At 41.3% G+C, this 142,492-nt stretch overlaps 8 protein-coding genes across 18 annotated transcripts; 2 read left to right on the top strand and 6 right to left on the bottom strand.

The window, feature by feature from the left end:
• The first annotated feature begins 26,982 nt into the window (after positions 1–26,982).
• Positions 26,983–48,519, top strand: ttll10 (tubulin tyrosine ligase-like family, member 10). Of its 8 annotated transcripts, XM_085260746.1 has the most exons (13): positions 35,882–35,994; positions 39,917–40,013; positions 40,654–40,984; positions 41,206–41,329; positions 41,524–41,642; positions 41,783–41,903; positions 44,115–44,275; positions 45,384–45,570; positions 45,961–46,132; positions 46,747–46,974; positions 47,379–47,495; positions 47,571–47,664; positions 47,897–48,519. In XM_085260746.1, exons 3-13 carry the CDS (start codon positions 40,741–40,743, stop codon positions 48,310–48,312), a joined length of 1,983 nt encoding a protein of 660 aa, XP_085116872.1. In that variant the 5' UTR covers positions 35,882–35,994; positions 39,917–40,013; positions 40,654–40,740; the 3' UTR covers positions 48,313–48,519. The 8 variants fall into 8 exon arrangements, with proteins under 8 accessions (XP_085116875.1, XP_085116870.1, XP_085116871.1 ...); XM_085260749.1 differs by lacking the exons at positions 35,882–35,994; positions 39,917–40,013 and adding an exon at positions 26,983–27,264 and having other exon boundaries at positions 44,190–44,275; positions 46,834–46,974; XM_085260744.1 differs by lacking the exons at positions 35,882–35,994; positions 39,917–40,013 and adding an exon at positions 26,983–27,264 and having other exon boundaries at positions 44,190–44,275.
• A 246-nt stretch (positions 48,520–48,765) lies between these two features.
• LOC146550400 (putative pleckstrin homology domain-containing family N member 1) lies at positions 48,766–58,974 on the top strand. Of its 2 annotated transcripts, none has more exons than XM_085260795.1 (12): positions 48,766–49,001; positions 49,424–49,582; positions 51,691–51,796; positions 52,368–52,514; positions 52,771–52,857; positions 53,901–53,988; positions 54,080–54,216; positions 54,306–54,452; positions 56,492–56,578; positions 57,018–57,093; positions 57,205–57,281; positions 58,518–58,974. In XM_085260795.1, the coding sequence occupies exons 2-12, from the start codon at positions 49,488–49,490 to the stop codon at positions 58,647–58,649; spliced, it is 1,179 nt and encodes a 392-aa protein (XP_085116921.1). In that variant the 5' UTR covers positions 48,766–49,001; positions 49,424–49,487; the 3' UTR covers positions 58,650–58,974. The 2 variants fall into 2 exon arrangements, with proteins under 2 accessions (XP_085116921.1, XP_085116919.1); XM_085260793.1 differs by having other exon boundaries at positions 49,420–49,582.
• A 70-nt stretch (positions 58,975–59,044) lies between these two features.
• arhgef19 (Rho guanine nucleotide exchange factor (GEF) 19) lies at positions 59,045–77,582 on the bottom strand. The gene is made up of 16 exons (XM_085260487.1): positions 77,243–77,582; positions 65,825–66,533; positions 65,234–65,728; positions 64,510–64,642; positions 64,342–64,427; positions 63,984–64,240; positions 63,730–63,890; positions 63,468–63,620; positions 63,087–63,216; positions 62,861–62,935; positions 62,683–62,772; positions 62,429–62,592; positions 61,348–61,506; positions 61,180–61,259; positions 60,986–61,090; positions 59,045–60,862 (listed from the first exon to the last, which is right to left on the bottom strand). Exons 2-16 carry the CDS (start codon positions 66,510–66,512, stop codon positions 60,708–60,710), a joined length of 2,931 nt encoding a protein of 976 aa, XP_085116613.1. The 5' UTR covers positions 66,513–66,533; positions 77,243–77,582; the 3' UTR covers positions 59,045–60,707.
• Positions 77,583–79,235: 1,653 nt separating this feature from the next.
• ano11 (anoctamin 11) lies at positions 79,236–96,603 on the bottom strand. The gene is made up of 23 exons (XM_085260254.1): positions 96,215–96,603; positions 95,631–95,757; positions 95,339–95,532; positions 95,119–95,226; positions 94,674–94,810; positions 94,544–94,601; positions 94,349–94,459; positions 94,104–94,269; positions 93,159–93,249; positions 91,567–91,663; positions 91,340–91,483; positions 90,901–91,038; positions 89,712–89,810; positions 88,816–88,918; positions 86,843–86,954; positions 86,685–86,739; positions 86,502–86,599; positions 84,746–84,882; positions 84,388–84,593; positions 84,165–84,301; positions 83,788–83,878; positions 83,196–83,379; positions 79,236–81,637 (listed from the first exon to the last, which is right to left on the bottom strand). Exons 1-23 carry the CDS (start codon positions 96,344–96,346, stop codon positions 81,606–81,608), a joined length of 2,757 nt encoding a protein of 918 aa, XP_085116380.1. The 5' UTR covers positions 96,347–96,603; the 3' UTR covers positions 79,236–81,605.
• A 2,666-nt stretch (positions 96,604–99,269) lies between these two features.
• Positions 99,270–117,644, bottom strand: plekhm2 (pleckstrin homology domain containing, family M (with RUN domain) member 2). 2 transcript variants are annotated; one of them, XM_085259602.1, is made up of 20 exons: positions 117,088–117,644; positions 115,287–115,393; positions 114,340–114,449; positions 114,152–114,251; positions 113,926–114,013; positions 113,657–113,831; positions 112,849–112,908; positions 107,459–107,732; positions 106,592–107,377; positions 106,439–106,508; positions 106,000–106,090; positions 105,412–105,476; positions 104,987–105,075; positions 104,497–104,629; positions 103,892–104,082; positions 103,545–103,610; positions 103,262–103,421; positions 102,900–103,079; positions 102,195–102,311; positions 99,270–102,075 (listed from the first exon to the last, which is right to left on the bottom strand). In XM_085259602.1, the coding sequence occupies exons 1-20, from the start codon at positions 117,145–117,147 to the stop codon at positions 101,938–101,940; spliced, it is 3,060 nt and encodes a 1,019-aa protein (XP_085115728.1). In that variant the 5' UTR covers positions 117,148–117,644; the 3' UTR covers positions 99,270–101,937. The 2 variants fall into 2 exon arrangements, with proteins under 2 accessions (XP_085115728.1, XP_085115729.1); XM_085259603.1 differs by lacking the exon at positions 112,849–112,908.
• A 541-nt stretch (positions 117,645–118,185) lies between these two features.
• ddost (dolichyl-diphosphooligosaccharide--protein glycosyltransferase subunit (non-catalytic)) lies at positions 118,186–122,626 on the bottom strand. Of its 2 annotated transcripts, none has more exons than XM_085260406.1 (11): positions 122,355–122,626; positions 121,606–121,716; positions 121,432–121,518; positions 121,231–121,334; positions 121,057–121,151; positions 120,787–120,880; positions 119,951–120,099; positions 119,533–119,680; positions 119,321–119,441; positions 119,059–119,165; positions 118,186–118,833 (listed from the first exon to the last, which is right to left on the bottom strand). In XM_085260406.1, exons 1-11 carry the CDS (start codon positions 122,587–122,589, stop codon positions 118,684–118,686), a joined length of 1,401 nt encoding a protein of 466 aa, XP_085116532.1. In that variant the 5' UTR covers positions 122,590–122,626; the 3' UTR covers positions 118,186–118,683. The 2 variants fall into 2 exon arrangements, with proteins under 2 accessions (XP_085116532.1, XP_085116533.1); XM_085260407.1 differs by having other exon boundaries at positions 118,625–118,838; positions 119,064–119,165.
• Positions 122,627–122,925: 299 nt separating this feature from the next.
• zbtb17 (zinc finger and BTB domain containing 17) lies at positions 122,926–133,034 on the bottom strand. Its single transcript, XM_085259130.1, has 15 exons — positions 132,839–133,034; positions 131,169–131,391; positions 130,898–131,077; positions 130,122–130,454; positions 129,748–129,837; positions 128,903–129,186; positions 128,560–128,702; positions 128,162–128,462; positions 127,484–127,571; positions 126,839–126,955; positions 126,613–126,733; positions 126,112–126,242; positions 125,692–125,955; positions 125,503–125,592; positions 122,926–124,095 (listed from the first exon to the last, which is right to left on the bottom strand). Exons 2-15 carry the CDS (start codon positions 131,371–131,373, stop codon positions 123,677–123,679), a joined length of 2,766 nt encoding a protein of 921 aa, XP_085115256.1. The 5' UTR covers positions 131,374–131,391; positions 132,839–133,034; the 3' UTR covers positions 122,926–123,676.
• Positions 133,035–133,873: 839 nt separating this feature from the next.
• On the bottom strand, positions 133,874–137,336 carry hspb7 (heat shock protein family B (small) member 7). Its single transcript, XM_085259132.1, has 3 exons — positions 136,955–137,336; positions 134,545–134,669; positions 133,874–134,432 (listed from the first exon to the last, which is right to left on the bottom strand). Exons 1-3 carry the CDS (start codon positions 137,118–137,120, stop codon positions 134,253–134,255), a joined length of 471 nt encoding a protein of 156 aa, XP_085115258.1. The 5' UTR covers positions 137,121–137,336; the 3' UTR covers positions 133,874–134,252.
• Positions 137,337–142,492: the final 5,156 nt, after the last annotated feature.

Raw genomic sequence — 142,492 nt, 5'->3', positions numbered from 1 at the left:
TCAGGGGCAGTACCTGTGGACTGGCAGACCGGGGTGGTGGTCCCCATCTCTAAGAAAGGGGACCGGAGGGTGTGTTCCAACTACAGGGGGATCACACTCCTCAGCCTCCCTGGGAAAGTCTATGCCAGGGTGCTGGAAAGGAGAGTTCGTCCGTTAGTCGAACCTCGGATACAGGAGGAACAATGCGGTTTTCGTCCTGGTCGCGGAACACTGGACCAGCTCTTTATCCTCTCCAGGATACTTGAGGGTTCATGGGAGTTTGCCCAACCAGTCTACATGTGTTTTGTGGACTTGGAGAAGGCATTCGACCGTGTCCCTCGGGGTGTCCTGTGGGAGGTGTTGCGGGAGTATGGGGTGTCTGGCCCATTGCTACGGGCCATTCGATCCCTATACAACTGTTGCAAGAGCTTGGTTCGCATTGCCGGCAATAAGTCGGACTCGTTCCTGGTGGGTGATGGGCTCCACCAGGGCTGCCCTTTGTCTCCGGTTCTGTTCATAATTTTTATGGACAGGATTTCTAGGCGCAGCCAAGTGGCGGAGGGCTTTCGCTTTGGTGGCCTCAGAATCTCATCTCTGATCTTTGCAGATGATGTGGTTCTGTTGGCTTCATCGGGTGAGGGCCTCCAGCTCGCACTGGAACGGTTCGCAGCCGAGTGTGAAGCAGCGGGAATGAGGATCAGCACCTCCAAATCTGAGGCCATGGTTCTCAGCCGGAAAAGGGTGGAGTGCCCACTCCGGGTCGGGGATGAGTTCCTGCCCCAAGTGGAGGAGTTCAAGTATCTCGGGGTCTTGTTCGCGAGTGATGGGAGAAGGGAGCCGGAGATCGACAGACGGATTGGGGCTGCAGCTGCAGTAATGCGGATGCTGCACCGGTCCGTCGTGGTGAAGAGGGAGCTGAGTGTAAAAGCGAAGCTCTCAATTTACCGGTCGATCTACGTCCCTACCCTCACCTATGGCCACGAGCTGTGGGTAGTGACCGAAAGAACGAGATCGCGGCTACAAGCGGCAGAAATGAGCTTCCTCCGAAGGGTGGCTGGCCTCTCCCTTAGAGATAGGGTGAGAAGTTCGGCCATCTGGGAGGGGCTCAGAGTAGAGCAGCTGCTGCTCCACATCGAAAGGAGCCAGCTGAGGTGGTTCGGGCATCTGACAAGGATGCCTCCTGGGCGCCTCCTGGGTGAGGTGTTCCAGGCATGTCCCACCGGGAGGAGGCCCCGGGGCAGACCCAGGACACGCTGGAGAGATTATATCTCTCGGCTAGCCTGGGAACGCCTTGGTGTTCCCCCGGATAAGCTGGAGGAGGTGGCTGGGGAGAGGGAGGTCTGGGCCTCTTTGCTTAGGCTGCTGCCCCCACGACCCGGCCCCGGACAAAGCGGATGAAGATGGATGGATGGATGGACAACTGTTCAACCTTGGAGCTAGCTCGGTGCATTTATGCACGTAGACATGGTGAAGACAACCTGGTGAAGTTCAAACCGAGCATCAGAATGAGGAAGAAAGGGGACTTTAGTGACCTTGAATGTGTCATGGTTGTTGGTATTTCAGAAACGGCTGACCTATTGGGATTTTCCTGTGCAGCCAAGTTGAGTGTTTACAGAGAATGGGCCACAAACAACACATATCGAGCGGCAGTTTTCTGGGTGAAAATGCCTTGTTTATGCCAGAGGTTGGAGGGGAATGGCCAGACTGCCTTTCTCCTCCAAACTCTGCCAACAGTAACTCAAATAGCTATTTGTTACAACAAACAGAAGAGCACAAAGGTACCACTCCTCTCAGCTAAGAACAGGAAACTGAGGCTACAGTTTGCACATGCTCAGTAAGATTAGTGAATAACCTAACCCCATGACTTGGTCTGGTCTGGCTACCATTAAGATGGTAGGGTCAACTTGAAAGCATGGATGCATCCTACCTTGTATCATTGGTTCAGCCTCCTGGTGTGTGGGATATTTTTCTTGTTCACTTTTTACCTCTTAGTACCAACTGAGCATCATTTAAATATCACAGCCTACCGGAGTATATGACCAAAAGAGGTTGGCTGCACAACGCAGCATGTTCAGTGTACCTATGGTGATGGCTGCTTTCAGCAGGGTGACAGACCAAAACTGAAATCCTTTTAAACTGGTTTATTCAACATTAACCAGTGAGTTCACTGCACTCAGATGGCCTCCACAGTCACCAAATTTCAATCCAATAGAGAACAGGAGATTCACATCCTGGGTGTCCAGATGACAAAGATATTGCATGATGCTATCATGTAAATGGACAAATTCTTATATAGTGCTTTTCTACTCTCCTGGAGCACTCAAGCGCTTTATACAAATGCCTCCTTCACTCATATTCATACTCTAATGAGCGACTTAGGGTTAGTGTCTTGTCTAAAGATATTTGGCCTGCAGACTGGAGCAGCCAGGGATCGAACCACCAACCTTCTGACCTACTCTACCTGAGCTACAACCCATATCATGGCAATATGGAACAAAAGGTACCTTGGTGAATGTATGAAATTAAGGCACTTCTGCAGGCATAAGGGCCCCAGCTAACATTTGCCGATGTAGCCATGAAAATAAAGGCAAAAGGGGATGTCCTTTCTGTTATGTGAACTCAAACTTCTCACTTACATTTTGATCATGGGAAGGTTTGGTGAAAGACAAATACAAAAACATGTTTAGCACAGGATAAACAGAAAACACATGTTAGGAGACATATATACTTCGAATATTTGTGAATAAGGAACTGGCATCCATCCATCTTTTCCACACTTTTAATTATGATGATCAATATACTGGCATTTTCAGGTGTATTGTGCATTCTTCTGTCTCGTATCCTTCTGATTTTAGCTTCTGTTCCAGCTCCTCCTCGTTATTTTCCTGTATTAGAATAAATACCACTCTGACGATCTGACTCTGTCTTACTGATTTTCGTTCGTTTCACCGACCACGAACAACATCCATGCAAACATTTGCAGCCAGTGTGTCACTATTAGTGTGTTTCATCTCCTGCAGCAAAGCCAGAGAGATGAGGTGAGATCGCCATCTAGTGGCAGCTGGAAAATCAGAGTAATGACGTTTAAACACACACACACACACACACACACACACACACACACACACACACACACACACACACACACACACACGATGTTATGATTTATATCCATGTCATTATGTCAGGCAGACTATATGTGGAACGGGAAGGCAACAAGCACAGGGCGATGTCTCAGGGCGCCTACAGAGGGCGCACTTCCTCACCAAACTGCTTTCCGTGCCCTGTGTGAACTGAAGCTCTCTCTCTCCTTTCCATCCATCCAGTGAGGTGAAGAGTTCTTGCTAGAGTATTTAGGTTATACTTAAAGGTCTATCCAACCATCTATCCAACATTAGTGCTCACAATGTTACAGAAGGAGACTGATAGTTGGATTTAAAGCTTTTGTGAGTGTTAAATAGCTGCTTGTGTTCTGTCTGAGAAAAACTCCTACATAAAGACACTAATTATTAAAGACACTGGTTAATTTAGGGGTTTGAAATTTGTCCGCTGTGTCCTGAACCTTTCAGGAGCTTTTCATACAGTTTCCCAGTGCAGGTGTAGCACTCTGCCGGTGTCATGGGGCACATTAACTCAACTGCAGAAACTCGTGTTTCTCCTCTGCTCCAGTCAGCCAAAGAGTACCTCAAGGATTTGTGCTGGAACCCCTCCTTTTGATAATTTATATGCTTCCACTAGGTCAGATCATCCACCACCATAAACTGAGCTATACTGATAATGTATCTCAGCACCAGCTTCTCCAGTTACCTCTCTTTTCCACTTCCTCTAAGACATCAAAAACTGGATGTCATCAGCTTTCTCAAACTGAACTCTTGGCTGTGGCTCCCGAGTGGTTGCTATATTGGTCTTGATGTGGAAGGATCTTTCCAGCTCCAGTAAGATGGAGGAACTATCCACAACCTGGATGTCATCTTGTACGCTACCCTCCTGTTGTTATCATATACCAAATCCATTCAGACTCTGGCCATTACGCTGAAACCACCATTCACACCTGTTCGATCTCCCTAACAGAGGCCTGGACAGGCTACAGTATGTTCAGGACTCACCTGCCAGAGTGCACACCTGGCAACACATCATCCCCACCTGAATCTCCAATAAAATCCTCCTCACCTACAAATCTCTATATGCCATTACTCCTGGTACTTTTCAGACCTTCTCAGCTAAACGTCTACTCTCCTTTTGAGTCCTCGGCGCTGTTGCCCGCACACTCTGGAAACACACTCCCCTTTCCGCTCTAAAATGCCTCGACTACATTTTTAAAAAGCAGTTGATAAAAAACTGTCATGTACTCACTGAGGCCTTTGACTTGGGTTCTTTGAAATGTGCTATTTAATCTAATGTGCTCTCAATATTACTGAAGAACGTAAAGCTAATGATCAATATAACCGGGGGTTTTCAAACTCATGAACCTGTGTATGAACTGTATCAGCATGACTAAGTAGGGATCCAATGGCTGACATGACGCACGCTGCTTCATATTCCAGTTTTTAAGTTGTCTTACAGGTTTGCTCAGACGCTCACTGTGTTTACTGTATTGCCTGGTAACTGTGGGGGGGAAAGAAAAGAACAGGTGAAAGCACAATAGGTTTGTGCGTACACTTTCACGTGTCTGATATAACGAGCCCGGGGAAGGAAGTGTCATATGATTCAAAGCTCTCAGCCTCACATCATTTGGTTCTAGACTAACTTTTATTTGATGCTCCATCAGATTTTGGACAGATCAGGAATAAATGCAGATTATGCCTCTTTTAGCATTTAGCATGATTCAGTCTTCTGTCACTTTTTCTGCTTTAAAACACAGTTTATCTGTGGCGTTATCACAGTGTGACTCTTCCTACAGAGGTGTGTTTTCAGCACTGTTTACCTGTTTGCCACATCCACAATCCCCTGAGAGTCAGCTGTTTGTTACAAGGTGTGGCACCCTGAGTCAGGAAGTCCACATATTCCTCTGTGTCCTGTTTCATTGATGAAGTGTAAAACAAACACCAAAAAACCAGAATGTGTTTGTAGTCACAGAGAAATCCGGCTCAACACTTCCTCTCAACTCTTCAGTCTTTGTGGCAGCTTTGCCCTCCGAACTCTGCGCGGTCCAGTTTTGATGCTTTGATGGAAGTTAACCAAAAAGATGCTGCGAGTTTTTCATGCTAAGGTTTAGTGACGCAACTCGCCCACTGGGGAAAGAAACCAGTATTCAACCTGGCTTTGTTTACACTGTCACTAAACAACTGTTGTCCCATCATCGGTTGCTTTGTTTTGGGACATAACTTTAAAACGTCCACACCTGCAAGTTTTGCTCACTCGCTGAAATAAAGCGGGAGATAAAGGGAAAGAAAATGCGGCAGGAGGGCTCCCTTTACCTTCTCTAAATGTCTCACAAACACAGTGGACAACTTTAAGTTCATCTTTGGAGCCTGTGAAAGACCTACGAACCATCCCAAATTTGGAATGATGTTTGGCACAAATAATTCTGGCTATTCGACTCCTGAGATGCAGCTTTGTTTGCATCATTTCAAATACATTGTAAAAACATTTAGCATGTTTTCACCAGTAATACTTCTTCTTTAAATCCCCCCAAAACAAAACAGTTAACAAACCTTACAGGCCCAAAATGCTACAGAAAGACCTCAAAAACGATTCAATAAAAATGAATAACACTGTCATTTATTAACAAGAGTATTTAAGTAAACATGGGGATTTTCCTCATAATGTCCTGCAGCTCTGACCTACAAAACCTCGTGTGAGCCTGAATGTAGCCTGAGATCCTCTGCTAGAAGTTCAGGCTACAAAACAGAGCAGATGAGGTTTTTATTGTCAGACGTCCCCCAGTCGGTCATTCCTGTTTCTTCACTGAAGAAACTTTAGGATTGTATTAGCACAAATATACAGTGCTGTGCAAAATTCTTATTTATATATAGCATATAAGGTAAAAACAGTGCTTGTGCAGCTCTAACGAGCTTGAAAGTCAGTATTTTTGTTATGAGCATGTTTACTCTGTAACACAGCCTTAGTCAGCTTTCTAGTCATTCCTTTAAGTAGTTTTCAGGAATATTTCTCCAATACATTCAAAGCTCTTCTTTAGATGTTTCTGCGTTTTGTTCTGTTCTCTGTTGAGATGATTCCACACTTCTTCAATAATGTCGAGGTCTGGGCTCTGGGGAGGCAAATCCATGACTGATAGTGTTCTGTTTTGTGAGCTTTTCTATCCAGGTAGATGATATTTCAACAAGGAGAGATGATATAAGAAGGATTGAGCATGCTTTGTTGTGATAGAGAAATTAATTACTGAGGAACATTCCTCCGAAAATGGTCAGGTACAAGGAAGGGAATGAGAAAAGGGAAAAGTTTAGAGGATGGAGGATAATTAAAAAATAATTATTACACATAGACTTGTTTTCCTTTTAATTTGAGGCATTTTGCCCAATATTTGCAAAGAAAGCTTCAGAGCATTCCTGAAACAATTTATTAAGTTCATGTATAAGTTCATAGCTTCGCAGTGCTGAAGGGGGATTCAAGCTTTTCACGGCTGCACTCCCACTTAGTTTCAAGAGCTCAAAGATAGTAGTAGTAGCAGCAAAGGCCAAAATATCCAGGCTTCTAGGATTGTTTTAGTCTTAGTCTTATCTAGTCTAGTCTTATCAAACCTGATGAAGCTGCTCCAGAGCTGCACAGGTTTACTGACTGTCACGGTATAGTTAGTCCTCCTGGGGAAAAAGGAAAGATCCTGCGTTTAGTTTTAATGGCACAGATCGTGATAACTGTGACCCATGGGATTAAAGCTTCTCTTTAACAACAATGACTTAAAGTTTCCTGGAAGTCTCAGTGTCTCCTCTCGGTCACAAATAATTAATAAATAATAAACACATGATAAATAAGTAGCACAGGCTAATAAACATATAGTGTCACCCTCAGATTTTGCTTTTAATGGGAACATTTAAATCCCCAAACAAGACAATACCTTTGTTACTAAGACAGCATCCCTTGCTTTAAACAAAGAAGCAGAAATCCTGTTATTTTACTGCTAATGTCTCACAAGACGATTATCTGAGGATACAGAAATGATCTTTACAATCTCAGTAACAGCAAGGGGTCGGTTGTGCATTGGTGGTAAATGATAACTGATGCTCCAATTTGTGATGATTTGGGTGTATTCTTATCAAAGTGCTGATAAAATCCAAGAAAACTATATGTTGAATATGTTTTATAGGCTTTTTGATACACGATGGAAATGATGCACCTGCTCCTTTCAGGAGGCGAGCACCTTGTTTTCCCCTTTGTGCTCCTGTTCTCGCCTTCCTCCCAGGCTGACTGTGGGCATCTGTTGCTATGATGAGATTCCCACTGATGCAACACCAGCCGAGCTTGGCTCAACTCTCTGGGCACACGAGAGCCTTGTGTAATTTCGGTGTTTGTGCTCGCAATACCCCACACAGGAGCTCGTTTCTTTGTGCGTGTGTGTGTGTTTCCCAGGTACAGCTGATCATTGATGCGACTCCACAGTTGCCTCAAAGCCATTTGAACAGCATTTTAGTGCATAGCCATCTCCCCACACTACCTGCCACACCTTAACTGCTTAACACTTCAATAGCGTGCCCATGCCGCAACTTGTGCACCCACCACCCCCTTTTGCATCCCCACCCTAACTCCTCCCATCCCATCTTGCCCTCATTGTAGTCAGCCAGCTGTTTCCTTGCTGCCCAGAGTGTCCCCCTTTGCTGCAGATTTGTAAAAAAGGTGGTCATTACACTTCTTATAGGATAATACAGTCCATATGTAGTGGGACCCCCACCACAGCAGATGGGTAAACAAAGAATGATGCAGGTTAATTAGGCCTGATGACACCCACAGGATACGTCTTGTGTGAGTTGTAGTGCGTTCACATTGTTCGGAAACCATAAATAAAACCAGATCATAGGGATTTTACTTCTAAGCCAGGTTAAAATAAAAAATCTAATCCATCACATTTCTTTCATTCATTTCACACATCACTAAAAGAGCGGTTGTGGCTGTTTTCAGTTCCCCCGCAGCTCGTCTCTGTGCGAAACTGTCGCAGACAAAGGGCGCTGCCTGTTAGTTATGTTTGCGGCAGAAGCCAGTTTTGCATCTTGGTTTGATTTGAACAAAAGAGGTCAGGAAGAGAGGCCTGAACATGACAGAGCAGCCTTGTCTCCTGCAGGCAGTCCATGGATGCAAAGTTATTTGCATAGGAAAATAGAAGTGAAGCCTTTGGAGGAGCAGGGGTTATAGCGTGACCATCGCTGGTCCATTCAGTTGGAAGAAATGTCGATAGATATAATGTAGATAATATGGACTATATTATTACTTTATCTGTGCTTGTGGCTGTTTTCCCCACATTTTCTATTAGTTAAAAAAATACAGGCAGTGAAACAGAACCAAATGAAAAGTGGTGGCTCAGAAGCTGCTACAGCTCTGCCCGTGTACCCAGGCTCTCCCACATACTGCCTGATTTGCCTCTGATGCAAATATCAACCGAAGATGCGCTACGGTGATGACGCAGCTCAGACAGCAGAAAAAGCTGCTTCAGGCAAAGGAGAGAGTGATTTGACTTTCAGTGTCAGACTGGGATTTTCTGTGCACCTGGTGAAACTTTGTGCTTCACTTTCAACGTCTCACTATTCCACGTTTTATCTCCTCAACAACTGAAACCCCCCCACAATTCATCCAAAAAATCCACGCATCAGTCAGGGGAGTTTTGATCCTAGATCAGTGCTAAAAACAGCTGTAGTGTAGACATACAGGATCATCGTTTGCTTCAGTGGTGTCGTGCAAGCTGCGTATATTTCTTAAAGCAACTATCAATGTGCTTTCCTTTTGTTCCTGTGAGTTGTGATGCTGGTGGGTGCCTAAAAACTCAAGGAACAAACTTGTCTGACTACATTAAAGACATATTTAATCAGGCCCTTAGTGTGCAGCACACTGATATGGATCTGTGGCTTTGTAAATAAAGATACAGAAGTATTTGTATAAGGACATGGTATAAATATACACCAGATCTGTGGTAGGGTTTTAAAAGGTAGGTATATGGCAGTTAGGTAATGCAGGGTGGTGTTTCACTGCACTGCTTCAGAAAAGCAAAGAGTGATTAAACGCATCCCCAGGTGACCTGATTAGGAGGCAGATCCATGAATTTATTCAAATGCCAGTGATATTCACCTGCAGGCCTCAGCAGCTGCACTGCGGGCCTCAGTATGTTCCACACTTGTCATATGAACAAAGCAACAACCGCCGAAGTTGAAAAAGGAAATCTCAAAAGTACATTTTCATAAACGTTGCCAGTACTTCTTTACAGGCTCCAGCGTAAAAATGCCCAACTTTGTTGCTGAAATAAATATGGATATAGGTTATTTTAAAAATAAGAAAATTTAAAAAAAAAAAAGTCTAAAAATGGCATCGAGACTAAAAGTGGGGCAGCTTGGGGAATTTATGGGTTCTCCTTGTGCCTATATAGAGCACATGTGGAAGTCCTCTTGGTGCTCGGATTTCCTCCTACGCTGGTTAGCTGCTACAGTGCGGTGAAAATGTATTTGACCCTTTTTTGGGGACTTGTATTTGTGGATAAACACTCTCACTGTGGTTCACTGCAGTCACAAAGCCTTAGAAATAGCTTTTCATCTGTTCTTCAGTTTCTTTAGATCGTAGCATGATGTGTTGCTTTGAGAGATCTTTTAGCCTATTTCACTTTGTCACACAGGTTCTATTTTAGTGATTTCTCAAATCAATGGTCTGGCAATAATCAGGCTTGGGTGTGGCTAGTGAAACTGAAGGCTTTCCAAAACAATGTGGTTAATCACAATTAACTCATGATTTAAGAAAACTATTTACTTCTGCAGCAGGTTAAAGGCAAAATGACCTTGTCACGTTTTGTCTAATATTCGAATGTGTTTGATGATGTGAAACATTCAAGTGTGACAATCCTATTAATAATAATCAGTAAGGGGCAAATATATTTTTGCAGCACTGCGTGTGTGTATGTGAGACAGTGTGGCTGTCTGTGTGTCTCTCTGTAGCGCTCTGATGGAGAAAGTGGCTAAAAGTGTTAGCAGCCACAGGGCTGGGCTTTTCTGCCATGTGTGGTGTTGTTGATTTTTGTAGCATTTAATTGTAACTGTCCAACAAATAGTCTGGCCTGTAGTAATTTTTGGGTTCAGCACTTTCCACAAGCCTATGTTTCAGTTTTTTTGGTTGATGAAAATTTTTGTGTTACACAATGTGTTACACAGGTCAGGGAGACAGACAGCCACTGTGTTGGATAGAGCTTTAAAGTTCAGGGCCTTTTTAGTCCCAACATAGCAGCGCTCCTGAGGTAACACCGTCAGGTCCTGTGGGTCTCTGACATGAAAGAAACATGGAAAATTATGTGGACAGATATGACAGATATTTTTTCTGCTGAGTCCGATTTCAGATGCTAAAAAAAGAGCCAATCTTTCACCTTAACTTCATGTTTTTTCACCTTCCTGTCCTCTGTTTAATAAACACAGAAGCCTGTTATTCAGTTGGCTGTTGGCCTGTTTGCTTGTCTTTTATGTGCTGTGTATTGGGACAGTACAGCCCAATCTCATGCAGGGGCCTATTCCCCAAAGCTGGTAGTGTGGCGCACTAAGGCAAATTGTGCCCACAGGTAGTTTTGGCCTCTAGTGTCACTGTCGCTGTTAGCGGTGCTCCAGGTGCCACGCCCTTCTTTCTCTCAGCAAACCCAGTGAAAAAGACAACTCAACCTTTTTTTTCTCTAGCTTTTCACCTTTAGTATGAGGTTATTGTTTCTGGAACCCTGGCAGCTTGATTTGGTTTGATTTGATTTTAAAAGTGTCATCAAATGGTTGTTTACTTGTTCAAAAATCCTTCATTTACCTTAGTTTCACTTATCTGTGCCCCACCTGCAGCGGCTCTGTGCACTGCAGTCTAAGAGGCAATAAGATGCAGACGCAGTTATGTTTGAATGAAGTCATGTTAAATGATAATAACATGTGAATCTGTCCTGAAAACACTGAGTTGACGTACATTTGCACACAACTTCTTTTGAAGTGTGTGTGTGTGTATGTTGGCGTGGTCTGTCTGCGGTCACCCCCCCCCCCCCCCCCCCCCCACATGAATAGAGCTGAGCCTTGTGCAGTCGACAGCTGTCTCCTTTGAACAGTCCAAAGACAAAAAGCCTTAAATCCAGTAACCTCCCTCTTTCATGTGTTCATTTGATACCACTCTTCCTCACCTTACTGTCGCTCCATTCAGCTCTGCAGCCTGGGGCTGCAGCTTGCTACCACGCTGCATTCATCGCCGGGAGTTCCTCACTTGGTCCCTCTGAATGAGATGAAGGAGGGAAAAAAAGCTTTTGGAAAGACAGTGTGCAGCTGAGTTTGACTTTTGTATGGCGCCAGAATGTGGGATCCTTTAAAACTTGTTTTCACAGTTGAGGGTTGATAACATTTGCAAAGAACCCCCCCCCGACACACACACAATTGTTCCGTGTTTTGAAGCGCACACCTTTAATGTCATGAGTTACAGCTGGTATTTTCACAGTATTCCCTGTTCATTTAGCATGCGAGTTCAAGCAAGACTGGAGTGAGACATTATGAAAGATATGACACCCAAAGAATTTATGGGAGAAATTAGTAACAGCAAAGATGGTGGTGCAAGTATGATTCTCAGGAGAACCTGGCTTTTTAAAATCTTTTTAAGCAGCGTTTCTCAGATTTGACTGGCGAGTAGCAGTTTTAAAGTCCTGGTGACCAACGAGATTAAAGTTTATTTAAGATAATGGTTTTAAATACCTGCCAGAAGGTGTGTTTAAGATGGCTGCTTGTTGTAGAGCAGGGGTGTAAATTTTGGACTTTAAACTGTATTTTCATACATTTTAAAGCTTGTTCTACCGATAAAGGCCATGGGGAGGCCATTCATACCTCGCCAAAGTAATTAAGTAATCTATAAACAATAAAATGAGAGAAAAGTTCTTGTCTTTTCTTCTTCTTTACTAAAGCAGACTTTCTTTGACATGTGTACACTCTGAGACATACTGTCGAAATTTCACTTCTTTGTCTTACATTACGACATCTCAGGATTAAACGTGTGTAGTTAAACTTTACATGGACAGAAAGCGAGGTATCACTGGTCTGGCCCACTAAAGTCCAAAGTGGACTGACTGTACATAGCCTGTGATTTAAATGGAGAGTGACATCGCCACTCTAAAGAAACTTTAAACTGGATTAGCAGCTTGATAAAACAGCCAGTGTCTGTAGTACCTGAGCTCTGTGTGTGAAGGAGTTTTGGGGAAAAATAGCAAATCAGGATCTTTTTCTGCACTGAAATATGTTGACAGATAAATCAACGTATATTCTATTCTTCTGCCTCTGATCAACAAACAGGCTGAAAGGCAGCCTTAAACAAGAATATTTTAAACTTTGCATTGAAAATGTTCTGTAACGAGTTCCCTCTGTGAGGGAACTGAAAGCACACTGATATAAAGGTTTTCGTTATAGCTTGGCCTACAGCATTGCCCAGAACAAGTCTTCTCCTCAGGATACCTCCCATATACTTTATGGCTTCTTAGGGGAAAAAAGCCATAGATGAAAGCTAAAAATACTACTGTATATTTGGAAGAAAAAAGGGGAGTCTTGGGTGAGTGTGTGTGATAACCCAGGCGGTTGGCCCTCTGTGTGTCCGACTGCCTCCCATTCACTGAGGGTAATTAGAAAATCCTCAGGGCAGGAACTGCTCGGCTGTGTGTGTATGTGCCAGAGCGCCACTGAGTGTGTTTAGCTTATGCACAAGCAGGCTGAGGCCCAATACTGTACCAGGCAAAGGTTTCCACCGGATCGCTCTTGCATAACTCAGTGAGTGATAACACCGGTGCATTCCTCTCAACACACATCACCAGCTGCCAGCATCTTTTCCTCAGTTTTTCCCAGTTCACGTTTTAAATGCACTTGGTCTCAGAGCACCGGGTGAACAGGAGAGTGTGAGGTTCTAGAGGAGATGTGAGTTACGGGGACACGTTTGCAGATTCACCTCTCGGCCTGCTTTGAAGGAAAGGAGAGACTGGGTGGTCATCCAGGCCAGAGATTATGCTCATCCACAGGTAGGTCAGGTGGGGTCAAAGCTGCAGGACTTCCCACATCTATTGAGTGTCTTTACTTTCCAACCTTATGAGAAACACATTGTGGAAAAGGAGAAGGGAGGGTTTTTCTTATTGGATATGCACCGACAGGAGCTTTGATGGCAGTGTTTAGTCGTATTTAATCCTAAAATGTCAAGGTGGAGTTAGCTCGTGGGGTGCGTTTGCTAAATTTCAGCTGTTTTATGGTGCCTACTCTTGGCTAAATTTCAGTATGTTGATTCAGAGGCTCCTTAATGCCAGTGTCTTCCTGAATGATCGCAGATTAGATAGCATAAACACACTGCCATGAACAGAGCGCCGGCCATAAAACAGCAGCATCATACGGGATGAGTGTATACACTCTGACCGCCAAAATACAGCCCTTACCTTCACTTCCTCAGCCGATGAACAGCTGGTCTCCATGGCACCTGCTCCTCCACAGGTTCTCATGCATTGTATTGCACCTAGCTGCCTCTTTTCTGATTGGCCGTAAGGATTATATGAACCCAGTTGCCTGCCGTCTGGAAACGGTAGTGTTTACAGAGCGGCACCCGAATCCACAGGGTGTGTTTGGCGTTGTAAAAGCTGTGGCTGAGGAAGCCTTTGTGCTGAATATGTTAATGTGTAGCCTCTTACTATGACAGGCTGGTGCAGCAGAGAGGCCGAGGTAATGTTTAGGCCTGTGGACTTTGACACGCATGTTTTCATGTGCTGATGATTTACTCGCATAGCCAGCTCTATGAATTAAATCTGAGGACAGACTTGGGAGTCAACTGAGATCGAAGCTGGAGTGGTTTTCCAGAATCCTACCTCCTTTTTATCAAATCCTGTGCTTCACATATATACTCTATATGATTAGCTATATAATTATCTAATTCAAGTGCAGCTTTTAGCAGCAGAAAACATTCATCATTCAGTGTAACACTTTTTTGCTTTATGTAGAAAGGAAGGTGTAGCTTACTATTTGATGTTCAATTTTGTTTTATAATCACAACAGTCGCCTTTTTATTGTAAAGACACAACAATAATAGAGAAATAAAAACTCAACCATCATGACCCTGCGAGCGAACACTTGGCAACAGTGGAAAGCAAAAACTCCCTTTTAACAGCAGAAACCTTCAACAGGGGAGGGGCAGCTGGTTGGCTGTGAGGGAGGGAGACGGGACAAAAGATGTGCACTGGTAGAGAGCAAGAGATTAATATCCATCCGTCTGGACAGGTCACCACACAGGGCAGTTTAATAATAACTAATGATTAAATACAGAGTGGTGTTTAAACACATAGTAAGTGAAAAAGGTGAGTGAAGTCAGTGCATCATGGGAAATCCCCAGCATCGTAGGCCTACTATGTAACTATGGGAGGGTTCAGGGTCACCTGATCCAGTCCTAACTGCAAGGTTGATTAAAACAGTAAAGTTTTAAGATTAATCTTAAAAGTAGAGATAGTGTCTGTCTCCTGAATCCAAACTGGAAGCTCGGTCTACAGAAGAGGGGCCTGAAAGCTCAAGACTCTGCTCCCCATTCTACTTTTAAATATCCGAGACCCACAAGTAAGCCAGGAGTCCGAGACTGAAGTTCTCTGCTGTCCACTATGTAGGATATATGCTCTATATGTCCAGTCCCTGTCAGTTCTCTCGCTGCAGCATTTGCTCAGCAATGAGTGTTGGCGTGTTTTTAATAAGCGATACTGTAAATGCACAAAGGGATCTATTCAGTTCAGGGGGAAATCTGTTTCCTTTCACATAAACATTCAACAGCTCTTACACCACTTACAGTTGCGGAACCTGAACTCTGTTTGCATGAGGAACAAAAGCTTTTTCCTGCATTGATCCGATATGCAGTGTGCTCACAGCGAGCCACAGCACGAGTTCCTTAATGAAGTGTGAGTTTGTGTTTAGAATAGCTGCAGATTAGCTGAAGATGGCTCACTCTTGAGCTTATTTTAAAAATCTCTTAGCCCTCGGCCCCTTGTTTTAAAGTTTGAGTGGAAAGGTTGAATTTCTCGGTATCTCCCTATTCCCCTCCCTTACCGCTTAGGTCAGATGTATATTTTGGCAGCGACGTTCAGGATTTCAAAGAGCAGCAAAGAGATTTAAGCTATAAATTTCACTTAATTGCATCCATTTTATATGGCTCGGCAGTAATTTACTGGCAACAGACAGTGATGAGAGACAAAGCCTTTATGATGAGTTCCTAGTCAAGTCAAACAGATTCGTAGTATGTGTAATAGCAAAACACTGTAAAAGTAGTTCAGAGGTAAGTTACAGTACAGTGTGTACAGTTAGTTTTCTCTTTTATTACCAGAGTTTAATGTTTAGACGACTCTTCGTGTGATTCTGAAAGAAAGAAATCACACTGAGAAGCGTTTGGGTCTGATCTGGGCTTTATTTGGTATCTACGACCCTCTAAAAGGCTGTACCTGCCAGATGTGATCCAAATGCCACAAAACCCCTAACATCTGGATCCTTTCGATATGTTGAAAGCAGCCAGACCTACCGTGTTAGTGTCAAGACCAAGTATGGCCCATACAAACTGCAAATATGGGCCACATGGGGGCTGACCGTTATTTCCTATCTGGGATGGAGGTAGTGTCACCTGTTTGCGACTGAGAGTGATGACCTAAAAAGGCAGACTAGTTTTAGAAGTAGTAAACAGGTGATGCGGGAAGCCGGGGCTGTTTCTGAGAAGTGTGACTGTGCTGCCTTGGCACTGAGCTGTTTCAGGCTTGATGTGGACTTTAAAGCTTTTTTTTATACTTTTAAGCAGGTTTCATTTCAGTTGCTTCCGGCTGCTTTTGGTCACTTCGCAATATCTGCTGCAGTGTGGGTGGTTTTTGTTTTCGCCCTCGGCCCTGACACATGGAGGAAGTGGAGGGTGCATATGGGGTTGAGGGCTGTGTTTCTTGGTAACTGGTCCCAGTGGGACGCTTCCTGATGGCGTCTTCACCTGAACCCTGCTTCCCTGGAGAGCTTCCAAATCACAAACACATCTTGCATCATTTGCAAAACCTGCGATTACTGCCCCCCCCCTCCTCAAAGCAGACAGTGTGGGAGAGATCAGTTATTACTTAACATGCAAAGAACAAAAGAATAAACAAAAAATGCACTGTACATGTCAAGTATTTTTAGCAACATTGAGACACAAGTTTGCAAAAGTTATAGTGTCAACATAAAATGAAAAACTACTGGACTTAATCCTTTAAGCGGACCAATACTGGTCCATGAGTCGTTTGGTACTGGGCTGCAAGAGTTGAGGCTCGGGTGTGAAATTTATGGTTTTCAGGGTTTTTATCAGTTTTATCATTTTTTTTATTTATTTATTTTTATCATTTTTATCGTTAACTCGGTTTCCCTGGGTCTTTTCCCGTGTGTTATGAATAAATCTTCTTCCTTTTTTTTGGTACCAATACTGGTTTTATTTTGTTGTATTTATCCGCCACACCTTAAAGGCCGTTCCGTGAAAATATTGTTGGACATAAACTGGTCCGTGGCGCAATAAAGGTTGGGGGCCGCTGCTTTAACCCAGTTTACCAAAAAACGTTGTAGACACTGTGTTTTCTTTCAGTGTGTGATGTGTGGCCGTCCTCAGGGCACAAAGGCTGAAATGAACCTTCAGAAATGAATTTCCCATATTTTTTGACCTGTCGTGACAGTTCATACCATGTTACAGTGACTAGGCTCAGCTTTTAGAGCGTCAGTGATTCTCTGAGCTTTTTATTTAAAGTGATGATAAGAGTTAAGAATGCTACACTTGAATGAAAAAGGCTTCAAACAAAAAAAATGGCAGACTAACACACGATACATTTACTGTTCGTATGATGTTTGGAGTGTGTTTATCTTATTTTTTATTTTTATCTTTTTGTCATGGAGGCAGGCTCTTTGGGTATTATATCAAACCCTTAATCATTTTAAATTCAACATTTTTTAAATTGTATCAGAATTACACACAGATCTTTTCCTTCATTGTGAATACAGACTTTGTTTCTGCTGAACTCTGTTACTGAAGGTTTGAAGATCCATACATAATTCACACTGTAAAACTGGCACAGCTCCTGCCCTCCCACTCCCTTCCCATATTTCATGGAACATGTTTTGGGTCTAAAAACACTGGTAAAATCTAGAAATAAGAGTTGTAATTCTAAAATTTTAAAAAAGGGCAGACTGTGAGAATCGATCAGTCGTTGCAGGGGTTTTTTCAGGCTAGTCCCTGAATATCTTTGCAGCTGAAAAAAGTTTCAGTATAAAAGACACCACTGGGAACTGCTTTCTATCTTTGCAAGGCTCTTTTAGCATTCTTCCAATCAGCCCCAAACCCTCCTGTCCCAAATGTTTCATGCTACAGGACATGATAAAGAAATTCTCTGAGAGTGCTGAAGTGCGTGTCAGCAAACACCATCCTTTGAAGACAAACTCTGCCACTCTAGCAGTAACAATGACTTCCATTGAGCAGCAAGCAATGCCTGCCAATTGTATCAATACTGGGACTGGAGGCGACCTTTTATGTTTGCAGACATTCAAAACTATGACTACTTCCTGTATGGTGTGTAAGAATCAGACAAAGATCACAAAGTTTTCTCTTAAAATATAATCTTTGGAATTTGTCCGTTTGGTCTCGGTCGTTCCGGTGTGGTAGAAATGCAAACAGGTCTACACAAGAAGGACTTTTAGTTCCTGATTTAGTTTCAGTTAATATTCACTTCCTGGGGACTTCTGGTTAAAACAGACTTGTGATTTATTTACAAAGCACCGAGTAGACCTACTTCCAGTTTACATTTATCTGTCAGCCTCCCTTTGGTTCGCCTGGTCTCAGAGTTAAAAATGAATGGTGATGCTGTTACGACACCAGACATTATCTATGGCTAATTAAAAGCAGTTTTGAACTTGTGTTTATCATAAATATAACTTTGATTGATGAACCTTTGATAATCAGCTGTATGTGCTGTCCAAGCATGATTTTCCTTTCAGAATAATCTCTGCCCCAAAGACTCAAAGGCCTGTGCAATGGGCACTCAGCTCCTGTTCATGTTGTCATGCCTGAATGAAACTGACATGCACATAAGCTAAAGCAGATATCTCATCCTTGAAAAATCTTTATTGCCTTCATTCAAATGCTTTAGTAAACGCATTATACAGTGAGCTAATTACATGAGATCAAATGGAAAGTCTTTTGGAAGAAACGGACAGGTGTGTTTGGAGATGGTACGCTCTCCTAGCACCTCATAATGCCGTCCAACTGAACACACAGAAATCCTTTAAAGACTGACAATGCCAGTTTTGGATGTGAAGAAGGCAAGGCTGACAAGCTTTTTAAAGCACGACACAATGAATGATGACCTTCAGGTCACCATTTACGCTCATTTCCTAAACAAACTCCAGCGTCTGGACGGCGAATGACTGAAATTTGAGCCAGCCGGCTGCTCTGCAGGTGTGTTTGACTGGCAACAAGAGTCAAACTTTAGCGTGTGAGTGTCTATACATGCAGTTTTAGGATGGATAAGAATCCATTCAGATGACATTGAACTTGACTTTAAGAAGATGTGCTTCTCATGTACCACTGAGGTCTGACTTAATTTATTATCATTAACTTTGCAGTTAATGATTTGTAATGGATGCTTTTTTCAAAAAATAATGTGGTAATACATTTTACCACAAATTAAAATGCAATTAATTAAAATGAGATGACGCATCACACTTACAGTTTTACATCCCTTTTATTATTAGCATAATGTTCTTGGCTGCCCCATGATATTTACTATTAATATCTATCATTACAACATCATCATTTCTACAATTTCTGTAAAAACTAGTTCACTATTTAGCGATACTGAGTTGAAATGTTACCATGTGGAGGGGAAAACGACAGCTGTATGTTACGTAATGTGGTCAGAGTGTGAGATAGGTGATGGTTGTAGGCCAGAGGGGTATACCATGAAGGAAGTTCATGCTGTCTTTGTGTTTGCTGGCTTAAAAAAAAAATCTAAAACCCCAACTGGAGATAACAGGTATCATTACAGTGGTTTTCTATTTTCTCTGTTGAGCTGTGCTTTCTGCTTTAGGCTACAAGCTCGTCATGTGACCCTTCTTCACAGAAAATGAAGCCTGTGAGAGCCGCCTAGTCCAATCAGAGATGTTATCAGATGATAATAATGAAATGGTGATAAGAACATAAAAAACCCACAACAGTAAGATTCAGCAGTGTTGTGAGAGAGAGATTCATGCTGCAGAAAATCATTAATCTGGTGATCTAGGGCAGAGACTGGACAAATTTCAATTTTTAGTTTGAGTTAATATATTTATTTTAACAAGCACGTCCTTAGGAATAATGCTTATGCTTAAACTGGATACTTTTAAACATTAAATGTTACTGTCCCACAGAATAATAAATGAAACATACTCTAGTTTCTCTATTGTGTTTCTAGCAGCTACAATTCCAGCAGCGTAAAACAGGTTTAGCAGCAGATTAGAAGTACAAAAACACTGATGCAGTTTCTACTTCAGCAATTTTACATTTACATCTTCACACCTGGGCTTCTTCATTTATGACGCTAGTAAGGCACGACTTAACAAACTCCACATATAAAACGTATTCCCTCAGCAGAAAATCTATATTGTGCTCAAAACATGCTGCAAACAGAAGAATCAGTTAAAACGCGGCACTTCCAGACGATTGTTTCATCAACCGAAGCTCTAAACCTGCTCCCAACCAGGTTATGTGTTCAGCATAAGTTGCCATGGTGATTTAGCCAAGTAAAAAGCGAGCCACTTTCGTAATACAGAGCAATCTGACTTTAAGCTCAACATAGCTCACTAACCCATTCATCTTGCTTGGTAGTAAGTACACCCCTCAGTTGCCAGTGTGTGTATGTGTGTGTGTTTATTTACTTTTTTTAATATGACAACTTTGTGTCGACCATATTTAGAGCACATTAACATTCAACAGTGGGTATATTTATGTGGATTATGGTCATGTATGAATTCTGAATATTACTCCATTTATCTCTGTGCGTGTCGTGGATGTCAAGTTGATCACAGCAGCAGTTTGGAGCCAAACAGTGAGCACCCATAATTAGTATGCCTCGCTCCGCTCCCCTATAGCAATATGGCCCATTGGAGATTATGGGATACAACCGTGCCATCCATACACACCTTCCCACACCAAATCCTTTGGGGCCAATTACCTGCTGCTGGTGGCAGGCGGCAAGTCAGAGCACGGCTGTGGCTGCTACACTGCTTGTGTGCATGCTGCTCCCTTGGTGATTCTCAGGCTTTGTGAAAAGAAGTGAGACTTGTTGTTTCTTGCAACAACAGGGCAAATGCAAAAGTACAATATAGAGTTAAAAACACTGTGATGTACAAAAAGAACTGCAAGAACAACAATGACACCAACAAAAGCTGTATTCCATATTTCTGTTATCTGCTCTGAGCGAGTGAGGTGGTTTTTCTGCCCTGGCAGACAGGGAGCTAATTGGCGAGAGACTCGGTAGAACTCAGTGGCTGAGTGCTGAACAGTGTAATGAGGGACCTTTAAACATCACACCTGGGCTAAGTCCTCCAATTTCTTCTAAGACAACGTAAATCTCTATAATTATCTCGTAGTCACCTGAGCAGAAGGGCAGGAGAAGCGGACAGGTGGATAAAACAATAGAAAAGCCCGAACAATCATTTAGTGCGTACTGAGCGATTAAAGGCCTCCAATTTAAGAGACCTGTGAGAACAGCAGCTTTCACAACAACTACTATACCCCTGACTTTTCACTTTAACATGGAAAGATTGGTATTCATTATTCATAACTGATGAATATGTTATAAGACACAGCATACTGCATTGTTCAGATCAGTTTCACAGGTGACTCTATACAGTACAAGGTGTCTATTTACTTCAAGACATGCACACATACACCTTTATTAAAACTACTCCATTTAGGTCCATCTGCACGTGCACAGTATCGAAACAGTTGTCAGACAAGCTATATTTGATACGTGTAAAAGCTTTGGTGGGTCTCTGAATACCCAAAATATCCCAAACAGGCCTTATTTAAAATGATACATGGCTGATACATGCCCTGTCAGGCCGTCTATCATTTCCTTCGATGATCACATTGCAAAAATTTTGTAAATTTTAGACATTCATGCTATTTCCTAAAACGTGCATGCTGCAAAGACAATTATAACAATTATACATTTACATGTAGAAGCTTGACATACTATATGCATGTCTCAACCTTTTAGGAGCACATGTGTGAAACGTTCACCACTGAAGCTGTTTTTTCCATATCAGATTTTAGTACCTAGACTCGCCAGTAGGGTTGCCAACCGTCCCTTAAAAAACGGAATCGTCCCGTATTTAGAAACAAAAGTACACGTCCCGTATTGAGCTAATAAGGGACGCACTTTGTCCCGTAATACAGTGAGAATCAAAAGTAGTCTATAAATGTTTATGGAATTAACGCTTTGTTTGAAAACATAATTCCCAGCCCCTCTCCTGCTTTGTGACCAATGAGCTGACAGCACACTTATGACAATTCGAGTATGACAATTCAGATTACCGCTCATCTCATTGGTCGAGGAAAGGTCGCTTGCGGAGAAAATACCGGAAGACAACAGATGACCACAACAAGAAGCATGGCCAACAGGGGAACAAACGCCGACTCTGCGGTGCAAGTCTCGGATGACAGTACACCTAAAGCTGGGCAAACACTGTGCGATTTTTTTCAGTCACGTTATTCAGCTCCTGCTCAAACTGCACGATTGACTCGCAGGGGTTAGAAGTTCGTATGTCACGATGTACTCTCACACTATACCGCCCGATGCTCTGATGCGACCTGAGTGCTCACACTGTGCCTCCATAACATGAAGGTTATAACAGAAAATCTGTCGCTCGCTCTCTCTGTCTCTCACTCACACAGACACACCACCACCATCAACTTTGCTAAATTGCTAATGAAAAACATTGATCAGGCAGCTGTGATTGAGCAGCAATGTAAATCCAACTATTTTCACGGTTGTTGTGGTCGTGATAATTTTGTGATGCCACATCGAAAAGGCTCGGATGAGCTTTCCAAAGTTCTACAAGTTGTGCCTCCATCACTTGTGTCCAGATCACACGCTGCACAGCTGTGCTGCTCCATCTTTTTCACCAACGTTTACGTTTGCGCGTGAGCAGTGTGAGCGCCTGTGGTGACACCCTCACGAGCGATTGATGATCGGGAGCTGGTCGTGAGGTGTTAATCACTTCTCGTTACCCCACGTATACTACACGACGCACGATGAAGGCCAAAATCGGTCCGATCACTCAAAAATCGGCTCAAAATGGGCCAAAAATCGCACAGTGTGAGCCCAGCATTAGAGCAGCAATGTTTGTTCCCCTCAGAGAAAGGGAAGAATGGGAAAAGGAAAACACCTGGCTGGAAAAAGTTAATATGGGCATGTGCAGTGAATATCAGCGCTATGTGGCCAGAAGTGTGATAATATAACTTATTTTGTGTAATAAACAACTGCAAGGATAGATGATTACAACAAATAGATGACTAATACATAAAAGTAATACATAGATGAATAATGATGATGAGTTATGATGCGTAATCATGGGAACAAGCGGGTTTACAAACAGGAGCAGCTGATTAGCATTAGAAAAGCTGAAATAATACCTCAACTGAAGCCAATTGTACTAAATGCACTAAATGTGCACAGTTACAAGAATATTTTTCTTTCTATTGTTTTCTATTATTTTAAGTTAAGCAGGACAGAGTTCTTTTAAAGAAAGATTTACTTATATTCTCAAAAGTTAAGCATGACAGGCTTCTGTTTAAGAAAGAGACCTGTTTTACTGTGTTAATGTTGTCATTTTGAGCTAAAAATAAATGGCTAAATGATCATTTGTTTCACATGTGTTCATATCACAAAGAATAGAATATGCATCTACTTAAATCAACTTCAAGTCAAATGGTTAAAAAAATAATTTCACACACAAAAAAAGAGCTAGAAAATTCACCACACTGGGAAGGGTGAAGACAACTGGGTCGCCCGGCCCTGGCCACGAGGTGTCCCTTATTTATTTTTCAGGGAGTTGGCAACCCTACTCGCCAGACACCTTATTAGTTGCACCTAGTCCTGGGTTTGACCTCCCTTTTGCTTTGATTCTAAGTGGCACCAGTTCAACAGGGTACTGCAAACATTTTGGTCCATCCATGATGCAAATCACCTGCACCACCACATCCCAAGTGTGCTTTAATGGATTGGGATCTGGTAACCATGGAGGCCATTTGAGTACAGTGAGCTAATCACGATGCTGAAGAAACTAATTTGAGAGGATTTTACTTTTTTGACATGTCAGCCATCAGAGGATGGGTACTATGATCATAAAGGGATGGACATAATCAGCCACAGCACTTGTGGAGCCTGTGGTGTTTAAAGAGTACTAAGGACCCAAGGTGTGCCAAGAAAATATGCTACACCATTACACCACCAACAGCAGCATAAACTGTTGATAGAAGGCATGATGGATGCTTTCAGTGTGTGTTTATCAGCCTTAGCTGACAGGAGTGGCACCTGTTGAGGCCTTCTGCTGCTATAGCTCAAGATCTGGTGTCTTGTACATTCAGAGAAGCAGCTCTCGTGCCTTGGTTGTAATGAGTGGTTATTTGAGTTGTAGCTTTACTTCTATCAGCTAGAAGTAATCAGGTCGTTCTCTTCTGATCTTTGGCATCAAAAAGGCATTTTTCCCAGAGAACTGCTGCTCAATGGATATTTTCTCTTTTTTGGCCAATTCACTGTAAAACCTAGAGATGATTATGTGTGCAAATCCCAGCAGATCTGCAGGTTAAGAAATGCCCAAGCAGCTGTTCTGGCACCATCAACCGAACCACGTTCAGAGTCTTGGTTTGAACTTCAGCACTGTCTTGATGATGTCTACGTGCCTAAAAGCACTCAGCTACAGCCATGTAATTGGCTTAATAGACATTTGCATTAACCAGCAATAGAACAGGTAATGAAATGCTTTCAGAGCGTATATAGACTAATCAGGAGATTTATCATAAACTCTTTGACTGTTTCTGGCATATTTTTATCCTTTATTCTCATTGGAATGTAAGCAATTCACTTACCGAGACTTTGCAAACAAAAATCCAAGTAGAAAATTTTTGCTAATTGTTATTTGTGTAATTTGTTGAAGCTAACAATGATCAGTGTAAAACAGTGAAAAAATCCTTAACCCTTTGAGGGCTAGATTCTGAAAAGAAAATGCTCCCTTAAATAAATACCTTAATTTTAATTTTAATTTTTTGGTGGGCTGTGCGTGTGTGTGTGTGTGTGTGTGTGTGTAAGGCCCGAAGCTACAGATGTGGTTATGTGGGAATATTTGGGGGTGGGGGGGGTAAACACACTTTATTGAACTGGGTTTTAAAGGGCGGAGTGTGCCACAAAGGTCACCTGTTCAGTGCACTATGATTTTTCGGTTGGCTAAACATCATATAAACAGAAATATAGTCTACTTTTGAGGCCTGGGGGGAGATACATGTCCAGCTTTGCGAGTCACCTTGGATACAAAATGCAGGTTAATGAAGGGCAACATGGAAACTGTCAGTGACAGCACAGGATAAAATGAAACAAGCGTGAGTCATTATTTTCCTTTTCTTAGTTAACAAGTTCTAGTGTGGATCCAGAATGTGATCCACATGTTTGGCTGTCAGGTTCCTATAAACGCAAACAAGGATACAACCAAGTACACGGGGCAGCAGTGTATCAGGTATCAGTAAACATATAAGACCTAAAGCATTTAAAGCGAAGTCATGGAAAAATCATGAGTCAGAGAACAAACTTCCCATGCGAATAGAAAAAGTATCCTAACGTATCGGTCACTGCCCGGAAAGGATTCTCGACAGGAAAAGTATTCGCTCTATTTGTTGTCATTTTCCAGACGTAGTTTACACCTGCCTTTAGGTGTTAGTTTGTAGGCCTTTTGTTTAAACACACACACACACACACACACACACACACACACACACACACACACACACACACACACACACACACACACACACACACACACATTCATTTTTCTATACTGTAAAGAAACATTAAGTCATTTTTACTGATTAGCTTAATCCCCTTGTGAAGTCCTTAAGTCATAGTAATTCATTTTATTTATAACAACAACAACAACAGTCACCTCACGGAGCTTTGCAATAACTTCAACAATGCAGAGAAAACCACAACAATCAGACCCCTATTAGCAAGCACTTGGCAACACTGGTAAGAAAAGCTCCCTTTTAGCAGATAGAAAGCTCTGGCATAACTAGAATATGTCTGTGTCCCGCTTCCAACTACCTACAGAGTGACTCCGAATTGTAGAGGGTTGTAACTTCAAAACTTATATCGCTTTTGCAGTTTTGAATTTAAGCATGCATGTAAGCATTTGCCTCTTTGTGCTTGTTGTACATCTGAAGCTGTTGGGTCACTGCTGGTGATGGATGTCTTTACATCCCGTCTTGCGTGACCGGCTGCCCAGATAGCCATCAGTAGCCAAATAAGCTCAGGTCAGGCCCTTGTCCTGTCCCTGCCTCATTTGGTATGCAAATGAAAAGCCTAAACAAAGCAAACCTTTCAGAGCAGAGCAATTTACAAACTGCTTCCTTTGAAGAGACTGAGGTCCGCTCAAGGTTGATGGTGTCAAAAGGAAAAAAGTGAATAAACTACTTTTAATGCTTAAGCCCACCCTATGTAACTATTACCAAGTGTGGTGGTCAGCTAAAGCAGTAAACTGTTAACAGGCTGAACATTGAGCTTTGCCATAACCATCCCTAACCTAATGGTTAAACTGAAAGACTTGTGGATAATAAATTATTTTATTCTAGTTTCCTTCCCTAATGTCTATTTGCGATGTGTTTTATAGATTCAAACAATCGCCTTTATTCCATCTTTTTCAATGTAGTTCTGCTGCAACCTCTGCCACGCCCCTACTGAAACAGGATATGGTTCTGGCATTGTGCTCATTGTTGAGTCTAATCCCGATAATTACACCTCAAGACCGAAAGTGACCTTACCCAGCATCCAGCCAAGCCCTGACCAGGTTTGGATAATACCCCTCTTTGCCCTTAAGGGCCAAGGGCCCCAACAGGCCCCTTGTCGTTGCTCCCCCGTTTCACACAACTCAAACTGACCACAGAGTGCTGGTGTTTCCTTCTCAGTATGTCTTACTCACCTGTACTTTGTACACCTGTCCTTTCCCGGTGAAACTCAGACGGGTTATTGTTGGGGCAAAAAAGGTGTGTGGACACAAAGAGAGCCCGGGGGAAGTTATGAGAGCAAAGGGCAGGCATTTCAGGTTATGGTGGGCTTATGCCTCTAGGAAGCAGGTAAAAGTTTGCGCTTGACATAATACCTTAAAGATACATGTTTTCGAATACTTGACCCCCAATAGTTTTTCTGGCTTGATGATTTATTTTCCCTGAGCAGGATGGGTGTGTTTGGCAGTTGGGAAGTAATAAGTTGTAATAAGAACATAGGAGGTCGTTTCCACAGAGGCTTGAGCTGACATCATAAAAACATACACACACACACACAACAAGGTACCTGGGGGCCGATGGGGAGGGTGGAGGTGAGCAAACCGGTGAGGTGGGATGGGTGGGGTATTCGTCTTTAAGACCATTGGCTAAAGGCAGCGCGGGGGACGCACCTGCAAGCGGCAGAGCCCAAGGAGATTGGCTGCAACCTGAAAATTACACCTGTGGGGGGAAAGAGGAGGAGGGGAGGTCATGCTACATGTAAACCAAGCCCTTTACAAATTCAGCCTCTGTCTTCTTGAGGAGCTTAAACGCTTCACACCGCCGATGAGGGCTCACGGAAAAAAACAAGTTTTGCTCTGGCAGCAGGATGATGACTGACGCGCTTCGAAATAGTTGGCTGTGTTCCGGGGTTTGGCTTGTCTTATGACTCTACGCCTGCATCTACGTGACGAGGACAGCTTTTTTTCCCCCCTTAACTTTCTAATCACCGTCCAGAGGTCGACTGTCCTTCAGCGTGAGCAGGACCGCGAAAGACTAGCCAACAGGGCGTCAGGAGCCCGCATACAATGATGCCTCTTGTCTGGGGTTTCTGGATCGATGACCACACCTGGGAACGACTGGGTAAATTCACAAATGCGATCCCCTCTTTGTCTTCATTCTCCATCTTTAAAGTTTGTGCTGTTGTCATTACCTGTTGCTCAGCGGCGGCAGAGTTAGAACTTTAAGGACAATCGGTAGATGGCTAAGAGCAGGAAATGTACGACAAACAAATTAGGTCATCGCGTGAAGCCCTCGGCAGTTGCGTGCTGATATAGGAGGGTCCAGGTAGTTTCAATGGGGAGCGAAAATAATGTGTATCAAATTTCAGCTCCATTTAAGCAGAGAGAAAGAAGAGGAAACAATAGAGGCTAACGCTCATTCCTAAACTGGATAGACCAGTTGGGGCAGGTAAAGGCAAACTGCCAGACTTGTCAAAGGATATGAAGCTAGACGCTGATTCCTTCTTTTACAGACTTAAACATGCTTAACGAGGAGACAACCACGACACTACGGTATGAAACATCTTCACAAATCCATAGCATGACAGTAGTAGCCGATTATTTAACAAACATTTCTGTTAATTTAAGCGAAAATTCATATCAACTTAATTAGTAACTTTTTTTCCTTCAACCTGTTGAACTGTAAATCCGTTGATGACATTATCCAGCCTTTTCCCCTCGCGTTTAACCTATGGGTTTTCTCTTTTGGCTTTTCAACTTTGACTCAACACTGCCCGTTTCAGATGTGGAAGTGAGTCAGACAGACGTAAAATGTCTGCTCATCCGTTTTCCGTACCTTTGAGGTTTAGTACAAGTTAAGACAGGAGTTGGAATTATCAGAGCAGAGCATTTTCACAAGATAGAAGGTATACATTTAGTTTCCTAGGCTGCTATTAACATGCTTTCAAGCAGCGGCGGACTGTGGAAGTCCGAAACGGAGAAGGGAAAATGGAGGGAAAATGTCGACTGCTTACTGTACAGCGACAACTGCAGAGCGAGGTGGAAGGTTGTGATTGGTGGAAAGTGAAACATTTGTTCATTTCTTTCATACAGTAGAATAGCTGCGAGTCACATGAGTGCCAGTTGCCCTGCTGGTGTATTGCAACAGGGCGGGAAGTACTGAATAGAATTTCAGTGGGGTGACATTTAATCACCAGCAAGCCAGAAAAAAGTGGCAGATACTTATTTTACATTGTTTGCTCATGTTTGAGGCACAGGTCTGACCTGAAAGGGAAGTGTAAGTCTTATCGCCTCATGGGGTGAGAGGTTAAATTCAAGCTGCAATACGATTGCAGGGTGAATGACACTGCATTAAGGGTCAGGACTATTTAAGGAAACTCGGTGCTAGGCTAGGCTAGTACTTTTTTTCTTTTTTTTAAACCAAGGAAAAATTACATCATCAATAAATACTTTCTGAATTAAAGTTAAAAACAAAAAAATTCCACTTTTGGGATTAAACACAAATTTTCTACTTGGATTTTTGTTTGTTTTGGGATTAAACACTTAATCAGGAGTAATGCTATCTCCCACCAGGGACCTGGCACCATGTTAAAAAGCAATTATTTAACTTTTTTCATATTCATAACTTAGCTAATAAAGCTGTATTCCAGGGGGAGGAGCTTAAAAAGTCTGGTAGGAAAAGCTTAAATCTCGTTTTTTGGTAGTCAAATTTTTTTTGAATATTTTAGTCAAAATGGGGGAGGTGAAGTGACGAGGGCGAGACTGGGCTGGCCAAAGGAGCGACAGTTTTAAAAAAGACAAAAGTATACCTAGTCCATCACAGTGTGCACATTTAAAATCATTAGCAAGCAACTTGAGTGGCACACGGATGATAAGCAGTATCGTAGCCTAAATGTCACCACGCAGCTCCTCAGTAGTCTGAAGGGCCAATTAGGTGGCACTGAGATAAGGTCTGGAGTTAAATAAGGTTTTGGGTTTCCCTGCCATTGTTTTCTCACAAAGACAGCAACTATTGATTAAGGCCCAGGCCAGTTTACCTATCAGGTTGTTCACTTCACAGCAGAGTCGCATTCCAGCAGAGAGGGCAGAGTTACCTGAGCACGCCTCACTTCCAACAGGCAAAAAGCGTGGTTAGCCGCGAGCACAGCTAACTCCCACGGCGCAGAGCACAATGGGAGAAAAGCTTTGCGATACGTTGACATAAGCTGGAGCAGAAGAGGAAGTATATGGACAAACGCGGGGCAAACAGAGAGGACGTAGGAGCTGGTTAGATATTTGAATACTGACACACGACATGCTCTGCTTTAATAAGGTACTGTTATTTTCACAGCTTGTTTCTACCAGCTTCAAATTTCTAGGCTAATCTTTGTTTCACCTCTTTCTTTTTCTCTCATGCTCTTGTCTTTCTCAGAGGGCCTGCAGCACTGGTTTATAATGCTGATGATTAACTAAATAGTCTGGGAGAGCAGGTCTGCTTGGCTTTCTCATTTCATGGGGCCTGCCTGACCGGGAGGAAGACGGAGTGTTCTCAGGCAGCGGGCTGGAAACTCAAGATCTTTTTTCTTTCTTCTTCAGCTCCATCCCTCTAAACGTGCTCACTTTACTTTGGTTTTGTTGCATTCTTTCCTTGGGGTACTTTTCATGACGGTAAGGTTACAGGTGCATTCTCAGCTTCCTTCCCCCGAACTTTTCACTCCCTTATACTCTTTTCTTCTCCCTCCCCCCTCTGTACTCTACTTTAGCGTTGCTTTAAGGATGACTGTGAAGCTGCTCTTGCCAAAAATGCCTCAAAATTAGCTGCTTTTAAAAGGACAAAGATTTAAAATCGAAGGTTTAGTCTTTAATTAATTATTTTTTTGTAGGTAAAAGTGTACTCGCAGCACGTATTATTAGAGAATAATGATGTACACTCAAATTTCAGTATAGGGTGTGAAGATTTCACGCTTTATACCTGTGAATGATCCACGTTATTCAGTAAAGGAGGGCTGTTTCAGTGACCTTCTGCATACACAGCACTGGTCAGGTCGGGCTGAGCAGCATTCCATCAACCTTTCATCACTCGGCAAACACAAAGACAACGGCCCGAAAGGTCCGCCAGTGGAAAAGAGAAAAAAAGAGGTTTTCCTTTCTTTAAATTCATTAAACATCTGTTGAAACAGCTCTCTTACCACGCTGCTTTAATCGAACGAGAATAGTATGTTACAACCTAAAACAAACAGCAAGGATACAGTGTGACGTTGGTGAGAGAGAGCTCCCCGAGGGCTAACATGCCTTTGAGGCTGAGGGATGTGCGCAACTTGTAGTGTTTGAAATTAGTAACTGCCATGTATTGTGTGAAAAGCAGCCTTCCCAACCTTGCCGTGCCATAGATTTAGACTAGTCAGAACAGGTTTTGGCAATCATTAACAACCACTGTGGCCCAGTCTTCTGTGACAGCAAGTTTAAGCTAAATACCCCAACCACAACAAGGGCTCAGCAGTAACACAGCAGAGAGGTCGTCTGTAGATATGGACTTCCCCCTGCTACCATTTCCTGTACTATTTTCAGCAATGTATGGCTGTTTGGTGGGCTCTGTGGTGGTTAAGTTCAGAAGTTTAGTGGAGCTGAAAAGTTGCATATTTTTACGTGTCTTTGAGCTAAATTCTTAACATTTAATGTGATAAAGTTGAATTTCCCTGGTTTTTTTTGTTCTTTTCTTCTTCTTCTTTTTTTTTTTAGAGAAAACTTTTTAAGATTTCCATTTATTGAAGGTTAATGAATGAATGATGACCTCACGAACTTTAGGCGGTGTCAGACGTGTTTTGGGTGATTATCTCCATCTTACGAGGCAGCATTGGATATCATCACTTTCTCTAATACTGCCTGGTAATGATGATGATAGCCACCTGCCGACTACAATCATATCAACCGCTCTATCATTGTTTGGTGGCAACTTGCTCCCATTCTGGGCCCTGTGGATCAGCTCAAATGCTTGAGCAGTGACAGAAATGGCTCTCAGGATCCATCTTACCTGACAGTGCTGGACTGTACTACTGTTGTTCTAACACTGTCTGGTAACGATGTTTTCTGGGTGACTGCGTGGTCTCCGGTATGTAAATGACAAATATTGTGAAGGGCAGCTGAACTCTTCGAGGCATTTTGATGTGGTCGCTGAAGGGCACATTTCACAAAGCCAGCTGCTCGGTGTGCTCACATTTTACTCGCATGTCGATTCCAGGTAAAGTTTACAGTCTTTTGTTTACAGTAGACTTGCGTTGCCTCAGGCTGTACCGAATTCTGTCTGATTCCAGCGAACTAGTATAGTTCTTAGGGTTTTCCCTAATATATTCTTGTGAGAGCAAGTAGATCTCTAATACAGTAAGTCCTGAAAGTCAGCTCTTTAACTTATCTCCCAACCTCCCTTTTAAAAAAAAAAACGTTAATGGCAACCCCACCCCAAGTTAAAGAATAGCAGTCAGTTGATGGTTCCACCGGTCCTGCAGGGCCTCATTTCCTTGTTCCCTCCCCTGAACAGTGTTGGTCTTTGTGCTGTATGGCAGCGATTGGTCCACCTAGCCCTACCTGCGTGGCACATCCTGGAACTGACACACGAGCTCACCTGAGAGTGCCTTGCTGCATAAAAAAACCCAACACAGCTATAGAGTCATTTATAGACTATAGCCTTTTCCCAGCTTTCCAAGGCTTGTCTACCAGGAATTTTAAGCAGATATAAAACTGACTTCCTATAATACATTGGAAGTTTAACTTCCAATTAATTTCTGTGCTGTTGACTTAGAACAGAGGAGATTAAATACACCGTTTTACACAATGAACACTTTCCATCATCGGGATAGACGTGAATGTCATGGGTAAAGTCTTCAAACAGACGTCAGAAACAAAAGCAAATAATAGACATGAAGCAAGCAGAAACCTAGTGTTTGCAGAAGGAGGGAGAATTACCCCACAAATATTGAGCCACACCTTTATTTGCTCATCTAGCTCCATTATCTAAGCCACAGAAACATGGAATTGTATTTTGTCCCTCCAGTTATCCCCCTTTTCTCTGGATTTCATCATTTAATTTGCATTAATGCAAAAATGTAGCCAAACCGGAAAACAAAAAGTCAAGCTAGCCAAGCGTAGTTTGCTTTTTTTCTCCCCTTGGTCTGTTTACCTGTGGCTTTGACTCTTTCTGCATGCTTGGCAAAGTAAAATGGAAAAAATGACTTAAGGTACAATGTAGTGTTAACAGAATCTATGATCGCAGCAAAAGAGGAACTGCTCATTTCAGCCTGTTTCTGCAACACTGTTCTCTTCCCTCCAGCTTTCATCTTCCTCTTTGCACAGGTGAAAGCTCAGAAGTCATCCTTCCAGCCTGTTGATAGGCGTCTTACCAGACATGGTTAGATGTAATTATTGGTGTCTAATACTGTCTGGTAATGCCGTCCATTAAATGGCATTACCTTCTGCTCTCTTACTTCCTATTCTCACACTCTCGTGCATCTGACTCTCAGCGTATTGACAAAGGGCAATCCAGGGAAGCACATCAGCATATTAACAGTAGTGGCAGATGGGGCTGAGTGATGACTATGGAACTATGATCCATGCGCTGGAAGATGGTTTGATTTTTTGGTGGTTTCTTCCATGTGCCTTGAATCAAAGTTTCTCAATTGAGCAGCAGTTCAAGATAAGGTTGGACTTTTAGGGGTCTTTGTGCTGTAATCCTGTTTCTGACAGGAATGTTAATGTGAATATGATGTAAAAAAGAAAAAAAGGATTAGAAATTGTGTAACGTTTCTGTTGAAAGATCGGCGTTCTTACTCTTACCGCAATAACTAAATTCCTTTTGGGAACTTGGATTTTCTCCAGCTACAGAAGAACAATGCGCACAGTTTTCAAAACTCTCACACACACTCTGTACATAGAAACTGTATCTAATGTGGTATGTTGTAAAGAAAAAAAATCATTTAAATAAAGATGGATAATAATGAAAATGTTCCTTTTGTTTGCTTGTTTTTTTTCTCTCGTGAAAAGTGACTTTCAGAATAATTTTTAACCATTTACCGCAGATTTCCAGGGCCCTGGCTCTTTGCTGCAGTTTCTCTGGTAATTGTGAACTGTTCCCCCGGCCACACCGGAATGCCGAGCCCCAGTCAGGTGTGGATCAGGTTACCGCTGAACAGAGCTTCTTTTTAAATGCCTCAATTTACCCATGAGGTCTCCCCCCCACTATCAGCTAAGCCTTCATTGTGTCCCGCTCTATAGCAGCACAGAGACTAGCTTGGTAAAACTGCCAGGGTACCGGCCGACTTAACATTCAGTCAGTATAGGCAGTGATTAAAATCATAACTTATGGTTTTTATCAGTGAGAACGCAAACACAAAAAAACATTTAATATGACGTACCTCGGGCCTCTGTGGAATGAGTTGGTCAGTTCCTTTTTATGCGTCAGTGTGTGTTTATGTGTTTGACAAACACTAAAGGTAAAATTAAGAAAAGCTAAATGTAAGGGGAATGTGTTTATTCAGTAACCAATAACCTGTTAATTTTAGCATTTAGTTTATTTTAGCAGCAATGTTTTCTTTTTCAGCGCCTGTTTAATCATTCATTAGTCAAAGCTTTATTTTAAATTGCTACACTGCTTGTTTTTCATTATGAAGGATTTTTTGTGAGGAAAGGTTTTTGAAAGGTTTAGTATTTAACAGGTTAAATACAGCATCAAATCTTAAAGCTCAGCCAACATGATCAGCAGGTTCTCCTTTCACTCTGATCAAACACACAATGGTATCTGTTTAACAACTTAGGGGGAACAACAAAGAAAAATTATGCTGAGTCATTGTGTGCACGCACCTTTAAAATAGTATCCTGTGTTTCCTACTGTAAATGACACATTACAGTGAGGTTTTTTTTTTAATATATGGCCTTCAGTTCAATAAATAAATAATACTCTATTTATTTCAGGGCTGGAAAGATCACAGAAGTAAATACAATTACCAATCAATTCAGTATTTTTGACACTGCAATTTTCAAATGTCATATGCAAAGGTGTTATTTATTAGTTCTTTTCAAAATGTTTGTTGTGAAAAAGCCCTTTTGTGGCGGTGCATACTTACAGGGCATCAAAGTAATATGGTCTAAGTATTATTTGTGGTGTTGCAGTGAAGGTATATGAAGAATTAAACTGTGTAAATCCTATGAATGGTAAAGTAGAAATTGCTGTAAAATATTGTTGCATTAATGCTCCTAAACATTACCAATATGCTTTTTTTAAATGATGGGGACACAAACAAATCAAGAGTGTGACATTTCTATGTGAGCTGGTAAACTAATATGAAAGGAAGCACAATTTTGAAATGACTATCTTTTTAAACCATTATGACAGCGTATGTATGCTCCACCTACATATCATTTTGTCCCTCCACAAGCTGCAAGTGTTTTAGCTCTTAGCTTATTGGTGGTTTAGACTGAACTTAAAGACACGGAGTTAAAAAGTACAATTACTGCTGTAGTCAGCTCCTCCCTTTGTGACGTCTCACCGCTGAATCACATTACTAACTGGCGGAGGGCCTGTAAAGAATTCCTGCGCTGGTCTGTGCATGCTTACTGCAGTCAAACCAGATTCCTGTATTAGTGTTGGCTGTGGATGAGAAGTCTAGACTCACTTAGCTGGGTTATCCACTGGAGTGGAACAGGAGCACAACGGCAGCTAAACGGCTGTGACATACCTGCACGTGCTGACGCACAGTAAGAGTAAAAAGCTGGCACACTCGAGTGTATCAAGGTGTGGAGCTGATTACAGGTTTTGGTAGAAGCATTGCTAGATTATAGGAAATATCTTATTTAATCCATGTGAGAAATACTCGCTTTCACTGTTTTTGTTTTTATCAGCAACAAGCTGCAATTTGTGAGCAAATGCCTTCATTAGAAACACTGAGGAGTATCTTTTCATCTATCTATTTCATAAACTATACAATCTTTGTTTGGTTAATTCTAAAACGCATTAAAGACAGGATAATCGTAGCTTTTACAAAGATTCGATTCATAATTTAGCAGCAATGTAATCAGTCATTTACTGTCAGGTCAGCGTTTGAAGAACGCAGATAAAGACATATAAGATGTGACAGACTTATCACACACCGTACATACCTGCATGGAGTTTGCAGGTCCATAGAAGGTAAATAACTAACACAAAATAGCTTTAACTTCGTTACTTACTCAGGATATCTCTGACAGGACATCTCTGATACTGCTTTTTTGTTTTTCCTATCATTGAGAAACACAAAATGTTGAGTGTGTGATTAAATGATGTATGATATACCTTAATTTTTTTTAATTATTATTATTGAGCACATTGTCATTTTACTTCGAAAGCTGATGAAAAATAATTTTCTACCTCCTCTTATTCAAAAGTTAAGTAGCTATTTAGCATGCAAACATTAGTATTGGTCTGCTCGACCATAAAATATTCTTTGTTATTAAGAACAAATCAAACTTACATAATTTGGATACTGCTGCAGGGCAAATTCACAAAATACACTGCTGTGAACACACATATTTTACTTAGCTAGCTAACAACTTTTAGCTAACTTAGTTTAACATGGAGGAACATAATAAATACTACAGGAGCACGCCATAACATAGTCAAGTTGTACAGAAGCTATCAGAAGCTCTGGTAGTTACAGGTTGTCTGCTGGACAAAGAAAAGCGCCTGGTGTCAGTTAACGTTAAGCTTCTGAAGTCATCTGAAAGCCTGACAGCTAATATGTACAACTGTTAGTGCTGCAGTAAACATTAAACTTGCGCCTCCTGTGGGCAAGAAAGTAATTACAGCAACAGCTCAGAAGAAAGGAAAGTCGGACCGTAACGAGAAGCGGTAAGTTTGTAGGTGGAAATTTTGGCAGTTTCAGGTGTGGAAGCTTATTTTTGCCACAACACCACTACCGTATACGTAGAGATGGTCTACAGCTGATCAGCATGCAGAACACAGCTGTAATAATTTTTTAATTTTTTTTTAGAAAAAGCATGCAAAATTTTAAAAAAAAATCTGAAACTGTGAGGCCACGAAAGGTGAACCGCGTTATAGCGAGAGAACACTGTATTTTCTAAAGATTTGGAGGTGGATATTTTTGAATTTACTTCCAAGTTGAAATTTTGAGATACCGAACAAAACTTTAAAGCAGCAACCAAAAATTGTACCCAAGCTTCCATAATTTGCACATTAAAAAAAGAAAACACTCACAGTGAAACTATCTGTATGTTAGCCTATAGCAGCAGCTGTTTGTTTGTTTGTCACTTTTTTCTCAGACTGTTGATAAAGTCTGACTCGCACAGATATGCTTTAACCCCCAAAACATTGCAAAAATAATTGTTAAGGTTTACTTAATAATAAATAGTTCATGACGCTAATGTTAGCTTGTTCAGTTATAGCTAGAAGATTTAATTTCTTAATGTTGGGTTTTAATAATCAAATCTTTTAAATGTCATAAACCAAGTAACATTAGTTGGTAGCCTCTCAGCTAGATTTTCGTTTTCACAACGTGGCAGAATTTAGATTCAAATATACCAAATGAATGAATCTAGCTGCTTAAACTAGAAGTTGCTGTTCTTTAGTTTTTGCTAGTAGCAACAAAGTGAAATATAAAAGGATAACATAACAAGTACTGTCATGTTCTTGTCAAAGATTTTTGTTTTTATTTATGAGTCATTTTCCATTTAAAAATCAAGCGGTGTCCTCCTGTGTCTTCTCATAGCTTTAAAGGGTGTAACCAACACAATTAACAATTTTTTATACCTTATGTTTCCGAACTTGGAATTCTTTGGAGATTCCTTCTAAATCTCTAAACAAGGCACTCTGGAACTGCATGCACAGTAACTTAGGTCTGATGCATATGACAGGAGAGCTAATTAAGTTTTAAAACTTTTACTTTGAAATGATCAAAATTACATTGTTACATTGTTGCACTGCTTCACTGAGTGAATGGGTTAAATGCAGAGAGGAATTTCCCCACAGGGATCAATAAAGTATACATTATTATTATTATAAATAAAAAAAACTGTATGCTCTCATGCCTAATGCAGCTCTCCACCTCACTCCGCTGCACATGACATCACTCACCATAGTAAAGGGAACAACAACCAGTCAAATACACATATTCTTATCATCCTACATTTTGATCTTCTTATGTAAGAGGTAGGACTGAATCATCAAGTTTGTACAAAATTGTATTGTGACTCTTACACTTATAGCACTCTTACTTACTAACAAGTAAAAGCAATATAGGCAACACGTGTTCATGCTTGTTAGACGGCTGTTTCAGAACAAAGGACAAAATGTACATTTCCACTTGCACATTTTCCCATATCATTGTTATTCTCTGTGAAATTCGATGTCTTTCTGTTTCCGTGTTGTACTTGTCACCAGAGGGAACAAGTAGATATCGACCCTGGGAACGCAGTGTCGCCCCTCGATACTACAGCCCCCTGTGCTCTGCTGCTGTAATCCTGTAAGGAAACCATGAATAGCAGCAGCGAGCGCGAGAGACCCTATTCAGACAAGCTTTTCTTTGCATCGTAACTCAACTCCATTTCTTCCGCTATAACACCTTGACAAGGAGAATCCCTCTAAATAATGGGTTGTGTGGGGACACCATTGCTGCAGGGTGCATCCCTGTAATTGCGGCGCACTTTCTGGTTTGAGTCAGTTGAGATGACATGGGAATAGGTGAGCCTTCAAAGAAACACAAAACTTAAGTTGTCACTGCCCCAAGATAGGACAGTCACTAAGAGTCACACACACCTAACGATATATTCCTGTATTTTAAATTCACTAACTCACTGTCTTTCTGGCATATTCTATCTGATGTGTTTTTTTTTCTTACAATAAGGCCCAGGAGTATGAGTATCAGTGGAGCACCACCCACAGAAAGTTAAACTACCTTAATGGAAAGAAAAAGAAAGGAAAAGTAAAAAGTGTCATATTTCCCACACCCTTTACTAACAAATGGAGGTCAAAGGAAAGATATGAATTCAGGTATAAATAATGAAAGACAGGATTAAAAAAAAGGGATGGTGACATTAAATACACAAGTTTATTCACTAAAATTCATATATGAGCACACACACAGACACACACACAGACACACAAATGTACACAGTCTCTTAGCAGATGGTGAACCATGAGGTTGTAAAACAAGCCTGTTCTCTTTGTCCACCTACGCAGCACTTTGCACAGTGTGTCTATCAGATGGCGGCTCTTTATCAAGGTGTGGCTCACACTGGCTCCACACAAAGCTCTGTTAAACAAGAATATGGGAGGCCTCCTTGTAACAACTGGGGTGTTGTGGCTGGACTAGTTTTATTGCCAAGCAGCTCCCTCTTATAGCTAGTATTTTGCACTTGGGCATTTACACTTTTACAGCCATATGTGTATAAATAACTCAACTGATCAGACTGGCAACTTCCTTCTTTTACATTTGATTTATCACAGAGGATAATTGTGATGCAAAAAAACAAACCAGATCAATAGAGCCAAAATCACGCTGACTCACAGTTTGGTTGTCCTTTTATCAGGTTACAGATGGTAAGTCAAACCAAACTTGATGTATGCTCTAAAAGGCACAATACTTTGGTCCATATGGCTGCTCACAGTGTGCTTATGTTGCTCGTGGTTGCCCCTCTGTATGTGTAATTATATGGTTGCATGTGTGCTGGGTCTAAAAGGTACCCACCCCTGTCAATTATCAGGTTGTTTGGAGGAAGAGAGAAGATTATGCATAATTGCCAGCCATAGCTGGGCCTGGGTGTTTCCCCCAGAGTCAAATCACTGAGACAGAAGGTGATTAGTGGATTTGCCATGCGAGCAGACTAATGCTATGTTGCTCAACTGCATACCTGCTGCTGGATTTGGCGCTAGACTTTATGATTAATGATGATGTCTGGAAGTATCAAGAACGATTCGCCTTGGATGAAGTAGTTTTACAATAAATTAATGTTCACATTAAATTATGTCATAGTTTAATGGGACACTTGGGTTTATTTTTATTACTTAGATTTCTAACTTAAATTGTGTAAACTGGACCTAAAGACATAGGGTAGGCCACAGGTAGGACGATGTCTTGTATAGCACTTACTTAGTACTTATTCACCCATTGATATAAGCACTTTATTCTTCTACATCTTAACGGTTGCTATCTACTATTCACACACGCAAATTTGACCCAAGTTACACTTTGGCCAGACTGGAGTAGCCAGAGCTCAAGCCACCAGCCTTCAGATTAGCAGATGACCTGCTCTACCTCCTGTCCTACAGACAACCCAATGTAAAAGATGGAGACCGGTGTATCTAAAGCAAACAAGTCCCCTGAAATGATTTCTTTTAGATGTTAATGACACTGAGCCAGTTGAGAACACTATTTTACCTACCAGGCCACCCTGGAAAACTGGCAAATCCATTTTGATTGACACAGTGCTCTCATGTTACCATAGGGTCCACACAATAGAGGCTTACGGACAATAAATAATGAATGAAGCTAAACTTAGAGGTCCGGTTGGTGTGGGATACACAATCTTGACTTGTTAGTTTGTGTTGTAAGATTCAATCTACAAGTAGCAACTGTTGCTAAGGGTCCCATTACCCGAGTAACTGGTGATTGTTTACATTACTAGTTGGTTTTCTTGCTTTCATTGTGCGATACTGTGGCTAACTTTAGACTAAACTGCCGACAGACCATGTGATTGCGCCCCTGTCGAGTCTGTCCTTCAGTCTGTGGGTTTAACTGTTTGTCTTGGCCCTGCAGTTGGACTATAAGGTTGAGTGCACTTGGCAGAAGAAGAGTAAGCTGACAAGTTTTTCAGGGAGCCCTGATGTCTGTGTGTGTGAAGCTGTAGTTGCAGGTAAACCGTTTTACTTTTGAATAGCTGTAGTAGTTCTGCTCCTGCTTTCCAACATAAATACCTACCTACATTTATGATACTCACACAAAACAACAGTAAAAGGACTAACAGAGCTAATTTCTTATTAAACCACAGCAAACGGTAAAGCCATACAACTATTTATCACATTTCCACTGCTACTATTTGCATACTAGATCAGCATACCAGCCTGATTACATGCTGTTGGTACAGGAAGCAGGCCACCTAGGTACGCTTACTTCATTTTTTTTCTTTATTCACCATTTTCTAGAAGACCAGTGACATGGTGCTGCAATTTCAGCATAACATAATTAGGCACATTAAACTTCACATGTCATCATATTGTAAGCTTTTGGAGGGAGATCACTTTAAAAGAGCAACATTGACAAATTGAAGTTAAATTGGCAGTTTGGGCGGATGCGTAATTAAAATGCACTTCAGGAAGAGTATTTATTAATAAGAGTTATTCTCTGCCATTATGAACCTGTTTGAAGTATGAACAGTGTGATGCTCAAATAATATAATAGTAAAAAATATGCACATACGAAACAGGGAAAATACTATGAATGAAGCGTACTCTACAGTAGTACTTTTCCTCTTGTTCCGCTCTTTATGCCAACAGGATCACTGTGAATCAAAAGAGCTCCTCCCACTTTCTAATTATGGATCAATAATAAATTACCCCAGCGACCTTCGCCAGAGCAAAGAGATGTCATCAAGGTGCTCCGTGGATCCATGCAGTTATGGTCAGGATGCAGCAGAGACCAGACTGGAGAAGAAGCGAGGCCAAGAAAAGGAGGAAACAGAAGTTCCCTGTGGAAGCAGCAGGCCTGCAGGAAGTCTGAGGAAGGAGGGACCAGGAAGAGAACAGACACTGCTGCCACAGACACAGACTTGGAAAGAGAGACAGACATTTTCCCAATCGTCTGTCAACCAGGAGAGCCAAAGTGGAGGTGTGTGTGTGGAGTAAAGAGGGCGCCTTATTTTAAATTCTGTCCATAGGGTGATTTTTATTTTAGCACACAAAAATGCAAGTCTGCACATCTTAATCTAATAAAATAAAAACACTATAAGTCAAACAACTTAAATATTCCCCGGAATAGAATAGAATTAATTTCTTCTGCCTTTCTGTTGTAAAGAAATGAATCGGTAATGTGTTGTGTTTGTGTATCAGGTCCATGTATAATGGCACAACCCGTCCAGAGGTCCAAGTTAAAGGATTTGTCAGGCAGGCAGATAGAGGAGCCGAGGGGGCCTGGGCCTTTTTACTTTTTTGGAGGAACCAACGGAGCTAAAATGTTAGTATGAATTATTTAATTTCAAAGTAACTGTTGTGGAGAAATGTATGGTGTGATGCTTGAATAAAAAATAGCATGGTATGTATTTTATTTGGGGCCTTTTGTCAGTCTAAAGCTTTTCTAATGTGACCCCTTACTTCTTGTTTGTGGTGTGATTAAAGTCTAAGTGATTTCCTCTGGGACTTTTCCTTCAGAGTGAGCAATTACTGTGAGAGCAGAGGATGGAAGAGGATTTACAACAAGGACAGGGAGGATTTCAATCTCAAGTGGTGCGAGACCAAATCACCAGCCCAGTACTCCAACTTCAGAGAAGGTAGTGGGAATGCAGAGGATATCACCTGGAGCTGGTTTACGACGAAAATATGCAATTTCTGTTGCTTAGCTTAAGAGACAGAACTAAAAGTTGACATGCTAACTAACTAATATTTCAAAATCCTCATTTTTTGTTCCCAGGCAGGCAGTTGATGTACCAGATTCCCAATAACAAGGTGCTCACCACGAAGATCGGTCTCCTCAGCAGTCTTCAACAGTACGAGCGAGTGAGCAGCAGAGTCAGCCATGGTCAAGCACTTAGGTGAGCTGGACATTTATTTTCCTTTCTTTGTCTTTGTCTCTCTCTCGTATCCAAAATGGTTGTTTCTCTTAAAAGCAGACAGGTATATCTCTGTTACCAAATTTTGCAGCTGTGTCAAATCTCCCAGCTTCTATCCGGTACGATTACTGTGGCTGAATAGAAGCCCCACTCTGTAAATAATGATTTAAAACCATATCAGCCTGTGAAACTATTTAATAAACACGCCAAGTAACCTCATCAGATATCTAGCCTCTCCATTGAATCACAGAAGCTTTGTGTCGCAGTTATATGCTGGATCTGTGGTTAATTATTAATAGTAAATTAGTTTGATTTTACAACCTGATTTTTTTTTTACGTCATACTCGGCAAGGAAATACAATAGTTTTAAAAACAGAACCATACGCTCATAGAAACATGCAGTTAAAAAAAGCTTCACTTATAGTCACAAACATTAAAAATGTACTTCACTTTCATAATTGGGATATGCTGAATGCGACGCAAAGTTATTGTGCAAACATCTGTGTCAGAGCAGGAAGTATTAGATGTAAACTCTGATACTAACCTAATTTTTATGGTAAATGACGTCATGTACAGATGGATACTTTATCTTTGGTAGGAAGGAAAACATGTATGAAAAGGAAAAAAGTCTCCCAACCATTGCCCCCCAAAACTAAAGAGCTAAAGAAGGACAAAGCTAACAGTTTCTTAAACATGCAATACATTTTTTATTTTTTTATTTTACTGCATCTGTAGAGCTATCAGTGTGCATCGCAGAGGCCTCTGTATCAAGCTTAGTTCTGTAAGTTCAATTCAATTCAATTTTATTTATATTGCAACAAATTACAGCAACAGTCACCTCAAAACACTTTATATTGTAAGGTAAAGACCCTATAATAATACAGAGAAAACCCCAACAATCATATGACCCCATATGAGCAAGCGCTTCAACGATAGTAGGGGAAACTCTCTTTGGCGTGAAGAAAGCTCCGGCTGAACCAGGCTCAGGGAGGGGCGGCTATCTGCTGCGACTGGTTGGGTGTGAGGGGAGGAAGACAGGACAAAAGACACACTGTGGAAGAGTTAATAATAACTAAAGATTAAATACAAAGGAGTATAAACACATAGTGAGTGAAGAAGAAACACTCAGTCGATCATGGGAAGCCTCAGCAGCATAGGCCTATTGGAGCATAACCAAGGGAGGATTCAGGCTCACCTGATCCAGTTCTCACTGTAAAGTTTATCAAAAAAGGAAAGTTTTAAGCATAATCCTAAAATTAGAGAAAGGGTTTGTCTCCCAAATCCAAACTGGGAGCTGGTTCCACAGAAGGTGCCTGAAAGCTGAAAACTCTATCTCCCATTCTACATTTAAATATCCGAGGGACCACAAGTAAGCCTGCAGTCGTAGCACGCAGTGGTCTATTGGACTGATACGGTACTATGAGGTCTTTAAGAGAGGCCTGATTAATGAATACCTTGTATGTGAGAAGAAGGACTTTAAATTTGATTCTGGATTTAACAGGGAGCCAATGACGAAAAGCCAATATGGGAGAAATATGCCCTCTCTTTCTAGTCACTGTGTGCGCTCTTACTGCAGCATTTTGGATCAACTGTAAGCTTGTCAGGAAGTTTTTAGAACAGCTTGATTATAATAATAGTCTATCCTAAAAAGTAATAAATGCATGAATTAGTTTCCAGCATGAGATATGATGTTCCTCATTTTAGAGATATCACACTTTAGAGATAAAAACTATGAACACTGAGTTATTTTAACCAGCTGTTCAGCTTTTAATGTGATTATGTGAATTTATAGTTACAAATATTAAGATTAGAGTACTTCAGTTTCTACAAACAGAATTAAAAGTATATAAGTGGAATTTTATACTAATGCTGGAAAATGTTTCAGTGCTAGTGAAGATATGCAATAATGGACTATTATACCAGTATATAGCAGGAAATATGCCATATTTTAGACTTTGTGTATGTTTTTAGATTTTTTTATTTTTTTATTACAAACTTCCTTCAGTTCTTCAGAAAAATCAATTTGCATATATGTAAAGCTTGACTTAATGCTTTGAAATTATGGTATGACTGGGGTTTGGAATAAATCTGAACATATGCCGCAAACGATGGATGAACAGAACATATGAATGTTGTTGTGGTACACCAAAGATTTTGTATGTTTGTGGCCTGACTTTCTTTTTTGCCTCAAAGCCAGTTTTCCCGCAATCCATGGCACCGACATCCATGTGGGCTTCCTTGTTCGTTTTGTTCTGTTGTAATTTACAGGAGGCTGAAAATGGAAGAGTTCATACCCACTACTTTGCGCATGGATGTGAGGGAAGAGAGAGAGGCTTTCTTTGCCCAACAGGAGGGTAACTGACATCTTACCTAACTACAACAACCTTTTACACATTAGCATTTTGATGCAACAATAACAGTACTGGTTGAACTGGAACATCCTTTAGTTTGCAGGTTTAAAATGAGATCAATTAAACTTGAAATGCATGTTGGGTCACGCATCCAACATTGAAAAGAAAGAAAATCGTTTGTCCTGCGTAGCGTTAAGACAACAGTCGCCTTGGTGAGTGTTTAATCAAGAGGCTGTGGACGCTGGAAAATAATGCACTTCACCTCCCATAAGGCCCTGATAAAATCACCAGGGGAACATGCTGTTGCCATAGAGATGAGTCAGCAGAGGGCAGGGCTGAGACACAAACACAAGGAGAGAGGTGCAGCAGGATGTGAATGCCAAAGAAAATACATTTAATATTAAAGTTGACATTTTTCATGGTAAGCATTGAGGATGAAATAGATTTTTAACACCCACTGTAGTAATTACAGGCACCCAGCATAATGACAGTAGTTGTGCACGGGTTTTGACAAACACGTTTATCACTAAGTAAACAGGACAAGAATACAGACAGCTGCTTTAGATCTGTTGGTGATGGATGAATTTGTGGAAAAGAAGGAAAAAGGACAGAACCAACTCTAATAGACGTGCGTTTAAAGACAGTCGATGCTGGCATCACTTTTAAAACAGCATATTGACTGTTTTTAAAAAAACTAGAAATTGAAATTTTGCATCATAATTTTTATTGACTGCAGTTCACAATATGTTCTGAGCTTTTTTACGTCTTTATTTTCATAATGATATGACATGTAGTGGCCTAGAGATCATATTCCACTACAACATATAGAAAAAAAAGGAAATACTCCGACTCACATTTCAGATTTAAATATTTGCTAAAGAGGTGAAAAGTAAATACAACACACTTGGGTGCAATCCAGTTTTCCCACAACTGTGCTTGAGCGCAACTAAAGCACGATTTCACGGAATCAGATTTTACTGGTGAAAATGACAAATGCCTCAATACAGGATTAAGCCTTGAAAAGTTAAAAACAATACAGAAAAGGAAACTGTCAGGTGGAAAGCTCAGTTCCTGTGACACCCCGTTAATTTAATTTTGTCACTGTCGCCAGGTGTGAGCAACAGGGAGAGCCGCATGTGGATCTGTAAGCCTACGGGTATGAACCAGGGAAGAGGGATCTTCCTTTTGAAGAGCAAGGAGGACATAGCTGCCTTCAGACTGAAGCTGAAGCACATGGAGGACCGCCGGTTCAACAGGAAAATGCATTACCGCCAGCCTCAGGCTTACATCGTTCAACAGTTGGTGAACACAGGATGTTAAGATTAATATCACCCACACTTGCAGTTCCCAGAGAAGCAGGCATATTATTCTATTTTTGTAGCTTGAGTGCCTGCTATTCCTGGTTTTTAGTATTGGCACATGGTTTTAAAAGCATCAACAGGCTTCAAAAAACCTTTAGTTTTGGGTCTCTGATTCAGTTGTCATTTTGCAGTGCTGTTCTAAAATAACATGAACAGAAGTAACAGCAGCCAATGATAAGGAACCATAAAAACAATTCTGTTGTACTACAGGTTGTTTAGTCAACCATCTGTCATTCATTTCTTACTGTCAGCTTCAGCTTCTTGCTGTCAAACGCAGCCTTTGAAGGTGTTTGTGCGATTGAATGCAGACCTACGATTTGTCCTCAGTTACATCCAGAACCCGCTGCTGCTGAAAGGGAAAAAGTTTGACGTGCGTTCCTACCTTCTCATCGCATGCACTGCACCTTATGTGGTCTTTTTCCGTCATGGTTACGTGCGACTGACTTGTGACCTCTATGACCCCACCTCCAAGAACCTTTCTGCCCACCTGACCAACCAGGTAGACCCCTAATCTAGATAGACTCTGCGAGAATATGAAGGGTTAACTGGAAGATCAAAGTCTAAACGGTTTTACAATCATCTGCTTGGAAATCAGACAGCTGTTAAAAAATGTGGTGAATGGGGGAAGCAGTTAGAAAGCAGGTCCTTCCAGTGGACCTTGTAACAAGGCTAAACGTGTCCTGAAACAATGTGCCATCTTCCGTATACGCTAAGAAATGAGTCCTGGCTATAGCAGAAATGTGTATTTAGGAATAGAAACCAAAATGACACTTTACATCATCACTGTTTTAACTAGAGCGGTATGTCTTTGAAATGTTATTTACAAGCATTTCCACAGACAGACCAGATCAGATTCACATTCACTTTATTGTCTACATTTAGCAAAACACACAAATCACTGTAATTGAACCATTAAACTAGCAAAGGATTTTAACCTTGGTTTATTTTGTATTTTAGCTTGAATCACACATTAGTTTAGGTTTTACTTTCGGTGGTGAATTTTATGTGCACATCAGATATTAAAGATGCTAAACATGTTTCAGCTGGAAAATTATTGCTAGAGGGACACTCATGTCTGTCTTTTTTTATGCTACATGTCTTCATTATTTCCAGATCAAGCTTTTTGTTTTGGCACAAACTTGCTACCTGCCTCTGCTCACATCTTCGTGTGTCTCTGGTCCCCCTGCTGTTCGTTTCCAGTACATGCAGAAGAAGAACCCTCTTTACAGCCAACTGAAGGAAGACACTGTGTGGTCCATGGAGAGCTTCAACGCCTACGTCAACGACAGGTTTCAGGCTGCAAAGGATCTGCCCAGGGACTGGGTGCTGGGCGCCTTTGCAGTGAGTGCAGTGTTGTAGCTCTCAGGGACCAATTACAATTATAATGATGGTTACTGGCACATGCAGCTAATTGAGATTGTGGTTAAGTTTTGGATGCATCATCCCATCACTAAAATGAGATGTTACATGTGATGGGTTGTTTTTTTTTACAGTGCCCTGCAGATTGGTCGGTTCATTTTTGGCGTTGTGTCACACACACACACACACACACACACACACACACACACACACACACACACACACACACACACACACACACATTTCTTTGACTTAAATGAAGCTTGAGCTATATGCAGTAGTGAGGAACTTTAATTAGTTGAAGTGAAACAAACCAGCCGGTAATACAAAAGTCATAAAATCATTCTGATGCCTAATGAACAACTTTCTTTCTCCCTGATATTCAGAAGCGCATGCAGCAGATCATGAGCCAGTGCTTCTTAGCAGTCAAGTCAAAGTTAGACTGCCGCCTGGGGTTCTTTGACTTGATCGGCTGTGACTTCTTGGTCGATGAAGACTTCAAAGTGGGTAGGACATTTCTGGTAATGTGAATGCAAACAGTGTTTTGCATGTGCATTGAGTGTGTGCATTCCTGATAGGTGTGGCTGCTGGAGATGAACTGCAATCCAGCTCTCCATACGAACTGTGAGGTGCTAAAGGAGGTGATACCCAGCGTGGTTGTGGAGACACTAGGTGAGTTCTGGAAAAACAAACAGCACGTTTCGCAAGCCCCAAATGCAAATTCAGCATATGTTTGTATTAATACCACTCCACCAAAGATGTTCTCACATTTTGTTTAGTGTTTAACTGGCATAGTCACAGTTCCCTTTATTGCACATGTTTGCTAAACAGGCTGATGTGTTGTAACAACCAAAAGTGTTTTTTCTATCTATAAGTCTGTCTGTTGTTTTATGCCCTTCTCTAGATTTGACTCTGGAGATCTTCAGGAAGATTCATGGCAGGCAGAAAATATTTCCTTTGGTCAGTCAGAGGGAGTTTGTGCTTCTCTATAGTGCTTTTTCCACTACAGAGAAGTCTAGCATGGAATTGCAGAAAAAAACCAAAGATGCTCAGAAAACTGAACCGAAAAGGTTTATGTGTGGAACAGAGGAAAAAAGTGTTCCCTCGGCACCCCCTGATAATTCTGCAAATGATTCAGCACTTCCAAAACGAAGGAGCAGGTCGATGAGTGGCCACCGTCCCACCAGCACTTCACAAAATCATCGTGAGTCAGGGAATTCACATTATACAGCTAAACTCAAGCTAAGCAAAAGTACTTTGAATCATCATTTAAAGGCTGGAAATGACCATCACATCCCCGTCATCACTAGCTCTGAGTGAGTGAAGCTCTACCTGTCTGTGGCTCTCCTGGAACACCGTACCTTACAGTATTGAACATGTGGAACAATTTAGGATACGAAGAGTTTAGTGTAGAAAAGAAAAGAGGAACTGTGACAGTATGCAGACAGCTGCGGTATAAAAAGCCTTTGGTGCTTTTTAAAGATTTTAAGAGAAATACTCTGGAAAATGCGTCAATAAAGAATGTATTCATCATCAACAATATCTTCTGGCTTCTTTTTTTGGTCCTGTTTGGTAAGGAAGGTGTGGCGAAGAGAACCCATGTCAAAGTCATTTTTCTTTGTTAGTGCATGCATACAACATTCATTCTCAAATCAAAGGGTCTGGTAGAAAATGCATCAGTGAGTCATCTGACATGAAGTTGCATCAGCAGAGCAGCTTCTGATCTGTGGAAAGTCACTCAGACGTGATTGTGTGCAAACCCTCCCACCACCTTACTGCAACTTTAACCAGGAAGATCAACGCAAGGCTCCACTCTACAGTTGTTGTAGCTTGTTTTGACTGCAGCCCTTTACCTCTCTGTGTCATAACTCATAATTATCTCTCTTGGCTACTCAGAGTCAAGTTCAGCGCATGTAAACTAGACAGGCATGGCCCCATCTTTCCCAATAAGATAACTGCTTCCACACGTTTCACAACAAGGAGGGAGCTTGTCTTATCAACTTCAGGAGGTATGATAGTTTTTGACCTTCATCTGGTCGGCTCGTCTTTTTGTGACAAAACAGTTTTTATTTATCATGCTGATACATCAGCAGGTTCCCAGCGTAAGTTCAGAGTGTAAAATAGGAAGCTGCTCAGTCATCTGCCGACGGCCAACTGACAGGAAGGAAGGAACAACTACTACGCTGCGATTCAACAAAAACCTGCCACTTTTGTCTTCAATTCCTCTTCAAAAGCTTTTTGTTTTCAGGGCTCTGTGGAAATACACACTGAATGCTGGCAAAAAGGGGGAACTAGAGCTTAGCAGCACACCGCCTCCTCATCCCCTGCTCCTGTGCACAATATCCTCTTCTAAACCCACCCCCCCATTTTTTTGCTATCTCTTTGGTTTTAATGAGGCACGCACAAACTGTTTGGATGATTGTCTAGACAGATGGTGCTCAGTGTGTGGAACAGAAGCTGAGACGAGGTAAAGAGGGACAGACTCCTTCTCCGTCATGGGATGCTGCAGTGTGACCCAGAGGCATACTGGAGTGGACGAGGTGGGCCCTGATGAGATTGAGCTCCTGGAACTCTCTGGAGACAATTTAGGGTAAGACATAAATGCAAGATTAGTGTTTGAAGCTAGGAGCTGTTCAAAAAATAAAACAAACAATTTTATTTCACTGTATTTTGATCCTGCAACAAAAAGTTAACTATATAAATATATATATAAATATATAAATAACAGTTAACAGAACGGCAACGTGTGAATTTCACTCAGTATTTTTTTGAGTGTATCTCTAAAGTCACTTTAAATGTGGTTTTTCTGTGTTTTGGAGGAAGCGGTGGCAGGCTGTAAAGTGAAAAGAGAGCTGCTTCTCTTTCAACACATGCGGTTTTCTGTGGCATTTCATTCTTGACATTTTTAAGGTGATAATGTAAAACGCAAGCATAATCCTTTTCAGCACTGCAGCATATTCAGTGTTATCATGTACAGGATATACCACACACACTACATGCTTGGCTTTACAGTAACAGGATGTGTTGTCACACAGAGCACTTTAAACTTTAAAACTAGATTTAAATCCAACAAGAAAAAGAAAACAAAAACTGCAGAACAACCAATGACACGCGTTCGATTTCTGCCCATCAGCACCTCATGGAGACACAAGACAGGAGAGCTAATTGGCTCCTATTTACTCAACATGAACTTGGGTGCTCAGTGATGCTGCACTGATGTGATTAGCAGATTACTATAAGACAATGGTTGAAGCATGGAGGGGTTTAATACAGAGTAAGGGCGGGACAAATCCCCTCTCATTCAAAGGCTGGGGGATTAGCAGAAGCTAATCACTGCAGGAGCTTCTGCTCCTTATGTGTAGCTCTTTAATTATAACTGCTTATCAGGCAAGCCACTTATGTTTGTATTTCATAACACACACAAAAGTGTGTGTTTCAAAGATGTCTTAGAATGTGCGCTTGCTAGCTACTGACTGGCTCAGTATACTGATGCTGACCTTGTTTATATACAAGAAAATAATGCAATTTCAGGAGAACCGGCTTAACTAGTGCCGTCACTAGTATGATAATAACAAAAACAGCTATAACGTTTAATCACCAGATGAGTTAGATCAGTAAATATCTAACAGTAATAACAACTTCAAGTCAGTTTATTATTAAACTTGACTTTATTTCCCCAGCCATGATTGTTTTTGTGTTGTTTCAGAGTTTCAGGTTTATTTACATGGCTTCTTGAATGCACTCAGTAATTATATTACACAATCATAATATAAAATGTGAAGTTGAACTGTGTGTGAAGTCATTGTTGTGTTCCCGAAACCTGTTTAAACTTTGTGTTATGGCATGTCATCCTGCCGGAAACAGCCTTTAGAAGGTGTCTATACTGTGGCCATACCAGGCCAGCATTATGTGGTTATATGTTATATATGGTTATACCACCTGCCTCAGTCATTTGATATCTTTCTCAGAAAATGAGTTTTGATTGATTGACGGTTTTCAAGAATGTGGTCATATATACAAAATAGAACTAAATAGAGCATATACATGAAGAAAAATAAAGTCCTCTAGTGCTCAAAAATGAGCAGGAGGAACCAACACTTATGAACTCCGACCCTATCACACATTTATAGCTCAGTCATATAGTTAGCTAGTTCCTGGGTAGGTTTAATACATTATATAACAACATTATGTAAAACATACAAAAATATCTATACTGAAAACACCTCTTGTAGCTTAATGCTCCCCCTCAATCAATCTATCAAACATATATTTATACATTGATTTAAATTTCTGGCAATGTGGACAATGCTTGTGCTTAGCCATTTTACAATGTTCTTAAAAACTATTGTATATTTCAATTACAAGGACCTATTATTATTTTCCTACAAATACAAGTAGTCAGCCTGCTCTAAGAGAGAGGATAACCCTCTTATGGCCATAACAGGCACAAATTGTTCAATTGTTTCATGGCCCAGTATTAGATAAATTAGAATTATTTTAAAATGTGAATGGTCCAAAGTCAAAATTTAACTTACTTCTCAAACAATAATATGAAATCATATCTACTTCCTTTCAGCTCTGCATGACTATACTCAAAAATCGACCATTTTGGCATGTATGCTAATTGTCAGTACAGTTATGACTAATGCATTAAAGTGTTTGTACCTTCACTGAGCAAGAGTGCGTGTTTGTTTTCAGTGTGTGGAGCCTGGGAGAAACCAGACTTCAGCTGTCTGTGAGGAACAGCAGAGACGAGCAGCCCCAGCCACCACGCAGACCTTCAATACCACACCTGGAACAAGAGGTTGCTATGTGTGTGTGCTGTGTACTTGACAAATAAACATCTTGACACTTTGATCGTGCACTTTTCAAGGTCAGAGCATGCTGTGTGGTTGAGTCTGAATTAACACTTGTAGTGCTCAGCCGGGGTGAGACGAGACCTCGTGCGCTGTAGGAATTTCCAATGCAACGGTGACATATTCTGCATTCCCCTTTGGTGTGATTCAAACTTTACAGGAAATATACAAGAGAGGAAACATTGCTAGACACAGCTTTGTTCTCAGACTTACACTTTACCTCTGTATTTGTTCCCTAAAGACACACACAAAGTTTGCCTAAAGACAGTGATTCAAGCCTTGCAATGGTGAAATACATTCAGGTTTGCTGTGTAATGCATGTGTTAATACTGACTATAAATAAATACAGTGATACGAGATAGTGGGAAGGGGGAAATGGCCACCCACTAGAAATGTTTTTTTAATTCTCTCTATTTAAGAGAAAACCTTGCATCTTTTAACACTGCTGTCAAAGACAGACAAAAATAAGACACATGAAATGAGCCACAGACATGGGGTGATATATTTTTGTGTCTCTAGGTGGTGCTGTGGGGAAAGAGCAGAGATGAGCTCCACCAAAGGATATACTCCCAACAGCCAATCAGGGGCTGGGAGGGCCAAGCTGCCCACATGTATGGAGAGATCATCCACTCCTCACTGGTGTCTCTCTACATCAGCTACACACAGGTAATATGGTAACACACAAAAGGAGTGAGAAATTTAATGTGTGAGACAGTCCTTGGATTTAGACTAAACTAAAATGAGCAACAAAATAAAATGAAAAAAATTGCTGCAATAAGAAAAATCACATTTAAATTAGTTTAATTAGTTATAAATTAGTTAAATATCATAAACAAGTCACTTAGCACCCACACATGTGTTTATGTGGCCCTTTTAAAAAAGCAGTGAAAATGATTAAATCCTGTGAATTGTGCCTCTGCAGGAAACCCAAGAACACTTCCTGGTTTTGTTCTCTTTCCACCTACTCATCCTTTCTCTGGACCACTCTCGGCAAGACTTTGTTTATGAGGTATTCTTTATACTTTTTAAGACGTGTGGTTAGAAATGCTATGTTAGCAGACGATCACTGGAAAACTGAAGTAAACATATTTTTTCACAGAAGTGAAAACCTTTATTGGATTAGTGTAGTGTAACATAAAACTAAAAGTGGGTGTTAATAATAAAGCTGCGGGGGGTTGGAAATTAAATCACAGGCTGTCATTTGTGCCCTGCAGAAAACAGCTACAACAGAGCATTTTTAACTCATTCTATGAGGACCCCAAGCCAAACTGGTCGACATAAACAACAAACCTTTTAAACATGATATCAGCTTAAAAGTGTGATCATACACTACATGCATGTGTATTTAAATTCTAGTGGGGGTTGTTCCTTATGAGGGGGTCGTTGACCCAGTACTAGCCTTTTACGTCATCACATGAACCAAGGTTTGGGAAAAGGCATGGGACATTACCACTGCTGAAGCCACTGTGAAACCTTACCCCTCCCAGGCTACTGAGGTCACCTAATGGAAGGCTCTTTAGATCCTTGTGTTGTACATGCACATGCCTTTTTTCCACACATTGGCTTTATTAATAATGAAAAATTAATTCATTAACTTATTAAATTGTCTCTTGTGATCAGAAAACTGTATACTGTAACTTTAGACCCTAGTCATAATACCCTGCATCAAGCTGCATTCAAACAGGTTAGAATTTTACTTCCAAGTTGCAAAAGGTGAAAATAGAATGATTTAAGTTTTTATTTCCAGCTATGGGTCAAACCCCAAATATACTGTCAAACGTCTATAATGCAGCTATTCAGATCCACTGTGCCTGCCGCCTTCCCAAACACCTTTCACTTTTTTTTGATGAAAATCTCCAAACTTTGTAGGGTGAATTATGTTTTGAAAGTGTAGAAACACAATAAATCTGCAGGAACTTTTAGGGATCAATGTCCTAAATTCTTAAATGTTGGGTTTTTGTTGTCAGGCAATTTCTGCACTGCAATCTTAATACAGGAATCTAATCGTCGGTGTTATTCATTTCTTTAAGTTTGTCTTCGTTTATCTTGCAGGGCATTCTTCCCCTTTCTGGACTTTCCTTCCAAGTTGTCTCTCTGGACTTGGACGCGTCACATTCGCCACACATGTTTGAAATCAGCAGTGAGTCCGTGGAAATTACAGAGTTCCACTAAGACGTGCAAAGCAGTGTGAAAAACTAAGCATGGTTTATGCTGTTCCCTCTTCTATCCAGGTCCAGTGATGGACTCCAAGGTGTTCACGTGTGCCAGTGCGGCAGACCTACAGAAATGGATGCAGCACGCAGAAGACAGGAGATACAAGGCCATGATCCAACCCATGAGTCCCTCCCACTGCGCTCTCTCCTATCTAGTACTGACTAACTGTTGCACTGCATCTGGTTACCAAAGTATTGTAGTTACATGTCAGTAAAATACACTGTGCACATATTTCTCTTCTAGTTACCGTGTGATGAGAACTGGAAAAGAGAAGAACTGAAAAAATACTTACTACAAGCTCCAATATGGCAATGGGAGGGCTCGCCCATACAGCACATAGGTCAGCCGAGCTACGTATCTATTGTCCACATCATCAACACACAGAGACAGGTAGTAAATACTCTTCAACGTCCTCTGAAAGTTTTCTGTAACATATTTTTAAAACATTTTTTGTGTGTTGACATATTAAACTAAAGATGATCAACTGTTTGGCGGGCACAAAAATCACCAAAATTAGACGGTAGGCAATTTCCATTTAGATCATTAAATAGAAACTTGACTTCTTTTTTAAATCCTAATAAAAATTATCTTGTTTTATTAGAATTATAAAATAGTCTTTGGGGAAATGATGAAGCCATCATAGGGAACCAAAAAAATTGCTTGCAAATTAATAATAAGACTGCTCTGAGTTCTCATTCACGGTAAAAAAGGATTGGGTAACTATGACATTAACATTGTGCAACTAACTTATGACAAACCACAACTGGAAAGTCTTGTTAAAATCATGTTCATTGCATTCATATATTGTATGAATGCAATGAACATGATGTATACATGCTGTCTTTCAGCATGGAAAGACATTTTCTTCTGACTTCTTAAAGGCCTCAGAAAAGTGTAAAGACCCTATTTTCAGTACTCTTTCCTTCTACATTTACCACATGATGCAAGTTGAACCATAATTGACAAGAGCACATATTTCCCCTCAGCTCCTAAGAAAAAGGATGTGCAACCTTGTTCTCTATCACCATGTAGCAGTTTTCACTCTTTTCAGCTATGAGTTCTCATAAATATACATTGATACGTGTGTAATTCGATCTTCCAACAACTTAATGCAATCTCATAAACTTAGAATTAATCCAATTAAAAATACAGTCCTCCCACCATCTTGAATACAGTTGTTGAGATAGACATCGCTATTCCGCATAACTGCGTTTTATATATGACTAGAGACCAGCCACCTGCGTAGGACATGTTAAAACTCATAGGCATACGAATGCAGACTCACCATATGACAGATCATAGCTGTGTTTTATCATAAAGAATGTGACCGGCGTCTGGATAAAACGTCATTCTCTACATCATCAAATCAAGCATCATCTCTTGAACCAAAATATGGGTGTTTTAACACACAAAAACTTAAATATGCTTATTTATTCATGATATTTTCTCAATTATTTATTTCCAGCAGATTAGACATATGACCCTGCCCTCCAGACAGCTGCCAACAGGCCGGCTAAACAACAACAACAACAGCTGGTTATAAGCTAACATTATGTCAGCTAATGTTAGGGTGGAGTGTTCTAAAAACAAACAAAAAGAAAAAACACAGTTTTCTTCAGATAAACAGGTTGATATACATTCTCATTCACATCATATGAGAGTTTATTCACAAGTGTCCGAGTTAGATCTACTTCAAAAAAGTATCTCGAAAGCCAGCTAACAGCTGCTAACTGTGGCTAAGAGAAGCTAAACAGTAGGTAGCAGAGACTAACATCAGCTAACAGCAACTAACATAGATTAATCCCAGATAACAGAGACTAACAGCCACTAACAGTGGCTATCAGCAGCATAAACAGCAGGTAACATAGACAGAGATAACCCCAGATCACAGAGGCTTACAGCGGTAAAAACAGCTGCACTTACTGACAGAGAAGTTCAGGGTATCTTCAACAAGTCACTTCTCTGTCCCTGTCATGGGCAGAAGTGAGATTCAGATTAGTGTTGTTCTTTGTTCAGATTATCTAAAATGAACATGGGCAAGAATTTCCATAAAGCTGCTCAATGCACAAAAAGTCTTTTCAAAAGACAACAAAAGCGGATAAAAATCCTAGAAAAAATTAATGTGATCGTCCTTTAAATTGGAAATATAACACGGTATATGTCTGTGAAGGTTCTCAGTCATCCAGGTCATGGTAGTCAAAGGAGCTTGCAAAGAAAAATGTCTGGACTTCTTTAGGTTTAAATCTGGGACTCTCCACCAGTTGACTTTAGAACTGAAGAAGCTTCTCGGATGAGAGGTGAAACGTCTTCAAGCAACTTAAAGAAGTCCAGATGCTTTTCTTTGCAAGCTCCTTTGATAACACGGTATAACAGGAAATGTGAGTATGCTCACATACAGTAACCAAGGCATGCTGGCTTTGTTCTTTTAGGGTCTCCAAGAAAGACTGATGGTTCTCTTCCCTCAAGACATCGTGCTTCTATCTGTTGACAACAAGCGCCTGACTATAAGATATGAGGTACTGCAAAATTACTCTGTGGGAAAAATCCATAATAACACCTTTTCTGCTGCTGTGACAGCAAAACTTCCCAGTGTCCCAGTAATTATGACATGTTCCTTGTTATTTTGGTAGGTAACATGGTAGTTCAAACTTTCTGCCTTCATCATTCAGTATCTTTGTAGTAGAAAATTATTTCCAAAATGATGAACTAACTATTCTTTCTTCATTTTCGCTCGTATTTATATATACACTGTTAGAGAAGTGGATGCTCAGGCTTCAGACTGCTCTACATGTTTAGTTTCTGGCTGAGCTTTTAGACTTTCGACTGCGTATGATGTGAGAGGAGATGTTGTTTATATGGTTATCTGTCTTTAAGGACAGAAGCCCAGCTCACCTGTTGTTAAAACCTTTAAAGCAGCATCTAGAAAACAACTTGTCTTTTCTGTCATTCTAACAGGGAAGGTTGCCCCGACAAAGTGTCAAAGCAGTTGAGAGGTCAGCCTTGCCTGGACGGCTGGAGTTTGAACTGATAGGTACACTCTACACACGTGGTATCTTTGTATTTTTAGTTAAATGCAGCGTTGGAAGGGCAAAAATAAATATGTGATTCATTTCATATAATCACTGTTTTTGTTTGGATTTAGGTGAACTGGTGGAGCCGCTGCAGGTCTCTTGTACCTGCATGGAGGATTATCAGAACTGGATTTTTCAGTTACAACAGGTTAGACATGATTGTATGATTATACATGTTTAATGAACCATTAAAGAATAATGTATGGGCTGTAACAGTGAAAGAGGCTAAACAGGTCAGGAGAGATGAGGGAGTCACAGGGAAGGTGATCGTTTGCAGCCAGTTTGTGTAGGTTTAATTTTAAACATTATTATGTGCTTTTTATTTAAATGAGTGAAAAATAAAGAAATTTTAAAAATACTTTTCTGCAAATTAATTTAAAAAACTGCCATGTAACACTTTATCAGCCAGCAATACTCATTCACCGGACACTTCATTGGGTACACCTTGCTAGTTCTTCATGGCATAAATTCAACAGAGTGATGGAAACATTCGTCGGAGATTTTGTTCCATGTTAACATTATAGCATCACACATTTGCACAACTGTGGACAATAGAAGGCACAACTTGTGAAATGTAGCCTCGTTTTTCTTTTCTTAGTCGACACGAGTGGCACCTGTTGCGGTCTTCTGCTGCTGCTTTCAGAGATGGTCTTCTGCATACATCGGTTGTAACTAGTGGTTATTTCCATGCTTGAAGCAGTCTGGCCGGTCTGCGCTGGCCTTTGGCATCAAAGACATTTTCTCCTTCTAGGATCATTCTCTATAATCCCTCGAGATGGTTATAATGGAAAATCCAGTTTAAATCACCTTTATTCCCCATTCTGATGTTTAGTTTGCAAGTCATCTTGAACATGTCCACATGCCTAAAGGTGATTTGCTGATTAGATATGTGTGTTAACAAGCAGTTGAACATGTATATCTAATGAAGTGACCAACAAAGAGGTTTTTTGGCCTAAATGGTTTGCCAAGAGCAGGAGGACATAAACATTCAAGAAAATTGTGGCATTAAACGGTACGTTTCCTTAGCAGTTGTAAAGTAGCTGCATAATAAAATACTTTCTAGAAGAAAACTTTCTATGAACTGACCGATCACATTTCTGCATAGTTTAGGCTTATGTGTGGTAGTCACTTGTTTTAGTTTGGTATGAAAATCAACTTGTATGAACTTGTTTGAGATTAAAAGCACATTCATGCAGCTATATTCAGCAACTCTGAAAGCAGAAGATATAAAAAATGTTTATTTGGACACTCCTTAAGCACAGGCTTTTTAAAGTCCGTTGTTTTTCTAGATGCAAGAAAAACTGCTTGTCATGCAGAACATGACGTGTGGTGCTTTAACCGTGCGGCATATTTGCATAAACAAGATTTTCTTTTTAATTTGCAGCCAGACAGAAGCAACCATGTTACTGTGAGTCAACCGCCACCTCCGATAATGCCAAAGCTGCAGAGGAACAGGAAGGAGTCCCAGGAACCAATGCTAGCTGCCGACCCATATCACATCAATGGACGCGGCTGATTCCTCAGACGGGAGGAAGAGCCTCAAACGTCACTGTAATCATAAATTTGAAACATGTAGATAATTTGTACATATGTCTCGTATGTGCCACAACATGGAGGCAGAGCAGTGAAGACTTCTCGTTCTAATCTTTGATATATTTGGTTGATTTTGTCACTGTGAACAGACAGAACACAGCACTTAAAGCCAGTATTCATGTTCGAGCGTAAACTAGTCCTTGACCCAGTTTCAGAGCAGATCAGACCTGAAGAAATGTTAGATGTAGAAACTGTAGAGTCTCAAAAATAGCTTAAACTTAGGGGTGAATAAACTGTAAATACCTGTATGTAGCTTTGTTTTACCTTTTCAAAATAAACTATTTAAAAAAGTTTAATTCCAAACAACATATTGTAAGGATCTGTTTATTTCAGAGGCAAAACATTTACAGTAATGTGCAGAAATCCAGAAAACATCCAGTGTCTGACAGCGCTTGTAATTACTGTGGCGTTGGGAATTAAACTGACTCCAAATGTCATATTTATACAATAGTATTTGTCAAATCTTAGTTCATATAAATTACAGTCATAACGTTTTGCTCTTTATACACAAACCCATTTTATCGGAAAACACATTTACATCAGAATCTCCTTAGAGAGGAACCAGCTAGAGGAGTAACTATAAATACACATACTGCAACTGCAACAGTTTAAATTAAAACTAAGAAGTGAGATACAGAAATAAGCTGTGTTACAAACATTTCATGTGCCGCTGGATGAATTTACACTGGAATCATAATTAAAGTGGTTCATTAACAACAGCTTTCAGCTCAGTCACACTGTGCTATTGGTCACTTGTGAATTTTTACACAAAATAATTTGAAGGATGGAGACCTATACGCAAGTTAGTGCTTAGTGTATGCAAGCAGTTTTTTTTTTCAGTATTTCTAGTATAACGGTATAATCAATTATATTGCTAATTTGGGTCAAAAAAGTTTTTAAAATGATTACATGTAACGCTAAACGTCCACATTTACCACATGGATGGTTAATGTAAATGCCCGACAAGGTGAAACTGGTAGGTTTTTCAGTTCCTGGTTTTATAGGTCAACAGCTGCTCGCTGCGGCTTTGACTTCATGCAGATGTTACTAAAACAGGAGTAGATGTTTCAATGTTATGTTGTTGTGCACCAGTCATGGTGCGACTGACAAATTAGAGATGTCACCAGTGGATTCTGAACAAAAGTGGAAGTCTATGGCACAGAGGAATACACACAATATATCAGGGTTTGGCTACATATGTGGATACAGTGTAACCGGTATTAAACCCTACGACTTGTTTCATTTCTAAAATACCGTCCTGAAAGCACTTCATCACAGCATGGGTACTGCAGATCATGTCCAGATAAAAAGGTATCATCCTCTAGTAAAGAGGTAAGCATGTTTGACCAAATTCTTATCACTTTAGGGTGTAGATGGCAATAATGCGCTGTTGCACTGGTAAAAAAATCGTATATCACGTGAAGATATGAATGTGAAAAAACTGCCTGTGGTGTGTCCTGAGGCATCTCAGAAGCAGCACCCGCATCAAGCACATTTCTGATTATTAGAAGAGTGAACCTGCAGCACCCCACAGAGGCCAGGAGACAGCCCAAAGTAAGATTGTGCCCCACATGAGCCATGATAGAAAAACAGTGACAGACTTGCTTAGTGATGCTTACATTTACTACCTCTGGTGATGAACGTGCACATATTTAAACCACATTCTTCATTCTTTCCAGCCTGTAAAAATGGTACCGAATCATGCATAAAGTAATCCCCCTGTGTAGTTTACAGTCTTACGTGTGGAAAGTCTAAACTACAAATGGAAAATGAGCATTAGAAGCTTTGCACTCTCTTTCTGGAGCTAGTGTGCCAAAGGAAACTGCTAATGTCAACCACGGGGATAACAATCAAAACACGTTGGCTTGTTTTAGCACCTGCATACTTTACGGAGGTCCCACGTCCATCTAAAAAAGAAAACAATCATCCACAAGCTTCAAAATGCAACTTTAACACATGACAAGTTGCAAGTTAAAAAGAGTTAGTGCTCTCCCTTCAGTTTCTGTGTGACACATTTGATGCGGATATTTTCTCTGAGGTTGCGGAGGCGCGCGCTGCGACTTGTGATTTCCTCCACGTAGCATTTGGGGAACCAGCCCCGCTCCCCGTCTGACAGCCTGATGCCTTCCACCCAGCCTGTTGAAACACAGCAGCCCTTAGACATCAAATAAACAGCTGCGTGTTTAATGCATCCATGTTCTGTTCATTTAGGTTCAGGCTGGAGTGGTAAAAAAAAAAAACAGACTGCCCGATTCTTACCATCACTTGTAATTGTCTTGGCGTGAAGAATGTCAGCTTTTTCCAGTGTTAACTCATCGTGCTCTTGAGCCTGGTAGCTTTTGATGCACTGAACTTGCGATATATCTAATAGGAAAAGGCACGAAGCGAGAACATGAATGAGGAGGTGAATAGTGTTGCCTTAAATCTTTCTGCACTGATAGATCTCCACTGACCATCATTTTCATTGGCTTGCTCGATGTCTACGAGCGGGTCAGACGGAAACATGGCGGTGATCCATCTCTGCTTCCCGCTCCTTGGCAAACACAAAGCCGACAGGAGCGGTTAAACAACTTAACTTGTCCAGCTGTGACTGAAGCTTTTGACAAAGACATGACACTCACTCGGTGTGTGATTTGAGCAGAATCTGATGTTTGAGCTGCTGGCCTTCACACAGCTGTAGGTGGAAGATGAAGCCTGAGATCCCCTGCAGCTTCTGACTGAGATCCTTCACTTTCAACTCTCCGATTTTAGCGTGTACAAACACCATAAACTTCCATGTACTGCAAAGGACAATGGGTCATTTTAGTATAATGATCAATAGCAAGCAGTATATACAAATTCATAGATAAAACTACATCTCAGTAAGTTGTTGAACCACTAGCACCACCTACCCATTCTACTTGGTTTTGGTACTCTACAGAAGGAATGAAGCAGCAATCTTTTCCTATTTGGTGCAGGTGTAGCCTGTAATATTGGAAAAACTCCACCACTCCTCAATAAAGAGCGTTCACTACAACTTTGAAATGATTTGCAGGGATTCTTCCTTGTAAAGGGACAATCGAACCAATATTATGGCAGCAAAATGCTGCCTACAGCATAATAGAGTCACCTGATCACCTCACTGTGGGGTTAAAGGTCTGGGAAAAACACCAAATTGTCAAACTGAAACAACACCTTTAAACTAGGTAGATACCACCTTTAAGATCATCTTCTCATGCATATCTGAGCCGCTTCTGGCACTTTTACCACTTTTTAATGCTCTGCGGAAGTCCTATTATGACCCTCTGCATTTGTTCCATTTTGACACGGGATCTTAAACTTCGATGTGAAAGTGGGACGACTTTCATGCTGAGGGTGATCAGTCTTGATGAGACCAAGAGACCAAACAGCAGCTTTCAGTCAAAGAGTCCCCAGATCTCAATAATCAAAGCGGCGGGAGCACATCCTGGACTCCCCCCACCCCGACATTTATGGGGCTCTGCAACGTGAATTCATGGCCCGGGGTTAGACTGTCAACACAGACTTCTACTGCCTGAGACAGACCGGTGGAAATGACCCAAACTGGGGTCCTCGCCAGTGTGCCGCTTGCAGTTTACTGAAAATGGATGAATTTTTCTGGCCACACCTTTGGCACTTTTCATGTTATGCATCATTAGAGCAATATTTCAGCTTTTCTTTGTGTGCACACTGAATGTAACTCACTCCTTCCTCCTGGACAGCAGCAGGCAGTCATTGAACAGGTGGAGGTACACTGGCTTGGTGGGTAACTTGAGCTTTGATCCAGAGATGCTCATTGTCTGAGTGTCTACTTCCAGGAGTTCTCCGTGCTTTACCAGCCAACGTGACTGGGAAATAAGAGGAAAGATCTACAAAGAAAGGAAGCAGGCTCCGCTTTAATGAACAAAAAAAAATACAAAAATGTGATAATAAGAGGAACCTTCAAACGCTTCCCTCACCTTGCCCTCAAAGTGGATTTTCTTGTTGAGATGGATGAGTTCCTCCATCCTTTTCATCGACTGCACACTGGAGTTACATTCTTTGATGATCTAAGAAGACAAATACCAACATGGTGATTACTGTCATGTCTCACTACTGGTACTCGTCCAACTGGCTATTACAGATGATAATCACCACCTTTTTTAGCTCATTGAAAGCTTTGGTGGCGGTGTCCTCATCTCGGGAACCCGGTGTTGTCCTCTTTAAGATATTCTGAAAAGTAAAGATGGTTTTGAAGATGTTCCAAGGAGTAAACAATACTTTTGTGTGGTGATGTCGCAGGGGAAAACGAAGAGTTATCCTGTATGCAGTTCCGTATGATTGGTTTCAACTGGAATTCTGCAGTGAATGTTTAAGCGTGTACCTCCACTAGCATTTTAAGCCGCGTGATCCTCTGAAACGGGAGGATTAGGAAAGAGGTCAGAGGAAGTCTTTGGCAGATGGGGTCCTCCTCCAAGCGAGCCAGGATGCCGGGGAAACGAGGGTTTTCGTGCCTGAGAGGACAGGGCGAGAAATGTTTTATTGACTTTCAGAGAAAGTGAATCAAAATTCCAGCATCCAATTCAGCTTGAGAAAACATGCTCTTAGTCGAGATGAATCATCTGCAAGTTAAGTCATGCAGGCGTGAAAATACACCAGAGCACTCTCAGACAGCCACACAACAATCAGACTTTATGCACTGCGGTCAAGCACATGTGCAGATGTGTGCTCACGTCTCCCGGGGCTGATGTGTTTCTACACTCACAGCAAACGCTGGTATGTCTGCTCCTGGTAAGCCTGGTTGGTGACATAGGGTAAATAAACCCTTCGCAGAGACGGGCAGTGGTCCAGGACGATGTCGCACACATCGAAACGGAGAATGTCTTCTTCCAGCCTGTGCTCCAGATCCTGAAGAAATCTACAGGCAACAAGCGAGGAGAGACTCAGAGAAGGAGATGTGATACTGGAGATGTTAGCACACGCCGACCTCAGGGTAACAGAAGGACGTCAGCTGCGTGTTACTTCACCTCTCACTGACATCTTTGACTTCGGGCAGCTTGGAGAAGAGCCACTGCTTTTCCTGAGCCCCGAGGCAGTCTGCGAGCTCCGGTGATAGCATGAAGTGGTCCACTGCGATTGTCAGGCTGCGAATGTACGACGCCTCGGACGTCACCAGCTCAAACTTTGCCTGAGTTTAGATAAAAGCAGCAATTCAGCTTTATAAAGAGCAGTAAGAGTGAAATAGAGATGAAATGAGACGGAAACGTAATATTTTACTCACCTCCTGTAATTTCCTTTCTTCGTTGCTGAAGTTGTCGAGCTGCCCGCTGCTTCGAACATCAGGTATATCCTGCCACAGTGCAAAAGCAGAGCCTCGCGATGAGCGAAAGGAGCTGGATGGGGACAGATTTGATGGAGACGGGATCCCATCAGAGCCCTCCTCCCTGAGCCCCTCCTCCTCTGTGCCCGGCTCCTTCCCTTGCTGCCTCTGGATCTCTCTATTGATGGCGACGTCGCTGTATTCCTGGTACAGAATCGCTGCAAAAAGAGCAAGTTTGTTCCAGGAAAGAACAGGTAAGACTTTGTAAAGATTGTCTTACAGTTTTGGAAAAAACAAACAGTAAGTGAAGCGAACTTACAGCTGGGTAAAAACCGTGACAGTCGATTTGAACTAGGAACAGATGGATGTGTGTTCAGGTCCTCCTCTATGGATTTCTTACGCATTCTGCGAAACGATGGGAAATGAAACTCTATGTTTGATTTATTCTTTACAGATTTTAAGTAGCACTATTTTTGCTACTATTTACCCGAGCTTGGCGCTCCAGCGTTGCAAAGGCATCCCATTGTCACTGCTGGGAAAGGAAGGTGCTGGTCCCACGGGACTCTGGGGAGCGCTGTCACTGGAGCCTCCTGAGCTCCGCTGCTTTGAGTTTGACTTACCTTAGGAGAATGAAATGCAGATAGTGGATGTGAGATTTATGGCATTTATGACATGACCTTCTGAGACCTACTCTGATAGACCGCATGCAATAAAGGAGACAAAGAACTGTTGTACTTTCTTTTTCATGACTTTTTACACTAAGGATTAACCTGAGGCTTCTTTTCTGAGAACATAGGAAAAGCTATTTATCACTGTCAGTTTGTACACTCTACAGTCAGCCTGTGCTTGGTGCTTGGCAGCAATAGCAAAGTTATTAGAGATGATGATTTCATGATTGTTGCCTGAGTGGTTAGGCTTTGTTCCACTAACATTCACCCCTCGAGTTTAAAGCACAGCAGAACTTTTAATGTGGCTGAATCCTGCAGTCATTGCAGCTTGTGGTCACTCTTGCCTCTGCTCAGTAAATGCTAAATTTCTAATAGGCATTTAAGATTGAAACTTTTGGAAGAAGTAAATGAATAAACTGCCCCAAGCAGCATGCTGTGGTAGTCATCTTATTAAGTCATCTTTAATTTGTCTCACTGATCTGTTATAATCCGTTGGGCTGCTTTGGAAAACTCTTGATTGATCCATCACTGTTGTCTACTCACAGTCGGTGTTGGGGTTGAGGTTGCTGGAGCTCTGTCTGTCCCTGGAGGCTACCCGAGCAGAGAGCGACTTCCCCAGCTTCAAGGTGAAGGAGTTCTTCCTTTGCGATAGCTGAAGCCTCGATATTATCTCTGAAGCTGAGAAGCGCCGTCGTTCCTGGTCGCCTTGGCGGGTGCGTGACAAAGAGCTCCCTCCACCCGTGGCGATCGATGTGTCCATGCTGCCACTCACCTCTCCTACACATGGCATCGAGTCCTCTATTATCTGCAACGGTTCTTCGGGTAGATTAAAAATATCATCGTGACTGGTGTTTGAGAGATCCGTAGCACCGTCTGTGGATGAGGGACTTGAAATGGTCTCTAGTGAAGATATTCCGCTGAGGTCTTCCTCTAAGAAAGATGCAAAAGGTCCAGGAAAGATGTAGTCTGCTTCCAGGACTGGGCTGCTGAGCGATTCATCACTCGGACTGTCTGGGGAATAAACCTGCATCTTTCTCCCTGCGCATGAGAAAATTACTTTATTAGATGAGAAGAAAGAATGTTAAGGAGCTTTAGAGCCTAATTTGCCAAATCAAACAAAAGGTTTACACTCACGGATGGATTTCTCTTTCAGGGAAGCCTGTGATGTTCTCCTCTGAGGCTGGCAGGAGTCTGGGCCCTGAATGCCAGGACATTCTGGTGACGACGGTAGCTGAGATTCCAAGGAGTCTCTGTTTGTGTACAGAGAGGACAGAGGGAACGATAGAGGGAGGCTAAGAGCAGCGTGGAGAGGACGACATACTGTCGTGACCGTTTGTGGCTTTTCAGTTTCCTCCTGCGAACGAGTCCTGCTGCCATTTTGGCATTCAAGCTCGCCGTCACCTGCGGCGAGTGTGGGGGAGTTCGAATTCAGATTTGTTCCACGCTCGCTGTCTGTCCTGCGGCCTCTGCTGCATGTGTCATTCTGTTCGTTTAGCGTCTGTCTGCAACCATTCAGATGCTGCGAGTGTGTTGTGCACTGTGCGTGTGGTATAATGGCCGGCCTCGAGGAGCCAAAACCATTTAATTTGTGAGTCGCTGTTGGCTGTAGCTCAAAAAAGGCCAGCGTTTCCTGCTGGCACACAGCAACGTGCTTGTGGTGACACATGTGGATGAGACGTCTGTCCTCGGTGGATTCACTCAGACTCTGGGACTCTGCCGAGCCGCCCGGGATCCACATGCTGGGGGCTTCTCCTGGGCAGCGAATGGCATGAAGGTGAGGCTGGAAGTCAGGCAAAGGTGAGAACCCATACCCGGGGAGCATCGCTGAACGGGCACATGAGAGCTAAAAAAGAAGAGAGGGAAGATCACAAATTCTTATTTTCTAATTCAAATGCAAATGAGCTGCAGACTGGAACTTTGTTAATAGCTTTGGTAAACAGTGGCTCATAAGGGACTGGATAAAAAAAGGATTTAGAAAATCTACATTCAGGATTTAGAACTGCCTAAAAAATAGCATTTAATTCTGCAGTAACATCTGAAAAACATGGAGCAAACATAATTCCTCCAACCACCTTGCTGGACAGAATGACTACAGCAGCATACCACTTATCTTGCAATCGAACATGGTCGGACGCGGCTCAGTGTTTGCAGCCTGGCTTAGTGTCGCCAGAGGATTCCTAACAATCGATCGAGTGTTTCGGTGTTTTCAGTTCTAATAAGCAGCAGTCCAAATTCTGGAAGTTTGTGAAACCATTTAGATCATTTATGGATGCCGACTGTGTGGAGGTGGCACAAGAACGACCTTCTAAAACCCTTTCTTCACATTTTACAACTCGTGCAGCAGGATAAAGGCACATATACAGCTCCATGAAAAAGGACCCTGAAACTGACATGTGCAGACATGCGCGCACACGCACGCACGCACGCACATTTAAGTCTGATGCAGTGTCTTCCTGCTCTAATTAAAGGACTTTTCTCCACACAGCATTCACCCCCTGTACTTAACATCTCCACACACACGTGCACACACTGCAGCTCCAGACAGAATACCACAACAGAAGAACAGACGGAGGAAGAGATCGTCAGCACTCTCACCTTTCACCTGAGCTCTACACTCATCTGTCAGTCTGGTTGTTGTTCTGACTTCCTGTCAGCTGCTGTCTTCAGCAGGCACCTTTAGTGATTGACTATTTACAGTGAGTGTCTGCTGAAACACAGCAGCGGGTCATAAAGTTAGCTCTCCTGACAGGCTCTTTATACACACACACACACACACACCAGTGGAGCTCTGTCTCTGCTTACACTGCTTCCTGGGCAAGTAATCCTCAACTTTTGGCCTAAACACCTAGGGAAAAGAATAAGGCAGACACGAACGTACAGCACACGCACACGCACACACACACACACACACAGAGGGATATAGAGGTAGGGATTATTAAAAAATAGTTTTTATATTCAAGTCACATCCTCGCAGGAACCTAGGCATGTGGTTCTGGCATAATCACACTGCTGTCGATGGCAGCACACCAGATTCTTCTGTTTTCTTGGCAATAATAACAAAAAGTTAATTTCTTTGTCAGGTCAAGTTTTTTTTTTTAAATATATGTTCTTGTGGCTGAAGCACTTGGTTAAACTGTACGTAGCAAACAAATTTGCAAGCACTAATACCGTTTTCCACACATGCACGCTCACATTTGTGCCACATTTGTTTTCAGTCACTTCTTTTTTTTGTTCATTTTTAATAAAGATAACTACTGAATGCTCATGAAAAATATATATCTTGCAGCATAACTTGTTAGCACTGCAGGATAAAATATGTTAGCCTGCATGTTTAATTTTAAATCTATCCAGCTTCACTTGATTATTTTAAACTCCTGTAAACTCACAGAGTGCAAAAATAGTGTACTGTATGACAAACTTTTCTATCGGTATTTTTCCACAACAGCCCACACACACACACACACACACACACACACACACACACACACACACACACACACACACACACACACACACACACACAGTGCAGGCTCTCTGTAGCCAGAAATTATACCCTTTAATTTGGGGATGTTTTTTTTGTAATTTAGAGTTTAATCATCATTCTCACACTGCAAATGTTCACGAGAAGCTTACATTTTACATTAATGTATCCCATTAACCTGAGTACCTGTAATTGGCATGCGCCTAGTGTCCCTTAAGTGGATAAAAGCATACACTCGTGCTTTCACTGAGAGTATGTTTGTAATGTTGCCTGTTTGCCTGGAGAATCACGGACTGGAAATCACAGTTTACCTTCCTTTTTGTTGAGCGCAGATGTGTATGCTGTGAATATGAGGCCGTTGAAAAGCCACACCTGTTCTTGTGGCAAAGGTAGGCAGACCAGTCAATCCTATCTCTCTGTTTCTTTCTTACACACACACACACACACACACACACACACACACACACACACACACACACACACACACACACACGGTAGGCAGGCTCAAATGGTTACCTGTTCCCCGCTGCAGACAAAGGCAGCCTTTATCTGTGTACCTGGGCCAGGCCGCCCTGAGCACAGGACACCTGAGAGGGTGTGGGAACTGCTTATACTGATCCACTCATATAGTGCAGCCACTGAGCCATATAAACACATCTCGACCACTGCTGCATAATGACACCAGCTTACTGGTATCTGCATGTGATTACTGGCTGGTTATACTCTAATCCTGCTGTAGTGTATGTCAAGTATTAGCTAAACCCTCTCTACCGCTGTCGTTTATAGTGCATTGTCTAGCAAATAAGGGAAATAATCTATCCTAATGAATGAATGTTCACATAAGCCTTTAACAGCACGTTAAATGTAACATAAATCTGCGCAGCGCATTAGTTTCATCTTTTCATTTGACCAAGAGAAAGATTTAAAGAGCTGAGAATAAATCCCACTGCTGTGTTTTATCAAAACATGAAAGCATCCGATTACATGTGCTGCGCATTCCTCTCCCTGATACAATTATATCTATGCACTATTAAAATTTCAATTCCAAAGACGTGTAATTTCCCTTGTCACAGCAGGGTGTTATTTTGTGACTGTTGTGGACTTTGCTGCCAGTGTTTCCCCACCTGTAATTTCACTAGGCTGCTCTAAGACAGCGTGTCTGCATACAGAAGTTAATGAGTGGCGCTGTGGCGTGCATTTAATGCCAGCAGCCAAACGGGGAGCACTTTTAATTGTGATACGTCTCAAAATAATCCTTTAATGGGGATAAGCGCAGGAATATGAGCATAAATCTATTGCTGATTCAGCACGTCAACAGAGCCAAAACGCTGTGTAATCGCATAATTAAAGTTTGTCTGATGTTTGCTGCTGGGAGTTTAAAACAAATGGATTCATTGCTGGAGCTGTTTGTGGTTTTTGACAGTGAAGATGTACATGTCTACACTGTTTATTTTACTAATGCTAGGGTGTATAAAGGTAGCACTGCTTTAAATGGGCACGTAAGCAAATCTATCACAAACTTGTTGGTGATCAAGATATTATTCAAACATCAACATGAACCCGTCCCACGCAGCACTTACTACTGCTGTTATCTCGCTGTGATTGACCTTTGATCTACTAAAACACGGCAACCGCTGTATACATTCCCAGTTCCCACTTGGATTCAAAAGTTACCTTCTGCCATGGTGCAGCTCCACGGGATTTTTCTAACTGGCTAGCTGACAACAATAAACAGCCAAAGTAATCCAGCTATCAACACAGGCACTGTAATTTATTTTAAGTCTTTTCCACATTTGCGTCTGTAAATACTCACTAGAGAGCTGAACGCACATTAATCGCAGCCTGAAAGAAGTAACGCTGATCTGAGCCCACGAAGACTGAGCTTGTGGTCTCCAAAAGTACAAAAACTAAAGGATTTTTATTTTCAGGGATCATAAAACTAAGAAACGGTATAAGAGTAGATCTAGCCTCTTCAAAAAAAAAAAGTTTTCACTGATGCCATTTCCCTGGCCGGAAACAGACAATGTCGTCTAACATCACAAACTAGGAAAAATAAAGCGTGTTGATGATTAGTCAAGATAAAATAGATAACACTTAAAAATGTACATTATTTTAGCTCTTTGGAAATGTGTTATCTCAATATGTCAGATAAAGGCGCACCCCCCACCCCCCAACAAAAATCTCTACATTGAGTAAGACTAAAACTAGGTTTAGTAAAAAACTTTCAGTTGCTGAAATAAAAATAAAAAATCTAGTCATTTTAAAAATAACAAAAAATAGAAACTAGCTGAAATGATGATCTGCACTCACCAAACAAACTGAAAGAAAGTAAAAATACCGAGCGTTTCATCACCAGCGCGGTGAGGATCTGGTGCATTTGTGTTTGTGGGACTGGTGTCTACACGACTTTGGGTCTGCTGCTTTCACAGACTCTCATGTTTCTATCAAATGTTCTGAACAGCTTTGAATCTTCCCCCCATAAATGCGCCCCATTTTATAATAACTAAAAAAGACCAAAAATAACCCTAAAAACAATAAATAGAGATAAAGATACTTTGTCATTTAGTGACTCTCCGTCAACCAACATCAAGGGATAAAAGCGGCTTTTTAAAAAAACGACACAGACATAGTAGCAATAAAAAAAATGTTCATATGGTTATTTACAAGAATGCAAAGATTACAATAGTGTGCATTTGCTTATATAGTAAATGTTAAACAATAAATGATTAAAGCCACTGTGGAATCCAGCTTAAACTAAACTGAGCTTAAAACAAAAACACTGCCAGGCTGAATGGATAAACTAAGATAAACTAATCCTGATCATCAGGATCCAGTATAAACACTTTACTTTCCTAACCTTCAGGCCAATGCACACTTTGCTTTGCTATGATGCTGCAACCCACACAACGCTCCATAAGAGGCGCCAGTGATAAAATACAATAATTTAAGGTTTTAAGGTTGCAGCGTTACGATGCCTTATGACAGAAATATGAATAACCAGGCACAATGAAAAGATAACACACACACAGTCACACTTTTTTCCATGACTGCCCGTCCTCAGTGTGTTTGGTCAGACAGACGTGGAGTGTCCTGGCAGTGTGGTGCGACCATCTCACGTGTATGTGTGAGATCGCAGTTCAGCTCGGTCACATCGGACCACTAATTGCCAAGCAGCAGGCTAAAGAGCACAGCACTGTCTGCCGAGACAAGACGTGACATCATTCAGCGTCAGGGAAAAGCGCCTTCCTCAGCTCTCTGTTTTCTTCGAAATATTTCCATTGAGCGCTGGGACAGATGTGAAACAGCTTTCAAAATGGAAAGCATAAAGCGTCTGATGCAGTATTCTGTTGTTGCAACAGCATATTTCACAGCGTGTTCAGTTCTGATGAGATCCTACAAGCTGCTGTAGAGCAAAAAACCATGTCTAACTAGGACTAATTTGATGCAAATTATGATGCGTTGGCATACGAACAGTTAAAGGCAGCTGGGAACTTGTCGAGAAAATTTAGATCTAACAGAATATTACAGAGGTAGGCATGTTTAGCAAATGAGTAAATATCTTTGAAACCACAGCCTTTGGAGTTGTTATTAATGTTGCAATTGAACCTTGTGCTTCAGTGCAGCTACCATAGTTTTAAAAACAGCATTTTATGGATGATTATGACGGCTTAAATCATTAGAAAGTGTTTTGCTATTTATCTGTTAGTATTTTCTGATTGCTTACAGTTGATAACGCATCTATAGTGCAGTTGCACTTTCCCGGCTGATTCTTAAAATATGCATTTAATTAAGGTGAAATTAATTCAACCGCACTGATGGAAATTTGCCTCAGTTCAGGTTTATTTTGTGCACCGCTTCAAATGTGCAACACAGACACGTGTGTGGAAAATAAGGTGGTATTCATGGTGTTTCATTTTAATCTTTCAAAATTAAGCTGTGCTGAATTCTAGTGAAAGAAGTAGTCCAGGTTGACGCGCTAATCAGCATTTCTTTTGTCAGATCAAACATGTCAGCAGTTTTAAAGCAGATGGGTGAATTTTAGGTCAGGCAGTTTAGTTTCTTGGTATTCGTACTTCTTCTTCCAGCCTCCACCAGTGGCGACAGGTGAGTACCCCGGAGGCTACAGAGAAGGTTGGTAGTGGTGGTGTTAGTGGGAGGGTTACCTAAATGTTTACACATGGTGTGGGTTCTCCTAATCCTCCCCTAAAGCCTCAGGCAACTTACCCATGACCTACTGGGACACTATGAAGATGCATGCTGACAACCCAGCTAATAATCACACAAAGCTACAACTCAAAAGGTACACCTGAATGTCTGTGTGCGTGTGGCAGAGAGAGGGGCTCCCAGCCTTTAATTGAAACCGACAACATGTAGAGAGGCCCTCTCTAACCTTGTCTCGGCCAGTGGGCTTCCTGCTAGCAGAGATGAACAAACAGTGAACCCTCATTTAACAGCCTGGAAAAATGGCGACCATCTCACGCATAAACGCCAAGACTTTTGGACCTTTAACCTTTCTCCTGCCCCCCACTCCCGGCTTCACTCATCCGCCATGACAACTGCAGTCAGATAAGCTGATGCACAAGAGACACGCAGCCAGGATAGCAACGACACAAAGGAGCTATTGACAAAACTTATGGAAATAACCTGATCTAATTATGGTGCTTTGTCAGGAGTCGCAAAAGCTACCATGTAGATGGAGAGCCAAAGATCCAACAGGTTGTAAATCCAGAAAATCTGATAATGAGCACCTTCTGACAGAGGATGGTTATCAGAATGCAATGAGATTTGAAAAAAAGGAGAGCTGTTTTAGCAGGTTATGCGGAGATATGAAAAGTTAAACCCAATCAGATTAGTTAAAATTCAGCAAGCATGTCGTTTTTATAGTAAACGTTCCATTATACATATCATCAAGTCTTCAAATATCTTCTTTTTCTCCAACCACTAGATAAATGCCTTTAGATATTCATACATATTAGATTTAACTGACTCTCTTACCTGACTAGCTAATGCTAGTATCCTATATATTTTTTCTCTTTAGCTAATTTGAGCACCAATTCACAGAAGAAGTTCAGGACACTTTACACTGTACCTTAAAATATTAGCAAGAAACCCCAATGCTATATATCCAGAGGCTGATAAAACATATTCCTCCATGCTAAAAAATATTTTAAACACAGTACTCTGATACTCCTGGGTGTCTTTATTCATTACTACAAACATAAGCAAATCACTATTGTTCAGAAGGGTTAAAGAAATCTGAGCTGGCAGCAATCACTTCAGAGTGTCGGGTCAGAACACTTGCAAATGTTCAGATGTAAGAGGAACAAACAGGCAGAGTCCAGGAATAAAGTTGTCATTCTTTGTATTTCCAATTGAGAATGTGCCCGCAGCTGGGCGAGAGAGTGTGTGTGGGTGTGTATGTGTGTGGTTTGGTCTTATGAACGCACACACTGTCCGTTGTTCGGCTGCCGTTTGTCCCTGAACTAAAGTTGCGGACATGCACCCCGATGGTGCATTCAGGGGGCATAGAAAATCCCATACACAAACCTAACCCTTTTGTACAACTATAGTTTAAACTCAGTCCTACATATACTGCTCTAAATACTCAAACATCTAATCCGGATTACTCCACAGCTGAAAATAGTTCCTGACAAATGATTTGGTTTGTTGATAAAAGTTTACATTTTGTTTTCAAGTGGCACAGTGGAGCAGAGGTTGCCTCACAGCAAGAAGCTCCTGAGTTCGACAACCATTTGACTGGGTCTTTGTGTGCATGTTCTCCCCGTGTCTGTGTGGTCAGACTGGCGACCTTGTAGGTGTACCCTCCCTCTCACCCAGTGGTAGCTGGGGGAGGCTCCAGCCTGTCACAAACCACATCCTTTCAATTTATTACTCTGGGTTGTTTTGTTATGTTATGTTTCTTTTTTTGTTTTTTGTTTTTAGCCCAGAAGAGTTCTAATAACTGACTGCCATTCATGCAACTGCATTGGTTTCATTTTAGTTTATGGCTTACATCTGTCTGCTGAACAGGAGGATGGGGGGTTTGTTAGTTCTTCAACTGTCAATCAGAGCACTTTGATTCCTAATCTGATCTTTTGCCACGAGCTCTCGAGAGTTTGACCTACTTTACACCAAACTGCTGCTGCATCTCTCGCATTCATCAGCTCCTGTGTTTGCACACACGCTCTCTGTTGCACTTTTAACTACAGTATCTCTCAGCACCGAGCCCTACCCATGCTCCTCGATTTTATCATGCGGACAGGCACGGACAAGCTATAAGTTGTTTTGAAATGTGATCAGGCAAAAGTGGAGCACGCCTGATGAGATGACCATTCAGAAATGATTCGTGTTTAGCTGAGAGCTAAAGCTGTAAACTATTCAAAACCAAACTGTGAATACGAGCAGCATCGAGGGGATTAGTGGGTGTGAAAGAGAGCTGAATGGCCTTTAAATTGGGAAAGAAGACATGCTGCAGATGAATGTGAAAGCAACACCTGGTTTATGTTTTTTTTCCTGAAGAGCACAGATGTGCAGAAAACATTTTAATGAAGGGCACTGCTTCCAAACCCAAGAATGCATTATCGTGCACGAGCCCAAATGTGAACACACGATGCGTCTCACTGGCCAAGTCAATAACCTGGGGCTACAGTCTTAGACAGGTGTGCAGCAACGCAGTCAGGGCAGTGCTCTGTACACATCGCCCCTGGGTTTAGATTTCAAAATTCTGTTGGTTTTAACCTTTGTATATGGGCCAAAAAGCCCTCTGACAGAGCCATGGACTGCTGCCTAAAAAGTAAAAAGTTTATGTTTTCAAAGCGAGGCTGGAGCCTCCTGCTTGCCTCAGAAAAAAACGTTTCTAAATACAAATCAAAGCCAATTCCTTGCTTATCATTATTAACTGAGTGCAGAGGCTTTTAACTCAGTAGGTGGCCTGTTTCAGAGTACAGGTTTTGAAGACAAGTTCACGTCCAACTTGAGAGGCGCCCTACCCCCAGATGATACGCAGGAGACACTTTTCCACATTCCCCGGATGACTCGGCACACTCATTCCTCTGAAATTGACCGCTAAGCTGAGGCAGGAGACAAACAAAGAAACTCGAAATCACACAAGCAGGAGCAAAAGGCTGCTATTATGGGCTGTTAACACTGCTGCTATTTAGGCCACAAGCCAAAAAAAAAAAAGGAACATGACCAAGTAAGTTTAAAATATCAGTGTCACTCATGGTTAAATGACAGGTTGCTCTCAGTCAGTGCTGCTTAGTGATCTTAGCCTAGTTTTTAAGGAAAACAGGTGAGTGAGGAAACCAGAGCAGAGGCACTTATGACAATGTTTGTGAACATCTATAAATCCCATGAGGTAAACAGGGAAGCAGTTGCATGCAAGGTTAGCAGGGATAGGTGAGGTGGGAGGATCGAGAGGTGTGGCATCCAGGATTGCTTTCCTAAACTTTGCACACACCTACACAAACATGTGCACATGCACACACAGACATACACACACACTCAGACAGCCAGTGTCTGAGTGGCAGGTGATGGGGCAGGTGCTCTGCAGACATGCAGTTGTGTGGGGGAGGAAGTGTTGGGGAAAGGCAGGGCTCCTGCGGCAAGCAAAGTTATAAATCTGTGATATCAGCAGGCGTGCAGGGTGAAATCAGAACTTCAGTCATTTGCTGGGAGACCAAAAAATGTAGTCAGAAAGAAAAACAAGTCAGTCATCAAACATCTTTCTTTCCCTCCAATGAGAAAAAAGATAGATAGATTATCAGAGAGACGATCTCCAGCCTGTAATAAAGTGTAGTAAAACAGTCCAAGGTCCTGATTTACACTTTCTGCCCGTATGATGTGCATATGGCTCATTCGAGACAAACACACCGCAGTAAATCAGATAATCCACAAAACCGCTCACAACTATCTAATTGTGCTCCAGTCAAAATATGAATTTCCAGACTATCCATACACATCATCATCGTCGTCATCGCCATCATCATCGGCAGCCGTCAACTCACATGACAACGCACTTAGTCATCAGGATAGCAGAAAGAGGGCCAGCCATCACCTGGGATTTTGCTGATGATAGTAGAAAGACATTCAGAACAAGTCAGAGTGTTCTCTCTCAGTGGGTGAGCGAGAGAAACACAGCAGCTTCCAGCTATTAAATGTCATCGGTGCATTACTGTTTTATTCACTGATGAAGCGGCGTCAGCAATTTGGCCAGTTTGGGGCTTTTGAATAAGCCCTTCGTGTCACATATGCAGATGAAGGCATTAATTAATACAAGCACTCACACGTTTCGAAGCACACGGAGCCAGAAAAGGGAAGGGTTAGTAACAAGCTCTTAGCCAGGAGCCACAAACACAGAGGTGGATTTGAGTATTATGCTAAAATCTAACAAGGAGGAGAACTGAGCAGCGTGTTTGAGCTGAAGTGCCAAGTTTCAGCCCTGTGTAGTTTTTAACAACCCTTCATCCAGCATATTCCAGACATGCACTTACCTGCCCCACTCTGCAACAACTCACTGCTCCACTGTAACCATCACATTCAAGGCTCACCTTAGTCTACACTGCCTAGGGAGCAGCTGGAAACATTACAGATGCAAGAAGCAGCTTCTTCCAAGAGAATACATTAAAGCAGAAGCTAATAATCTCACTGGCAGGATACATGCATCAATTTGAGTTGGGTAACTTGACTATCTGAAGACTTTGCCTAAGCGGGGAAGCCAGCACAATGGTTAAGCTATTAACTTGATTCTACCACACACATGGCTTTAAAGAATGTGTTCAAATGGACGCCTTTTGTTGGTAGACAATACACCTGATAACCCGTCTCATGACTGTGCTTCCTGTATCCAGCTGAGAGTTTATAAGCTGTCATATTTATGCAATGCACCTGACGAGCTGCACAGCACTACTTTCCTCAAGTGTATCACACAAAGCACAGCCTGCACTCTCGGGCAACTCAACTTCCACTCACAGCAGCCGTCTGATATCAGAGACAAGATGGAATGTGTGTGTTGGTTTCATGACTTAATTTGTTATTTCAGAGTTATTGCTGGTGTATGTTTAGTACTGTACCTCAGTGGCGTTAGCAGCCTAATGTGTGTGCTGGATGGAGTTCAGCAGCAGTGTGTGAATCCAGGCCATCCCAGGGTCAGACTGGACTCTGTTATCCATTGCTGCCTTGTGTTCCTCCCGGCTTCTCTCCTCCCTCGTCCTCCCTGTAGCTTTAGACACAGCCTGGACTTTTATAAACTGCACTCCTCCGCTCGGATCTTCTCCTTGTTCTTGTTCCCCTCTCCAGAAAAACAAAAACAGGTTGAGAAAAAACAGCCACCGCTTGCTGCACTCAGAGCTACTTGCAATGCAGATCCCCTCTCTAAGCTCTTCTGCTCTCCCTTCCCTCTGCTTTTCCCTCTCTCTCTCCCTCTCTCTCCCTCTCTCTCCCTCCCTCTCCCTCCCTCTCCCTCTCTCACACACACAGCTACTGTTAGGGAAGTGCTGTCTTATTTTCTCTTATTCTCCTCCCCTTCTCTTGCCCGTTCTATAAAACTGATAGTTATTTAGTTTGCCATTTCAGCACCTGCCCTGAGATTGAAAGGGAACATAAATTGGAAGGATAAGGTTGCACTTCTATGGAAGTGTTGAACCACTAAAAACTCTGAATGTGAGGGCAGTGGGGTATCTACTTTATCAGAAAAGTGATTACTTTTGTGTGTGCATGCATTGGGAACCATCCTAATGTGTGAGATTTGCACATGGGGATTGAAAGGCAGAGATTTGCATGTTGGATTTTGTGCGTGCAGCTCCATTGCTAGAAATGCCTCTGGCTGCGGGAGCGAGCGCACGCCTGCATGCAGCTTTCACCAAATGTCAGACTCCGAGATGGAAACGGAGAGAAGCTGCAAAGGAACGCTTGAACCGTTTATAGAGGGATCAGCAATGTTCAACAACCAAACATGAAAAAGAATGGCAGTTGTGAGTTGGGTTAACTCGGGACATTGGTGTACTAATCAGTGGGAGTACGAGTACGACTAATAGTGTGTGTGTGTATGTATACATACGTATACATGTGTGTATATGTATACACACATGTATATACATATATATATATGTATGTATATATATATATATATATATATATATATATATATATACACACACACACATATGTATGTATATATATATATACACACATATGTATGTATATATATATATGTATATATATATATATATAAAAAACACCCAGCACGCCCCTGCGGGCGGTTTATCCTTCAAGCTCGGGTCCTCTACCAGAGGCCTGGGAGCTTGAGGGTCCTGCGCAGTATCTTAGCTGTTCCCAGGACTGCGCTCTTCTGGACAGAGATCTCCGAGGTTGTTCCCGGGATCTGCTGGAGCCACTCGCCTAGCTTGGGAGTCACCGCACCTAGTGCTCCGATTACCACGGGGACCACCGTTACCTTCACCCGCCACATCCTCTCGAGCTCTTCTCTGAGCCCTTGGTATTTCTCCAGCTTCTCGTGTTCCTTCTTCCTGATATTGCTGTCATTCGGAACTGCTACATCGATCACTACGGCCGTCTTCTTCTGTTTGTCTACCACCACTATGTCCGGTTGGTTAGCCACCACCATTTTGTCCGTCTATATCTGGAAGTCCCACAGGATCTTAGCTCGGTCATTCTCCACCACCCTTGGGGGCATCTCCCATTTTGACCTCGGGACTTCCAGGTTATACTCAGCACAGATGTTCCTGTACACTATGCCGGCCACTTGGTTATAGCGTTCCATGTATGCCTTGCCTGCTAGCGTCTTGCACCCTGCTGTTATGTGCTGGATTGTCTCTGGGGCATCTTTACACAGCCTGCACCTGGGGTCTTGCCTGGTGTGATAGACCCCAGCCTCTATGGATCTTGTACTCAGAGCTTGTTCTTGTGCTGCCATGATTAGTGCCTCTGTGCTGTCTTTCAGTCCAGCTTTGTCCAGCCACTGGTAGGATTTCTGGATATCAGCCACCTCCTCTATCTGCCGGTGGTACATACCGTGCAGGGGCCTGTCCTTCCATGATGGTTCCTCGTCTCCCTCCTCTTTCTTGGGTTTCTGCTGCCTGAGGTATTCACTGAGCACTCGGTCAGTTGGGGCCATCTTCCCAATGTATTCTTGGATGTTCCTTGTCTCATCCTGGACTGTGGTGCTGACACTCACCAGTCCCCGGCCCCCTTCTTTCCGCTTAGCGTAAAGCCTCAGGGTGCTGGACTTGGGGTGAAACCCTCCATGCATGGTAAGGAGCTTTCTTGTCTTTATGTCAGTGGCTTCTATCCAAAGCAGCTGGATAGCGTAGTGGTTAGACTACACGCCTTTGGAACAGAGGATCGCAAGTTCGATTCCTGCCTGGGGCGTCTGTATCCAGTAAGGGTCCTAAGGCTAGACCCCCTATGCTAAGCAAGCCTACCGCAGACATGAGCGAGACAGATAAATATGAAGGCATGCTGGCTCGGACGTCGCCCGGATCAACAAGGTCCGCGTCAGGTGTTGAGGAACCAGGGCACCCTGACGAAAAGTGGCATCCAGGATTGCTTTCCTAAATATATATATATGTATACATATATACATATATATATCAGGCAACACGTAACACTGACTGAACCCTGAAATGCAGCTGTATTTCTCAGTATGTGCATATGCTAATGCATTGACTATCAGGCAAGTTTTGAGGGCTTTTAAAAAAAATATTCAGCTGAGTCCTCATCATATGCCTCGTTGCCATGTCTTGCTTGCATGCAAACATTCCCTCACTTCACTCCAGCAGCCGGTAAATGAGCCAGCCGGTGTCCGCAGCGCATACCTGTGCTCGCTGACATGTACTAACTCACTCTTCCTGCAGGCCATGGCAGAGGAACGCAGAGCAATCACAACAATCTAAAGGATGAATGTGGCCAAGAGAGAGAAGAGGAGGAAGAAGATAGTATTCATTACAAAAAAAGTGACTTCAGGAATGAAATAACATGAAAAAAAGAGACTGAGGTGGAAGAGGAGATGAGATGAAGTAAAAGTCAGGAGTTGCCCAAGGCCACGGCCATTGGTGGAGTTTTTGTGTGGGGAGGAGGGAGAGGAAGAGGGAAATCATTAATGAAACACCTGTCTGTTTCTGACTCCCAATAAATCAGAGACTTTTCATCTTTTTGGGGGGAAGGTGATGTTTCAAGAAGGAGGGCAAAATGAAGAGAAGAAGAAAGTGGAGAAGACAGATGGTGTGGAAGGATTAAAGTTCCAGCAAGTACAGCATCTCTGAGGCTGTGAATCCCACATCGAGGAGGTGTTTGCATTCGTCAAACTAGATTTATTTGATCAAAAATGACAAAAAAGCTCATATGTAAAATATGGCCTCTGCTCAGGTGCTGTTTCACTCCTGTTTACAGTACTGTACAGCCATACTGTGCAGGACATTCACGTAGAAAAGACTTTCATGCTTGGTGCTGAGTGAAAACGCAGCATAAACTATGTGATGATAATACAGTCAGTGAACAATGCCAGCTTTGTGAAAATGAGGAGCAAAAAACCCCAAAGCACTGTTGACTCTGTTGATCTTGTTGTAACAGTTTGTCCAAGAAAGGTGAACTTTGACCTCAAGTCAGCATTCGTCATAAAGATAATAACAATACACATTAAAGAGGCAGTCTGCCGAGCTCACACATAAAAGTCTGTTTTCTTTCCATGAGTGGCACTACTGATCCTGTGCACTCCTTTGTTTGAAGCCTTCTGTCCCTTCAGAGGAGTTTTATAAAGCCCCCCCAAAATATTCAGGATGAGCTTTTGCAGAGTCAAGGTGTAATCCAACTTCATTACATTTCAGGTCCTCTGGGTATCCCAACAGTAACTCCAAGAAAAACACTGCAAATTGGAATTTATGCAATTTCAAACTATGCTCTGTCAATACAACATTTGGCATCATTTAAATAGTTCATGTTGTCAGACTTTGAAGTCAATCTGAGGCTGCGTGGGATACACACACAGTACTGCAAGTAAGTCCCACACCTGCGTGGCGTCAGGTAGCATTAACAGTGCATGCTGCAGCTAGTGGAAGCCAATCAACATACTAATTTTCCCCACATACGTTGCTTAATTATTTAGCAATACATAGATTTATGCTTTATAAATTCATGCCCTTTGCTCCAGTAACATCAGACTCTGATAATGTTGCAATAACCATGAGATTGAAAAAAATCCCAAATATGTTGGAGAAATGTCCATATGAAGAAGGTGGGCAGGCCGAAGCACACCTGCTTACCATGTATCTGTGCAGATGAATATGTATTAGTGATATGAAAACCAATCCCAAGACAGTATTCCACTTTCTTGGGAAAATTTCACTTATCCGAGATACAAAGGAAAGTCTCATATTCCACCAGCGTTCAGTCCCACTGCTTCTTTTCCACAGAGGAATCCTAACTCATGTTTCCAAGGGACGTGTCACTTCCTTCAGAGGAGGCAATGGCAGAAGTAACGGGAAAGAAGCAGAAAGGCAAGAAAAAGAGTTAATTGTGTTAGACTGACTACAATAAGAGGTACAGAGGAGGAAAAGGCTGACACAGATACTTTTGCTGCAGCGATCACATCAGGTAACTACAACACTAAATAAACTGGTTACACAATGAAATGTAATAAATAATTTCAGATGCCAAAGTCCTTAGTCTGTATGTCCTGTAGGCCTCACATCTAATAAAATGGTTGCTTTTTATCTTCGAAGAGCAAATATGCACATTAAATTCACACAGTGTTGATCTAACTAAGTTCTAAATTAAACTAAACAAAATGTGACTTTAGGGGAGTTAGAGGATATAAAAATCCCACAATGCCACCTGCTGTATTCAAGTTTTCAGACTCCAATCCAAAACCTGTGCATCCCAAATGCAATGAAACCACAGGGAGTAGTAGTATTAGTAATTAGTATTAGTTAGTAATGTTGAGGAAAGAGCTAGCTATTAACTTGGATCAGCAAATAAAATAAGCAGCTTCTAAACAGAGACTAACTAATGTGATATGGAGATGAATAATCACCATAACAGCGAGCAACTCTGGGCCCACTGACGTCTTACAGATGTTTTGCTGACTTACATGTACCACATTATAACTTTTGATTAAACAACAAAAGAAAATCAGACTTTAAATGATCACTGGATCGGCTTAAAAATATAAATTAATACCAATATTTCTGAACTGAAATCATGACATCCTTTTTAGGAATGCCATTCACTTACCTGTGCTGTACTTACCTGTCCTCATCCAGCAACATTCACTACATGAGACACATGACAACAGCGTGGGCCAGAACAAAGGGGACACACACACATACAGGTGAGGATGAATATACACACTATGACAGTCTATACCCGACGATCATCGCTCAATCCCCGTGGGCAGAATATGAAATTTGACATGTGACGTGTTAAGCTGCTTCGTTTTGCTGAACATAATGATTTTTCATTTTATTTAAAGTCCAACCTGAACAGAAGTGCTGATGGATGAAATAACCCGTGCCAACACACATCAGGTCACAAAGTCTGGCGATGCAATCAAGCGAAATATTTGGCACTGATCCCACATAGATTACCTCTAATGATCATGCTGTACGCAGCGAGTTTATGACAGCCAGTATAGCCGCAGGTGCTTTGCAGGTGGGTGGGTGAGCTCTTAAAAGCCTTTCAATTGTGGATTTTATTAGTGTGAATCAGCTGTGTCAGAGACAGTGACAGGTTTGACACTGCATGGATCACCTACGTGGAAACACACTGCAGAGGATTTGTTTATCATGCAGCTGACAAGGAAGCACGGTAACATTTTATTAGAAACTTCTAATAGAAAAGACTTGTTTTTATTTTTTTTCTGCTCTCAGACACACAAATTTGTATCCAAAAGATGATTTAAGTGAGTTTAATATGAACATATTTACCTGGTCATTGTTAACTAGATTTACTTTATATGGAGAAGTGTGTGCTGCATGACCTTGTGTGTGTGCGTCCCATGTTCTTACTGACCTGGGCTGGAGGTGCCTGGAGTGGCAGCGGCGGCCACTCGGGCTCGACTCACCAACAGGGCCTCCTGGTTTTCAGCCAGAGCTTGCTTAGCCAGGTAGCGCTCCCTCTTCATCTTCAGCTCCAGGGACTCGGGAACATCGGGTACAATCCAGTCAATGGCTCGCAGCACGAAGAACACCACGTGCTGGTGACAGTAAAAACAACAGCAAGAACAGTGTGAACAATCTCCACATCACAAATTGTCATTAATTTTAAGCAAACAGACAGCTGATCTTCAAGCATGAAAATGGAAAAACAGTACTTGTAGTTTTATTTTCCACATAATTTGTACAACTGGTGAATAATTTCTTCTCTCTCAGGTGAGCATTAACAAATAACTGTGAGGAAATGGCAGAGAGGAGGTATATAGAGAGAGAATAAAAAGTGATGCAGATGGAAACAAAACGGTAAAAGAGGACTAAATCATTAGAATTTGTCCAAACAAGCAGAACTGGCATAGAGGTGTCAGTGAAAAGGCAATACTAAACAAAGGTAAAACCACTAAAACAGGCAAAATGAAGTAAATAGAGATGCTAGGAAGCTTCCGTCATACCTCAAATGCAATAATAAAGCCAAGTCTGACTGCCAGGAGCTCCCAGTAAAACAGTGTGTAGTTTCCATTGTTGTCTCTGAATGCTTTGTATCTGAAAAACCCCAACAAACATAATTTGTTACAAAGTTACAACAAGAAATATTTGTAATACTTGGTGTGTATAATATACAGCAGCAGCACATGAAAAGAACAGTCTTAATATTCAGTAATATCACCCATTGTTGGCCAAGGCTATGACATGAACACACTTAACTTAAATGTTAAGAAACTTAAATGTTGCTTAGCAACACCAAAGTAACCATATATGAGAAGTTGAACTTGACACATAAGATGAAGGAATAAAAAGGAGCATAAAAAGAAAGCTCAAAGCAGCATACCTGCACATAGGGTACTCTGTGTAGTTGAGTGGGGCGTAAGCCAGGGTGAAGTTGACGTATCCGTTGAGATCATTGTCAAATTTGTACTGATATAGCAGGCGAGGTAAAAAATCTGAAGTGAACGCTATTAGGAAAGCCTGAAAAAGAATAAAAGATAATAAATGTTCTTTTTTTCCTCATATTGCTATGTAGTCTGACAATAATGTATTAGACATGAACTCACATTGGCAATGACAGACAGGTGTGACAAAGCTTCCAGTATGTTAAACCACACTCCGATGTTTTGTGCACGTTCAGCCACCGGCCGGCGGTACTCGCACACAAACTTGTGTGCATCCAAACGAATCTCCACCCAGTTGTTAAGGAGGGCGAAGAGCGGAGCGAGGGGGAACGCCGCCACAAAGATAGTAATGAACCCAAACTGGAGCACTGCAGCACATGAAATTAAAATTAGATAATTAATCTTTGCATTTTTTCATCAAAATGGATATTATCTATGTGTGAATTTTTAGTTGGACTGAACTGGCGATCCGGTTGAATGCAGTGATATTAAAGTCTCTAAATCAGATATGGATACTCACCCATCTCCAGGTACTCTTCGAACAGGCCCTCACACTCAACCAGCTGGTAATCCTCTTCCCAGCGCCGAGGCTCATGGGATGCCTTGCCACCCAGCACTTTTGCCAGAGTTCTCTTCTGGCGCCAGGCCTTCACTTTACTGTTAGGGAAGAAAAAGACATTTTCGGTTTAATTCAGTTTTATTTATAAAGGCACACATTCGCCTCAAGGTGCTTTATACTCTAAGGTTAAAACCAAAAAACTATTCGAAAGAAACCCCAACAACAGACAACCCCTGTGAGCAAACATTTGGCAACAGAGGGAAGGAAAAACTCCCTTTTGACAGGAAGACACTTCCAGCAGAACCAGGCTCAGGGAAGAGCAGCCATCTGCCGCGACCACTTGGGGGTGATGGCATGGGAGAAGACAGCAGAAACAGGAGAAAGGAGATAACTATGGGAGAAAGTGCCAGAGTTTAATAACAGCTAATGACTAAATAGACACGTGGTGCAAAACCATGCAGAGAGTGAAAAGAAGTGAGTGAAGAGGGAAGGGAACGCCCCAGCAGCCTGGGCCTATTGGAGCATAACTCCAGGGTCACCTGATCATTTGATGGAATCAGGATAAGGATTTATGTTAGTATGCATTGTAACATGCAATGGCAAAAATGACAGAAACAGCACATTTAGAGGATGTTCATTACATCACAGATATGACACAGGACTAATTTTTTGTAGCTGAACAGCAATCATTGTTCCCCAATAACCACCATAGACTTTCAGTTGGAATTAGTTAACCAAACCTATTTTCTATCACTGGAAGCATTTGTTGCTGATGTAATGACTGCAATCCCCTCTCATCTTTTACAACACATGCCGCCCCACCACTGAGTGGGGAAATGTGCTTGTTTTCTTCATGCAGTCATCTTTGTCTGTTTCACTGCAGCAGCACAAGACCAAATTTCCAGCATCATCCCCTTGGCCACTCCACATTTATGATTCATCACTAACATCAGTTAACACAGTCCATGACTGCCCCTCTTTGGCCCACTGTAAGCGCTGGCTTGTGTTTGGCTTCTCTGCATGTAAATCTCATTTCATTCAGCCTGTTTCTGACAGTTCTGTAACAAATGTTGGCTCCTGTTTCTGCCCATTTATTTTTCATGTATAGCAATAATTTCTGTCATCATATCTGTGATTTGTTTATGTGCTACAAAGTAAAAGAGCTGGATCCTCAAGAGTGATGATTACATAATTTTGCCAGAGGTTTTAAGCGTATTTACTGAACTGCTCCTCTGCTGCCCTTATTTTACACTTACTGTCTGCAGTAAGTCTTAAACAGTCACACACAGCTGATGGTGCAGAGGCACATGGATGAGATTTACTGCACTAAACAGCTGGAACTGTGGAACAATATGACACAGCACAGCTACTTTTATGCATCTCCCACATCTGTACCAGTTTTAGCTTTTATCCTAACTCTGCTTTAATCTTTTCAGTTGTATTTGACAGTCACTGTACTTATTGCTCATGTGTTTGAATCTAATTTGTTTAATTATTATTTTATTGCAGAAAAAATTTACTCCTGAAATTTTTTCTCTAAAAAGTAAGATGTCCTGGTAAACCACGAAAGCTTTTAAATAAATAATAAAGGATGTAAATAAAAGGAAGAATAAAGGATGTTTAAATATGCTGGAGATTGACAACAGAACATTTTTCTATAAAAACATAAAACATATACATAAAAAAACCCATAAAAGCTAAAAGTGTAGCAACGTACGGTAAGATGAACTCCTGAACGTTGTTGATGAGCTGTTTTCCCACCATTATGATGAAAAGTTGTTGAGCCAATTCAATGAGGCAACCCCCGGCACCACACTGTAACGCAAAGACACACAGACATGACACTATGGGGGCATCATTTTCACATGCTGGTACGTTACAGGCTCTCTAAATCACTCACGTCTTCATTTCTCATCCCGAACAAGGTCCCGTAGTTGGTAGGGTAACCCACAAACCTAATCACAGAGAGATCAGTGGCACCTTAAATACTTTCTTTGTCTCAGTGTCTTCATCTTTTCATGATTATCCTGTGTGTCTGTTGTGACTCGTGTGTCTCACCTTCCTTTAAAGAAAGCCACATAAAAGGGAGACGAGTAGAAGTTGACAAACTGGAAGATGAACACCTTGAAGATGAAAGCGTTGTCATACTGGGTTTGTGTTCTGTGCATCTCTGCAACACATCGCACAAAAACACAGTGTTAAAGACATCGAGACAATGTTGCCTTTGATTTCACTTAGTTTAAATGACTTCAAAGTCATTTTTATATAGATAACAAGATATTATGATAACTGGTTTACAGGTAGTCAAAACTAAGAAAAAAGGGAAACCACAGTGTAAACTATTTTTTTTACATTAATTTGGGGTGTTTTTTGATTTGTCTGTTTTTTTACAAGAATCAAGAATCAGCAGCGAATATGATTGTCTATCATACTTTCTTGACTGAAATGAGATGATTCTACAAATACTCTGCTGGATACATCATCAACAATCCTGCCGATATCCATTTTAAACAGTGGCTGAACTGTTTAAACATCAAGATTAACAGTTACAATCTTTTTGGAGGGGTTAAACATGTACACTAAAATTTTTACAACAATCTGGTTGCATAAATATGCACATCCTTAGCTATTTAAAGCCTGACCCATGAAATAATTGTCAGAAAATTATTATTTATTTGTTCTTATTTTTTGCCTAAACAATTAAGCAGAGTTTTTGCACACTGATCATGTGAACATCTCAAGAACTCATGAAAAGTCATGTATCAAATATGGTACACTGTGAGTTAAAGGGTTAAACTAACAACTTTGTTGAAGCACCTTTGCATTTTATTACAGTAGTCAGTCTTTTTGGTTAGTTGTTAGCATGGCACGTCTTCATTATTTGCCCTTCTCTTCTCTGTAAAAACACTCCAAGTTTTTCAGATTATGGCGCCATCTTTTGAGCACAGTCCTCTTCAGGTCACTCCACAGTTTTTCAGCAGGATCTGAATCTGTACTCAGGCTGGCTCATTTTTTGGTGAATCAGTTATTTTGATGATCTGGATATATGCAGCTGGTTGCTGCTGTTGTGCTACAAGGTCCAAATCCTCTTGATCTTCAGTTTTCTAGCAGATGCCTAAAGAGGTTTTTTGTGAAAAATGATTGCTATTTTAGTACTGTTCATAAATCCTCCCAGCTTGACTAAAGCCCTACTGTAGTTCCAGATGAAGAAAAACAGCCCCAAAGCACGATGTTATCACTACCATGCTTCATTGCAGGTACAGTTTTTCTCTGGTGATGTGAACTGTTTTTGTGTCAAACATATCTCAAGGAATCACTCCTAAAACCTTCAACTTTGGCCTTATCAGATCATGACACAAAACCTACATGCTTGTGGACGCTCTGATGTATGTATATCATGTGTGTGTTTAACTTGAGATTGTTGTCACATGTAGTACACAACCAGTTCTTGCCAGAAATTCCTGCAGCTCATTTAATGTTGCTGTAAATCTCCCTGGCCAGTTATCTTCTTGTCTTTCCCTCAGTTCTGGCAGTAATGGGGTTTTTTCATCTATTTTCAGCAATGAGATCAGTTTGATGTGTTTGTAAGTTATTTGCAGATCACAAATTTTGTTGGAAGATGCCACAAGGTACACATCAGGAAAATCCTACAAAAACAGCTGAACTTCATTTGATTTTAATGAGTCACTTTAACTGATGACTAATGTTTAATATGAATTCACATGTGATTAATCTTACCCCTAATTATAAGAAGGCGTGCAGACGTGTCCAACCACATTGTTTTTAGGGTTTTTAAAAATATTTTTTTGTGTGTAGACTTTTTATGCCCTCTGTATCTGTACTTTACAGTCCCATAATTCTGCAACATGATGCAGCTACTTTGACAGAAACAATAACCATAAGGATCCAACTGAAGAGATTCACCTGCTCTGGAGAAGTCTGAGCTTTTAGTTAGTGGCAATCAAGTACAAAGCTGATAACAATATACACCACAGAGGTTTGAGGTGTGTGAGAGCAGCATTGATTCTTACCCCATTTAGTGAGCTGCTCAGCTAATGCAGTGTAGACCTGGCCCATCAGCAGTATGAGCCCCAGGTTTACAATACTGCTGGAGATGTTGGCTATGGTCCCTGCCTGGGGGAGGAAATTAAATGCATGAATGTTTGTATGATAAATAAAATGCAGTGATTTGCAAAATCATTTAAACATGTACAAATATATTTAATTAAAAACAGTACCAACACAACACAACTCAAATGTTGATCGTTTTTGACCATGTGAACTGGCAGTAAAAGTTGAGAGAATGGCAAAAAAAATGTGTAAAGTTAGTAACACTGAGCTGTTTCTTGGTATAATGTAAATATGAGAATTTTACTGCAGATCATATGTGTTACATAATATGATAAAAAGTGTCAGCATAAATTTCTGTACACAGTGGACAAAGAAGAAAACCAAGACTGAACGGTCATGATTGTTGACTGGAGCCTATCACATCTGTCACAGGACAAAGGGTGGGGCTACTCCCTGGAAAGGGAGCCAGTCAACCACAGGGCTTAAACAGAGAAACAGACAACCATTCACACTCACTTTCACACCTATGGCCAATTTTATATTCACCAGTTAACCTAACATGCATGTCTTTGGACTGTGGGATAAAGCCAGAGCACCCAGAGAGAACCCACACAGTGTGGGGATGTATGAGTCTGGGGCCTCCATACAGAAAGTCCCCAAATGGCCAGTGGATTCCACCACCACTGCACCACTGTGATGCCCAAAAAACGAAAATGTTATATTAAAATGTGATTGTGATCATTTTTAATAATTTAATAATTGCATTCTCTTCTTATTAACAGTTTTCTTTTTGGAAAAAAGCTCCAATGTGTTTGTAGCATTTCTTTGTGCAAAGCATGAAACAGCTGTAATGTACCTCTGTCCGCAGCACAGGGCTCCCAGAATGAAATATCACCACACTGATGATACCACGGCACACGACCACCGTCACCAGGAAGATCATCACCACACACAGCTGAGAGAAGAGGGGGAAAAGCACACCTGTAGCTGCGACATAATATGCTGCACACAGCCAGAGGCACACAAAGGTCTGCTGTCATCATCAACACCATGCAGCATAATATAAGACCAAGAAGTCAAGAGTCCAGCATCCTCATTGCGGCTCTCATGATGCTCATCATAAAACTGATCCATATCTCTTACATCCTGACTGACATCTTTCAGAGCACAAACAAAGTTTTTAAAAGACGGCTTTAATTGAATGTGCTAGACATGCATATGCTTTTCTAAGTCAGTAGCATTTAGTAGTAGGATTTTTCTAAAGATTGGCAAGCAAGCAAGAGCTTCCAACAAGAGCTTGGATCAGGTATTATTCCCATAAAATTTAGTAACAGCTGAATAATTTTTTCCATGATATTCATTTCTTTTCTTTGTCTAATAGTGGATTCTATTCCTTTCAGTTTCGGGAAATTAACTTGCAGACATTTTCATTCCTTATATCAAAATTCACAACTATCATAACATCAGTATGTTTCCAGCAAAATCCTTCTACTGAACAGGGAAGAGAATTAGAATTTTAAAACATTTCCATCTCTAATCCCATCATCAAAACAAGGGTGTGTGAAAAATGATCCTCAGATCTGCATCTACAAAGAAGTGAATCTTGGACACAGCATAAAGTGCGTGGATGAGATGATGGGATCATATCTGGCCCTGTAGGCATGTGACCTGGATTCATTATTAAAAAAGGGTTCAGTTAACAATGCAGGATTTACTGGAATGGCACAAAGGTGTTAACCCCACCTCTATTTCTCAACACAATCACAAAAGGAAAAGCTCAAGAGAAACCGAGACTCCTTACTGAAACCACGTGCAATGAGATTAATGATGAGAAAAAGAGAAAGTCTGTTGTTCGGGAGCGGATCTGGATCTGCTGTATTAGAACGACATTTTACAGTGTGACAATAATAGTGGTAATTAAACCGTTTAAGAACCTAACTAAACATAATGCATAGTGTTAAAATGCACCTCGAGTATTTCTTTTACTGAAGTGCAAAAACAACAAAACAGCAGTACAGTATGTAAAATATTTTAAATGGCCTCACCATCATTATGATAACCATGGAGCCAGTGAACATGCGAGACAGCCTGGTTTTTTCAGGAAAGTATGGCTCTTTGACCCCAGTCACTGGATTTTGCTCCATAGTAGGGGCCATGGCTGCAAACTCCGGCCGAGGACGCTCCTTAAAGAAAACAGTGACCATCATCACTGGACACACTCTTCACCGGCTTTGTCTGGTTCACAGATTGGTCTGTAACTTTAGTCTTTGCTCTGTTGTTTACCTTGTTTACTCTGTACAAAACTGAAACTTCCGTGTATAAAGGTTAAAATCAAATATTAAAAAAATTGAATCCCTGTGCAAACAAGTGCAAACAGTCATGATGCCCATTACTGTATTACTGGATCTATAATCATGACAGACCTAAGAGCTCTAAACCGAATAAGACCAGTATGATCACACTCATACTGAAAGCAACCAATACCTCCTCTTCATGGAAGTCCATACAGTCCCAGTGATGTGCCAGAGTGGCCATTTTTCTCTTCCAGTACTCCAGAAAGGTTACAGCCCAGAATGACATGAACACACTGAAAAACACTGTACCTGGATGGTCAAATAAGTATCCCAGCTGCAACATAGAAAGGTACAACCATTAGGTTCAAGTCTTTTTTCGCAGAGTCAGCGATTTGTTCACCACGAAAAGCTTGGTACCTTCGTCAAGGTGCAGATCTCAGACATGTTCCAGGCCTTACATGTTTTGCAGAGTGGACACATGGTATAGCTAGCTCCACTGTTACAGATTTCCTCCCTGTTGACAGACACACTGACACAGATTAGTTACACCTGAGATAACACTAATTACAGGTTTTAAAGCAACACGTATTTGGCCTCACATAACTGTGAGGCCCAATAATGATCAGTGTGGGAGCTAAGGGATTGGGAGAATTAACTCTAATGGATGTAAAGGCTGCACATATACCTATTACGTACTGCTTCCAGGGAACAGATGAGCGGTGTGGAAAGCATTCTCCTAACCTCCTGCCGGGAAACAAAGCTACTGCTCTTTCCTTTATTACAGTTATAGAGTGAGTTACTGAAACCCTGACTGCACATGGGATCAGCTACAAATAAAGCCTGGACTGACAGCGAGATCTATTTCCTCCTCTTTTTTTTTTAATAGGAGGATTATTCTGCACTAATTGTCCATTAGAGATGGCTGCTTTTTCTTGCTGCCACAGATTCTCTTTCCTAGGATATCGACTTATCCCTAAGAAATGAAGCCAGAAAAAGGTAAACAGTAGTTACAGCGGCAATATTACTGTACACAATCTAGGCTACACTTACACTGAGAAGAAAAACCAGAAAGGAGAGCCAACTCTTAATAAATAATATATGACAAACTGGCACAGACATCCCACATGTAGATGATCTAGCTGTGAAGCGAGTCTTTATGCAGAGTGCGCTCTGCTTTGAAATATTTGAATCTAAAGTTGTGCTTGTTTGAGAGAGTCTGTAAGTGGAGTTTAATTTCCAGGAAACTGTGGCAGCCCTTAAAACAAAAGCTATAACACACTTATTTGCTTTCTTTCTAAGGAGAAATCAATGCTAATCTCATGTGTGTACATTAAGTACAGCACTGAACTTTGGCTCTTATGTTGGACATCAGTAAGGTTTTTGCTATACGTTTCTGAACAGGCACAACGGCACCAATTTCAGCAGCTTCACTGAAACAATAAGACTCTAAGAAGCCACTGCAGCCAGCAGCTGGCTGACAATGATTAGTCCCGTTTATTTTTATTATGAGCCATGTGGGTGTGCATTAAATTCAGCTGAATCACTATCAATAGTGATACATGTCAGTGCATAAGTATGTTTAATGTTTAATTAAACATAATGTCTGGTTACCATCTGAAACTCCATTGAGGGATCGGGGGGTCAGGGGGCTGGGTGATCAATAGTTGCCCCATGACTGCATTGGATTTTTTCACATTTGGCAACTGTTTGCAACTAGTTGCAACTAACTTTGTGTGAGGGTTTCCTATTTGTTTGATTTTTATGTTATACATTATTAAAGACAAGATCCAAGTTTTTGTGTCTATTAAAACGGTGGTTGCTTCACTTGTGTTTGAACTGCCTGCTTAAACTGACCCCTGTGTGTAAAACTTCAACAACTATGCCACAATACCTTATCTAAGTGAGTGCAGTCACACGTGACTAGCCATGTCTGTAATGCGACATTTCATTTAAAATTATTTTGTGTTACACAATAAAACACATGCTATGTATACATGATGCAGACTCACGCTGGTGTGTTGGTACCCATGGACATCACTCCAGACACAAAGACCAGAGTCCCGACCACTGCTGCCGGCAGCAGCCAGGCTGTGTAGAAACCTGCAGAGACAAAAAGCTCCATTAGACTGCAGCTCTCAGCTGATGCAAGACGGATGTTCAATTTCAGCTGCAGTGATGACTTTCATCCTGACAATAATGGTTTCAAGCTCAGGTATAGCCCCTTTGCATATACTACACTCTCCTCTTAACAGAGATTCATAAAAGAATTTCACTGCTAAAAAAAGGAGTTTCCACTTGTACCTTTTTGTGAAAAAAGAAAGGAAGAAAAAAGTAATAGATGCAATTCACTGTAGAGTCAGTGCCAGGAGGCTGTAGCTTAGATTGCTGTATCATACAGTATGTTTATTTATGTGAGCACTCTGCTTATTGTCCTGTATTAGTTTTGATCCATTTCTAATCATTTTAAATGATTCTGGCGTGTAATACAGACTCCACGTATTTCTCATTTATTAAAATGAACAGCGGGGTTTTTTTTAAATAGAGAAATCTTTGGCCCCCATCAGACTCAAATCAAATGACCAGAATTGTAATAAAATTATAGTTAGCTACTAAATTTAAATTGATTTCAACCAAATAATCTGCAAAAACTGCTTTAGTTTGTGCTTCAAGGTAATAAAATTACTGAGATATCAATAGAACGCTTATGTTGAGCAGTTAATTAAACTCAAATTACTTGTCGACAGGGAGAAAGCCTTAACAGTTGCACAGATATTTATAATGTTTTCATTTTAGCAATAATGACAAAATCTAAATATTTAATTAACATTACTAGTTATTGTGATACCTTCTGGTCTGGATTCAGTAATCCTCCTGGATTCAGGAAGGAGTGGGCTTTTTATCTGTAAAAAATGAGCCAAATTTTTTGAACAACAGAAATAAGAATATATATTTACCCAGCCAGGCAAAGTAGAGTGCAATCTTCTCTCCAAAGTACTCCCTGATATGGTCCAGTGGTTGATACTTGTACCATTTGCACCAGCGGGCCCAGTAGTAGTAGAGAACCTGCCTCTGGTTCAGCTCGTCAGGTCGGACCTCGTGCTTTGGAAGCTGAAAGGGCCCCTAAAGAGAAAAAACATGCTGCTAATGAGAAAGAGAAAACGACACATTTCAGTGTACAGAACAGCTAAAAATAACTCACCTCATGCAGCGGGAACGCTGCTGTGTACGCCCCTTCATTTAACAGTCTGTCCACTCCGACTTCAGCCTTCTTCCTTTTCCCATATGCTGTCCTGGCAAGAATCTCATAGACCTGAAATAAAACTCTCAGTCTGTTAGTTCAAATATACATCCGATACATTCAGTATACTACTATTGTCACACTTGTGTTACTTACAACACGGTGCCTCTGCGTATTTGTGAAATATGTATCGTGATCTTCCCAGCCAAGGAATCTGAAGAAAAGCGTACATTCAGCAAAACACGCAGCAGTGATCTGATCCAACTGTTTGCAGAAGTTAACCCACCTGCTCATCTTTGACTTGCGAAAGGCACATGTGTAATAGTCCAGAGGCCTGTTAGGCACAGACTCCGTCATTACGTTAGGTATGCATAGTTTACTCAGTACCCGAGCAGATGTGTTGAGGTCTAGATGCTGCTGTGCCTGGGACACAAACACAGATACAGGTGACCTCCTTCTATTACTGTAGAACAGCATAAGATGCACGTTTTTGGTTCTGAGTGAAATGTTACGACAGGTTTTCATTGTCTTAAGAGATAATCAGAAAATGTTCGCATGATTAAAGAGAAAAGTGAGAGAGTAAAGACTTTATCTGGTAAACATCAGTGTGCTCTTTCATATTAAGTTGTCCTTGTTTATTCCCCAAATTAGTATTATTATCAACTGGGTTTAACGTCACGTAACAAATAACTTTAAATTGAACCTACCTAGAAATAAATAGCTGTACTTACTTGCAGTGGAGCTCTAAGGCAAAGCTCCTCAGCATAACACACCAACACATCCCAGGGGGCGCTAATTTTGAGAAAGTGTATGGTCTTCTTTTCATTTGCAGTTTCCTCCTACAAGTAAAGAGGCAACAAAGAAGACGTTAATCAACAAGTCAGGAAAAATAATGAACAGATTTAATAATTTAATAATAAGATAAATAATCTTTAATCTTGTCAACAACACCTTTTCCATGACCAAGCCAACACTCTCCAGGTTCTGAACAAACTTCTCTCTCCACTGAGCCAGTTGTGCTTTCCTTCGTTCAGACCTGCTGCTCTCCTCAGCGGGAACGGCTTCCCTCTCCTCACTGGTAGCCATATTTGTCCCTTTCCCTCGCCGCTTCCTCCGTGAACGAATCTCCCACACCAGCACGAAGTCTGCACCCCAGACCAGAGGAGTGAAAGGTTAAATGAACGAATGACTTTGTCTACCTACCACTGAGCTGATGAAACCTCATGCAAAGCGAGCAGCCTACCAATCTTAGTTCTCCCGTCTCTGAAGTAATTCCCCAACTGTGGCACTGGTTGCTTACTTCTTGTAGGAGACTGCATATAAATGGGATCATCGCCATCCATATCTCCATCAGCAGCTGCAGCTGCAAGCTGACAGTTGAGCCACCATTAATATATCATGAAACTCTGTAAAGAGACAGCTGCTGACGAAAACTCTGCTCACTTTTCTGCATTTGAACCTTTTCGCTCGGTGTATGAATGTTTAATTGGCTTTGAGGAGAGGTTTAATTCTTGTGCTAGTACATGCCTCCACTTTGCAGTAATAAGACCAGAAAGATGAGCCGAAAACAATCTTTCAGTGCAGTAAAGTCATGCCTCACCATTACCCATTATCAGTGTCCTTACAGTACCTTGTGTTCATGTTTATATTACATGAAGGGTAAAACCCCTCAAGACTCACTGCCACATCTCTGAGAAATCAGTGAGGCCAAAAGGGAACAGGATAATGAATAACTGCTGTGTCAAAGTGATGCGATTTTATAGATTTATGTGAGCTGAAGAGATATCACACTGCAGTATTGTAGGAAATAAGTAAAGCAGAGCTTACATATCGTGGGGGGATAAAGCTCCCATTCTGCAGGCTCCCATAGCTCTCTGTGCTTTGTGCTTCAGCCCTAGTATCCAGATCCAGGAGGACCTCTCTGTCTCCCTTCAGCCGCTCTGAGCTCTTCCTCAACATGATAAAAAAAAGCTCCTGTGACTTGAAACAAACACTATGCCTTCACATGAAATCTGTACTGAAGGAATTCAAAGATAACTTCAGCCAGGCTGAAGGTAAGAGATGCAAAAAAAAGCCTTAAAAAATCTGGATACTGGTCTTTGCTATAGTGAAAAACAAGCTGCTGCTGAAGTCTGCATTTGTAGCAATCTACGCTTCCCTTGTCCTCGTTCTGCTTTTTATCTCTGCATCCATCAGGCTCCTCTGCTCCACTGCAAGAGCCGTGGATACCGTAATGGATCTAGCACGCAGGCAACACAGTGCTGTGCTGCATCTCAGCAGGGAAATGCACGTTTTCACCTCATAAATAATGTAACAGTTAGTGAGTGGCAGTCCAAGCTCTTATGTGCTATAATAATATAATTATATGGACATAACGCACTGTGAGAGGATTCTTCTCTTTGAAGTCAATGTGTATTCCTTCATCCATGCAAGCTGTTTCATATACTTCACTGAACTGGTTTGAAATTCTGCAGATAATTAACATAAATTACACGAGGATGAAGCACCACCCCCACGTGATCTTCTCAAAGCGCAGAACAAACTGTGCGCACTTAAAAATGCTGTTGGTTTATACTCAGAGTCCAGAAGCCCCACATGTACCAGGAGGTTGTTTTATTTTTTAGCTAAAAAGTGATGTTTCTGTGTGTTTTTTATGTGTAATAACTTTGCTAATAATGGTAGAAATACTGTAGTCAACAGGATGAATGAAGAGGTTATATATAAAATGAAGAACTAAATAAATGAATTAATTATTGCCAATGAGACTTTTTAGCTAGATAAATAAAGGATATATAAAACTAAGTCACTTTTTGGCACACCACCTCCAGCAGCCTTCCTGCTTTTCATGCTGTTTGCAGTGCTGCAGTCAGAGCAGAGTCGAACCTGTGAGACATGTATGAAGGAATAACACAACACATACAGTAACCAGAGTCGTGCTGTCAAAGGGAAACTCTATTTTAAAAACAATGATGACATCACCAGTATCTTTGAGTGGATTTTAATGCAATGCCGGAGCCAACACTGGCGAGTTTGAAAGATGCTTTAGAGCAGTGGTCATGAACTCCAGGCCTCGGAGGCCGGTGTCCTGCAGGTTTTAGATCTCACCCTGCATTAACACACCTGAATCAAATGATTAGTTCATTAACAGGCCTCTGAAGAACATCAAGACATGTTGGGGAGGTAATTTCGCCATTTAAATCAGCTGTGTAGGATCAAGGACACATCTAAAACCTGCAGGACACCGGGCCCTTGAGGCCTGGAGTTCGAGACCCCTGCTCTGGAGCTTCACCTTAGCTATCCACAACAAACCTTTAGGGCACAGCACATAATCTTCATTTTCATATTAAACTTTTTCCTGTGAATTTCCCTAGAGGTCAAAACCCCTGATATTTTACCCAACATCGATCCAACATCAACATCTTTCCTCTTTTTTCGCCATAAGCCATCACAGCCTCCTTTTCTATCAGTGATGCTGTTTTGTAATGGTTTACATTTGGTTTCAAGTCTTTCAGTCTCAACTTCTAACCCTATTTATGATTTTGAAACTGTGTTACTACAAAGAGTTCACAGCTTTCTTTTTCATGGTAACCTCACAAGCACACTATTACTGTACTACTAAATAATAAAGATACCTCTGAACAAGACCAGTGGTAACGGTTGCCCTAGCAACTATAAAATTATTATCAGCAATAAAGGAAGTTGTTAACATGTACTCTGGATTGTATCTGATGCTATCTTGAACGTCTTCCTTTCACTACAAACTGAGTCAGCTGATACCAAACATCCTTTAAGTTTATCGACACTTTGAGCATTTGCAAGGTGCTCCGAACTTAAAACCCATATTTGCTCTGCCAAAAGTAAATAACTTGGGTTCACATAAAAGCACTTTGGGTGTTTCAGTCATAAGTTACTCACTACCCGCAACACACACACCAGATAGACGTCCCTGTACACTTTGGTTGACATCAGGCTTGGATGCAAACTGTTTGTATGACCTCTGCAGGTGTGTCAGAGAAATTAGAGTAACTGAAATGGCAAACTATGAATATGTAACAGCTCATCTGTCACTGTCTCAGTGTGACATTTGGTCAGAAAACATTTGAACACTTTGATTTAAAACACAGAAGAAGTGACTGAAGTAGTGTTTACTTTTTAAGGGATTAGTATTGTATCTTATTCACTTATTCATTTTGTTTTATTTGTTCTTTTTAAATGTGTGTAAAGTACAGAAAATTACAAATGAATATTTAAGCTCTACATAGCATTGTTATCACTTTGACCATCAGCTCAATCTACTGGGCTTGAAGAAAAGGTCAGAGGTCAAATGTAACATGATATTTTAAATCTTTACATGGTACTTTCTTTAAGTTGACAATACACAACACACTTTTAAGAATCATAGTTGCTAAGTCAATTTTCAACCAATAAGTTATTGAGTGGACTTTGAAGGGGAAGTATGCCAAATTTGAATAGATTGCTAACATGAGCCCACTCTACACCCCTACTAGGTCTCAACAGAACTCATTCAAGACTTCATTCAAAACATAATCTCCTTTGTAGAGGTAATACAAATCACCAAGCAGCATGTCATAGGCACTACAAAAACAAACTATTAATTGAGCAAACATACACAAGAAATGTATCTAAAGCAATCACAGACAATGGGAACACATTTTGTGTTACACTTCCTAAAAGCATAGTGACCTAAGATGCCCTCTTACCCGTGAATATTCTGTTCCTGCGCTAACACAACTGCCCTCATGACTCCACTGTATTGCACCATATTTCACTGGCGTGACCTGTGACAAAAAGGCAGCTGTTAAAAAACACAAACAGGCATACTAAAAGCAGAGGACATGACACCACAGGAGACGGGGTTCGGTTACAGTTCACAAAGATTTATTTGTACATTCGTTACATTAAATGAACAGTATAAAACCTTCAGGACATGCACTTCTCCAAGTGGGAGTTCAGGGACTGTTATGTTTGATTAGTGCTTCATGTACATTTTAATAAAAATGCTAAACACAATAAAAATATTACATGCAGTAAACAAAAATCAAAAGGCGCTTTTGCATAATGCATTACTTAAAAGATGTCTTCCATCATTGGCCAGCAATGTCTCACCTGCAAAAACACTGCTTAAAAGGACTAACTTTGACTTTCTCGTTATATACAATTCATATTCTCCAACTCTTAAACACATTCATTATTAATCATCCGACAAACATTTCAAGTAAGTCCAAATATTGCAATGCTTCTTTCCCACTGTGGGAGACGAATTTAACTGCACTGCCAACCAACCCTATTTTGGAACCCATTAAAATATAAAAGGATTTCTCCAGAAAACCTTTTCCAACAGTTGACATCACTCTGCAGCCGTCCATGTGTGCAAAATCACTTCTTAATGCACCGAGCACAAGGGAGGAACCAAAAGGAAAGCAGAAAATTTAAAAAGGACTGCTGCAAAGCAGAAAAAAATTAAATAATATTAATAATAATAATAATAATAGTAATAAAATGCTCAAAAAAGAAGAAGCAACTGGTGAGTGTTCTGATGTGAAGTACCCTTTTCACCTGAGATTAGATTTCTTTATAAAATAAAATAAAATAAAAATTATATATATGAATAAATAAAAGCAGAAGGTGAAAGAGAACATGGGGCACTTAGAAGAGCTTAAAATACAAGTCAATGCGGACATGAGAGCAACACAGTGACATGTGTATAGGGCTTGGGTAACATTTCCATACATATTCAACAGTAAGTAGTGGTAAGACGTATATGACCCACAGACCTACATCGAGCACAAGCATTGACATTTCTCCCAGAATGAAAACGTTGATTGTTTTAGACCCTGTGAAATTATAAAGTGTAAGGCATTGCTGAAAGAAAAGAAAAAAACCTGATGCTTAAATTTAATAATTTGGCAATTTAATTCAGTTCTGCTAAAAAAGGCAACATTGTCATCGCAAAGAAAACCTCATATTTATCTCAGCCTTCCAGAAAGAGCAGTCACACGGCACATGCAGCAGCACTTTAACCCTCTAATCAGGCTCAATACTAAAGACAAACATGCATTATTCATGTCTCCGGACAATCATTTCTATGCCAAGTAAGGAGGCTTTTTTTTTTTCTAAATTTGTCCTGTAATTATGTATTCTTGCCAGATTAAGGCTTTACCATTAGCTAATGTAACAGGCTATTATTTAAAAGGCTCTAGACTGTAAAATTTTGAAGGATTTTAAACCTCAAACATGGTCCTACTTTGGGACTAGTGCAGAGGACGCAGGCATGTTATAATCTAGATGTGTGGCCAGAACTTACAGTACAGCATAAACTACGGGTGCAAAATAAAAATGAGAAGTCAAAACATTCTTTAGCTCTCAGTTATTAAACAACTCCTCACCCAAACCTTAAATCCTCCATTACAAAACAAAAACAAACCTCCAAACTGGATAATTTGGTAACAACTGTTCCCATTTTCTCTAAAAAGGAAATAAAATAAAACATGGCATGTTAATGCAATTCCACAACCAGTACCGCTTAAAAAACTGGGAAAAAAAGTGCAAGTCAGCATGGAAACCTCCATCTCTGCAGAGTGGAGAAAAGGCAAGTTTGTTGTATTTCCTGAAAGAAGTTATTTTCATCTGAATGAAAATGTTAAAACTGATAAAGTGAGAACTCGGACAGATGCTGCAGCCATGAGCATGTTATGTAACAGTGCAAGCTTTAAGTATTCGGATATCCTCATTCTCTCCCGATGATGTGCTGTGTGTATGTGACAATACTTCAGAGTAACTACTTACTGACAAACCGAAATTTAATCCCAAACGTACACAACAAATATGTAACCGTCAGTGAATATGCAATGATACTGTGCAGTGCTGTATGTTTGCACTGATGATACGCCACCATTATGGTTCAGAAGCACGTTTTCTAAGTGTTAATAAGCAACAAGTGACTTTTCTTAACACGGGTGTGTGAGCTGTGCAGAAAGTTCCGGCTATGGAGTGTCAACTTTTTACTAAACCAACAACCAACCATTTCCTGTTTCATTAATGGCTTTGTATATGTGCGTGCATAAAACTCTCATGTTACAGAGAAGCTTCTGGTAATTGTTCTGTGTCTCCATCAAGCTTCTCCAATCTGCTAAATAATGTAATTATCATTTTCTATCTATATCTCAATTGTCAAATCATGTGACAGCAAATGTCTTTGATTTGGCATGACTCAGTCTACACTGCTCCCATGTGTGAGGAATACCAAGATAGTGAGTTATAATGCTGTTTTATCAGGCTACTATAAGACTCTGCAGTCTTGCATCATTGCAATGTGATGTGCATCACGCAGTGCTTCTACAACAGGAAGTTTCTCTGATTACATTTAAGAATCAGAGGTTCATCACAAGCCACATCACATCTCGTTGGTTTATAAGTCTTTTAGTTTATGACTACGCAGTGGCACAAACTGTTACACCCCATCCTGTCAAACTATCAGACTCAGTGGCTGCAAACACACGCAAATGTATAGATATTCACGTGCGTGTCTGTCAGCACCACGGTTCACGCTGGGCTCTGCCTCGAGCCAGACTGTCGGCTCTCTGCCAGGCGCTCTTCATCAGCTCGAGTGCCTCGCCGCAGCGTTTCTGCACCAATGGATCAGAAACGTCTCTGTGAGGAAGCTCAACCTGTGTGCGGAGAGGGTGCATGAGGGTTACATCCTGACAGTAGTTATCTTCACTGGCTGCACAGTTGCTCTATTTTTTCTTAAACACACAACAATTGACAGACTAAGCGATGTTGTTACCTGAAAAATGGCCTTCCATGCGTCGTCCAAAGCCTGCAGCAATCGATCTCTTTCTCCACAGCCGCTGAAGTACAAAACCCAGGGCGGGAGGAACTGTGCCCGATCAGCTGCAAACTCCTACCAACAAATTGGAGAATAACAGTGATGCTTATTATAGTGTTAAAAAAGTGTTAAAGCAGTGAAATGTAATTTATGCAATGTACATGGGGCAGCCGTGACAGTAAGTCATCTACTAAGTGCAAGGTTGGTGGTTCGATCCCTGGCTCCTCCAGTCTGCATGCAAAAGTGTCCTTGGACAAGATACTGAACCCTGAAGCGTGTTCATAGAAAGCACTCAGGCAAAAAAAACTGCTTGTATGAATTTATGTGTGTTATACAAAGTGTTTTTAGAGCTTGAGAAGAAAACAGCTGTAGAAGAATGAGTCTATTTACCATTTGAGAGAAAATGAGGTAACCCCTCAAACTGAAATCTGATGGCACATTCTGTAAACTTTAGTTCCACCAGATCAGCAGTGCAACAGTTCTTGACTACCTCGAAGGCAACGGCTGTAATCGGCTCAAGCATGAGTTTTATCAACATTCATTAAATTATGATACAATTTCCAGTGGTTCCAGCAGTGCTGTACAATTTCCAGTATAGGACAGAGATTACACTGGTAAGCCATGTTAGCAAAACTAACACCAGCTTTAGAAATGGTCACTCACAATAACACAGTACGCCATGTCTGCCTCCAGGCTGACAGCGATGACATCACAGATGTCAGCGCTGCCCAGTGAACGAAAGAAACTCGTCTGGCAGTCCTGATGGCAAGTCAGCAGCTTCTTGTCTGTCACCACGAGACAACATGGGATACACGGAGTGGGGGAGACACCCTGAGGAATGACCTGGAAGCAAGGTGGTTGTATGTCATTTTAATATGGCCGATACATAGAAGGAAAATAATGCACTTCCTCTTTTAATATCTAAAATAGACCATAACCATTGCTCTTTAAAGAGTTTTTTTATGGTTGGGTGAACCTCATGAGCACTAATGAACAGGCTGTGTTTACTATCTTTCTCTTCTCACCCCTTTAGACACAGACTGGCAGAGTAACTGCATCCATTCAGCCATGTCCTGCTCGTTGTTTGCACTGAGCACCAGCGGAGGGCGCTCTGTCAGGATGACTTGGAAAGCATGTGGACGTTCTGTGTTGTTTGAGCGACGGCAGCCTCCACAGTGCTCTCCTCTTTTGAAGTGAGAGTGAGAGAAGTGAGAGAATACAAACGACATGAGAAAAATATACCAGTGAACTTCAGTGTCTTTGGACATTTGCTTCATGGATTTTGAAGAATCTGCATATGAAGCCTACCCCATGGTGACTGAGAGCAAGGGGGTCACATCTGTTCTTTCTGCATACAGGTACAGAATCCCATTACTGCATGACAAGAGAGCATAGTTACATTCAACTTAACAAAAGACACATTAAACACATACAGTTCACTATGACTGCTAAAGTGAATAGAAGGAAGTGAGGTGTATAGTAAATGTAATCTACACTTTTTGCACATAGTACTCATAAAAGTATGTCAGTGGTGTTAATGCTTATCAGTGGTTTATTTGCTTTTTCAAGGAAAGAGACCTCAGAAAACTGATAACACACAATGCTTGAGGGTTAATGTTTGATATTAAAATAAGGAGACAACAACCTGCTCGTACCTGAGAACGAGGTAGCAGTTCTTCCACTGCTCTTTACCCAGGTATGTAGTTCCAGACCGATACTGCAGAGACCCTTCTTTTGTGCTGGAAAATCCTCCAAGATTTGGTGGACCACCTTGGGGAGATAAAGTCATGTCCATAGGATCCTCCCAGTGAACCAGTGAATACAGTTTAATAGACACTTCAGATACCTGGGAACACAGGTAAGGATCAGTTAGCCACCTCTTTTAAAGTCTGCCAAGAAATATGAAAGCAATAAAGCAGGGACTCTCAATTATTCTACAACCCTACGAAGAAAAACAATCATGAAGATGTTTTTGATCTTCTACTGTGATTAATGGGTTTATGAGATGTGCAAGTCACTGCATTTTGTTTTTATTTACATTTTACACAGTGCCCCAACTGAAACTGGGGTTATGATATTTGATGTTAGGGATGCTAAGCTGTTTTGAAGGAAAGTGGTTATTTTAGTATAAATATGTACTCTAGAGGATGAAATATGTACATATATGTACTCCTACCTGAACAGGTGGACCATGAAGTTCTTTTTTATACATCAGTAATGATTGAAATGAATGTGATCATCGTGTTTAAAGTTACTTTACCTCGGAGTGAGACTCCTGGGAGACAAATTTGGTGAGCGCCAGTTTTTCCATGGTGGCGTCTGTCAGAACTGAGGGGTACGGAGGCTCTCGACATCCTTTTACCATAGCTGACTTGAGACTAGTCAGGAACCAACTAAAAGTCAAGAAGAAATTGACTTGAGGTCAGAAGGAGGCGGGACTGACAACCATTTGGTGGTGTAACCTTCGTGCTTCTATAAAGTCAGTATCTCTCCGGCTCACATCCTTACAGTTGGATGGAAATACTTATTTAGCCTCCTGCTTTGGACATAAAATTAACTTAAGTCACAGAAGAGTCTTCATTTCAGTGCAGATTATTTGATTTCTGACATGTAAGCCCATACATGCATGCAAATATGAAAGGAGAGACTGCGCAGGCATGCTGCAAAGACATAATCATGTCAGATTATGTCAATACTGTACATGTCAGACACTGCGTGGAGCTAAACTGGTAAAAACAAATATGAGGCACCTTGTCAGCGAGGTGTCAGCTGTGTCCAACAGGAATTTTCTTCGTCTGTTGGTGCAAACCAGAGTTACTGTCTGCTGGTCGAGGCCCACCTAAATGAAAACGACATCATGACATCATCAGAAACAAAACTGTCATGTTTGGCTTCACAACTCAGAGCATGTAGTCTGTATGCGATGTACCCTAAACCTAACCCGCCCTGGGGCGCCTCAGTGCGCCCCAGGCTGGCTGTGGCTACAATGTAGCTTGTCATCACCAGTGTGTGAACGTGTGTGTGAATGGGTGGATGACTGAATGTGTAAAGCGCTTTGGGGTCCTTAGGGACTAGAAAAGCGCTTTACAAATACAGGCCATTTACCAATATAATATGATGAGGTAACTGCGTGCTGCGTAATAGAAACATGCAACTTCTGTAATTAAGAGCTTACTGATATGTAGTCCAGCTCGTTATAAGAAACAGCATCTTCTACTGTGTAGGGCTTCTCTGCTGCACCTGCGGAGGAATACGAGACATGCAGAAATGTTAATCTCATGTGTAAACATTATGTGCAGCCCAAATACAGGCACTGCTATCCTACTACAGCACATTAAGCTGATGTAGTACTCTAAATTATATAAATATGTCAAGATCTTATTGCAGCTTAGATTCTTTTATTTTATTTATATAGTTTTGTATGTAAATCTTCTATTTCTTCTGTGTTTCTCATTTGCTGATATTTCTAATCTTTTCTATTGTTTTCAAATGATTGTGCATCCTATTTATATTATTTATGTGTTCATTTTTTCTCTTTGGCATCTTTTGTGGACAGTAAAGGAAGATTTTGAATGTTCAGGGAAATATGTGTCTTTACTGAGTAACGACAATAAAACTTGAAATTGTGAAACTTGGACACCACTGTTCCCACAACTGTTAAATATATACTTTAAATATATATTGTGGGAACAAATGCCATTATTATTAATTCCCAGTTTAAGTTTTGGACTCGTTCATCCCTTATTACAGACAAGACTTTCACCCTTTCTAAGCAGGTAGATGTAACAGTCAGTCAGCAGCAGATAAAGAGGCTGCAGGTCCCCCTCCATGTGACCTGTGCTCATCCTCACCATCTGAAAACGCAAAGAAAAAGCTGAGACAAGTGTTGGAAACTGTCTGCTGTAAAGCAGCCTACGACATGATGTCGATGTTAGATAAATGACATAATCCACACAGGACTTTTAGAGGGATGCAGTTCATCAGCAGCTTCATTACATTTGTTGATTATCAATGTTACTTAACTCTGTTACATGATGATTTTTGAAGAAATTGGAATCAATTTAGGTTTTTGTTTACAGGGTTGGTGTAAAGTGTGAAACATAACCTGTATCCACTTCTCTGATGTCAAAACCAGCAGGTGCAACAACACTAAAACCACCATCCCTTAAAGACAATAAAAAAAACTCTCTCTCAGTCTTTACCTTGAAGAGCTGCTCCTCATTTTCTCTGAACACATGAATCATAAGCAGCAGCAAGTGATTGTTGTCCACCCTGAAATTTGAATGACGAACACTATTAAACAAACATTAAACAACGATATAACAACAAACAGCTCATTTTGTTCAGCTGCTTACTTAAACTCTGCAGGATGAGAACTTTCAGAGGGACTAAGCTTCTCCTCTTGTAATACTTGTTTTGTTTCTTCAGCTTTAAAAGTCTCTTTGTCTGTTTGTGCGTCTTCCTCCTCCTTCATGACGGGTTCTTGTCCTGCAATCGCTTCTGCTTCTCTTTCATCTTCAAGGCCACCTGAAAAAGTTTGTGACTGGCTAAGCTCTGTAGAGTCATGGTGGCTACCACGCGTGGGAGCAGAGTCTGGACTGTTGGGGGTAAAGCAGCAAACGTCTGCAGGAACAGGAGAGGTCGGCAGGAAGCCGGGGCTTTTGGCCAGAGGGGAGCAAGAGGTCTCTCCTGGGGCCGGATCAGGTGGTTTACCCCCTGAATCCTTACGAAAGGGCTGCTGTGCAGGAGGCTCGGAGCTCCGATAAGAGCATTTGCTATTTTTGTCCTCCTCTGGATGTTCCCAGGTGTCCTCTCGATCCAGAGTCCCATTGAGCTGGTCAATGACATCACACAGCGGTTGGCCCAAGCTGTCCATGGAGGTGTCTGCCATCTCTGGGAGTCGCAGGCCTGTTCCATCATCACGTCCTTCATCCAGAACCTCTGATCCAAGCCGGCTTCTCCTCAACTCTCCTTCATCATACAGCTTCACTATAGAGCAGTTAACTAAATCAGCATCTACTGAAGTGATGCTACTTTCCATTTCCACTTGTTCAGAGGAGATGGAGTTATGGGTGCTGCTGATGGAATCTGTAAAGCTCTTTCCACGTCTCTTCTTTGTTGGTTTCCTTCGTTTTGCCATCCTGGAACAACAGAGGCGTTAGCGCTTGTTCAAAACACCAGAAATATGTGCATGCCAGTAACGGAAGCTGTATCTACCCTACCTAATAACCTCAAGCTCATTGCTGTTGATCTCCGTGTCATCCCCTGTGGTGGTGCTACTGTGGCGGCTAGGCACATGAACTGGTGTGATGTCAGCTGAGGTATTGGTGTCAGAGTCCTCGTTGAACGGGTTGTGTCTGAATGTGGGACTGTGAGGAGACACAGGCGGTAGCTTCACCCTCACAGTGGTAGAAAGCACCACAGTGTCGCTTATGACCGTCTGTGGATCAGAGCCACTGGATCGTGGGCAGCTTGCCTGGTCAGTCAGGTCACCCTCTACCATGAAAAGGCACAGAGATTCAATTATTTCATGCAAAAGCAGCAGCAGTTACTACATTTACATTGACACCATTGTAGAAATACACAGAATTTTTTCGTTTGCACCGTCCTGTTGGTTTGGTAGCAAATACTACAAAGAAGTAATGTGAAGGAGAATTCTTTCTATTCATGCATTTTTATCAGAATGTGAGAAGTGACCAACAAAACAGCGCCACAAAAAAGTGCGTGTATTCCTTCACCTGTGTAGCACAACAAATGTTAGAGACTGCAGAGTTCTTGGTAGGCCTTTGGCAGAGTCAAAAAAAGCACAAAATGCAACAAGTAAGAGCTCAGTTAGGCACACAGGCAGAGGTTTTCTTTTCACAGGCACAGACCTAGGTCAAGCTTTATCACTGTAGCTGGCAGAGTTAGATGATACATGGATATGTCTGAATAATTTAGAGGAATCAGTATTTGACATTAGGGTTATTAATAATGACTGTTGTGTTTTTGTACAAGCTGCATTTGACAATTATATTCTCATCAAAGCTTCAGAAAATGGAATAAGCATGCTTTGTCAAGAATATAGAGAGCCATTGGCAGCTAGGATGGCTCTGCAAAAGGAGAATAGCATTTGTTATCCAACAGCATCCTGCTTTTTCTAAAAGGTGGATATCTGGAATTGAGGTATTAAGAACTAGAACATCTGTGCATGACAGAAACCTGGAGTATCTCAGCCCTGATGTCAGCAAATAGGACTACAGCTTAAAGAGTTAGACGACTTTGAAGATTTCTCCAAACAAACGATGTTCGGACCAATAATTTTTTGTCCGTGGAATGAACTGTGACAAATTTCACATTTGCAGATTGCGTGTGCATGCGGGAGCTTAATGTATACACATGTGGTAAAATATAGTAAAAGCTCATTTGAACTCTGCGACCAAGAACGATCATCACCTTACACTACAGCTTAGCTGAACCTAGGCCAGTGCAACGCATGACACAGGACAACATTACACAAAATGGTATGCCAGACAGACAGACACACAGTGTACCGGAGACAGACTCAATGAGGTGAGTTACAGCTACTTCAGGAGCATCTCTTGCTGTGGTAAATAATAAGGCATAGTGAGCACAGGGACCATTCTCCCAACAAGTAACACATGCACAACATGACGGAAGCAAATACAAATGAGGGCAAAATTATTAGTCCAACTATGACATTTAAAGCTTATGTCAAAAATGTCCTTTTTTTTTTTTAAACAGAGCAAGGAATTTTTCAACACATTTCTAAACATACTAGTTTTTTTTAGAAACCATAGATAAGTTCAATTTGCACACAATAACATTATTATTTCAGGGGGAAAGAAATCCAGGATCAATATTATTAGCCTCCTGAAAAACTGACCTTTTTACTGAGCCATAGCACAAACTACTTTAACTTTGTGATAGTCAAAGTAAAATCAAGTTAAAGCTGAGGGTTATCTTCCAGTTTACACAGTATAAAAACTTCAGCGAGGGTTTGAGCTGTCACTTGAGAAATCATCATGCCAAAAACACAAAAAAATCTGTTAGACTCAAGAAAAACAATTGTTGACGCTCACAAACCAGGAGATGGATATACAAAGCATTTCTAAAGTGTTATGAACTGGAGTGAGAACTATCATCAAGAAATTCAAAGAGAGCGACACAGCACAGAACAAACCTGGCTGAGGTAGCAAGGGAACAATTTCAAAGACCGAGTCGGGAATTGTACTCTCAAAGAAGACGATCACTAGAACCTTGCACAGGAATGGACTGTGAGGTTGTAGACCAAGAAAAACTTATGTGCAGTGAAACACAGTGGTGGGAGTATGAGGAAGTAGGTATGCTTCAGTGTTTCTGGTACTGCGAATCTCATCAAGGTGAAAGGAATCCTAAAGAAAGAAGGATATGTGAAGATTTTCAAAGAAACCCTCAAGCAGGCCGCAGCAAAACTGGGTCTGACACCATTAATCCAAACATAAGTCGCTCCTGGAGATGAACTACCTCCAGTTAACCAAAGTGAATGTTACTGATTGGCCTGTACAAAGCCTGACTTGAGTCCTCAAAAACTGTGGGATGAACTGAAGATTGAGATCCATGCCAGAAGACCATCGAATCTGGAGGAGCTTGAGAGAATCGCAAAAGAAAAATGAACTGGGATTGCTCAGCAGACGTGAAACAAACTCCTGCAGGCTGTTATCCAGCAAAAAAGATACACAACTGACTTTTAGCATCAGGAGAGCTAATAACTGTGACCCTGGTAGTTTTTGTGAAATAATTTTGTTCTCTGTGTAAAATAATGAAAGCATCTAAAATAAAACAAGGATGTTTGGAAAAGCTGCATTAAAACAAATCTTTGGCCTGTTTAACAGCACTCGGAAAATAATTTTAAAAACAAAAATGTTCATAGTGGGGCTTATAATTTTGTACTCATTTATAACCCACCCAACACCGAGTTCCCAGGTGAAACAAACTTACTAGTCAATGTTTATGATGACCTTCCTGTAAAATAAGCCTCTCTTCTAACTGAATTAATATGATTATTTAATAAAGCTTTACTAAAGTCTTTCAGCTGGAAGTACCTATGTCCTATGCGTGTGTTTATTAAATGCTACCTTTTCTATGAGGTTCACTTTTGTAATTATTAGGGGTGCAACAATACTCGTATCGATATTGAACCGTTCGATACAGTGCTTTCGGTTCGGTACGCATATGTATCGAACAATACAAAATAAATTTTTAATTTATTTTATCAACTTTCCTGCTGACGATGCTGTCTGTGTTGAGCGCTCAGTGGATCTGCGCTCGACAGTACAGCCTAGGCTGAGTAGTCGAACGCAGATTCACTGAGCGCAGGGCAAGCTAGCGAGACAGAAGTTAAGCTCTCCTTGCAACATGGCAAATTGAACCTCCCCCACCCTCATTCAGATCTGGCGTTTGGAATTATTTTGGTTTTCATGTGACGTATGACCCTGAAGGTAAGCGGGTCATGGACTAAAGTAAAACAGTATGTTGGATGTGCCACGCAATGCTCAATTACATGGATGGGACCTAGTGTGTTAGTGCAGTTAGCTCATTAACGTGTTGGCCGTCCAGCCCCATGCACAGGCGATCCGTGGTAGCTCGTTAACAGAGATTTGCCGTGTTGTGGCGTTAACATCATTTCAACGAGATTTACGCTGACAGCACTAGTGGGAACACAACAAATATGACTGCACATTTACACAGACATCATCCTAGTGCAAAGACAAGCGGAAGCAGACAAAAACAACAAGCATGCTACTAACTTTAGCCGAGTCATTTAGACAGCCGTTAGCACATGATTCTCCTTATGGGGACCTGATATGTTTAATATGCTGCTGAGAATATAGCCCAGAAGAAGCGGATAGTATAGCTTTTATTTTGGAAAGAGCCATTTCTCTGTAATAAACTCTCTTTTCCAAAGATGAGTGATTCCTCAATCAGATACAGGGCTCGCAAAATCGCCTGCTCGATGTCCTGGGGCTAGCGATTTTTCCAGTCGGGCTACAAAAATCTATCTCTACCCTGCCCGTCGGGCTATCGTAGGAAGGAAAAATATATGTCAATGCTTTTGCATTCTTTCGGAAATGTAGCTGGGTAATTATGTCATTGGCATCGGTGAGCCACTGCCAATATGTGACATATTGAAGTCGAGTTTGAATTTGCGCTTGTTTTTTGCTTTCACTTGTTTCACTTTGCAATCGTGCGAACTGTGTATAGAGAGCGACAGCACTGATTGGTGAGTGATGATAATTACAAGTGAAATCTCCTGCAGCAAGCTTAAACATGTGAGAGGTTGATCGCGCAGAGAATCGCTGAGCGTTATGTGAGTGCCTGTGTAAAAGCAGCAGGATATATATTGTAGCGGGTCAGGGCTGTTCCGGGTTCTGTTTGTACAGTTATGTTTTGTTTATGTTGCCATAGTGACGGGTGACGCCCTCTCGCTGCGACGGTGTGTCCTTCCGGGGTCAGAGGGCGCCCTGTGTGTTGTTGTTGTTGCTGTTGCTGCGCTGCTGTGCTCCCTGGCTAGCTCACGGGAAGCAAGACCAAACGATACCTCCGTCTCCTCGTTGTCTGAGCTCGCCACATTGGTGTCAGAAGTGGGATGATGGTGGCGCCCCATGTTCTGACCCGAGTGACTTCCCCCCCCCCTCGTGACCGGCCAGTGCGCCAAAAGAAGGCACCTGGACATTTGCAGGACTTTGTGTGGGGTAATGGGGTCGTTGGGGACGACTGACCCCTTAGGTGGGGGCTATGTAGCAGGTCAGGGCTGTCACAAGCGAAATAACCAGGGCTGCACATAAGTGGTCCGCAGGTGCGCATTCGCTGTCAAAATAAAAAACGGGCACAAGATAAGAAGTTGCAACGCGTGTTTGCATACATAAGATTTTCAGGAGGAGGACAGACATTTGTTTAGAACTCTTAAAGATGTCGAAGAAGCTCCTTTAAGCAATTACTGTGATGTTCCTCCACCTCCAAAGAAATGTCAGAAGGAGTCCGAACCACAAAAGAAGCACGTATTCTCGGAAAAGTAGTTGCAGGAGGTGAGCTGGCTTCAAACAAATGATGAACGCACAGAGATGTGGTGCGGAATGTGCCGTGAAAATTTAATAAATGACAAATTAAAAAGGCATTAACATTTTTTTGTATCGAAAAAATATCGAACCGTGACACCAAAGTATCAAACCGAACCGTGAATTTTGTGTATTGTTGTACCCCTAGTAATTATGGAAGAAAGCACTGTGCTTTTAAATTTGTATTAAATGTACATAATGCAATTTTAAATTCCCAGCTATGGGAGTAAATGTACATCACATTCATTCATAAAAAGTCAGTCATGTGTCACAAAACTTCAGATTGAAATTTGCCTACAATTCAACTGAAATCACCTACATAAAACTCAACCACTCTTACCCATTTCCCATTAAGTGTATTTCTGTGTCTTGAGATACAATATTTTACACCAGCTAGCAGTTTTTACTGGTAGAGTATCCAGCATGCTTTAAGCACAAACATGCCAGACAGTAGGAAGGAAAGGAAGGAAGGAGGCATGGTAGGGCAGGAGAGGGAGGGTTGACCAATGTCCCACCTTCCCAGTCTGCACTTGGCAATGACTGCAACACGGGGAAGATGTCACCAAAATCATAATCTAAAAAAAGGAGGGAATAACATTCAACATTAGAGAGAGGTGGAGTGGAGACAGGTGAGAGGAGACTTAGTCAATGTCACAGAAACAGTAAAACAACATGATATGTGGAACACAAAATAACAGAATCAATGCGGAAAACTAGACTAAAAAAAGGAGAACTGGCTTGGTGCTTTGTGGGGTGTGAATGGGAAATGCTTAGTGCTGCAATCACCCTGATGACAATATTCAATGACAAATGGCATCTGCACGCCAAGTCAGCTGATAAAATGCACTTTGATATCTGTGAGTAATAAAAGGCCAAGGTCAAACTAACTTCTGCTTTGACATGCCATTAGCCTGACATCACAGTATGAGCAAAAGCACATGAGTGTGTGATTGCACTGATGTGAACCCTGATTACATCATAAACCCCAAAATACAGCCTGCCATGCCTGCATGTCCTCTCAGCAGAAGAGCAGAATATAATGACACGAGAGCTAATTCCACACACTGCAGACACAGCAACACTTAAAACTAACACTACATATTTCTATTGGCTATTAAAAAAAATTCAATAAATAAAATAAACTGACTACTCAATCTTGACTTTAAGGGCTATTAAAGAATTAATAGCGTGTAAAGTTGCAAAGATTGCAAAACCAGTTAGTCTGTTTCTCTACTCTAAAACACACATAATCAAATCTGAAGAAAAGTAAGAAAAGCAGGAAATAAAAATTAGCTACGGATTAGCACATTAAGTACACCTTACCTTCACTAGAAGGAGCTATGGCACTATCATCCCACTCCAGGTTGGTGGAGGTGAGGGAGGTGAAGGAGTGCAGAGACAGGCTGTCTGAGCTGGGCAGTCTTTCCTCAAAGTCCAGCAGGTTCTGTGGTTTGTAGTATTCTGGCATGTAGGGGGCCACATCTAGATAGGGCACATCCTGAACCACCAAGACCCAACAAAAACATATAGTTATACTGCAGTCATTTAAGAAATTTAGCTTGTATTGATATGGTAGTCAAGTATATGCTAACCAGCTCCAGATCGAAGCGAATGAACTCCAGGCCGGACACCAGTGTGAGAAAGAGCGTGAGGTGGTCGTGACTGCAGACCAGTGCGTTCCTACCCGTGAAGAATTTTTTTAAAAAACAAAAATTTGTGAGACGTGTTCACAAAAGACAATGTTTCAGTTTCAATATAACTGATTAGCAACATTTCATTTCCTTTAAGCCATCGGGATCAAACGACTAGATGACTTACTTGAAATAATACTTATGCAGCAGTGCTTGGTTCTCCTGAAAGAGCCGAAGATAGCTCTCTAAAGAGCTCTCGCTCAGTGCCAGGTATAGCCATGCACGACCTACAAACAACAAACATAATAGTTCAGTAATAATTTACTCTCCAAGTACTCCACATGTGTGTGTGCTGGTCTAAGAGAGATGCCTCACTTCGACCAAGGTTGGTTGCTATGTGCTGAAGCTCATCTATCTGCCGCACAGCCTCTCTTCTAGTGAAGTGAAGGACCAGCACCCAGTAGCCTGAAGAAATGTCTTGCAGCCTGCAGTGAAAAGTGTATATGTAAACTGAAACCAAAAGCATCCACAAGTTGTAACAGATATCATGGATGGACATAATTCTTGCAGAAAAACACAGAAAAAATACAACTGATACAAATGTTTGCTCTTTCAATCCATAGACTTTATACAAAAGATCTATTCAACATCTGGATCTGAAAACTGAAGCAGTGCAGAAGAGATTTTAAACAGCATTCTCCCTCATCAGCAGGGGGAGTCTCACACAGCTGCAAAAAGTCAGAGCACATAGCAAAAGTGGACTGTTCGTCCATTGATTCATGGCCTCAGTAAACATTTTCTGGAAGAGTTTATGGTCTCAGTTTCTAGGTTCAGGTCTTATGGAAACAGAACATGATGTTTATTTTGTACAAGGCTATGCTTTAGGGCAGGACCATCTTGTTGTTGACAAATCGAACAAGCTGTCTCCACACTCATGGCCTTTGATCAATGATAAATGGGCTTTGATCAATGATCAATGGACTTTGATCGGTGGTTGTTTATCAACGGTTGTGACAATTTGCATATTAATGATCAAGACACTGATCTCACAGCTCATTGTTCATTCATTGGGCTGGTCTCAGTTACTGTACAAATGTTCTGTTTTTTAAGGTTGGGGAAACCTACAGTCAGCTGAGACTGAAAAAGTCATTTGGATGAGTGACGAAACCAACCTTTTGGGGTGTCTACACACTGACATGTAGCTTGAAAGGACTCAAATGGCAACAAGTAAAATGCTCAGCTTGATGGGAATTTTGCAAATCATGGTGTCATGGTAGCTTTTATGTACAGTGTGTGCAAACTGCTTCTAGTGACCATCTTACCCATATAGCAGAGCGTGGTCAAGGTGTTCACAGAGCCGTTGCAGTACCCGGTCGTGATTCCGAATAGCTGGAGTTTCATCCTCGCAGGCAGCAAAGTAACTCTGCAGCTGTGAAGAGACATCGTTGGTTTGTTTTGTTGTTCATTCACTCTAGACAAATAAAATAGCCACCAATAACCATGTAAAGGACCTCTTCCCATGACTGAATTTGTAAAACTGGTCATTCACTGTTATTTGTATTGCTTTAGTTTCACACAACGGCATCTTTGATTTCAAACTATCTGTTTGAAATCAAAGATGATGTTGTATGAAACTAAAGCAATATAATTGATGATGAAGTTAAAGTATATTTATGGATGCCATCAACACTGCATGAATAACATTTAGGACAAGGTCTCAAGAAAATTAATCATACAATACAACACACAGTTAACCAAGGAATTTAAGCCAAGTCAAGGACTTGCCAAGAAAGTTCGCCTTTCATGATTTACATTGACAGTCAAGGTAAGTTGGCTGCAGCACAGACTTCATAAAATATCTTTGACTCTGGGCTGGAGACTTCAGCTAGCTATAGGATATGCATGTATTTCTTGTTACCTATAATAGGGACAGGAGGTACTAAACAGGCTTTAGTTCATACATTGTTCACGTGATTGGTCTTCAATGTGATTAGTGATGAGCGGTGCCACTTCTATCCTTGTAGTGACTATTTCACTTCAAATCGCATGTGCTGGCACCGAGGACCAAATAGTGACAGGCAACACTGTTTCATTGTCCTGGACTGACCTGCAAAGCCCCTTGAACTTAATCCTGAACCTAATATAATGTATTAAAATACCAAAGCATGAACAAACTGTGTGCGCTTTGGGGTTTGAGGATTGCAACTCAAGAAAAAAACGATCATTTATTTCCTGTGACTTTATTCACATGACTAATGTTTGTCAGAGGTAAACACTGTACATTTGCCCACAAGCTTGAGGAATATCTGCTTACAAGCACTGTTACAGTCCTTTAGGTGTCAGTCCAATAAAACATATGAACATGGTAAATTACAGGGTAAAACCTGGTGAAACACAAATATTTGCTTGATGGAATAAACAAATATGGAATTTTTCTAATTCAAACACCCGATTATGGGACTGGTGATTTGGACTGGAAAATACAACACAGATAAATGAAAATGTCAAGGGGAAGAAGATTAAATATATAAATAACAGTAATAATATAAAACGATATAAAACAATAAATAAAATGACAAAAAATAAATCATTAAATAGAAAAACGTGGTTTTTGAAAACGAATGCAAAAGCTAACTGGGAGAGAAGAAGGAAGACGGTGCAATGCTGTCTGTCAGGTTATAGGAAATGTTCCACAACACCTAGCAGATCTGCACATGACTTCCAAAATGGCCCATTACTTACATTTAAAATCAAGAGCAAAGATCCACTGACCTCTTTTGCTACAAATGTGTCGGATTTATGGTTGCAGGTATGTTTATAACAGATGCCGCAGTAAACAAACACAGGGGCTTGGTGTCACTTTTGTTACCATAGCCAAAAAAGACACAAACTTCTACTTAACTGAGAGCTGGAGCCATAAAACATTATATGAAACATCTACTGCGCTATTTTCTCTTTATCAGTAGGGGCAAGGCCCTCCTGTGTCCTCCTGACTTGAAAGTTGCCCTCTTTAGCAGACAAAAGATGACCTAATGTTAGCTATAGTGATTCAAACGTGTGAAAAATCTTAACGCGAAAATGTCTGGCAGTATTTTAGCGGTAACCAACCCCAGCAGCGCTTACCTTCTTAACAGAAAATGAGATATTTTCCAATATACGATCCTTTACTTTCAGTTGATCCATCACTGGTCTGTTGGCAGCTTTCAGCAGGCAGTCAGCTGACTCAAAGCACTTGTTTTGCTAAAGCTAACGCCGCCTGCAGTAGCTTGCTAACATTATCCTGCCCACCAACACAACTGGTTTCCAAACTAGCAATATAGGACTAATGTCAGTGTTAGCGACCGACACTAGCTCGGGACTATAGTGCTAACGCCAAAAAAACAGCGAAGCGGTGTAACCTCAGTCACTGAACAGCCCGGTTAACCTAGTGCAGTTACCCTATGGCTGTGCATTAGCTTTAGCCACTCGACTTTTTTTTTCTAGGGGCTTGCGATAGCTAACAAGTTTTAAAGTTAACCCACATTTTACTGTTAGTAGAACTGATTTTTCTCACACTCTGCGTTTTATTACTTTGACTGCCACTTGTGAACTACGCCTACTTTAAGTCACCTCTTTGTGCTTATTTCCGTAGTTAATTAATCAATGTAACGCATGCTAAGGTTACTTTCATGCTATCGTCTTCTGAGTGACAACTGAACTCACGCCGTCAGTGAGTTACGTCAATGACGTCATCCGGTTTGTTAATCGCAGACTGAAGGACCTTAAATTTTCGCAAATTTAAAGATTTTATGCTCAGAATTGTGCCAAAACCCAATATCAATGTAAATTAGTGTGTGATTGAATTAATCTGAATGAAGTGATGAATTCGGCACAAGACTCCACTGTTTTAACTTAGTCATAAACTTTTTTTCCCCAGCGTTTCCAGCTCTTCTTCAGACCTTGTTCATCTTGGTAAATGCTAAAGCACCCTGGCTCTTTTTTAAAAATGTGCACATATCAAGATTAAGGTTTGTTTAATATCTAGAGTTTTGATAGTTGTTCATTTTTACTTTTCCCCACATTTCGCTTCTTGTTAAGTATCTGCACATTAAAATGAGTGTCATTAAACATTTATTTTGCCTTAAGCACAAATCATAGCAGCTCCACATTCAGTGGACCAAACCACTCGTAACATTTCAATGAACACCGTTATTGCGTGTTAAATTACAGAGACAACAGGCATTTCTATTGAGTGGAATGTCAATATTTTATTAAGATGACTCCAACTTATTTGGAAACACATTAATCTTATCAAAACAAACAAACAAATGAGTTGTTGCCATAATCAGTGCATGTAGTTACCACAATAAACTTTTCTGGCTGAAAAATAAAACAATGCAGGTCAAATTTTATTGTAAATTTCTTCCCCATTTCTAAGCAAATGTTTGACTTGAAATATTTAATCAATTGTAAAGCAACTTTAAACAAACGCTGACTGACTTCTGAACAGACAAGGGCCACTGAGTGATTCCAAAGTGTAAAAAAACCTCCCACAACCACTGCATTACAGTCAGGGCCTCTTTTGGCCCTCAGACCCCGACAAAGTGAGTTCCCCAATAACAGAACAGAAACAGTCCAAGTCCCTGCATGAAGACTCAAGCCATCACGACATTCATTTCCACTCTTCACACCACAAGTTCACTTCCAGTCTTATTTTCTCTTCCCCACTGGCATTCTGTATTAGTCAGACTTCTCCTTCTCTTTCATGTGGAGGAAAACTACGCTGAAGACAAAGAGTCCAGCCATCATGGAGAAGACACTGGCATAGTATGGGTAGGCTGAGGGGATGAAGCGCTCATACTGGGTGTGCTGCAGAGGACGCACCGATACCTACGGTGGAGAAACACAACTGGATTAGTTAGCAAGCCATACAGCACATCAACTAATAGGTTACTATGTTACTATTACAACAAATGATTGATAAAAGAACAGAGGTAGTAACCAGGATGATTAATTGAGCAATACTTTCCATATTTACCATTTCTATACATTTATCTTATAGTAAATAAACTCAACATGACTCAGTCTTTAGGAGGGAACTTCTGATGAACTTGCCTGAGTGGAGGAGTAGAGATGTGTATATCCTAGTCGGTTATAGTCCACTTTGAACTGGAAGACTCCATACACATCAGGCAGCTTGAACTGGACACTGTATTTACCTCCTAGTTGAACAACAATGGAACATTTATCATAAATGCAGTTTGTAAATATGACGAGAATATGAAGTCAATCCTGCCAAACATTATAAAAACAATACATGTAGGTTGTAAACAAGACGTAAATGAATGTAAATATATTCTATAATACAATACCATACCATTTTTCTTGAGATAAGTCCGGACGAAGGGATCGATCCTCACAAACTCAAGCTGGATATCATCTCCGTCGAATGGGATCCAACGGCCCTCGGACAACATCTCAATGACAATGCTGTATTCCTGCATGAAAAGGGTTTACAGTGATTGAGCGACACTGCATTAAAAACAAATATCTTCACGGTGATGATAACAAACAGACAACAAGACCCACCACGAGGTCGGTGATGGTGTATGCTGTGGGGGCGTCGGTCTCCCCCACGCGATGATGGGTAACAGCTCCCACTCTGAGGACTCCAGCCTCCTTGAACACCCAGCGAGACAGAGCCTCGGCCAGCTCCATGTTCCCTGTCCGCTCGTGCCTGAAAAAGCCCACAAGGACAGGGAACACTGACATCTGTAACCAACTATATTGTAACCAAATCTAATATCAGTGACTAGTTATTACAATCTTACATTTTAAGGCTGTTTTCCACCTACAGATTAGCTTTAGGAGGTCAAACGCACTAAACTGCAAACTCAGTGGAACACATTCTAAGCATCTAAACTTGCAGAAATCTGCAGTAAATGTGTTTGAACTTGTAACATTCACATGGAAGAAAAACAAGCCAGGCCATCACTGACAGGAGTACCTCTGTGAACCTGGTGTGGCTTTCTGCACTGCAGAGTTGAAGAAGGCATCGCTGAAGAAGTCCAAGGAGCCACTAAACACCACTCTGGCATTGTTTCGAGCCTGGAGCCCAGCGATCAGCAGGGTGTTCTTGCCAACAGCGTGGGGGTACTACAGCATTTTAAAAAAAAAAAAAAACACAAAACAACAACAACATTAAAAAAGTAAAATTAACTTAGTACCTCCTGTCCCCAAACGGTCATGGCCAATAGCTGCCCCTCCCTGAGCGTGGTTGTGCATGAGGTTTGGTCCTGTTAAAAGGGGTGATACCGAGAAGTTTTTCTTCTCACTATCAAGTGTTTGCTCATAGCAGGTCTTCTGATTGTTGGAGCTTTCCTCTTCACAATACAATATAAAATGCCTTGAGGTGACTGTTGTTGTGATTTGATTCTCTCTATAAATAAAATCAAATTGAAGTGAACTGAATATCCATTCAGGCTAATAATAGTTATACAAGGATCTCAACTCAACTTGTTTATTATTGGACTCTACCAGCGTAATTTTGCGTTAAAAATAGTTGAAAATAATCCTTAATCATCTCATACTGGGCTTGGTGCTGCCCTGTGGTTCATTCTGCCTGAACAAAGCAGTTTTAGCTCCACCCTTTGTTCTGAAACTTTGACCACGTTATACATCGCGGAGAAAATGAGGTAGTGCACAATAAGCTTGTCTTTTTCTTCCAAAAGCATTACTACACAATTTTAATTTTAAAGGGCTACTTATCATGCCCGGGACAGTTTGTCCTGAATAAATCATAATTCATTACCTGACATTATCATGACATGTCAACAGTATTACCTGTGAGATGGGTCTGTCAGGGAAAAAGGAGTAGGAGGTGGAGGACCCAGTAAGGATGTCCAGGACAAGAGGGTTGTCTGGGTCTGCCACCATGCTGGAAGAAGTGAGCCACATTCAATATATTTTCCACTGAGCATGGGAGTTAATCTTTTACAATGACTAAAAATCTAACAACACTATCTGTTACATCTTCTGACACAAGTCTCTGCTCCAGCTAAAAGGATGAATTTATCATTTATTACACATCAGCGTGAAAATCACTGTGCTTACCCGACACCCTTGAATAAAACAGGTTTCTTGGTGGGTTTGCCGACAATAGTGGGAGCTTTCAGCAGGTTCTCTGGGTCAGCGACAATCAGGGTATGCTGGAGTTACAAAAGATCACAAATTACAACAACATAACAAAACATAAAATGGCAGCTGTGTAAAGGCCAAGCCATTTACCTCTCCAGGATCAGACACATCATAGTTGTGATGATCAATGACGGCAGTCTTTTCCTCGTCAAACTCAATGCCACACTCACTGCCCAGCTCCCTCAGAGGGTCGCCTGCGAAACAAGAACAAAACAAAAATACTTGAATGATCATACTTAAACATTTCAAATAATATACGACTTGAACAAACACTGTTATAAATCAACTGACCGATGTCTGAACTTGCAGCAACCAGGACATTGCCCCCACCGTCAATGAAGGATGTAATAGTCTCCACATTTATATTTCCACCAAAGTCTGCGGATGACAAAAAAGTGTTTACCTTCAGGAAGAAATCACCTGCCACAATTTATTTATTTTTTGTTTTAACGCTGCGAAACTCACCTTCAACTGATGGTGAGAAGATAATTAAGTGGTCATACAGGAACTGGCCATATTTGATCAGCGACAGGGAGGGATCATCAGCGGTCTTGAAGGTGAGGTCAAATCCATGGTCTGAAGAAGACAGATGCATTATAATTAACAGTAACAATGCTGTACTAAGGCTAAAGTTTTAACACAGTGGTTTTTGAAAATTAGGACATGTTTACTACAACAGGATACAGCAAAGGTGTGCAAGCTCTGATGTTATCTCTAACAAAAGCATGCAATATCCCCGAGTATTACAAAAAGTTGTATCTTCAGACAAAACGTTTTGTTTTACATGTCTTCTTAAAACAGTAATAACCCAAACTGTATGAACTCCTCTTTTGAAGACTGTTGCCTAATCAGGAAAGTGGATTTCTCCCACTACTGTACCTACCAGCAAACCAGAAGAGCAGAGGAGCGGAAATGCAAATATGCACGGAAATGCATAGTATTATTTAAATAATTTTAACAACAACAGCATCGAGCACATCTTCATCTATATTATTATATTACACTGAGTTGTAAGAGGCTCAAATTACGTTAGGACCGCGAACACATTCCAGCTAAGCTAATGTTAGCATTCTTGCTATCGTGCATCAATTTCTGGTCTAGCAGCGGCTTTTTGTTAGCTGCCAAAAACTTGCTGATGCCCGGTAAACGAGGCATATATACGACTGCATAGCAGAGTAAGTAAAGCTGCAAAAAAATAGTATTATCATACTGACCTGCCAGACTGCGGAAGAAGATTGAATGGGTGTCTTTGATGTTGAGGTTGTCCAGCAGCACCAACGTCTTACCGTCAGCCAAAGCACAATGCAGCACGGAGGCTAACGACAGCAATAAAAGGACGCTATGGTCCAAAAGCTTGAACCGCCTCATTAACACCGTTCCGGTTCGTTTTTTGGACGATGATAAAGAACCGGACCGGTTCGTCTGCATGACTGCTGTCAGCACCGCCATTTTGCTGCAGAAGTCGACGTCAGCGTTAGCAGTTGACTAAACTCTGACCCTAAGAGGCAGCCAATCACAGAGCGGAACGCGTCGCTCTGACTGCCAGTCAACCAATAGCGTGAGAGCTTCATTGTAAGCCTGGCAAACAGGTAAGTCCAGGCATCGAAATATAAATATGCACATTTTTACTGAATATTTACAACAAAAACGGCGTTTAAACGACTTAAAGGATTATGCCTTTCAGCTGTCATTTAAGTTATTTCTGTTTTTAAATAATAAGCAAGGCACATAAGCCTTTGTTATTCTTTTTATTTATTTTTAGTAAAAACAAGAGCACAACACAAGCAGTGGCAATTCTTTATTGAGCTGATGGCATCTTCCAGTAAAAGTAGTATTAGGGGTTATATCCATTCTGCAGACAAATTAATGACACAAAAATCAATAGTGACACAAAAATGTCTTGTGACATTTGTCAGTTTGTCGTCACTGTACACAAGTCTAATCTTTTCAGAGGTAACATGACAAATATACAAATATTATCCAAACACAAGATTTACAACACCTTGCTTCTGTAAAAAGGCATCAAGTGTCCTTTACTTTAGTTTAGTACTCATATATGTTCATGTAGATAGCCTTTGAGTAACATTCTCTGCATGAAAATACTTTAAGTACAAGAAAAATATTTTGGATGTTTAAAGAAAATGATTATATTATTATTTCATCATAAAAATGGGAAAAATATCACATAGAATTCTTTTCTTTAAGTTATACTGGGTAAGACAGACTTTAAAATGTTTTATATAATGGACGAAGCACAGTCCTACACTGAAGTCTAAAAATAAACTACACAAAGTAGCATAACCGCCTCTCAACGTTTACAAAAACTACTAGATCTCACCTTGTTTGCTGAAAACAGGACATGATTACTGATCACAAATCTGGAAAGAATTTTTTTTCAGGAACAGTGTCTGTTATGAATCCAGTTCATATTTAACAAAACTCATAAACACACTTCATTTCTTACTTCTCCTTATACAGTATAAATCTCATTTCATTTACAAGCAAAATGACACACACTTTAAACAAATCTGCCCCACTACGACTGCCTCTCACACTCCATCTCCTGCTCCTTGTCCTCCTCTACATCTTTTTCATATGTTTTGATCTCAGTGGTGGTCTCCACCTGTCCATTCTCCACCTTCTCCTGAACTTCCTGTTCTGATTCTTCTTGTTCTTGCGCCTCTCCAATCATCCCGTCCTCTGTTTCTCCCTCTCCAACCTGAGCACGGAAGATTAGCTCTCCTTCGTGGATGACCTGTTCGGGTGTGGGTTGCCATGTTGCAGTGGAATCCCCCTCGGCAGTGGTGGCTGCGGTGTACTGGTAGAAGTCGGAATCTGCCTGAAACATGACCAGGGCTTGAGCTGTGTGGATGCGTACGTGCTGAGCTAAGGAGCTGGCATCCAAGAATTTATCGCCACACGAATCACAAGCATACAAAATCTGCGTGTTGGGATCTGAGAAGAGAAGAAGGTTTCATGAACAAACGAACCATTTTTCAATCTGTGTCCTGTTCTGTGTAAGAAAAAGGAACTGGCTTCTGATGAAGTTTACGGTACTGTTTACAGTACTGTAATAATACTTCTCATTGAGACCATTTAGATGGTTATGCAAGTAGCTGTGTACTTCAAAATCTGTCTCACATACTCATACGTACATATTCAGCTTCTTTTACTGATTATTGTTTTCAGGGTCAATAAATGGACTTCAGCTTATAAGCGTAACACTCCATACTGCTACTCCCCCAAACCATGTCTGATATTTTGTTGTCATTCATAACTAGGGATGGGTATCGTTTAGGTTTTATCCGATACCGGTGCCAAATCGGTACTTTTGAAACGGTGCCGGTGCTCAAACGGTGCTCAAACCGGTGCTTAAAGACTGGAGAACACAAAATTGGTCCAAAAACCTCTCATGTTCAGCTGGTTTTTTGTAAAAAGATAACAATGTTAGCCTTTTCTGCAGCTATGGGGCATATATGGTATCACTCTTGGCTGGAAGCAGTGCTTAATCAATGGGAAAAAACACAAACTTTGTCCAAAACCTCTCATGTTTAACTGTTTTCCACTTTTTCTTTGGTCATTTTAGGCCTTTTTGGCCAGGGTGAAGGGAGTATCTGCCATCAAACAAGAGGACAGCCGCATGTAGCTATGATGATGTTTGCTAGTTCACCTTACATGCATTAATGTAATAAGGTGGTTAGCCTACTAAACGTAAATTACACGCGAACAACATTAAGCTACTCACGCAGAGAAGAACGGCTGCTGCTGCTGCCATCATCATCCGTCATCATTTCTGCTACACTGACAGGGCTAGGGGCCAGGACTCTCCTCTTCGTGTTTTTGGGGGATATTGCTAACTCCGGGTCCGATAACAGGCAACCCACGCACAGTAGATGTGCTCGGTGTGAGGTCTCGCAGCAAGCTATCATACGGCGCATTTCTGGGCTTTTAAAAAAAACGCTATGTGTCACCAGGTGTTTCATCGGATTTGAGGTGTTACCTCCTTTGACAGTATCACAGTATCAGCTTAAAGCACTTGTTGCAGGCTGCTGAGTTTGCATATTTTGCTGTGAAGTACAGCCAGACTTTTGACCGCTTCGCCTTGGGCATTTTTAATCTGTAGCTCTGCTCTAAAAGAACGCACGTACCTGGACCCGCCTACTATCCTCGGAAACGTAAAATGATTGGCTAGAAGTGTATCACAGCTCAGGAAAAAAAAGCACCGAAATAAAGCACCGAAATGTGCGCTGCTTTTCGGTCTGGTTACTACCGTTTATGTCAGAACCGGTGCCATCATGGCACCGGACACCGGTACCCATCCCTATTCATAACATTACATGTTTTTATAATGCCAGGTCTTACCTGCTTCTTGCACTTTCTCCACGGCCTTGGTGATTTCAGCTTTCAGAGCTTCGGTCTCATCTGCAGAAACCGAAGCAGCCACTGGAACTACTGTTAACAGACACAAACATTGTCACCGTCTGTGCCTCACAGCCATCTACAAACATCTGTGTTGTTGATTACATTCTAGCCTTGAAGATGTAGTCTGACCTGTCAGCTGAGCTACAGAACTGGCCGCCAGGGCCTCTGTCGCCAGTGTGACGATGTCCTCCGTGGTGACGGTGACGATGTTGATCTCGCTGTCAGAGGTGCATGGCCCCGCTCCTCCATCACCCAACTCGTCTGAGCTTCCCTCTGACACCACCAGCCGCTTCATGCCGGCCTTGCCTTGGTGCACAGTCTTGACGTGAGAGCGCAGATTGTCCACGCGATTGAACCCCCGACCACATTTATCGCACAGGAACGGCTTCTCTCCTGAGACAACAAAACAAAGATAAGTAGTCAATTGACGGTGAAAGATCAGAGTTCTGCTGGATGGATACAAATGTGGTGGGAAACAGAGACTTAGCTGCTCAACAGGTGAACCCTCACTCTCCCAAAAAAAAGCCTTGTAACAAATTTGTTCTTCACCTGTGTGAATGATGATGTGCTTCGACAGGTCTCCCACATTAACAAATGCCTTGTTGCACATCTGACACTTGTGCGGGCGGACGTTGTCGTGATGGCGAATGTGATTGGCCAGTTGACTAGACTGCACAAACCTGCACAAAAACATATATATGATATTTCCTCTCATCTACTTTACTGACACATTTATTCATTTTGTTCATAAGAAAATAATCTTTTAAACAGTATTTTAATCTCTAATTTGGTCAATCTCAGTACTCTCACTATCATTTGAATGAACTATAACAGGTCACTGTTACTTGACCTTTGAGAATGACCACAAATCTATATCTATATCTATATCTTATCTTCAATTCTCATTACCGCCTACACAGGTCAAAACCTCTAAACTACACTTAATATTCCCCTCTCAAACATCCCTGTTAAATAATGCCAGTTTCTATACCTCAGCTACAAGTGAGTTTGAAACCTGAGCCTATCATTGCAGCACTGTGCCGTGCTGACCTTTTACCACAGCGATCGCAGACGTAGGGCTTCTCTCCCGTGTGCTGGCGGACATGAGCGATGAGGGAGCTGGCCTGAGTGAAAGCTTTACCACAGATAATACAGACACAGGGCTTCTCTCCTGCAACATATAAATAACTGTTTCACTATCGTGGGAAGTAGATAATATTCACACAGGGATTCAGATGGAAGAATGAAAATAAGTTCCCCAGAATCCCCAGAGTACCTGTATGGATGCGCTCATGCCGCTGCAGAGCTCCGGGATCACTGAAAGCTCTCTGGCAGTGCCCGCAGACGTACGGTTTCTCCCCGCTGTGAACCCGCAGGTGCCTCTTCAGATTCCCTAAAAAGCAGGTATTAGTACACACAGATTAGACCAAATGGCTCAAAGAAGAAAAACAATTCTACATAGTAACACACCAACTAAAAGCAATTAAATAATTTTGTTCATGTATGGTCTAACTATTGGATATCACACTTTCTTTTAATAGTATTTATCATTATTTTAATATTATTAGTGATATTATAATTATTACTGAATCTCTAAATATAACATTTGTTGTACTTGCATGCAGTTTAATGGGTTTTTTGTATATCCCAAACCATTTTCAAACTGAATAACACTGACTAACACTACCTACTAACGGAAAGGAGCAAAGTAGGTTTCTGTTAGTAAGTACAAAAATAAATAAATAAATAAAATAACAAATCAATGGTGTATGTTTTGATATTTTTTTGGTCCTTAATTTCTCTCAAGATCAATATGACAGGTAGAATTTGTATTCATGAAGAAACAGAGAGCGTTTTATTCACTGTGACAATAAAAATGCAGGGAGAAAAAAAGCAACATTGTTATTACTTCTTTTTTTACCTGAAGTGGTAAACTGCTTGCCACATTCTTTGCACTTGAGAGGCCCGTCTGTAATGTGGATTTTTAAATGAGCTTTTAGATTCCCAACCTAACGAGGAAACACAAAACAACAAAAATGTTCCTTAAATGACACTTAAGTATATGCGCGCTCAACCGGGGTGACAGCCAAGCCAGTATGACTTTAGTTAAGTCTCTCTGGCGCAGGTTTGGATAGAACTAGGGATCTAGCCTGGGGAACCTTACTGTATCCATGCCCTGCAGAGGATTTGTACCCTGACCTGTTGTTCTAAAGAGAGTCGTGTTGTTTTTCTCCTATCTCCCTTCCCTCACCCACATCCAGCTGCAAAAGCGGGTGTGGAAGGTAAAGTCCAAAGTGGTCTAAGTGGTAACCCCCAAACTGTAAGAGTGGTACCAGCACATTTCAGGCACATCATCAGAGGCTTCTGTCCAGACTCATAAGACTCACGGGCCTCAGGAAGAGGACCCTAGTTTGAGGAACACACACATATCATTCCCAAGGGGTTTGAGGCAGAGTTATATATATATATACATATACAAACAGTGAATATTACTATCCAGCTAAGATTTTTCAATTAAAAATAGTGTTGCCTGGAATCATGTTATTCATTCATCGTGTTTATATTTGTCCACAGAAAAGCCAAACCTTTCCAAGGGTACCTGGTTGAAGCGTTTGTCGCAGTGTGGACACTTGTTGCCCTTCTCTGTGTCATGTGTCTCCAGATGTCGCATCTTGGCCGTGGGGTCAGAGAAAGCCTTCTCGCAGTAGTCGCAGTGGTATGGCTTCTCGCCGCTGTGCACCAGCTGGTGGCGCTTCAGATTGCCCGAAGTGGTGAAAAGCTTGCCACAAACTTCACAGCTGTACCGCGCTTCCCCTGTGTGACGTTTGCGATGCAGGTTGAGCAGACTGATCTGACGGTAGCTCTTTCCGCAAGTAGAGCAGCAGTACGGCTTCAGGGGGCTAGGAGTCAACGACAGCTCACTTTAATTAAGCCCTCTGCAGAAGTATGCAAAGATACACTAAATGAATATGAAAAGGAAAAGGAAAAGCCATCCACCTGTGTGTTTTCTCATGGGCTTTACAAGCTGCGGGGTCAGAGAAAGCCTTGTTGCAGTCCCGGCACCTGAAGGGCTTCTCTCCAGTGTGAATACGCATGTGCCTCTTGAAATTGCCCGTGTGGGTGAATTTCTTCCCGCAGTCCTAAAAAGAGGAAAATATATCGTGAAGCCTTTTAATGCAAAGATATGCATGCAAATGTGACCAACATTTGCATAAAAGCATCTATGATGCCCAGCTTTTCATGAAAGCTCCCAGCATTGACATTTATATCTTCAGAGCCTGCAGACCAGAGCAGGAAAAGCAGGCACAGCGCAACTTAGGCCGTCCCACAAATCCCTCACCTCACATTTGTGTGTCACGGAGCTGTAAGGCTTTGATTCAGATCGGCTGCTCATGCACGCTGACTGAGCTTGTCTTCCATCTCTCTCGCTGCTTGGGCTGTCTCCTTCCATTTGCTGACTTATCTCGTCATCCTCCTCTCCATCCTCGTTATCATCAATATCATCAGCCTCCACATCGCCAGTCTCCAAAGAGTGTTCTTCCTGCCCTTCAGCCACCCCTGCTGGCTCTGCCACCTTATTATCAGTTTTTGCCTGTGATGGGGCTTCATCCTCTGAGTCATTGTCTGGGAGAACAAGAGCAGAAAAGCTCTGAAAATGACAAACTGTCTACAGCTTTGACGGGGAATAGCAATGACTTTTTGAGATATGGGATTACTGGCTTCATCGGTCTGTTAAAGTGGTGACATTCTTTACATCAGACAGAGGTCACTCTTACGTTAATGTTCCCCACTGCGTCTTCCAGACATACCAGCTACAACTGGGGCAACAACTAGCACCATCAGCAATGAAACAAATACAAGAAGCAGGTTTGCTGCAACCTTTAAAGAAATGTGTTTATTCTAATACAAAGCAAATGCTCTAAATCCTATTAGATTAATGTGAAATGACTGCGTGTTTGAAAGGTGCTGAAGAAATATACATGTTTTTAATCACATTTCTGGCATTTTAAACGGAATGTGAAAATGCGGAAAACAGCACTCGGATAATCATTCGAGCACTAATCAACCTGAATCTAGAGGTGTTTTTAAATGACTTCGCTTTTCCTGCCTCTGCACAGAGTTTGTCCAGTGGGAAGCTTAAACGAAAGGGGCATTGCATAAGTTCCTTCAGGACAGAGCGCTCACCAGGTGGGAAGTTTCGTCGAGGTGGTTTTCTGATTCTCCTCCCGCGGGAGCTCATATAAGGCGAACTGCCAGCAGATTTTAACGGTGATTCTAATAAAAACAATAAAATAAAAAACGAAAACACTTCTTTGTTAAGCCATCACAATCATTTGTGTTCTTTCCATTGAATTTAACTCTTGATTTTAAACATTTATGTATGTATTTATTTATATAACCTATCGTTTCTTAAAAACATTAATAATGGATAAAATAATATATCAAGATATCAAATGCCATCAAATAAAAAGCTACTAGCATCATGTGGATCCTTTCAAACTTTAAACATGCTAGCATAATTAAATAACTGAAAAGACTTTCTATGAATATGTATTTACTCAGTATGTAGTCGGCATCAGCGGTGTCGTCCTGGAAGGCGGGTGCGTCTAATGCACCACTTTCTTCCTTGTTCTTGACAGACGTCTTCTTTTGAGTCAGAAGGTGGGACGTTTTTGGGGGTCGTCCGCGGCCTGTGTGGGTTCTAGTGGGTTTCGGCTGAGAAACAGGCTCCTGTGTTTTGGCAGAAAGCTCTTCCTCTAAAATGTCCTGACTTTGAATGGTCTCTTTATCCTCTGTGGGAATGCTACGAGGGCACTCCTCGGCTTGTGATGCCAAATCTGACAGCTGACTGTCAGTTTCCTCTTTCTGCTCTCCTTCACCTGTTTTTTCATCTGGTGTGTTAAAGACAGAATTAAAATCAAATCAAATCGAAATTATCAGGAGCAACATTTCACACATTAGAATGCAGAATCAATGACGACTGTGTTCCATTTTCAACAAACTGAATGCCAATAAGAACAGATAAAGAACCATGTTATGAGCTCAACAAAACAACAATCGGGTAAATATGTATTAATTACTTTTCATTTATCTTTTTTAATGTAGAACAGCATCTGTTAGGACTACTGCCAAACATGGACACAGCAGAAATACACGTTTGTCATCATGCTATGAAAAGTGACGGTAAAATTGGTTGACAAATTTAATACAAAGCAACCTGATGATTCATTTGAAGAATCAAGGCATGGACGGATTAGCTGAGGGCAATGACAATTTATCTGAAATAAAGAAAAAAAGGGTACAGACACGAGTATTCACCGAGGACCTGACTCACCAACAGCAAAATCCAGTGTTATGACGGACGGGGCTGGATTTGACAACGACTGGTACGCAGAACACGCATTCACGATTTCTTGCATCTGTAAAAAGTGAGCTACCGACAGCACGTCTTCTACATTCTGCAGATTTAAAGTCAGCTTTGCAGTGTACATAAAATCCAGGACCTGACCCAAGCCTGAAACGACATTCATCAAAACAACACATCCAGTTAGACAGCAGAGACGAGGCAGAGATAGGGTAGAGCACATAACCTGACGGGGACCGACCTGCTGCATTGCTAATGTCCAGATGTACCACATCCTTCTGGTCCAGAAAGAGGGTGCGGAAGTACACGCTGCAGGCAGCCAGCACAGCCTTGTGGGCCTTGAAGTCCACACCGTCCACGACAAAGGTGCAGTCACACAGCAGGCCCTGCTTGCGCTGCCGGTTAAGCTGCTCCAGAACTTTCCCACTGTGCCACGGGAACTCCATCGTCCTGAAGGACAAGCTCTGTGGATAAAACGGATGAAATGTGGAGCACGAGGAAGCTTGAAAAGGCTGTGATGGTCAGGTTAAATCTGTGTCTGCATTCTTCACCTCTGATATAATTATGCATCCTCCGACAGCATAGTAGTTTTATTATTGACTGACTGCGGTCAGTCAATATTAGGGGATGATTGCTTTCAGAAAAATAGATGTATCAGCCTTAAAACTAAACCTATACATTACAAATTAATATAAGTCAACAGAAATAAGATATAATGAGCTATAATGAAGTATAAATTCTGTGTCTAGACTATATGTCACATTACACCATTACATTATTTATTATCCTTATTTAAAACTGGAAAGTTGTGTTCATTTTAATTTCACAATTACCCCTTTTACAATGTATCAGCACAGAGATGTATTAAAGTTAGCGTCCAACAAGCTAAATCAGTTTTTTAACTGTGTATGTGTTGTTTCACAAGCAGTTTTAATAACAGCAATTGTATTCCTCACACTAATTTGTGTCTTCCTTTGGACTATAACCACGGCTATCATTGTTAACTAAAACTAAACAAAAGCTAAAACTAGCTTTGAAAAATATTCTAGTTAGATAAATAAAAATAAAGCCTAGACCATGAAAAGGGGTAAACTAACTAAAACTATTTTTGGAATTTGGAAAATAACAGAGGAAACATAAATAAATATGGTATGTGTTAATCTGTTAGAATTTTGGCACAAACTGGTTGATGAGGTAAAATTTTGGCTCTGGCATTTGGCATAAGTAATAACCAATAGCAAAATGAAAACTGAAACCAATAAAAACTAAACTAATATAATAAAATCTAAACTAAATTATTATTAATAATAACAGTAATAAAACTATAATAATTATAGCAACGCTGCCACTGGTAATGTCTAAGTACTTTGTTTCAGTTGTTATGTTAGATAATGACATCTCCTCCAGACTCACAACTGTCCCATGGGACGCAACCTATGAACCAAACTTCAAACATGTTGCGTGTGTGTGTTTTTAAGGACAAAAACGGCGTTTTGAAAATCAACCACTCAAAATGACTGCTAGCTTAAATCCGAAATGCAACGCGAAAGATGCTAAAGGCCAACTAAACCGCGAGATACGACATTAACGCAAGGATGAAGCGTAATCTCGTGTCCCGCTGGCTGTGCAGCTATTTTTAATTCTCTCTTCTTTTTCTTTTTTTTAACTTGAACGTCAGTTTCTCCACAAGTTCTGACAGCGTGGTTTGACGGTGCAATATATCGATTGCAATTCCTCAATCCTTGCAGCTTTGTTATCAGGGATTAATTTAGCATGCCTACATGCGTGTGGAGAGGGAACAAGATGGCGGAGCTGCGAGTCCGGCCTCCCCTCTTGTTGTTTCCACAGCTAGCCTGTTCTTTTCGGTTTTTTAAGAAGCGCCATTTTAACAGAAACCAACTTCCGATTTACCTCCTTGTTATCTCGTCTTCACTCGGGCTTGAAACTGCTGGTCCAAGCGGTCTTACGGAGTTTTTGGCTCAGATGGGAAAAACGAACCCAATCGAGTTTTTCGGTGATCGATCATACCCCGCTCACTCCATCCAACGCCATCTTCCTCTCTCTGATCGATTGATAGGGACCGGCCGGATGTATCGCTGGAGCACGCGCAGTGGGAACCAATGTTTTGCCGACAGAGGCCACGCGGTGTCGCGATACACCCAAGTTACATAATGTGCAAAGCTGATACCTTCATAACACAGTGGAGCTAAAATGGATTTGTAATAGAATAGTTTGTCATTACAGGCACGTGTAGTGTGTAAATAAGCGCTCTAAGTCTAACTTAATAATCACAAATTTCAAACTGAATCCCTGCGTGCTAAAATGAGCTATATCTTTAGGCTTTATTTTATACAATCAGAAGAGGTCCTTGTCTTAAATCATCGGAAAACTGAAAGAACAAGGAGAAATTAATTTTCTGCGATACAAAAAGTATATTAATACAAGGATAAAAGTAATGCTCCTGTATATTTCTAAGGAAAAAGCCACTGCATAGCTCACGTACAGTGGAGGAAATTATAAACAACAATGACTTCCAAATTATATTGGAGAATACCTCCTTTGAAACCCTATTCTCCTGAAAGGAGGACAGGATGGTTCATAATGCTCCCACGCACAAAAGACTGAATAGAAGCACCTTTGTATATACACCTCTGTGCACCTACTGAATGCGAAATCCGTTTCATATTGATTTCAAGGGTAGTTTGCCTTGTGGTGCTCAAGGTTTACGCAGATTTTTATTCCAAAGATGGTTAACAAAACAGTGGTTTAAGGCAAGTCATAGCAAGGATGGTGATAAGTCTCCACAGAAAATTTCTCCAGTTCTGTCAAAACTGAAACAATGCGAGTAAATAAACAAATAAATCTCTTAAACTGCCAACTCGTATTTCCTGTCAATAATTTGTAAAATCAGAAGTTCATAAAAAGCATTCTACAGAGCAGGATGGCTTATTGTCAAAGCAGTATCATTTTATTCACACAAATAATATTATACAATAACTTATCATCTTTAGAAGTGACCGGTAAGTTTTAGAATAACACTGGGAGGGGTAGGGGAGAAGTTAACTGATGGGTTGTGTGTCTACATCTTTGTGCAAAATGGTGCTCCAAGCCCTTGTGTCTCTTTAAATTAATGTGTATGTCCCGTTGTGTATGTGCGGGATGAGCTAACTCACACACATAAATGAGCAGCAACAGAGTGGCATTGTGTCACACAGAGCACAGTGTCAGCTCTCTGAGTGTTTGAAGTAAAACTGAATGATGACAGTGAGGATAAGAAGCACAGGAAATGGTATGAAATCACAGGAAGTGACGGATCGGACCGTCTCTAGATTTTGATCTCGGTGCGGAAGGTCTGTACGAGCTCATGCTTGGCTGGATTTCGCCGTGCCCGGACCGTGAGGGTCCCCTCGGTGCCCAATGATGATGTCACTGAGGTGGGATCCACGTCCTCGGGTAGCTGGCACTTGTGGGTGAAAGTGTTCATCACTGAACCGTCCTGGGCCAACTGCCAAAACAGAAAGCTTTAGAGATTCATGCGATGTATTGTGGAGATGGATGCTTGGTTAGGGTTTATTTGGCTCACATTAACCCCTTTTGTTTCAACACCTCCCACCCACCTTTTCCGCACGGACTTCTATCTGGTTGTTGGATGTGGTGACGATGATGTCTTCAGGGGAGAAATCTCGCACGTCAACTGTGAACTGGTACGAATCGTCAAGAGTCTTGATATTTCCAGCTCCACCTAAACCCACGGCCAAGACGATGAAAGGATGTTAGAGCACAAATGATGAATCGGGAAGCTACAATTAACTGTGCAAAGTACATATATCTCGCACAGTTAACGTTCACAGATTTTCATCTTCAATACTTCCTGTGTGAATAAACCCACCAGTCTGAGAACCGTGTGCTGTTCATCACTGGAGTACCTGCAGGTGGTGCTTCATTAAGGATGGGCTACACACACTCATTTGAGTGAGGGATCTGCAGTTGTGTGTATTCACCAAAATCCATTTTTAGACATGATCAGAATCTCTGCTTTTGCTTCAACAGCATGACACACCTTCTATTCCACACATTCTGGGCAAACATGGATTTTATTGTCGATTTAATGGATTGAATAGAGACAAAAGATGCACAAGCACCTTAATTATTACAGTTCAGAGGATCATCTGTTTTCCATGGTTAAATGAATCTGAGCTAGAATCTGTGCTGCATGCTTACCAAACTGAGCATGCCCTCGTCTGAACTTGAAAGCTAAGCAGGGTTGGGCCTGGTTAGTACTTGGATGGGAGACTGATTAGGAATACCAAGTGTTATAAGCTTGGGTTGGCTGTAGGTTTGTGGTCCAACTCTTGGCCTCTGCATGCTGAAGTACCCTTGGGCAACATACTAAAACCTCAAGTTGTCTGTTCGATAGAAAGCACTTTGACGAAAGTGCTTTTGTGAATGATGGGTGTTGTGTGAAGTGCTTTGAGGAGTCGAATAGAAATCAGTTACACTCCCTTGTTGTATGTTTCTTTTGTAATTCCCAAACCTTTTTTTTAAGCTCTTGTTGTTCATATTCATATACAAGCTCAAAAAATATGATGAGTAATAATGGTGATTAGTTGACGAGGTGTAAAAATTGGGGTAAAAATTAACTGTGTTTTGAAATTTGGCTCACATTATGGGCAGTCAGCAGACATGAAGAAACAGATCATTAATCTGTCCACATTCATCCATATTCTATATTCACTTCCATTTTTGCTCTGTTTGGGTCTGCACCACCTCTTTGGAGAACATATCTGACTTTTTAGCTGCTGAGTTAATGACTTTCTCTCCTCGGTTGTTCAATAAGCAGCGTGATGAGTTAACCAGAATTTGATTTTTGTTTTTTTTTGTTTCCAGCTGACTAAAGTTTTCTGAGAACAGTTTGGAGGCAAGAAAACCGACAGCCGACATATGGTTTGTGGCTTTGTCACTCCTGTGAATCTTCCACATGGCATAATCATTCAATCCGTGCCCGGTGTGACTTTAAGAACTGTCAAGAGGCACAGCTGTAGTCCCGGTTAAATATCCTAGGACTGATAGGTGAGTCGGTCCAGGAAAAAAGCGTGATTTATTCTCTGTCCCTGTGGAGTCTGAGCTCACTGAAAGCCTGCGTGGTGCATGACCTCACACACACGGCAGCAGACTGGAAACGAGTGTGTGTGAGTGATATTAGCTCTGACTTCACGTATAGGTTAGCTTAATTATGTGACCTCACCTCACTGTGGTGTGTGTGTGTGTGTGCGCACTGGTCACTGGGCAACCATCTGGTCATTTCTCATGCAGGCGTCATCCCAGATACTCAGTGTGTGATGTCACACTGTTGGCAGTTAGTCCAGCATTCCCAGGTTTGCACGTACTCTGTGTGTGCTTGCATGTGTGTGTGTGATTGCGTTGCTTTCTTCTCAGCAGCGCCCACCTCACATCTTATCTGCTGCACCTATTACAGCACCAACCATGGCTCCAAAACAATGCTGCTCTGCCCCTGACACATAGGAGCACATGGACCATTTAAAGATCAGATTTCACACATACACGCGTCTGCGTGGACCAGCAGCAAAGTGATACGGAGCACTTCACACCAAGTGGACACTGAGATACTGAGCCTGTAGATGAACCAGGCTGTGTGAAGAAAAAAATCTCCTCAACCCTCCGTTTTAAACACATATGTAAATTCCTAATAAATCTTTTAAAAAAAGAGTAAATACATGTCCAAAAATGGAGTCCGTTCTGTTTATTCTTTCAGCACCTTGGCTACAGTTTCCCTTAAAGAAACATCTGTCCACACACAGATCAGCCACACCATAGTCTTCCTCTGAAGATATGTTATCAGTATCACTCCTTGAACAAAAACACACCACTGTACACAAATCGCATTCAAGCGGGCATAAATCATCTTTGCCGTCAAAGCTGTTCCTTCCGCTCTCTTTTACTATTAATTTTTTACCTCTTTTGTTTACAAAACGAATGCCAGAGACCTTAAATTTGCTTCCAACTTACTGGAAAAACCCAAGGAGTCGCTCCCAGGCCTCATGAACGAGCCAAAGTCCTCAGCAAATAGTCCCCGGCTCTTCTCCATGTATGGGTTACCAGAGGACGTAGTTGAGGATGAAGTCTGGTGGAAACTACGCTCCGATCGATAGGCAGAGGAGTTGGTTACACTCATGGATGGCTGTAAGTGCTGGGTAAGGCAGAGGAGGAGTGAAAAGGAGAGAAGAGGGAGGCGGAGAGAGTTGATTCTTCTTGCGGCTATAGTTGCACACACAGGTCTTCTATCTACCTTTACTGTCTTTCTTTTTCTGTCTGTCTATTTATTCTTTTTTTCTGGTTTGTGTAAGGCAGTATCAACCTTTTCCCCCAATCTCTTGCAGCCCTTTACCCACGGCCCTTATATACTATACGGTCCCATGCAGTGGTTGGGAGGTGGCACGTGTCACACAGGCCTCAGCTCATTGGGAACACTGTTCTAAATTTATCATAAGACTCAGAGAGCTGATGGAGAGATGGGTCTGTGGTTGGAAAAGTTCTGGGCACTGAAGGGCCTAAGGTTAAGAGAGGGAGGCAGAGTGGGATTTGATAGAGAGAGGCAGAAAAAGAGCAGGGGCTGACAAGGGATAAAGGGGAGGGGGGCAACAGTTGTCACTCCATCACACGTCATCCCTGAAATAGCTTTCCGGCCCTCGCTTTAATTCCCCCTGCTCTCCATCACTCCCATCTGTCTATTTCTTCTGCTTTCATAATATTCAGGGCCACGTCTTTTGACCTGAAATTAGATCCGCACGCGTTTCTGCCGTTTAATGCCAGCGTATGGAGTAGCGCGGCATGGTTTCATCTCACTATAGAGATGTTTGTGCTCTCACAAGGGCCCGTTCTCGACTGAAATCCTTCACGGTGTCATGAGTTTATTTAATTCAGTCTCCTAATCATGTGCCAGAAAACGCAGCTGCTGTCTTGTGTTGTGCTGAGAGAAGCGAGCAAAGTCAATCTAAAAGTGAAAAAAGCGCCTCACCTCTATTTTCAGAGTGTAGGTTAGGAGAAAAGCAAAGATGGAAAGAATGTGCCTGAAAACAAAGCCACGGATGGGGGCAGGGGCCTCGGTAGTGACATTGCTTTGTGGCTATTAATATCTGCACGGAGAGCACAGCCCATCATGATTAGTAAACACTCTCTGCTCCTTTTTTCTAGTTAGTGCTGCTGACAGCTAATCCATTAAAATCCATTTATGTGCTCTCTGAGGTTGCCTTGTTGACTTGTGATTCATTATTCCAGTCGAAAGGAGGTTTGTATGTAAGACACATTATAGGCAAATCAGAGATCACAACCTCAGTCCTTAACATCTAATAACGACCATCACAGTCAATCTTTACAGAAAATTCCCAGGCAATCCACCATGCAAGGTGATCTTTGTTTTTGAAACGTTACCCTGTATTGAAAATGACGTCACACTGTGTTATTTTCTTCCAGTCTTATCAGTACAGACCCCTGCTGAAGGTCTAAATCCAGCCCAGCAACTCAGCACCTCCCTAACAGAGCCTCCTCCCTACCTAGTAACAGCAGTAATATTGTTACTTTATTTCAGAATCAGATATGAATCAGTGTTTCAAACTTCTAATGGAGATTAAAGCTGCTGGTTGTAGGGATGGGAATTGATAAGAATTTAGCGATTCCTATTCCATTAGCAATATCACTTATAGATTAAGTTCTCATTGGGTATGTTTTCAGAGTCACCAGTATCTTTAAGCAGCAATGCAGAAATTACATTAATGCTGTTGGTCAAATGTTTGCGCATGTTTGTTGTGGTATTTTCCCTCTTTGTTGTGATCAGAGTCTTTACTCAAAAAAGTCATTATTTCACATATTACCCTGGTCGTAATGCAGTATATGACTTATTTACTCCACAGAGTAACATTACATTAAATTCATGTTACTCTGTAAAATAGCTGAAACACATATAATCACTATTTAACACTATCAACCCCAGGCAACATCCCACACACCAAGACAAATCCCTAATGAGAAGACATGTCTCGAAGATCAGTCTCTTAGTGGAATACAAATCTGACCACAGTGGGTTCTTGGCAGAGGTGGGACCAAGTCATTGTTTTGCAAGTCTCAAGTAAGTCTCAAGTCTTTATCCTCAAGTCTCAAGTCAAGTCTCAAGTAATGTCAGGCAAGTCAGAGTCGAGTCTCAAGTCACTGGTGTAAAAGTCCGAGTCAAGTCACAAGTCTGAAACTTTGAATTTCAAGTCCTTTCGAGTCTTTAAAAAAAAACAACGAAAAAAGCATGTTGCAGTTATGCTAAATGTAAATATTAGACCATGTAATTTTTAAATCTGTGTTTTTCTCAACACATGACAAAATAGTGAACTTAGAAAATATACACAAATTGTGAAATTGCACCTCTTTAAAATGCAGCTCAATTAAACTTAGCTCCAAGAATAATTTTCACCGACAGTTCTGAGATAAGCTGCATGTTATTCTTGGATGCGGTTGTAGGACCGGCTTTAAAATCGCATGACAAAAATATCATACACATTAAAAAAAACTGTATCACCAACGTAGCCTGGACAACATTTGCTAGTTAGATGAAGTCAGCTATCTCATCGTAGCATATTTATATGCATATTTATAATCATACGGTTCTTGGAGTGAGTGCACACACTCATGAAGTTTAGTAACTTCAGGTCACTGCAACAAGCCCAGGTACAGTTTACCGACGGATGGGTGCAGGACCTTGAAATGCACCGTGTAGAACGAAAGACCATCGTACGTATCATAAGTTTACCAGTCTCACAAATCGTCGTCATAAATACACATTCCTTAACCGTTTATTAATAGGACCTTTGAGCTCAACGGTAATTAATTAGCAGTGGAAATAATTTCTGGTACCCATCACAGAAATGTAGCAGTGACAATAATACTGTATGCTGTAATCGTACTGGACAATTAGTGATACAAAAAACCTGTTTTATCCTGTGAATAAAAGTATGTGTTTTTGTCAATGTACCATAATAACAGAAGCGAAACGCAATATTGTGTCAGGACAATTCACTATTTATGCACAATAAATAAAGGAGCATAGCGACAATTTCTGTTCAGCGCCAGACGTGCTTGTAACCTATATCACCAATTATGTTATGAAAATGACGCATTAACTACAACAGCAGACTGACCTTCGTGTAAATGCTTGGAGCAGACTAACCTGTGAGCTGGAGGGTTCTGGGACGTTATATTTGGTCTTTGAATGGCTGCAATCCAGTCGCCTCTTTGTTACTTCGGAAACATGGCTCGAACAATTTCTCTTCAACGACGTAATCCGATAACAACCGATCTCTTTACCCGTCGGCTTCCCGTGGCTGTCATGCGACCGGCTATTGTAGTTAATAATACAACGGCTTCTTGACATTTTTGTGTTTCTTATTATCGCTGTGTGACTGATTTCAATTGAAAGCCTGCGTGCGCTAGTACCGCTTGCCACGAGTTCCCAGAATCCTTTGCGGTTCTACCCGTGAATGACGTCACATTTTCAATCTCTATATAATATGCATGTTAAATTTTATATTTGGGGTAAAATATCAAGTCTTTTCAAGTAAACCGGTTCAAGTCCAATTCAAGTCCCAAGTCATTGGTGTAAAAGTCCAAGTCAAGTCACAAGTCTTAGAACATTTTTTCAAGTCAAGTCTAAAGTCATAAAATTAATGACTCGAGTCTGACTCGAGTCCAAGTCATGTGACTCGAGTCCACACCTCTGGTTCTTGGCTAGCTTGGCGTTAGCATGCTGTCTGGGCAGATGCTTGAAACCGTGTTGTGTTAGCAGCATGATGCAATTTTTCCTGTCCTCGATGCAGTCTTTCACTTTACCATTTATCTTTTCCTGTTGTGCACTAAAAAAATAACTGTCCAGGCTCTAGACTGCAGCGCTATTTTCCTCCTCTGACACGCAAACTGAAATCAGGTGATTGCAGAGGTGAGGACTCAAGTCACATGACTTGGACTCCAGTCATTAATTGTATGACTTTAGACTTGGCTTAAAAAAATGTTATAAGACTTGTGACTTGACTTGGACTTTACACGAATGACAGTTTTTAAATTTAATGTTGCTGAAACAAAAGTAATTTAAAAAATAAATATATCTCAGGGCTCTCAAAATTTCAAAATCCCTGGTAGCCCTTCGGGCAGGGACTCTTCAGTTTTTAGTAGCCCAAAATAAATGTAAGTAGCCCGAATAAAAAAGAGAGCAATTTTTTGATTGATGTTTTGTTTCCTTTACAATATTATACATTAAAGTATAATATTGTAAAGGAAACAAAACATTAATCAAAAAATTGTTGAAAAACAAATTACAACATTGTATAAAAATTACAATCATCAACTCAAATACTTGGTTCTAATTGAACAGAAATTTCTATGAACTTGTAAGAACTGTGTAGGACATGAATCAGTCTGTGTCAGATCCTGAATTTGAAATTTCCACTGAAGTCACGGGTAAGAGACAAGTGGAACCAAGATCTAGGACATTTGCTTTTTGAAGTTTGCAAAGACTGCTAAATTTTGCCAGTGGTAGTTCACTCTTTGCAACATAGTACGCTGTTCTAAACAGATTTTTCAGGTTTATTTTGAGTATGTTATTTGCAATTGGTGTTTGTTCTGGGAAAGATATTGCAGACTGAGCAATAATGCATTTCTTGGATTTCTCATGGGTTCTAATGGGGGCCTTTCTTAAAATGACTGGTCCCAGTAACAAAGGCGCTTGTCGACTCAGAAATCGAGAGAAAACCAACAACACACCTGGCAGAACATTATGTTATTTACACGGGTGCACATAAGTGGTCCGCATGTGCGCATTCGCTGTCAAAATAAAAGACGCGCACCAGATAAGAAGTTGCAAAGCACTGTTTTTGTCCGCTAGAGTGGGATTTTCACGGCACATTCTGCACCACATCTCTGTGCGTTCATCATTTGTTTGAAGCCAGCTCACCTCCTGCAACCACTTTTCCGAGAATACGTGCTTCTTTTGTGGTTCGGACTCCTTCTGACATTTCTTTGGAGGTGGAGGAACATCACAGTAATTGCTTAAAGGAGCTTCTTCGACATCTTTAAGAGTTTTAAACAAATGTCTGTCCTCCTCCAGAAAATCTTATGTATGCAAACACGCGTTGCAACTTCATATCTTGTGCGCGTTTTTTTTTTTTGACAGCGAATGCGCACCTGCGGACCACTTATGTGCAGCCCTGTTTATATAGCTCGTCATATTGCAGCCACAGAAATTATTTTGTCCATGAAACCATAAAGCTGCACTTTCTTTTTGCCTTATAGTCTGATTTGTCATAACTTTTCCGTTTTGTGGTAAGCTTTTCTTTGGCTGTCACTTCTTCACCCTGACCTGTCTTATTTGGCTCAGCAGAACTAAAATATATATCCTGCTGCTTTTACACACACACACATAACGGTCAGCGATTCTCTGCGCGATCAACCTCTCATATGTTTAAGCTTGCTGCGGGAGATTTCACTTGTCATGTTTGCATAGTAAGCTAACGA

This window comes from Mchenga conophoros, linkage group LG20 (genome assembly GCF_057382185.1).
Source record: "Mchenga conophoros isolate Kocher_MC1m ecotype Shallow Benthic linkage group LG20, M_conophoros_male_GT1.1, whole genome shotgun sequence".
In the NCBI taxonomy this organism is placed as follows: Eukaryota; Metazoa; Chordata; class Actinopteri; order Cichliformes; family Cichlidae; genus Mchenga; species Mchenga conophoros.
Note: the sequence above shows the minus strand (reverse complement) of the source record. Positions and strands in the feature narration are given on the sequence as shown.

Coding starts and splice junctions, on each gene's coding strand:
- hspb7 (XM_085259132.1), bottom strand. CDS start 137,120: ATGAGTGTAACCAACTCCTCTGCCTATCGATCGGAGCGTAGTTTCCAC. Junction 134,670..136,954: donor CGACTCCTTGGGTTTTTCCA/GTAAGTTGGAAG, acceptor CCGTGGGTTTAG/GTGGAGCTGGAAATATCAAG. Junction 134,433..134,544: donor TAGAAGTCCGTGCGGAAAAG/GTGGGTGGGAGG, acceptor CTGTTTTGGCAG/TTGGCCCAGGACGGTTCAGT.
- arhgef19 (XM_085260487.1), bottom strand. CDS start 66,512: ATGCTCCCCGGGTATGGGTTCTCACCTTTGCCTGACTTCCAGCCTCAC. Junction 63,891..63,983: donor AAGAAAGGAAATTACAGGAG/GTGAGTAAAATA, acceptor ATCTAAACTCAG/GCAAAGTTTGAGCTGGTGAC. Junction 62,593..62,682: donor AAATCCACTTTGAGGGCAAG/GTGAGGGAAGCG, acceptor CTTTCTTTGTAG/ATCTTTCCTCTTATTTCCCA.
- ttll10 (XM_085260743.1), top strand. CDS start 27,241: ATGACCACACCTGGGAACGACTGG. Junction 41,330..41,523: donor GGAACCAACGGAGCTAAAAT/GTTAGTATGAAT, acceptor CTTTTCCTTCAG/AGTGAGCAATTACTGTGAGA. Junction 46,133..46,746: donor CTGCCCACCTGACCAACCAG/GTAGACCCCTAA, acceptor CATTATTTCCAG/ATCAAGCTTTTTGTTTTGGC.
- zbtb17 (XM_085259130.1), bottom strand. CDS start 131,373: ATGGAGTTCCCGTGGCACAGTGGGAAAGTTCTGGAGCAGCTTAACCGG. Junction 127,572..128,161: donor GCGACAAACGCTTCAACCAG/GTACCCTTGGAA, acceptor TTTCCTCGTTAG/GTTGGGAATCTAAAAGCTCA. Junction 126,956..127,483: donor CAAGCAGTTTACCACTTCAG/GTAAAAAAAGAA, acceptor CCTGCTTTTTAG/GGAATCTGAAGAGGCACCTG.
- LOC146550400 (XM_085260795.1), top strand. CDS start 49,488: ATGGGATGCTGCAGTGTGACCCAGAGGCATACTGGAGTGGACGAGGTG. Junction 49,583..51,690: donor CTCTCTGGAGACAATTTAGG/GTAAGACATAAA, acceptor GTTTGTTTTCAG/TGTGTGGAGCCTGGGAGAAA. Junction 56,579..57,017: donor GCCTGACTATAAGATATGAG/GTACTGCAAAAT, acceptor TCATTCTAACAG/GGAAGGTTGCCCCGACAAAG.
- ddost (XM_085260406.1), bottom strand. CDS start 122,589: ATGGCGGTGCTGACAGCAGTCATGCAGACGAACCGGTCCGGTTCTTTA. Junction 120,100..120,786: donor CTGACAGACCCATCTCACAG/GTAATACTGTTG, acceptor AAAATGCTGTAG/TACCCCCACGCTGTTGGCAA. Junction 119,166..119,320: donor GACTTATCTCAAGAAAAATG/GTATGGTATTGT, acceptor TTGTTCAACTAG/GAGGTAAATACAGTGTCCAG.
- ano11 (XM_085260254.1), bottom strand. CDS start 96,346: ATGTTGAGGAAGAGCTCAGAGCGGCTGAAGGGAGACAGAGAGGTCCTC. Junction 95,758..96,214: donor GCTTTATCCCCCCACGATAT/GTAAGCTCTGCT, acceptor CTCAACTGTCAG/CTTGCAGCTGCAGCTGCTGA. Junction 94,270..94,348: donor CAGCGTTCCCGCTGCATGAG/GTGAGTTATTTT, acceptor TTTTCTCTTTAG/GGGCCCTTTCAGCTTCCAAA.
- plekhm2 (XM_085259602.1), bottom strand. CDS start 117,147: ATGGATCAACTGAAAGTAAAGGATCGTATATTGGAAAATATCTCATTT. Junction 114,450..115,286: donor GACCACGCTCTGCTATATGG/GTAAGATGGTCA, acceptor TTTTCACTGCAG/GCTGCAAGACATTTCTTCAG. Junction 104,630..104,986: donor GCTGACACCTCGCTGACAAG/GTGCCTCATATT, acceptor CTTGACTTTTAG/TTGGTTCCTGACTAGTCTCA.